A 144,179-nucleotide genomic window follows, 5' to 3' on the forward strand; every position below is an offset into this window, starting at 1 on the left:
CGTGCATATCACTTTAGACACTGCTGTGGCATAACTCGGATCCAGCCACTGTCCATTTGTTGCTGCTTATGACTCACCTACTTGGGAGACTGGTTGACCTAGCCTGGGTCATAGTCCCATCTCTCAAGTAAGGTGTGTGTGTGTGTGTGTGTGTGTGTGTGTGTGTGTGTGTGTGTGTGTGTGTGTGTGTGTGTGTGTGTGTGTGTGTGTGTGTGTGTGTGTGTGTGTGTGTGTGTGTGTGTGTGTGTGTGTGTGTGTGTGTGTGTGTGTGTGTGTGTGTGTGTCCCATCTCTCAAGTAAGGTGTGTGTGTGTGTGTGTGTGTGTGTGTGTGTGTCCCATCTCTCAAGTAAGGTGTGTGTGTGTGTGTGTCCCATCTCTCAAGTAAGGTGTGTGTGTGTGTGTGTCCCATCTCTCAAGTAAGGTGTGTGTGTGTGTGTGTGTGTGTGTGTGTCCCATCTCTCAAGTAAGGTGTGTGTGTGTGTGTGTCCCATCTCTCAAGTAAGGTGTGTGTGTGTGTGTGTGTGTGTGTCCCATCTCTCAAGTAAGGGGTGTGTGTGTGTGTGTGTGTGTGTGTGTTGGGGGTTGGGCATCATGGTTGTCAGTCAAACTAGGACCACATGAAGCGGGGAAGGGCTGTTCCCCAAAGGAAAATCAGAGTATTACTTGAAGAAGGGTCACAAGGCATCGCAAAAAAGATTTTAAAAAATCTCAATGATATTCCACCCCTTGGTTATCCAGCATCCACATGATTTCCATATATAGGGTCTTTTATATGCCTCTACCTAAATTATAATCATCTCATGTTCAACTCAAAACAAATCAATTTAAGGTCTCATCTTTCTGGTTCTCTGGGTGAGGCTGGTCATCACCACAGCAGGCAGAGGTGGCCAGGCAGGGGAGGGGCAGTGGCTGAGCATCCACAGGCATGCTGACTGCTCACAGATCCCCTCCCAGCCTGTGGATGGGATGGGATCGCTGACCCGCAGCAGACCCCTGCAGCTCCTGCCTGGGGTCACTGTTTTCCTTCCATGTGCCTAGGAGGCATTTGAGAAGCTGGTACATTACATGTGCAGTGGACCCAGCCACCTCCTGATCCTCACCAGTACTGAGGGCACCGAGGACGCGGTCACTGCCTGGCAGACCCTCATGGGGCCCTGTGACCCCAATGTGGCCAGGATGGAGCAGCCTGAAAGGTGAGGTCAGCAGCAGTGGTTCTTTCATCCATCTCAAAACCTGCATCCCAGGAAGCTGAGAGCCTCACTGGGTGTTCAGCCCAGAACTGTGGGTAACACAGAAGGCTCTTTCATGGCCAAGAGGCCCCCTTTCTATTATATATTTGGGGAGACCTGCCATCCTTCCCTCTGATCCACGCCTGGCCTTTGCTGACTGCCTCCTGGAGCTGTCTGCTTGCCAACTCCTCCCCTCTCCACCTTCTTCTGAAGGCTGTTGCTGAGCTTGGTCCTCAGTCACTGTTCTTCTCTCTCCAACCAGATGGGCCCCTAGTGTGCTCCTGGGAAAATACACATTCCAGGGCCCCGTTCAAGCCTGTCAAGTCAGAGACTCTGGGGCGGGGGCTGATAATCTGCATTATAGACTCAACCCCTCCACCTGAACTCTGGAGTCCGAGCACCCTGTTCTGCACATTGCACCAGGCTAGCTTGGCCTGCTTCTTGGCCCTGCATTTAGCTTGGCACCACCAATGCCAAATCCAGTGTTTTGGCCTCTGAAGCTGAGAGGCCCAGCCAACAGGAAAGAAATTAGTGAGAGGCCAAAGAGCTGTACTTTGTAGATATAGGGGCCCGAGAGCATTCATTTATGAGGTAGCCGGGGCTACTGAAAGACAGCCCAGGGTTCAGATCTTAGGTTACCACATACTTTGGCAAGTCCCTTCTCAGCCTCAGTTCTCTCATCTGTAAAATGGGGATATGAGCACCCATCAGAAGAGGATATATATATATATATAAAGAGAGAGAGAGAGAGAGGACTTAGAGCAACACCTGATACACAGAAAGTCCTAGTAATATTAGTATTGTGTTATGGGGCTGTTGTAAGGATTAACTATGCAAAGCTATATCCAGCAGCTGGCGTGGTGCTAGCCCTTGGTGGTAATATCGACAAAATGGCAGCTCCTGTGCTTATACCATTACTCACGCATCTTTAAAATGTGCATATGGCTGGCTGGTTAGCTCAGTTGGTTAGAGCATGGTGCTGATAACACCAAGGTCCAGGGTTCGATACCTTTACTGGCCAGCTGCCCACCCCCCTACCCCCCACAAAATCTAAAAATTAAAGAAATAAAATGGGGATAATAGCAGAGTCTCCTTCATAGGGCTGTTGTGGAAATGCAGTAAGATCATGTATGAGAAGCACCCAGCCATGTGCCCGGTACAGTGCCCTGACCGAATTAACATCAACTACTATTACCATTGCTGCTGTTCTTGCTATCTCCGACAAAGAGAAACAAATTTCACAGGAATGTAGAGTCCTGATTGGTAGTTGGTGATCAGATTGTGAGAAAACAAAATCTTCTTTTTCAAATGAAACAATTGTTTCTTCTACATTTTACCAATGTTCCCAGTCTCCGTGCACAGTATGGCACAGAAATGCCCTTTAATGCAGTCCATGGAAGCCGGGACAGAGAAGACGCCAACAGAGAACTGGCATTGCTCTTCCCCAGTTTTAAGTTTTCAGACAAAGATACAAAAGCCTCTCAGGGTAAGTCATCAAGGAAGATTTGATCTTTATTAAATCTGAGGTGAAAAGGAATTTGTGATGATTTGCTTGTGGGGGTGCTGATAATAATTATTTGGTAACTAAGTCTTCAATCTAATAAAGTCCTATTTTGCATTTGGAAGTGCTCAGTTCCCGGTCTTGGAGGATGCCTCCTCAGGGCAAGCCACGGTTAGATGTCACCTATCCATAAGATTAGCCAGAAAGCTGCCTGTCCTCAGGACTCATCTGCCTGGGGAGGGTCACAGAGGCAGGATGCAAGCTACCCTGTCTTGCATTCTTGCATAAGTCATGAAAATGAGGCTGGACATCAGGTACTAATGACCACAGCACAAGGCACCAACTGCCCAGCCTGTCCACTGGGGTCCAGCGCAGCCTCTGAAGCTACATAGGACAGTTGGCTTTGTTCACTCCAGAGAGATGAAAGGGGTCTTTTGCACTGCAGAGATTTTATACATAAATATATTTTGTTTGTATGAGCCATTCTCAATAAATATTCTCATTGCAAAAAAAAAAAAAAAAAGAAAAATCAATAATAAAGTCCTATTCTGAAAATAACTTGTACTCAATACTAAACTGTTTTGTGTTTTCACAGAGCAACAATGTTGCTTTTTAATACCTTAGTACATTTTTTGCTGCTTCTTAGTTTGGAATAATATTTTCGTTGTAAAGGTACTTTGTTTGCATTTCTCTGCGGAAACCACTGGGAAAATTTAAGTTTCTGGAAGCCTACTTCAAAGCCAGTCAGAGGCCAGATGTCGCTCCTTCATGTCCTCTCTGCTCCGCACACCCATGCTAAACCTCTAGTAGGAGTGTGGAGAAGCGCGGGCTGTGCAGAAGGGCCTCCGCCTGGAGCCTGCTGGAGCCTCATACCCCTCAGCCCACATTTGCATGGCTGATGATAGTTTAGAACCCTCCCCTTCATGGGGAGCGTTCATAGACAGCCTCTGGGAAAGGTGTGCCAGGCCATAATCTCCTCCAAATCTAAGTGAGAGCCCCAAGGGGTCTAGAATACAGGTGACTCAGCCCATTCCACAAGCAGTGAAGAACTACCTGGGCCTGGCCTGTGCTGTTCCTGCTGCAGAAGTAAGCTGGAAGGGGCTAAAGGATGAGTATCTTGGGAAAATCCAAAGCATGTGAACGTCGGATTCTTAGGAGAAGGCTGAATGCAGACCTGTGTATGTCTAAATGTTTGAGTTTAACCAATACATTTGCCTAAATGTTTGATATGCTTATGGTCTTGAGGTCCGAAATCCAGCCAAGTCAGACTAGGTGGACAGAGGGCAAGGTAGGGTGGGATGGGAGTTGGCCCATGCCGGCCCTTGCTGGATCCTTGCCCACTGCCCTGGGAAGTGTAGTTATTTCCACTGCCCGCTAAGGAAGTAGCTGAGAGTGCCACAGAGTTTAGGGAGTCTGGAAATCCGGGGAAATGTGGCTCTATGTGAGTTTACACACCCAAGCGCATGTCGTCCATCAGCTATCCAGCTACTGGAAGCTCTCACTCCAGGAGCGTAGCCCTGCTAGGGTCAGCTTTCTTCTGGGACTTACACTCCGAGAAAGCCCCGTGATACGTTTCCTGATGTCTCCAGGATCGTGGAACATCTTCATCCTTTTGGCAGGTGATTAGGAGCAAATAGGTGTAACTCCGGTGTACAAGTCTGGGTAGGAGGAGGGTGAGCCAGCTGGGAAATATTCGCTGGGGCTACTAGGGAGAGTGCTGGATCATAACCTGACTTTTTGTCCTCAGGTGATAGTGAGTAATGGGGACAATTCCAGAGGGGTCTGAGGCCAGACCACATCCTGGGAATAGGTGTGCAGCCTCCTGTGGGTGCTGCTTTGAAGCTGGGTGCTGATGTTCTGTCCACATGTTCTGTTGTGTCATACCTCCTCAGCTTGGGGGAGCAGCATGTGCTTTCAACTTACTCAGCACTTTTCCTGCTAAGAAAAAGGCACTGGGGGCAGGTTTCAAGGTCTCTGGAGACAGACAATCCTGGCTCCACTATTCACCAGCTGAATAGCCTCCAGAAAGTTACAATTTCTGGGCCTCAGTTTCCTCATCTGTGAAATGGAGATAATGATAGACACATTATAACACTGAACCAATAACTCTAAAATAATCATCTTCCTCATAGAGCTGTTGTGAAGATGAAAGGAGACAGGATGTACAGCTCTTAGCCTGGTTGGTGCCTGACACACATTAAGTGCTCAACAAATGTTACTCATTCTCCTAATTCTTTAATACCTAGACCCAGCATACATATGAGGACCCCCTTTGCTGTCCCTCCCACTCTGACCCCTAACTTCACTGTCAGTGATATAGTTAGATCTTCTTCCTCCTGTTTCTTTGTGGATGGTGGGTGGGACAAGGCTGTGTGCCAGAGGGCCTGCAGAACATGTTGTCCCACAGGCAGTGAGGTGGAAGGAGCAGTGGGCCCTCCTGAGGCACTTCGCTTTCCTGCGGACATGGATTGAGATGGCCGTGCAGCTCTCCTGGAGCATGTAACTGGGGCTGAAATGTCAGTGCACTGTGTTTCCTGCACAGAAGGAACCTCCAGCATCAGAGTTTACTCTTTTGAGCACCAATACTTTTTTGGTTAAGCTGTCTTTCATGGACAATGAAAATAATACTATATACTTTCCGGCCTTATTAAACAGTATATAGAACATACACTTTTTTTTTCTGTCTCTGTGATTTTACAAAATAAATGGGCATCAGTTATTGTACTCTGTTGTGAGATATGGTGTTGTCTCAGAGGATATTAAGTTACATGGGACAGTGGTTCTTTCCCCAACAATAAATCTACTTTATGAATTAAACAATTTTAGAACTTAACTTGGTAAATATGAACTTGAAAACAATGCAGCAGATTGGCTATGACACTTCCAGACACACTAAATGGGCTTAAGTGCTTCCTCATGTTTCCTGCACAAGTCACACAGTCAGGTGGTTCTCCATGGCTCTGTAGTTCTTCATGAATCAGGGCATGTTCATAGCTCAGTGCCTGTAAGTTACATTTGGAATCAGGGTTCATCTATTTTCTTGAGGCTTCCCTCCCCTATTTCTTTAGTTTCTGATTCTGGCTAAAGCCTAATTTGAAAACCTGAGAGCTCCTAGTGCAGCCACGTTGCCTTCAGTTTTCACTAAACTGCCTGGCTCAGCTGTCCCTCTGTGCTCTTCCCTTGAGGGATGCAGGATTTCAGTAAAAAGTGACGATCTATATGCTCCCCTGTGAATATCACCACGCACTGCCATTCCCTCTTGCCAACTTGCTCTTTGGTTTGTGAATTCACCAAGGCTAGGCATACTCAGTCCCCTGTGAATAAGGAAAATGCTGTGTTCTGCACCATGAGGCTAAAGCCAGCAATCTCCTCATTTGCTGGTTTTCTCGAGTTCATGCCTGCAACCTGAAGCAGCTCTTTAAATGGGCAGTTAGCTCTCAGAAGATGGCTCTTTGTGCGTGCATCACACTATCTGTCAGTCTAGCATAAGGCACGCTGTTCTGGGCTCTATGCTGGCCCTGGGGAGAAAAGGATGAGTCAGGCTGCTGAAGGTGGGAACCAAGGCCTGTGACGCTGGGTGGCCCTACTGTTTAAGGCCACTGCATTTCCCATGACCTTGTGTCACATCTGAGTAGAAACATGCATGCCCTCAGTGCTCATCAAAATCTGTACTGGGCCCCCATGTGAAACAATGTGCTCAGCAGAGCCATCTCTGACAGGATCTGTTAGAAAAGCTGGATCCACTGTTCCAGACCACTGGACACACAGCCCACCACGGGGCTGTGCTCTTCCCTTTGTGAGTGGGCTCAAGAGGGACTCTGTTTGGTCTGTGCTCACCTCAGAGCTGGCAAAAGACTTGGAGGAGCAGTAGAGCCCTACACCTGGGCTTCCACACCACAGGTGCTGAGTGTGGCTTTGAAAGAGCTACTTAAGAGGGGGTGCACCCAGCTGATGGCCATCTGATCTCCCCAAAAGCCAGGAAGCCAAGGACCTTCCATCTCTGGAGACGAGAGATGAAGCGACCAGGGGAGAGAGGGGGAGAGTAGATGGGGGAAATGAGCCTGTGGGGGAGATGTGTGTTTGTGTCAGTGATAGATCTTTAAGCCTTCCCAGTAAGTAGCTGGGAAGGTCAGACCTAGGCAGGAGGAAAGCAGGAGGGGTATTAGGTGATAAGGCCAGAGTGGGAGGGATGTAGACACACCCCTATTACTGGTGGCTTAGGGGCATTGTAGGGCATCTCATTTCTAAGAATCCAGAAGGTTCGTGGCATAAGGAATGGGTGGGTGGCTAGGGGGAGCTCCTGAGAGTGGCTCAAATGTCAGCACACTCTCAGAGAATAGTCTTTGGCAGAGACCCTGGGCCTAGCATCCCACAACAGCAGCAAACCAGGGGTTATAGGATGGGTACTCTTTTTAGATTTAAGCCCTCAGTTCCTGTGTGTTAGTGCCTGATAGGGAGGGCAGGCTCAGCCCCATGATGTCAGGGAGGGTGGCTCCATTCTAAGGACTGGCTCTGGCCCTCCACTCAGCAAGAGGCTGACTGCCTGGCAAAGCCAAAGCCGGAAGCCAAGGGCTGCAGAAATGGAGGGAGGAAAGGTGGCTCAGTAGTCCACTCCATGGCCCTTGTGGGATTCCCTCAGCTTTCCCTGAAGCCAGGTCTTGCACCAAAGCTTCCCTCATGCTGGAAACAAACATGTGCCTTTCTGCCCAGTAACCAGGGAAGGTCAGTGCAAAGGGGCAGGATGGGGGCAGCACCAGCCCCTATTCCAGGTGACAAGGGGTTGGCTCTACATCAGGATCTGGGGTGGGAGTCCCCCTTTCCTCTCCCCCTTTCTCAGTCCTCACTTCCAACTTTCCCCTGTGGCAGTTATGGAAAAGGAGGCCTGCCTGGCCTTCCTCATATTCTTTTGGCCTCACCTTGGGTCCCCTCAGAGCTTCCATCCCTTGCCTATTGTCCTCCCCCATGCTCTGGGGCAGGTGTCTGGGCTTTTTCTCTGTTTCCAGTGAGACCCTGAGATGGGAGGTGCTGTCCATGATTTAGAGGTGGGGAAAAGAAGGCAGTGCACAGTGAGTTAGCAAAGAGAATCTGTGTGTCCCTGCAGAGGGACAGTAGCTGCTTGTGCACTGTGCAGGGGGTCATTTACCAAACTCTGGGTCTGAGTCCAGCAGGTGGTGGCAGTGGAGGTGTGGCACACCCAAGGGGAAGATGAGAGGACAGAGGGGATGTCTCGGTGGCTGGAAGTAGCCACCTGTAAAAGGTCTGCAGGCTTCAGAAGGAGGCCAGGAAGAAAGGGGTCATAGGTATCCTAAGGCACCAACCCCTACTCTTAAAATGCAGAGCCACTTCCCAGCCCTTCATTCACCAAGAATCACAGGTTCCAAAAGCCAGCACACATTATCTCCTAACGTTTTCTAACATTTGGAAACGTTTCCTAACATTTCTATACATTTGGAAAACAGACTCCTTTTTAGAAGTTGCCATGATTTTTCTTGGCTTTTATTAGCATGTGTTAAAATCATATTATCCAAACACTACCAGAAGAACATGTATTGTTCTGAATAAAGTGCTTAAGGAAAAAAATGCAACTTATTAAATTGGACATTCTTTTCTAGTTCATAAATTTTGGGTTACAATCAGGGCACAAAAGGAGAAACAGAATGCAGTATGAGAGAGAGCGAGAAGCTTAGTTAAGAACTTGGGTGTAGACATAAGACCATGTCCCATTCTTCCCACTTCCTTGCTGACTGAACACTGCACCTGCATAAAGCAGCAAACAGCTTTGTTTTAATAAATACATTTCCTTTCATTCAAATCAGAAAAATTAATTATAGTAAAGCACTTTTTATTTGACCATCTATTTATACCCACAGGCAAAATTTATCCACAGAGTTTAAGTGTGAAAGTGTTATTTCATTGGGCCTTTGGCCTTCTAATGCTATTTGGGTTCAAGATTGTCTCAGCAATTCATTATTGGTTTCTTTATATTTACCTGGTACTTTTTAAAACCAACTCTATAGTGTTTTGTGTTACAAATGCCAACCGAGGATATTTTCTCAGTACTAGAAACAACAATGAATGCGCCTAAATAAGGCTTTATTCCTAATAAAGTAGGTTTTCCTTAAACTTGTTTTCTTACATTAGCACTGTGTTATCAGCACAAAACCTAAGTCCCTGTTGTGACAGATTTTAAAATCAGTGATGTTCTGAAAAAAATAACAACTTGGAAATCTCTAGTTTGAATCTTGGGTGGTCATGTTGAGATCAGGAAAAACTGCATTAAATACATTTTAAAAACATTCATTTGCAATCAAACATATTTAAATCTCCCGAGGAAGGTGCAGGTTGGTGACAGGGCAGCTACAATGTGAGCAACCCCATCGGTAGTAGCTGGCGGGTGGGCTTGGGGCCCCGTCAATAGCACACACTCACCGCAAGCTTCTGACAGAAGACCTCACATCCTGACCATGATGCCTGTGACCTTCTTTTAGCAAAGAGAAAAGGCAGGCTGGCTCTACCTTCACGCAGTCAAGAGCAACCTCTGTGGAGTTCGCTTTGAAGCTGACCCAGAAGCCGGAGCAGGTGCCAAGCTAAGGACTGCAGAAGGGCTAAGCAGTACTCACTGTAAAAAGAAGTCATCTTCTGTAATCCTGAGAAGATTCCCTTCCCTTCTCTCAACTTGAGTGTTTTTAGCTTCTGCAGGAAAAGATCTCAGCCACATCTAAAAAAATTTCGATCTCATTTTACAAAAGCATACCAACTAGCAATCCTGAGTGACTAGTATGGAATTTGTTGAGTAGAGCTAAGAGAGACAGTTTCCTAAACTATCCTGTTCTTTGCTTCTTTCTACAGATGTACCTGTAGAACATTTAGTTTCACAGTGATATATGCTGTTTTAGGAAGCACAAGGTAGGTGATCTGACTTTGTTTCCAAGAAGTAATGACCTACTTTTAGTTTGAGCATAAGGTTCCATGACTAGTTCTAAATCCTGCCAGATATCACTACACCAATGATAGGACTGAGGGCAGTTGGGAGGCTCTCGGTCCCCAGTTTTTATCAAGGGTAGTCTGCCGGGGTCATGGCTGGGCTTTCACTATCAGTAGTTACATTTCCCTTCGATGTTTCAAAAAACCCATGCTGAGTTTCTTGGCTTACTTCACTCCACCCTGTCCATCTGACTTGGAAGCCTGAGAACTTATTGAATTAGGCTGAAAAAAGGCTTTGTACCTGCTAATATTGGCGGCAGTAAGATGCTAGCTTACTATTTTGCACAGCACCATGTATAATGCCTGTTATTCAGGCCACCTATAGCCAAATTTTTCTTTTTCTTTTTTTTTTTTTTTTATAAAGAAAATCTATGTAAGTTGAGGTTCAGAAATGCATATATTTTTTACTTACAAATATTCATCTGACCAAATTCAACATAACCTTTATGGAACACTTAACAATTGTTTTGTTTTTAAAATAACATTTCATTCAAACTGTATGTATATAATTCAGTAAAGTTTTTATACAGCAAGCAATGCTTAAACCCTGGAAAATCTGTAGAAAAGAGATTTTCACACAAAATAAGAAAAGAAAATTCTGAGGTATCCCTCATACATCCACCCATCCATTCTGGCCCACACACACACGCCTGTGTATTCACACAAGACACACTCATTCTCACAAAGTGGCTGCAGCATAGGCAAAAAATTGTTAGGTCCAAAGGAAAATGGTTGATTGTTCTAATAAAGAGTCCAGGTAGCTCAGAAACAAAACAAAACAAAACACAATAGTCCTCTGAGGAAATTACTACCTCAAAAAATGTTCTCAAGATGAATTTGAGATCTAAGCCTACTAAACTGCTTTTGCAAAACAGCTCCCTGCAGTCCAAGGTGACTTGTGCAAATAGAAGGAATCAAATGAGGCTAGTTCCTGTACTTCCTTAAACAAGGATGTGGGATGCTCGCAGGTGCCCAGGGGCGCTCCCATCATGCCAGGTACTGCTGCAGTGCCGTCTTTGCCCTGAAATCACAAAGATCCTGTTAGCCATCATCTCACAATTGCAACTGTGGCAAAAAACCTGTGGCTCAATGATGGTGGTTGGGGAGGTCTAAAAAGGTATATCCCTAGAGGGAACTGAGGTGAGCCCAGATGGGCACCTACCTTAAGGGGCAGAGATTTGCAGTCAGCAGACACTTTAAACCCACTCTGGCTACATTCTTCTTCCTGTGGTTCTCTTAGATGGCTGTTCTTATTCTTAAACCTGCTGCAGCTCAGTGACATTCCGTATTCCTTTGTATGTGCTGACATTCTATAGCTTTCCTTTGTCACTAGCACATAGTTGTGATGGATCTGGAATTCTTTCCTTGCTCTTACTGCCATGTAGGTTTTATGTAGCAACGCACAATACTAGGGGAGGACGCTTAGGGTTTGAGGGAGCTAAAGAGAAAATGTACCCAGGAGAAGGTGCTGAGGTTCAGATTAGAAGGTGCATGGAAGGGGCCAAGAGCCCATGGTTGAGGCTCTCTCACAGCTGAAATGCCTCAGAAATATGGAAAAGGTTACAATTTCATCTCATTCTTCTCATCACACCTGATGCCACCATCACCTATCAGTGTGGGTTGTTAAGGTAACTGGAGAAGGTGGCCAGGTAGAGAGGGACAGATGTAATGTTAACAGTGACTTAACCTATCCTCATCCGTGTAAAAGTGACCTCCTTTGAGTGGGCCTGAGCTTTGAGCTGGGCTACTCCCATTATAGACTTGCAAAGCTTCTAAAGAAGCTGCGCTTGTGGGAGGTAGGAAGTTTGCTTTTAGTAATGGTTGATACTTCTAAGCTATGCAAAGAAAAGGCTAAAATTTTTTGTTACTGTTCACTAATGAAAGTAATACCAAGTAGAAAGGGCATGCATTTAGCTGGATTCAAGTGCAGTTTTTAAAGGGGTATACTAAGGAGTATTCTTGCAATTACGTAAGACTCTAAAGACATGATAATTATGAACAGTCCAATCCATCAGAACAGAAAAGCTCTAGGATAAACTGGCCCCAAGTTATGAGTGAGCTGAATTCTACAAGGACATTTTCAGAAACAGGTTTATGAATGAAGCCACAGGCTACCCCTTGATGACCATCCACCTGATTCCCCAAATCCATAAAGAGGATGAGAAGAGCAGTTCTGATGGAGGTGGGAGCCCCAGGCCCCTGCAAACCTGAGCCTGGAGTGGAGAGGTTTTGTTAGCAATAGCTCCTCATTTGTAAGTGTTTAAAGACTGAAGGAACCTGAGCGATGTCTTCTTTAGGTGATAGACTTTACTGAACCACGATCAGAATGTCCACATGAGGGTCTTGATTGAAAATCTGTATTACTCTTTTAAAATACCAATTTGAACTTCTTCTGGATCTTACTCAGAGGTTGGCTATATTTGATTATTTTGGGCCTCAGAGACTCTACCTTTTCTATGTTCCTTCTATTACTATCTAAGGTGTCTGTAAGATGGATGGTTTTGGAGGCAAGACCACCTTTTCTTAGATGAACTAAGGTTGGGTAGCTCAGACCTTGATTCTTTTAATGGGGGTTTAAGAAGAGCTGAAAACTTATGTGCCATACAATTTGGGGAAACCAGACTGGTATAAGCAATGTAGGCCAGGGCCCAAGCCTACCCCACTTCATGCTGGTGAGGCCTCTCTTAGCATTCTAGGTCATCCCAGAGACGATTTTAAGTAGAATTGTTTTCACTTCTGAACAAATATGAGAGAAAAACCCCAGTGAACGATCTGGCTCTCAGCCAGAAAAGATGGGCTGATAGAGCCCATCATTTAAGCCGGCCACTGTGGAGGGGGAGTCCTCCAGGACAAGCTCAAATCCAGCCTTCAGCATGTGGCTGGCCTTGACTTCCCTTTGATGTTACGCTCATCTGACCAGCAGACTCATTCAGGGATTTGTCCCCTTTAATATACAGGATGGTGAGCTTTGGGCAGGCACGGGCCCGCCTCTTCTGTGCTCCCCAGAGTGCAGGACTGCCATTCACTGGAGGAATAGTACTAAGTGCCTCTTCTGTTCAGCGGAGCATGCAGACTAGTTGACTGTGTGTTCTATAGTGTTATGGGAGCGCAACCAGAGTCCCTGGGGGGAGAGTGGGTCAGGCAAGGCTTTTTGGAGTCAGTGACAACCTGATCTAAGTTTTGAAGGCTGAACGGCCATTGTCCAGGCATTCTCTTTTCTTGCTTTCAGGACACCTTACGTGTCTGGGTCTCTCTCCACCTCACTGGTTGTTCCTTTTGCTCCTTTGCTGGATCGTTCTCATCTTCCCCTAAATGTTGAAGGGCCCCAGACCTTGGTCCTTAGCCCTCCTCTCTCCTCTCTTTTCCTCTCCCTGGATGACTTTATCCAGCTCCAAGGCTTTAAACACCATCCAAATTTATATCCCCAGCCCCACTCTCCTGAATCCCTTGGATATCTAGCAGGCGTCCTAAAATTTGCACACCCAGACAAGAACTCTTGATTCTCCCTACCCAAACCCACTTCTCTGTTCCTCATATCTTGGTAAATGCCAACATCCTCTATGCAGTTGCACAGGCATTTTCTCTTCCTCTCTTTAACACCCTATAGAATCCATGAGCAAGTCCTGCTGGCTCTATCTTCAGATAAATTCTCAATCCAACCACTTCTCAATACCTCTACCACTACCACCTTCATCTCTGACCCACATCATTGCAAGAGAATTTAGCTGGTCTCCCTGCCTCCATTCCTACCCTATTACAGATGATTCACGATACAGTGATCTTTTTAAAATTCAAATCAGATAATTTGTCCTCTGCTAAAAACTCTCCAATGACTTCCTATTAAACTCTGAATAAAAGCCAAAGTCCTTACCACAGCCTACAAGGCTCTTCATGATCTGACTCTTTCCATCTGTTATCACTATTCTTCTCATTATTTTTCTCCAGCCTCTTTGGTCTTCTTGCTGTGCCCTGAACATGCCAAGTTCACTCCTGTCTCAGGGCCTTTAAACTCACTGTTCCTCTGGAATACTCTTCCTCCAAACATCTGCCTAGCAGACTCCCTCATTTTATCCGGGTTTCTGATCAAAGTCACATCCTCAGAGAGGCCTTTACTACCTAATCTATATGAAAAAAAACCTTCGTTGCTCTCTGTTCCCTCATCTTGCTTTATTTTTCTTCATGGTACCTCCATTACCTGACACTGTGTTACATATTCATTTGCTTATTGTCTGTCTTCTGTACTGAATGTAAGTTCCACGAGGGCAAGGACTTCAACAATTTTATTCACCATTATATTTCCAGTGCCTGGTAGAGGGTAGGTATTAAAAAAAAAATCTGTTGAATAAATGCCGACTTGGAGGAGAGGGGACTGTGATGGCATCAGAGGGAACAGAATGTGTAGATGCATGAAGGTGTGATACTGTAAGTGGGCAGGTATGGCTGGAGAACAGGGTAGGCACCGGGGATGAGGAGGGGGCTGGCGAGAAAGGCAGAGCCAGACCATGAAGGGCTGAAGGGCTTCTGAGCTATGCTCAAGAGTCTGCAGAATGACAGAGCTGAGTTCCCTGTTGTCACTGCTATGCACAGAAGTGAGCTGGATGGCCAAGGCTGTTGCAAGGGCACGCACACAGCTAGGAAGACTATTTCTGGCTACTGTGATAACTCTCATCCCTCCCAGGAAATGGTGAGCTCTTTGAAAACAGGGACTCCTTAGTGGTCACTGCTAAATCCCCAGCAGTGGGGCCAGGCTGGCACAAGGCAGGTGCTCAGTGAAGTTTTGAGCTAATCAATGTTTCCATTATTTGTCTTTCTGCTTTACAAAAGGCCACATGCATTTCTATTCTAATGATTCAGGGAATGTAAGGGATTGTTTCCAGATACTAAGACAGCCCAGACTTATGTTAATTCAGAGTAAGCTAAGGGTCTTTAATAATTTGGTAATATGAATTTATATCTCACTCAAATGTCACACAGTTGGCTCACAGAAAATGAAAAAGAAAACCCAAGAATCAAAAGATTGATACTCACTTGTCACAAAGGTTTGAATCTGGTGACTGACTCAGTTTGTGTAGAATATCTACGATGCCCATGTCTCGTAATTTATCCTGGCGTTCCTGTGAACCTAAAAGATTAAAGCGAGCAGGTTATTGGGAACATGACCCAGGCAGCTGCTCTCTTTGATGTACAATCCACAATCTAGAGCTTTGCCAGTGTCCTTCAGCCCCCATCCCCTCTGTCCTCCTTGTCCTCCACCCTCTCCCAATGTAGTTGGAGCCCCTCATGCCTAGACTCTCTGACAGCCTTCTAACTGGTATCTCTGCCTCTTGACCCTCCTTCTTGCAGTCAACCACGGGTTCTGCTGCTGGACTAATTTCTCTATGGTCAAGTTCAGATTCTTCAGCCTAGCCCGGTGCCCTCTGCCATTGGGCCCCAGCTTCATCGCTTCTTTCAGGACACACCCCTGGCCCTGGCCAAACCAGGCTCTTCCTACTCCAAACAGGTCTTGTTTCCCTCCCCTTCTATTGTCTTCCACCCTCCCTTCTTCTCCTGGCATTTCTTGCTGCCTCTTGGTTAGCACTACTGGCAGTTCCAATTTCATATTGCTCTGTTCTGTCTCCCAACTAGACTAAGACCTCCTTGAGGGTGGCTTTGTCTTCCTGGTAAACAGATTGTACTTGGTGTCTAGGCCCATCGACTGAATCCAGTTTCGCCCCTTCCACTTTGTTCTGGACACAGCTACTGAGTACAGTAATTCCCCTGGTGTCTTTCTTCCCCACTGAAGATCCTTCAGTGACTCACTCATGCACTGGCCCTCCCTAGATCCAATGCACCAGAATCTCTAAGGATGGAGCCCAGAAATCTATTTTAAAAAGTGCTCCAGGTGATTCCAATGCAGCCAATCCAGAAATGAGACCCACTGCCCTCTTACATTTGTTCCTTGCCTCAGCTGTACATTGGAATCACCTGGGGAGTTTTAAGAACTACTTATACCTGGAGCCAACCCCCAGAGATTGATTTAACTGGCATAATGTACAATCCCCAGGTGATTCTAATATGTAGCCATGGTGGAGAACCTCTCATCTGTAGAGGCCTCCTTATAGACTGGGCACTTCACCAGTCAGGCTGTATTTCTCATTTCTCATCAATGCACCCTCCTCTCCATCAAGCTTATCTGCTGTAGTCCTTATACTGCTTCCTCTGCTCATAAGGAAGGCCCATCCTTCCTCCCACTCCCTCCTTTCATCCTTCTCAAGTGCATCTCTCCTTCCTCCTTGTCAGCTCTCTCAAGGATAGGGACAGTCACTTACTTCTCACCCTCACCCCAAGTAATCTGGTAGCATACTGACTCTAAGTGGAATCTCAGCATTAACTGTACAGGAGACTCAGGCTTGTCCCACTGATTTTCATGCTGGAAAACTCTGCAGGGTGCTTGGGGCAAGGTAGTCCAGTGAAAAGGGTTTCTGCCCAGGGTCTCAGGGGCACCTGCTGCCTTCCCTGTGGGAGACACTTCTCATAATTTTCTTCAGAACAAATCTCTTACCTTCCTCTTCATTCCATATGAGGTTTGATATGCAAAACATGGCGGCAAGCTGTAGTTTGACATGTGAATGACCCTGTTCATGTAGAAAAGAAAAAAAAAAAAAGAAGAAAGTAGAGGTAATTTCATTTAAAAAAAATTTTATTTTACTTCTCAACATATATTATAGTTGATTTTCATGCCCCTTTACCCGTTCCTTACCCATTCCTCTCCCCCGAACCCCCCATCATATCTGTTCACTTGACTTAAAAAAGTTCAAGGAATTTTTGTGATTGTTGTCTTCTACCCCCCCCCCCCCCCCCCCCCCCCCGCTTTGCTTGTGTGTTTATTTATTGATTTATTTATTCTTAGCTCCCACAAATAAGTGAGGACATATGGTATTTCTCTTTCTGTGCCTGACTTGTTTCACTTAATATAATTTTCTCTAAGTACATACATGTTGTTGCGAATGGTAGTATTTCATTCTTTTTCATGGCAGAGTAGTACTCCATTGCATAGATATACCACAGTTTCCTTATCCACTCATCTCATGATGGACATTTGGGCTGGTTCCAACTCTTGGCTATTGCAAATAGTGCTGCAATAAACAATGGAGTACAGGTATCCCTTCGGCATGATGATTTCCATTCCTCTGGGTATATTCCCAACAGTGGAATAGCTGGGTCATATGGCAGATCTATATGTGATTGTTTGATTTTCGATATAGGCTGCACCATTTTCGATAAAGGTTGCACCATTTTGCAGCTCCACTAACAGTGTATGAGAGTTCCTTTTTCTCCGCAACTTCTCCAGCACTTACCATTCTCAGTCTTTTGGATATTAGCCATCCTAACTGGAGTGAGATGGTATCTCAAAGTGGTCTTGAATTGCATTTCCTGAATGCTGAGTGAAGTTGAGCATTTTTTCATGTGTCTGTTGGCCATTCATATATCTTCCTTTGAGAAATGCCTATTTAGCTCCTTTGCCCATTTTTTAACTGGGTTTTTTTTTTTTTTTGCTGTAAAGTTGTTTGAGTTCCTTGTATATTCTGGATATTAATCCTTTGTCAGATGTATATTTTGCAAATATTTTCTCCCACTCTGTTGGTTGTGTATTTACTCTGTTGATTGTTTCTTTTGCTATGCAGAAGCTTTTTAGTTTGACATAATCCCATCTGTTCATTTTTCCTTTAGTTGCCTGTGCTTTTGGGATCCTATTCATAAAGTCTGTACCCACTCCTACTTCCTGGAGTCTTTCCCCTGTTTTCTTTAAGGAGTTTTGTTTCAGGATGTATATTTAATTCTTTAATCCACTTTGAGTTGATTTTGGTATATGGTGAGAGGTATGGGTCTAGTTCATTCTCCTACATATGAGTATCCAGTTTTCCCAGCACCATTTGTTGAAAAGGCAGTCTCTTCCCCAGTGTGTGGACTTGTTGCCTTTGTCAAAGATCAGATGGCTGTAGGCATATGGGTTAATTTCTGGGTTCTCTATTCTATTCCATTGATCCACGTGTCTGTTTTTATGTCAGTACAATGCTGTTTTGGTTATTATAGCTTTTTAATATAGTTTAAAATCAGGTAGTGTTATGCTTCCAGCTTTATTTTTTTTGCTCAGGATTGCTTTGACTATGCATAGTCTTTTGTTATTCCATTTAAATGTCTGGATAGCTTTTTCCATCTCTGAGAAAAATGTCATTGGAATTTTGATGGGGATTGCATTGAATCTGTATATCACTTTGGGTAATATGGACTTTTTCACAATGTTAATTCTTCTAATCCAAGAGCATGGGATATCTTTCCATTTTCTTGTGTCCTCTTTAATTTCTCTCAACAGTGGTTTGTAGTTCTCTTCGTAGAGATTTTTCACATCCTTGGTTAGCTTTATTCCTAAGTATTTTATCTTTTTGGTGACTAATGTAAATGGACTAGCTTTCTTGATTTCTTTTTCTGCATGTTCACTGTTGGAGTACAGAAATGCTACTGATTTTTGTGTGTTGATTTTGTATCCTGCAACTCTGCTGAAATCATTTATCAACTCTAGGAGTTTTTTTATAGATATTTTAAGCTGTTCAATATATAGGATCATATCATGATCTATCATAGGCAATTCCAATAGCCTGGAAGTTTGCAACAGAGGCCTCAAACTCAAATGTCCTGAGGTACCATGAAATTAACACTGAGTAAAAGGATTGGGCTAAGACAACAGGGAGCAATGGGGACCTGGCAAATTGAGGAGTGTAAGCCTTGCCAAAAGACATTCAAATTCAAAATTTTAAAAACAATGTGGCCAGCAAAACAAAACACCTCTGAGGCTACAGGTACAGGTGTAACTTATGATTCAACCCATGCAGACAGAAATAGTGGCATATGACAATTCTATGCTTTTGACTTAGGCAATGCTTTTACGTCACTAGTAGCCAATAAACTGGGTGAATGTGCATTTGGTTTTTATCTCTTAAGCTATTGAATGTTTTATTCAAATAGTTCAATAATTCCTTCAGGGAAGAAAGTGAAGATATGGTCAGAGAATTCCAGAACAACTGGACTTTCACATACAACTTATAAATGGTTTACTCCCCTGACACCACTTTCTGAAAAAAAGAATCACTACATAATACATTCACCTTTCGGAATAAAATAATTTCATTACTCTTATTTCTATAGGAATATCCCCCAAAATGTGACCAAATCTCTACTTATCAAATGTCTCTACTATGATTGAGGCTCCTCCTAATTCTTCTAAAACACAATTCTTTTCTATTTTTATGTACTAAAAGTATAACCATTTCTGGTTAAGTTGGATCATTTATCCATATAAAGTGTTTTCCCTTAAACGAAAGAGGACCCAATAGTAAAACAATCTTTATAAATGATTTTCCTATTGGTCAATTTAAAAAAATTCTTATATATTTAAATAATTTATACACATCTGAGGGAATACCAATGGCACGATATGTTCAGTGGTTTCTTGATGGCTAAGACAGACATCTTCTCATGTATGGCTGTACGTCAACTAAGCAAAGAAGTGGGTGTGGCTTCCCCCATTATAATTCGGTGGTTAGTGATTCTTTCTTCTTTTTCCTGCAAACACTTGTAAAGAGATGTACAGTTGGAGCTCCATTAAGACAAAACAGAATGAAACATGCCTTCTGCCCCCAGTCGCAGGCCATCCGTGAGCATTTGTTGAATAAGAGAACATGTATGTACTGTAACAAAGAAATATTTACTATGCATAAGTTTATTCATCATTTATTCAATCAATATTTTTTGAGGAAACAAACTGCTATGACAGAGAAAAATGCAGGGTGAAGGGGTGGGAACTTAATTTAGGTAAAGTGCACAGAAAACACTTCTTTGAAGGAGGAAATATTTAAGTAGAGACTTAGGGCTGGCCAGTTAGCTCAGGTGGTTAGAGCATCGTGCTGACTTGATCCCTCTACTGGCCAGCTGCCAAAAAACAAATAAGCAAACTGAGACTTAAAGAATAGGAAGGTACCAGATGTGCAAAGAGCAAGGGGCTAGGGGTTCCAAGAAAAAGGAAAAGTTTCTGAAAAAGTCTGAGGCAAGAAGGAGCTGTATATTCAGAGAAGCAGGCATAGCCAAATTGTGGGCCCTTGTAGGCCACAGTAAGGACTCTGGATTTCATTCTGAAAGGAAGCCCCTGATGGATTTAAGCTGTGGTGGAACAAAATCTGATTTACATTTTTAGAAGATTCCTTGGGCTTAACGGATTGGAGTGACAGTGCAGAAGTGTCTAGGAGGCTATTATTATGATAGTCAGGCATAAGATGCTGTGGCTTGGACTAGGGTGGGTGCCATGGTGATGGAAAGAAGTAAACGGCTCCAAGATCAGTTTTGGAGGAAAGGCTAATGGAACTTGCTGATAAACTGGATGAATGAGGGAACAGAGCTGGAAAAATTAAGATGGACTTACAGGTTTGAGCAATGGGGTAGTTGGCAGAGCCACTATACTGAATGGGAAAGACCGGGAAAGGAGAAATTTAGGTTTAGGGGACATACTTAAGAATTCATTTTTAAATATCAACTTCAAAAGGTTATCAGTCACTACATGAAAATGTTAAATGGGAACAAGGATATGTACAAGTCCAGAGTTCAGAAGAGAGGAAATCACCAGCACAGAGGGACTATACAAGCAAGGGGTTGGATGAGATTCCACTGAGCCAGTGGTTCTCAACTGTCTGTACATAGAACTACACAGGAAACTTAAAAAAATCCTGATGCCCAGGCCACACTGCAGACATATTAGATCAGAATCTTGGGAGACCTGACAAGCAGTCTTTGAAAGCTCCCTAGAAGGTTTTATTGTGCAACCAAGGTTGTGAGCCACTGATCTCAGGAGAGCACGTATGAGAGAAGAGAAAAGCAGGTAAATAGAAAGGTATGTAGGAGGAATGGTGTCGTGGAAGCCAAGAGAAAAGCTAGTTTCCAGGAGGAGGTCCGTTTTGTCAGCTGTGTTGAAGTCTGCTGTAAGTAGGGTAAGATGAGGACAGAAAAGTATCCTTTGGATTTTGCATCACAGAGGTCACAGTAACCCTAACAAGAACAGTTTCAGTTGACTGATGGGGGTAGAGGTCAGAAGAAGCAGGCTAACGAGTGAATTTAGAGGTAAGAAAGGAGATAGTATGTGCAGAAGATACTTTTAAAAAGTTTGGCTTTGAATTTGAAAAGCAGCAGAGAAATAGGTGTACTCTGATGGGTATGGGAAGTTAATGGAAACTCTTAAAAGATTAGAGATACTATGTGAATGTGTTATCAGAAAGATATGAAAATTTCTGGTTGAAGCAGTAAGGTTTTCATTCAAAAAATATTTAGTGAGCATGTACTAAGGGCCAGGCACTGTATGCGGTGCTGGGTATACAATTGTGCACATGGTCCTTGCTCTCACAGAATTTACACTTTGGTAGAAGAGGCATTCAGTAGGCACACAAACACATATCTATCACTATAACTGAGCTAAGTGCTCTGAAGGAAGGGAACAGAATGCAGTAACAAAGAACGACCTGTATAGACAAGAGCCCAGCAAGGAAGCATCAGTTCTGCTGAGATGTTAGGGGTGAGAGGGGTGGAGATAAGTGTTCCAGTCAGAGAAGCCAGCATGTGCGAAGGTCCTGAGGCAGGAAAGAGCGTGGCGTTTTTGAGGAACTGAAAGAGGCCAGCAAGGAAGCATCAGTTCTGCTGAGATGTTAGGGGTGAGAGGGGTGGAGATAAGTGTTCCAGTCAGAGAAGCCAGCATGTGCGAAGGTCCTGAGGCAGGAAAGAGCGTGGCGTTTTTGAGGAACTGAAAGAGGCCAGTGTTGTGAACAAAGGGAAGAGAGGAATGTGATTAGTGGTGACATACGTGGCTTAAATCACGCAGGACATAATGGGCCATCATAATCTATAATCCATACCCCACAGTCCATAAAGGGGCATGGATTTTATTCAAAGTATAAGAGGGAGCCACTGAAGGACTTTAGCTTCTATTCTCTTAATAAAACAAAAAGCTGCGGTGATCACTAAGAGCGACGGGGGAGGGAAAAGGTGAGGTTTAAAGAATGAGAAGGTAGGAACCTATTCTTGTGGAGAATGAGGGCCCTGGCTTAACAGAGAAGCACTGGAGGACACCAGGTGAGGCTGAGGGCCCATTTGGGTTTTGCACATGTGAACCACTCAGCTTGGCTCTGTGTCTTTGTCTGCAATTGTTAACTCTGATATGGCAGGCGATGAGAAGACAGATCAGTGGGGGAAGGGAAGGAGGAAGGGGTTCCTTCGTGGTTAGAATTTTTTTTTTTTGGTGGCTGGCTGGTACAGGAATCTAAACCCTTGACCTTGGTGCATGGTTAGAATTTTGTTAGATGCTGACAGAATGAAAAGAGGAGGGGTGTTTGATACCCAGATTTTGGCAATGGACAGTTTCTGGTGATGACAAGATGCAGGGTACAGCCATGGCAGTAGGTAGCAGACTGTGTTTGGAAGTAGGTGGCAGATCATGTTTGGCAGCAAACAAGTCAATGAACTAAGGTGGCGGGGGGCTACAGGACTCATCCACCATAGGACTGACACCATGAGAGAAAAGACAGAGATTGGGGGCCACTGAGAGAAAGCTAAGAGCCCTAGTCTTTACTGAATAAGAGTGAAACAATCAGCAGATGGCAAGGGTGGAGAACTGGGTGGCAGGAAGTAATATTACCAAATGGCACTAGCTTCAAGGAGTCGGTCGGTGTTTTTTCTTTTTCTTCAGGATAGAAGAGGGTTCTTTGAATCTGTTCAAGTAGTCTATTCTTCTCCTCCTTTTTTTATAACTCTGCACAATTTGTTTTGAGCTAACAATGCTACAGTCCCTGCCTTCTAATGCTTCAGTGAAAGGGAAAGGCTTACCATGTAATACTTGATTTTCTGCAGGATATCATCATTGGTCATAATAAGTTCTTTTGCTGTTGTCCCATCTGCTATGTTGGCTAGGATGCACAGGGTCTGGAAAAGGACAAAGGGCCAGTGATCAGGAAAGCTTTAAGTCCTCAGAGTCAGGCACTCTCCAGTTTGGGCCAACCTGATGGTACTTGGGATTCCCATAGGTTCCACTCTCAGTGCCCTGATCTCTTACCTCCTGACATCACTGCCAACAATAGAAACCCCACCCAAGGAAAGTCAACCTTTACAAAAAGTTTGCCCAGCCCTGAAATAGATAAAAAATAAAAGGGGGTGGAAAACCAATGAAACCAAAAGCTGATTCTTTGAGAAGATCAACAAAATTGTCAAACCTCTAGTCAGACTGATCATGAAAAAAGGGATTAGCAATATAAAGCACAAGAGAGGGGACATCGCAAAGGATACTATAGACTTTTGAAAGGTAATACAAGAATATTATCAGCAATTTTATGTTAATAAATTTGAAAACTTAGATGAAATGAACAAATTCCTTGAAAGACAGATAATACCACAGCTCACTGAAGAAGAAATAGATAACCCGAATAAACCTATTTCTACTAAAGAAATTGGATTTGTAGTTAAGCATCTTTCCACAAAAGAAACATCATATCCAGATGGCTTCACTGGTATATTCCATCAGCATTTAAGAAAGAAATAATAACTTCTTCACAAATTCGTGCAGAAAATTAAGAAGAGGGAACTCTACCTCATTCCCCAAGACCAGCATTATCTCAATACCAAAACCAAAGGCATTACAAAAAAAGTATTCATCAGTATCCTTCATGAATATATATGTGAAACACTCCTTACCAAATATCAATAGATTGAATCCAACAGCATATGTAAAGGATAATACATTATGGCCAAGTGGACTTTATCTCAAACATATAAGATTAGTTTAACATCTGAAACTCAATCAATAGAACTCACCATATTAATCAGACTAAAAAAAAAGATTATTTCAATAGATGCAGAAAAAGTAATAGATAAAAAATCCAATATCCATTCATAATAAAAACTCAACTAGGAAGAGAAGAAAATTTCTTCTTTTACCTAATAAAGGGAATCCATGAAAAACCTACACCTTACATACTGGATGGTAAAAGACTGAATGCTTTCCTCTAGTATTGGGAACAAAACAAACATGCCCACCCCCACTACTTCTATTCATTATACTGGAAGTTCTAGCTAGACAATACAACAGGAAAAATAAAATAGAATATAGATTGGAAAGTAAGAAGTAAAACTGTCTTTATTCACAGATGATGTGAATATCCATAGAAAATTCTAAGTAACCCACACAAAAAAAAAAAACCATAAAAGTGAGTTTAGCAAATTTGCAAAGGAAAAGATCAATGTAAAATAAAATTGTATTTGTATACACTGGCAATGAACAATTAGAAATCAAAAATTTTAAAATACCATTTATAACAGCATCAAACATATGGAATACTTAGGGATAAATCTGACAGAAGTGCAAGACGTGTATACCAAAAACTACAAAACACTGATACAAAGATTTAAAAAAGACCTAAATAATTGGGAAGATATATTGTATTCCTGGATTAGAAGAATCGATATTGTTAAGATGTCACTTCTTCCCAAATTGATCTATAAATTCAATGCAATCCCAATCAAAATCCCAGTTGGCTTTTAAACTTTTTTCATAGAAATTGAGAATACAATATTAAATATGGTAAAATTCACTCTTTTGGTGTTCGTTCTATTTGACAGATGTATATATTACATCTGCCACCGCAATCAGCATGTAGCATACTGAGCAGTTAATCACCTCCTCCCTACCCAATTTTTCTATGCTATCCTTTAATAAAAGTCAAATCCTCCCCCCCCACACCTTTAAGCCTTGGATACCTTTGATTTGTCCTCTGTCTCTATTGTTTTGTCTTTTATAGACTGTCACATAAACGAAATCATATAGTATGTTGCCTTTTGAATCTGGCTTCTTTCATGTAGCATAATGCATTTGGGATTCATCCATGTTGTTACATGTGTCAACAGTTTGTCCCTTTTTATTGCTAACTGGAATTCCATTAAATGGATGCACCACAGTTTATTCATTCCCCAATTGAGGAACATTTGGTTTGTTTCTAGTTTTCGGTGATTACAAATAAAGTTGTTATAATTATTCATATACAGGTTTTTGTGTGAACAGGTTTTCATTTTTACATGAGTAAAAGCTTTGGAATGGGATCACTGGGTTACACAGTAAATATGTGTTTAACCTTATAAGAAACTGCCAAACTGTTTTCCAAAGTGGATGTATCATTTTGCATTTCCACTAGATGCTCTGCATCCTTGCTAGCAATTGTATTGTCAGTTTATTAAAAATTTTAGCCGTTCTAAAAGATGTGTAGTGATATTTATTACTTACTTACTTACTTATTTATCTATCTATCTATCTATCTATCTATCTATCTATCTATCTATCTATCTATCTATCTATCTATCTATTTATTTATTGTAGTTTTTTCGTGACCGGCACTCAGCCAGTGAGTGCACTGGTCAGTCCTATATAGGATCCGAAACCGCGGCGGGAGCGTCGCCGCGCTCCCAGCGCAGCACTCTACCAAGTGCGCCACGGGCTCGGCCCTGTAGTGATATTTATTGTGGAGTACGTGTTCATATATTTTGATCAGTTTTTCATTTGGTTGTTTGTTTTCTTATTGTTTTGAGAGCTCTTTATATATTCTGGACACAAGTCATTTGTCAGATATCTAATTCATAAATATTTCCTTTCAGTGGATGGTCTCTTAACAGGGCATTTCACAGAGCAGAAGTTTTACATTTTGATGAAGACCAATTTACCTTTTCTTTTCTGGATGATGTTTTTAATGTCATAACCTAGGAACTCTTTGCCTGACGTAAGATCAAATAAGATTTTTGCCTACATTTTAAAAAAATGTGTTACAGTTTTACCATAGGTCTGTGAGTACATTTTTATCTAAGGTATGAGAGTTAGTTCGAAGTTAAGTTTTTTGGCAATTGTTCAACAGCACCATTTGTTGAAAAGGCCATTCTTTCTCCATTGAACTGCCTTTGCACCTCTGTCAATAATCAACTAGCCATATATACGTGTGGGTCTAGTTCTGGACTCTAATCTGTTTCACTGATCTACATGTACTACATTTTTGCTAACAGCATACTGTCTTGATTACTGTACTTTTACAGTAAGTCTTGAAATCAGGTATTGTGAATCCTCCAACTTTGATTTTTTTTTTCTTCAAAATTGTTTTGGCTATTCTAGTTCCTTTGCCTTTCCACACAGATTTTAGACTCTAGATCTAAAGAGAAATTTCAGATATTTACATCTCTTGATATTTATAAAAAATCATGCTGGGATTTTGACTGGGATTATGTTGAATCTATAAATCAATTTGAGGAGAACTGAAATTTTAACATGGTACAGCTTTCCCTTTATTTAGGTTTTGGTTTTCTTTCATTATCAATATAAAGATTCTTGTCAGATTTACATGTACATACTTTTTTTTCTGAGATACTGTAAGTGGAACTGTTTTTTAATATTTCAACTTCCAATTATTCACTGATAGTATATAAAAATACAAAATTGATTTTTCCATCTTGTGATTGCTTAACTTATTAGGTCTAGATTTCCTGATGAGTCCAAGGCATTTCCTATATAAACATTCATGTTGTCTGGGAATAGTTTTATTTCTTCCTTTCCAATCTGTATGCTTATTTCTTTTTATTGCCTTACTGTACTTGGTAGGAATTCCAGTACGATGTAGAATAGGAATGGTATGAATCGACATACCTGTTCCCAATACAAGACAGTGATACATATGTTCCCTATCCTGATAGTTTCATAGGTGTATATACATGCCAAAACTTATCACATTGTATACTTTAGATATATGCGCCTTACTGTATGTCTATTATACCTCAACAAAAAGAATAATTTATCAGACATTTTTGAGAAGCATTAAACTTCCAGCTAAACACCAATTTAAGCCTGTTACATATGCCTACTTCTGGATCATCTCCAAAAATCTGTATAACAGAGTGCCATCTGAGTCCTGCAAAAACATATTATTGTTGTTGGTCTTTCCTTTTGCCCTCATCAGAATCTTGCCTCACCTTTCTGCCATGCTTCACTTTTCATGTTAGTGGAATTCTATCCAGGTGAGCTGTCTTAATAGACAAAATTCATTCATATGCTCTCTAAACAGAATAGTTTCTTTTGAACACTATTTCTTCATTGTTGTGTTCCAGTAATGGAAGTCACTCATCTAATTTTAGTGATGCTTATGAGATTATACCTTTTCTGTGTGAAATTTTTGTTCATCAAAACATAGTTGTTAGTTACTTAAAGAGAAATGACCTAAAATATTGATCTTAAAACCACTTTGTCAAATCTACCAGCTTTTTGCTCACAAATTCAATCACAGCTCCAAAATCTTATCACTTTTGCTTCCTTGAATGCTCTTCTGAAACTTTCTGAATTACTCTAACTCAGAAACAGAGACGATGAGGAACATGGGCCCTGCAGTTAAGACTCTCTGGGTCCAACTCTCCACTGATGACCTTGGGCAAATTTCTTTCATAAATATAGACAAACATATATGTATGTGTACAGCTCACTGAATTTTGAAAACTGAACACACCCATGTAGTTAACACCTATGTCAAGAAATTGAATATTAACAGTATCTCAGATCTTGTGTTAAAATCTTAAGTTTTCAAGTGACCTTTATTTTTGTGGAAAAATAAAATATTTGCTCTATTAAGCTCCCATATTAAATCCCAGAAAATACAGAAAAGTAAGTTCCGAACTGTCCCCTAATTAATGTATAGCCATTGTACTTTTATGCCTACCCTAAAACTTGCCCTACTGAAACTCAATGGAAAGTAGGGGTATGGGACAGGGAATAGGAACAGAAGATGCCTAAGAGTAAAAAAACCCACTAAATTGTCTCCAGGATAAGGAATTATCTTATCAGGGAGTTGCAGGAATTTGAGTTTGGAGCATGGTGGTACAAAGGGCTGGATATAGTGAATCCTGGAGAAAAGATTCACTCCAGGAGATAAGGTGGCTGCTCCTGTAAAGATAGGGACAGTGCAAACAGTGCATGATAAAGAGGGCACAACTGTAGACTCTGATCATGCTTTCCTGTTTTCCAGGAAGAAGAAATCTTGAAGAGAGTTTAAGGGGTGGTAGATCTTTTTTCTTGTCTCTACAGCATCTCTCATCTCAGCACCCTGTCTTCCGCAGATTTGAGTATTTCATGAGACTCTTAACTAAGATCTTTCTTCATGCTCATATTCAGAAGATATTCCCCAAGAAATAAGAACACATACCTGCTCTTTGACCTCAATGTTATGCTCCCCTTCCAGGATAAGGGTGACGGCTTGCATAATTTGCTTTCCATGAGTGCTCATTATTTTATCTATATGCTGTAAAACAATCAGAATTTCATAATTATCATCTGGGAAGCAAAGAAAAAGACGATAAGAAAGAATAGAAGGCTTCTAAAAGTTAAACAATTCGACTCACAACTGCTTCGTGCAGAACACCATAGTACATAGAACTAGATGCCAAAGAACAGTGTTTATGATATTTTGAAGCTGCATTTTGCCTTCAAATATATGTATATTTTGATGACTTGAACATAAAGAGATCATAGAGTTGGCCTGAAAGAATACAGAATTACAATTGCTGGGGGTCCACAGATATTAAAGATATTAATTTTTGATAACATCCCAAAGATATTAAAGAAAAAGGAAGCACAAAAAATGGATGGGAGAAAAAAGCCAGAGACATGGAAAATATGTTTTAGATTTACAAATACTACCTTGGGGCAAAATGTTTGAAGATGACTCAAAAGACAAGTGAGGCACAGAAAAGGGGACCATCATGTTTCTTCATTCATCTGAAGGCCACTGATGACACTGTTGCTCAGGGAATATTAGAGGACAATTTCGAGAGGGACCCTACCAGCAAGGCTCAGTCTCCCCTGCTCTAACATGTACCCACTGTTCTCTACACTGACATCTTCAGAGGTCAACCTGTAAATGTGGAAAGGGAGATGGTTTGTAAAATGGCACTGAGAAAAGCGAAAGACGCAGAGGCCTCCAAGATAAATGACTGAGGCAGATGAGAAAACCTAACCTGGCCAGCAAGCCAGGTAAGAATTAAGTAACAAATCAAGGCAGGCACATATCCAGCACCACGGGAGGACAGACAGTGCAGGATTGGAGGGTAGGGAGCTATGTGATGAAGCAACTCTCAGAACACCTATGAAGGTGACAGGTCCAGACATCACCTCCTCGCTTCTCTGGGAAGGAGCGGTGTTGGAATCACACTCATCAGCAGATGCTGATGATGGGAGCAGACAGAACAACGTTTTGCAATGAATATGCATGGCTAGCTAATCTAGAAGCCTGGGTGGTTTTACTTACAGGCCGAGTAGAGAGGAGATTTCTAAGAAGTCCCAATGTCTTCATCAGCACATTCAAATCTGAATCTGATAATAACCGGAATAGCTGTTCAGTACTCAAGCTTCGTAAAATATCTGCTTTTATTTTTTGTTCAGCCTGAAATGCCATATTCTGGAAGGATTAAAGAAGTTGCAAGAATCATGTTTACATTTACTTTATTAAATTATATTTTAATAGTAACTGATAATTTTCAAAGTACAAACAGAATCTGCAGAAAATCCTTAAGTGTAAGTAACACGGTTTTTCTGATTCCTGTTAATCACCCATATTTCTGTCTGTCAAGAGAGATAATTATCACTCCTAGATATATTTCTATGTGACAAATATAATTGTGTTCTGACATGGGCATTTGAATGTCTTAAGATTTCTCAAATGCAAAACCCATTTATTACTTTTGAGGACTGCCATCTGGATACTTCAATAACAAAATGACTGTTAACAACTACACTGTGCCATGCATTTTGAAAATGATTTCAAAGTACTCACTTATTATGGATGAACATAAGCAGTGGGTTTGTTAACTTTACTGGCATGAAATCACCTACTGTGTTCATAATACTATGCTAGGTGTTGGTATGCCTGGGCCATATTGTATAGGAAGCTCTCCAGTGGATAGGAGGTGTGTCCAAGCTACCAGCAACTCCAGATGGCCAGAACCTATTTTGCTCCTTTTTTCTCTACTTCACATTATGGATTAGCCCAGCTTAACCCCAAGCTATAACATGTCTGAAGGAAAAAAAAAAAAAAACATGGCAAATTCCAAACAACAACTTACAAATCAACTTTCGATACAAAAATCCCTTGCATACTACAGACTTATTATAATATGTGGTTATTGCCATCCAGGAACTTATTTTAAATAAGGAACTAAGACATATGAGAGATCAAGTTACCTAAGGATGCAAGGCAGCATGGCAGAGCAAAAAGAGTACTCACTGGGTGTCAAGTTACCTAGGCCAAAGGTGATTTTGAGTTTCATATTTTGCAGAGAATTCAGTAGCTGGTAATATCGAGACTGATGAGAATAAGGTAGTTGGTAAGGATTTGAGTAGTAGGATAATAAGTTCAATTTCCAATATGGAAGTTGTGCATGTCAGGGAACTCTCAAATGAAGTCCCATAGGCTGTTTAAATGATTTATCTGGGGATAGGTAACAGTTACTTTTGGATATGTGGATTTCAAAATAATCTCTATTAGGGGAGTTGAATCCATGACAGCAAATGAAGTCCCTGAAACTGAAGTATAAAGGGAATTGGAAACTGGGAACTGAAACTTGAGGGAATGTCCTCTGAGAAGGAGGTTGAAAAGGAGGCTAGGTAGAAAGTGAGTTAAAAAAAAAAAAAAAAAAAAAAAAACTAAGTCACGGGAAAGAGTTTCAAGAAAGAAAAGTGCTAAAATCTATGCCAAGTTAAGAAGAAAAATAACTATGAAACAACTGGATTTGGTGCTTTTTTAGATGATTATTTCTATCCCAAAGATCGTGTGAAAACAAAGCAGACACAGCATGGAACAGGAAGTACAGCATGGGCTTGGGACAGGTTCAGAACCCATTTCCATCACCCATTAACTGTGAGGCCTTCACCCTCACAATTCATTTATCCTCCCTGAGTCCTAGTTTTCCATTTGTAAAGTGGATATATACCACTATAACTTAAAATAAGAATTAGAGGTAACAAATATAGAACACCTAGCTCAGTGTCTGGTTCACAGCAATTAAATTGTAATTACTACAATTATGTTTAAAAAATTCATGTAGGATTACTCCATTTTTAATTTCAATAAAATGTATTTTAATAACCTTAAGGAGAAATGGCTCTCCAATCTTATACTTATAAAAGTGTTAGAATCTATATTATAAATTATTTACAAGAAACTGTTAAAAATTATTAAGCATTTATGCACCAATTCTGTTACCTTGGGCTAGTTATTTAATCATTCTGCAAAATACAAGTATGCTAATTAGCTCAATTTAGCCACTCCACAATGTATTTCAAAACATCATGTTGTACACCATAAATATATACAATTTTAATTTGTCAATAAAAAAAATCATTCTGTACTTTAGTTTATTCATCTGTAAAGTATAATAAGAATTACACCCTAGCTTATTTCATAAAGTTATTCTAAAGAGCAAAGAAGACATGAACGTGCTTTGTAAAGTATGTAGCTCTGGACAGATATCAATATGTTAATGATGAGAAAAATTCGTTTTCTCAAAATTAGATAAGTCTATAGTTTCTTCACGTTTCAACATCTGTTCACTTTTCTTAAAAACAGATAGGAAAACTAAGGCATATAATGAAAGCTGACTAGCTTGTAGGTCCTAGATCACTAGAAAACTAGGCAAGAATAGCAAGATTTAACAAAAAATAAAATTCCAGACATTTCAAATGACACATTCTTCAGTTCTAACTTTGAGAAAAAGCTCTATTCCCTTTGTAAATAATGACATACATAAAAGGGTGAAACATACCATTAAAGCCCAAATTCCATTTACTCGTAAAGCGGGATTTTCACTCTGGGTTAATCCACAAAGTAGCTCTACAGCTCCTGATTCTAAAATCGGCTGTGATTGAAAGGTAAAAAAACACAGCTTTAAAGTCAGATTTGCAAATTCAATGTGTATATACTTGGCACTCTGCCTACAATTTCTTCCCCATCCTGACCCAATTCCAAGCAATTTAAAACAGGAAATAATGTGGCCATAAAAATCACCTTGAGAAGGGCAAGGACAATTATTCTTTCACAAATCCAAAAAAATCTCTGTCATTTCCTTTTTCTTTATAGTCCTGGAGGACTCAGGAGACACCCTATTTATCCGTATATTTCACGCATGTCTTTATGGTCCACCATCTTGCTCCCTACTCTCATTCTCGCCATCCTCTGACACTCTGTCACTCCCTGCTCTGTTTATGTGTGTATCTTGTGTGTTGCTTACAAGCTATGACTATGAAGCAATATAATTGGTTTAGGAAAAAATATATAATGGAACTTAGGTAACCAAATCATTCTCCTTCCAAATTGTTGATCTTACTCCAAACACACTGCAGAATTAATCTTCTGGGACTATTTATCAATCACACAAGTAAAACAGTTTTGTACTTTTACAGTCATGCCATATTGTATACTTAAAATAGCATGCTTTAGCGGGCCACTTACTTTATGATACTTGGCTAAAAACAGTTTCTGGCAATTTACAAAAAAATTCAAACCTTAGAGGATTAAGATTTACCATCACCAAGAGTGCTTAAAGGTCATCTGTCAAGTGGATTCTAGAAATGTCTTACGCAACTCAGATCAGCTAGAAAAAGGGCAGTGCTTTTCAAGATGACAGGTACATATTCCTCTACTTGTACAAATAGTGGTATTTTTTAAACTTTTTATTCTGAAGTAAGTTCAAACTTATAGAATAGCAAGAATAACACAAAGATCTCCCACATAATATTTCCCCAGATCTACCAATTTTTAACATTTGCCATCGTTGCTTCATCAACTCTCATTCTACACATTACTCATCTTTTCGGAACCGTGTGAAAGTAGAGTGCATACATCATGCCCCTGTACCCTTAATACTTCAATGTGTATTTCCTAAGAACAAGAATATTCTCTGAGATAACCATAGTGGGGTTACCAAACTCAGAAAAGTTAACATTAAATTAAAACAATACTTCTGTCAAATCTATATTCCATATTCCAATTTTGTCAACTGGTCCCAAAATGTTCTTCTAGCATTTCCCTCCCTTGAAGTTCAGGATCCAGTTTATTTTTAATGTTTAAAAAAAACCAATATAAATATTAATGATCCGTGTTATAACACCAAGTTCAAGGGTTTGGATCCCTGTACTGGCCAGACACACACACACGATCCTATGCCTGAGCTCATCCACCTTATTTCTTAACCATATCCTAAATACTCTGAAGGGAGATCTGTCTGAGGCAACACAAGAACTGTTCAGGATGAATAGCAGTGTTGCACTGGCTATAATCAGATCATCATCAGGCCAAGACTCTACTTCAGGGCAGAGAAGGAGCTGGAGGCTCTGGCACCCTATCTTGCTTTTCTCTTCCTTTATAGTAACTACCAGTCTCTCTCTTTTTGTTCCAAGATTTCTGCTTGTTGAATAACTGTCATTGAAACTCCACCTTGTTAATACTGACATCCTAATTACAGTCAAAGCTTGCAGATGTTATAATGCATAAAATAAAGTCAACAAAAATGGTACTACTAAATGCACAATAAACCTGAGTTTATGATTGGGCAGACCAGAGATACTGTAACATACTAAAACTATAAGGTTTCTCCTTTCCTTTATTAAAGTTTATTTTAATTTTCCATATTAAGAAAAATAAAACATGCTCAAATAATTTATAAAATGCAGGAAAAAAGGGGAAAAAAATCCCCACATGCAATCATTTCCCAAACTACCATTAACATTAAAAGATTATTTTCCAGTGCTAGCAGTTATCTCCTTGAAATGACTTGTAATCTTGGTTTATAAAATTGTCTTAATTTATTCTTTAGTAAATACAGTTTGAAAACAATTTATTATTTGTGAAATTACTTCTTACATTTGCAGTTTCAGGGAGTTTAGATTGACTATAAATTGTAATGTCTTTTAAATAAGCTGAATATGCTAGATAGAATAAAAGGAATAATGGAAAATGACAACCATATTTTTAAATGAATGGTTTATTTGCCTTTCACCCCCCAATCAAATAATTCAGAGGTAGTTTTTATTTAGTTATTTATTTTTGATAGCTTTCTTTCTTTTTGACAAAAGTGTATTCTTGAATGCACAACAGGCTCTACAACACTTCATTCTGGCTATAGGTGGCAAAAGATGTTATGGCAGGAATCTAGATGTTCAAACAGGAATGGAATCGAGGGTCACCATCACCTCAGGCACAAGGAATTTTTGCCAGATTTCTTAATTCCACCTGTGGCCGGGGGGCCCTCCCCACAGTCTTTGCTTTCAGTTCCTCTAGTTCCTTCTGCTCCTCTTTTTGTTTCTGCTTGATAAGCCTTATCTTCCTCGTCCATCTCCTTGGCCTGCTTCTTGGGCTGTTTCAGGAACTTCTTGCCACCTTTGTGGCTGGGCCCAGAAGTAGTTCTTAAACCCAATCCACAAATTTCAGTGTCAACTACCATAAAAAGTATTTGACTGAGCTCTACCTGGACCAGGCAAAGTCCATGAAGAGAAAAAAAATACTAACCTCTTTGCTTGGAGAAAATTCGAGGAGAAGATTACATAGCATGGAAGATGCCACTACTAGGATTTCATCTGGTGCATTTTGTAAAACCTACGAAATTAAAAAAGGGATACTATTAATGGTTTGAAATCATAGAGCTGAGATCCTAAGAAGACAAAATAAAAACAAAAGCAATTATCTTTCAACCTGATTTCTCATATTGGAGAGATGGCTAGAAAAGATCCACTTGATACTGTGTCAAACTTTACCTAGAGCTCTAGTTATGACTAAGACCCTCCTCATATCTATCTTGTTTGGAGGAGCTGCAGTCTCACTGGAGGTTGTTGCAGGCAGGAAACAGACACAAGTCAGGAAGCAGGTACTACACAAAAAGCATGAAGATCATGGGACTGCTTTGGGGCAAGTCAGCCCATACTCGGTCAAATCAGGCCACTTATGAACACACAAAACTGCCCCAGCAGCTGACTTTCTGATGTGTCTCTTGTTTGACCAGAACATGAATGGACTAAGCTACTGCATAGGCAGGGCAATGTGGGAGACTGGTTTTTAGGCCTGAAACACACAGACCTGGTTCCAACCCTGACACTTCCACTAACTAGATGTGTGAACTTGAGCACATTTCTGAACCTGTCTGAGCCTTCATTTCTTCATCTATAAACTGAAGAAAATAACACATCTGTGATAGGACTATTTAGAATTAAATGTGATATGGTGAATAATAAGGCAAGCACCATAGCATGTAAATTAAAAACAGACTGGTTGGATGCAGATTTCAGCTCAAAAAACTAAATAAGTACATGAATTTCTCAGCTGTAAAATGAGGATAATAGTACTATAAATAAAACTGCTTCATAGGATTGTTGTGAGAATATATGAAAAAATTTTAGAACATTAACAGGCACATAGTAATGACTAATAAGTGATGTTTTGAAAAAGGTAATTTATTGTCATAATTGCTGTTGTTATCAGACACATAATAGGTATACAGGTAACTAACGGCTATGAACTTTCATTGAACTCAAAAGGCAACACAGTGTGATGATAAATGTTAGCTGCTGTTAGCTATTATCAGAACCTGTTCTTTCTAGATTCTAAGAGGGAAGACTTCTTAAACACCAGCACTTATATGCAATAACGACTTCATCCAAATTCTTTGCATTTGGGTTCAGATTAGACTCAGGCTTATGATCCACAAACTAGGAGCTCTAGCTATGTAAATCAGAAATGGATAATCACAAAAAATTTCTGGGAGTTAAATATACATACTATATTATGTATTTTTATTATATTACATATCATATTATCTACCTTCCTCAGGCTAAACCAAGTCTGAAGCTCCCTGGTTAAGAATAAACAAGAATTATAAAATAAAAGCAGCTCTCCTAAGGTATTATGTTTTAACTCTCCTGTGAATTGTTAATTAGTTGATAAAGATCAAGACTCACATACTATGCTTGCTGACCTCTGTGTCTGCCAGAACTTTCTTTCAGACCCTGTTCAACCTTCCCTTGCCTTGCCCTTCCTACAACTCTCAGATGCACCCTGCACCCATGCTTAAAATTATCCCAGCCCTTCCAGTCAGAAGTCATTCCATTCTCCTCTGAGCTCCCACTGCCATTATTTGTGACCTCTCTCAGGATCCTTACTACTGTCCAACTACCTATTCAAATTCTTGGTGCAGTTATGCCACTCTCACCTTCTATTAATAAATTTAAGCTTTTTGAAAAAATAATCTTTATATCTATGGTCTAATTTATCCTGGCCTATAGCAACCTAATGGCATTGCACAAAATAGGTGCTCAGTAAATGTGGATTAAGAGAAATAACTATTTTCCAAAATTATATCACTTAGAATCACTGGTTGAAATAAGTGAATGTCTACCAAGTCTTTAAAAAGTTGTTTTAGCTGACATGATTCATTTTGTAAAATATTATTTATTGTTTTAGAGATTAATTTGCTTTTATCAAGTTTTATTTCCAAATTAGATAATATCTAATAATAAACTAAAACAGAAAAGAACCTATAAACTTTTAAAAAGCATTTACATACTGCAGTGTAAAATACAACATGTGAAACTCAGAAGTTAACATCTAACACTGTGAACAAATAGAATTTCACCAAAATAGGAACAAAAATTAATCACAAATACGCATAAAAATTTTAATTAAAATCAAATGCCTCTTCTCCTGTGGTTTGCTAACCAACAGTTAAAAACATGGAAAAGCAAAAGGGAAACATCAGTAGATTTGCAAACAGCCTTTTAACTATGAGGAACCAAAATGTATTTGAAGTAAATCAGTTGTTTATTTCCAAGCTCTTAATACAATATTTTAAATGTACAACAAAATTGTAGTTTGACAGTAATTATACACACATGTACCCATGTGCACAAAGCCCCTCTAGATTGCTCACCAGACTTTTTCCCAAGGAGAACTAGATAGAAACCATATGTTGCTCCATTTCTGATTGTATAACAGAGGGGTACTGAGCTGGGCAATCAGAGAAAACGGCTCTATATGAAAAGGAAGTTATTCTGGGAAGCAAAAGAACACTTTAAAAAATCTTGAATGGATAATCAATAAATCAAAATCAAGCTGCTATGAAAAAGTTGTAATCTAAGAATAAGAAAGAGTGGGAACAATGAAAGAAAACATCATTTACCTGAGGAGAACCTTAAAAAATCTAAGAATGCCAAATCTGAACACAATGGTTTTAGATAAGGGACTGTGAACCTGAAAGAGACTTTTGTTGGTGGGAACTGGCACACTCTCTGAGCAAATGTCTTCCCAGTGTGGAGAGGCACTGATATTGTAGTTGGAGAGTGGGGAATTGGTAAATAACCTAAGATTTGGGGTTCTTAATGAGGTTCAGGAAGCAAAAGGATAGCAAGGAATGAGGAATATTCAGAAGAGCTGAATATATCCAACAGGTTGAAATTTGGGAAGGCGTGCCAATGGATGAAAATGGGTCAAGTTCAATGTCACAGGCTTAGGCAGGGTCACTGGAAAAGACAAATTAAAGAAAATTATATTGTCCTGGTAAGTCTCACAAGGCCAACACTGTGACATTCTTTTAGACTAGAAACCTCTTGGTGTTCCCTGACAGCTCCTGAATAGTAAATCATTACACCTAATCCTGTCACTCCTTCCAATGAAGTATTTCCAGGGTTCATATAGTCTTTCCTAGCCCACTGCTATTGCCTTATACAGGGACCTCAACATATAAATCACGTAATATGCCATGAGACGAACCTCCCCATGAGAAGAACTACCTAGCATGTCAATTCCCAAGGTCTGTGGCACTGGTCCAACTCTTCCACCTCGTCCTTACCTGTCCATTGGTTTGTCTCATTATATCCCACCACTCCACCACAGTCATAAAGCCATCTTTGCCCTTTCCCACATATACCATACATAATGTTTCTGCTCATGCTATTATTTTCCTTGGAAAATCCTCTTGTTTTTCTTCTGTCTTCAAAGCCCACTTCATATTCTTCCTGCCTGAAACCTCTCCTGAGTATGTCTGCCACACTGACGTCCCTATTCTAACTTGAGGCTTTAAGCCAATGGCAAGAGCTCCATAGCAAAAATTTTGGTAGTCCAGTGTGTCTGGAGGCTTTGCTTATTAGCACATGGTAGGTACTAAGAAACAAAACAAAACAATAAAAATTTAAACAAAAAAACCCTCTTGATTAAATGCAAGGTATATGGTAACTTAAGAAGAAAAAATAAATAAAAAGACAAAAGACCAATTTGACCCATGGTTATGTAATTCAAAGGTACTTCAAAAAGTTCAGGAAAAATACAATTAAAAGATAATACAAATCTTTCCCTGAACTTTTTAAAGTACCCTCGTATATTAGGGATAATGTTAAGCAGCAGCCTTATGCACACTCTAGGTCTTGATTCAGATTCATTTGCCGTAAACCTTTTTTTTTTTTTTTTTTTTGTGGGGCAAGGGGAGGAGAAAAAGTACTTAAGAGGACACCTAACACCAAAAAAGGTTATGTTAAAAAATATCTAGGAATTGCCAAAAGACTAAGAATACTAAATTAGAACTGTAAATGACTGATTCCTTTCCTTTTTATAACTAAAAATTACAAGGACAACTCTAAAAGTAAGTTTAAAGTGTGATACTAAACACTAAACACACAGGGAGATCAGATCAGTAACTAAAGTTTAGTTAGAATGAGAAAACCAGGAATATACAGTCATCCATTGGTTTCCAAAGGGTAATGGTTTCAGGATGCCTTGTGGATACCAAAATCCATGGATACTTAAGTCCTGCAGCTGGCCCTGGAACCCATGGAAAGGAAAAGTTGGCCCTGCATATCTGTGGGTTATTCATACTGTGAATACTGTATTTTTGATCCAAGCTTGGTTGAATTTGCAGATGTGGAACCCATGAATACAAAGGGCAGACTATACATTGGTTGGAAAAATTCTGCATAAAAGCGAACCTGCACAGTTCAAACTTGTGTTGTTCAAGGGTCAAGTGTATTTCCCCCTCACATGAGACACTGACCTCAAATACACACTCTGTAGGTTTGCAGATGCTTAGAATGTCCACTTTGAAGAGATAAAAGTTCAAAATGCTCTACACAAAAATGAGACATACTCCTCTACCCAGGGAATGCTGTCAACTAGCTCAGCTCACTCTGGCTCTGTGGGCATGGCTGTTAGTTGCTGACCCTTTGTCCTTACCTTCATTAAAGGTTTCCACACAGCATGATCTTGGAAACTGGTCCGAAGCTGCTGCACAGATCTGGATAAACTGTGCAAACATCTACAAAAAAATAATAAAAATCAGCTTTACAAGCAGCCAAAAACTTTTACTTTTCAAACACATTGCTTGGCATTTCACAATTACTAATGCACACTTCAAGTACATCTACAGACACTGTTAAGTCAACTATATCAGAACACTTCATGGGCTTTGGAGACTGAGTTCTGTTAGATGATGTTACACTCTGTATGAATTTGCCTGAGCATACTTTCCAGTAACATTTGGATTCTGCGCTTACTCGTTGAAGGACCGGAAAGGGAACAGGTTAAACACATGGCAAAGGATTTTTATTCAGACCATTTAAAGCTCATACCTGACGGCAGCTAATCGCACCTTGACACTAGACTCAGACAAGCCAGTCACAATTCGGTCCATCATATTTTCAGTCTCAATGATCTGGAGAAAAAGGTTAATGCTGCATAAATGAAGGTGACAAACTTCACTGCTTGTAAATGCAAGTATGTTAACATCCATTAAAAGCTTAATGTTGTTTTTGGCAGTAGATTTTACCTCTCAAACAATCATCTTGCGGTGGGGGCGGGCAGCTCATCAGAAAGGTAGGGCTAGCCCGCTAAGGACCTGCCAGGCTGAATGACGGGCACAAGGGGCAGGTTATGTTTCTTTGCTTATTTTAAAAGACATTTAAACAAAAATTAAATGGCATAAGTATTGCAGAGGCATTCCATAAACAATCTTGAGAAATAGTGAAAGTATAACTTGAACTCCCCTTGGACATATTTCTGCCGGAGTGAGATTCTAGAAAAATTGTAGTCCACACCCTATGGCTACTTTTTTACCAAGTGATTAAAACTAAGTATTCAGAAAAGTAATTTTTGCTACCTTTCATTATAGCACTAAGTCCTGCTACATGTAATCACTATAATCATGACGCTTTTTTAAAAATTAAAAATAAGCCTGCAATTTTCCTTAAGTAATATACACATATACAAATAGTGTGTGGAGGAAATTAATTTGTGTGGGCCTTTGGAAAAAGAGCCTTTTTATATCAGAATAAAGTGCTAATGTGATCACACACAAATATTAAGAAAAACAACTAATATCTGTTGAATTCTTCTGCATGTCAGGTATTGTGCTAAGCATGTTACATATCTGATTTAACCTTCACTCTTTTGTAGGCATTATTATTATTATTCCCATCAACATATTAGGAAATTGAAGATTCTAGATAATACAGAGCTTTCCTGGGATCATGGAGCTGAGACTGGAACCCAGGCATCTGACTCGAGTCCATATACTTAGCCACACCTGAAATAAAGCCCTACCTGTACTCATCAGGTAGTTGCCAGTATGGACAACTCATTAAAGGGAGTCATTATTCTCACCTGTCAACACCTAGACCAGTGGATTTTAACCCTGGCCACACAGAAAAGTTACCTGGGGAGCTTTAAAAAATCCTTATGTCCAAGCCACACAGCACACCAATTAAATCAGATTCTTGGGGTGGGGTGAGGGCAGGCACCTGCAATGACTGATTGATTGACTGATTGATTGGTGGCCGGTCAGTATGGGATCAGAACACCACACTCTAACCAAATGAGCTAACTGGTCAGCCCCCACCTGTATTCTTTTAAAAAAGTTCCCCAGGGAAGCCCAGTGTGTAGCCAAGGTTGCAGATCACTGATCTAGACTAAAATCAGAGGATTCAGAAAGCTGACCTTAGAACAGGAGAGGGTGGGAAAATTTCAGGATGTTCAAGCCAAATAGGAAAAGAGAAGAAAATATAGTCAGGGGCCGGCCAGTTAGGTCAGTTCTTTAGAGCACAGTCTTATAACACCAAGGGCAACTGTTCGGTTCTGTGTATCCGCCAGCTGCCCACCCCACCACCCACCCCCCAAAGAAAATATAATTGAAATTAACAGTGACCACCAAGGAGGAGAAAAATATTAACCATTAAGAGCAGGAAACCACACTTTAACTGCAGGTTAGGAGTGGTAATTTTTATATGGTGTTTTAGTTTCCAAAGATCTATGTACTGATTTACTCCTCACCCCAGACAAAGCCTAATCCCATCCTTACCTTTACGTACACCCACTCTCTGTCCTCATTGTCACCTCTAGCCCCCGAACTCCTCCCTTTCTAAGTCTACCTACTGTTTTCAACCCTCCCATGCCTTATCCCCCCCTGACATGGATCCCTGCTCAGACACTCCACTTAATACACAATTCCTTTTTCTCCCTCTCCTTCCACCACTCTCCATTCCTGCTCTAGATCCAAAACTGATGATGCAGTAGAAAACCCACCAACCCTGGTTGACAGCTTTCTCAGCTATGCTATCCCACCTTAGTGGGACCTCACTCCTGGTCACCAGCCTTGCACCCACCTGCAGGAGATCCCCATATTCCTTATGGTGCCTGCCTCCTACTTCAAATTCCTCCTACCATCCTCATGCCCTCAGCTCCTCTGTGCCCATCTCGTCTTCTTTCTGTGATACTAGTCGCCTCAACTTCCCACTTCTTACTGAAACGTCTCCATATTTTCACCTTTTTCTTCACTTTTATGTTGAACTTGAGTACTTCAAACTCAAAACCCTTCTACCCTGGTCCACAAATTACCTCCCCATACTTTTCTTGCATCTGTACCACCGTGGATCCTTTCCCTCAGCTTGCCCCACCTCCCACTTCCACCCCTATTTAAAAGACATAAGTGCCCAAACTCTAACCTCTTGAAGCTTTAGTCCTCTCCCCATTTCTCCTCCTTGAATTGATATGCATCCCAAAGGCTCTGCCCCTCTCTCTACATATATGACAATATTATGACTTCAAAACCAGCTTGATATGGGTACTTTCCTAATCTAAAATTCTGTCCTAGAGTTCTTTCCTGACCTGTATCTCCATATTTCCAATTGCCTGATAAACACAACATGGATGTTCAGTGGAACTTCTGATTACATCCCATACTATGTTTATCCCTGCCCCCAACTCAGCCCTGGCAAAACCTGCTCCTTCCCTAAGTCTTTCTGTCTCTGTTAACAGTATTACCATTCTCTCATCCACCAGGCACTAAATTGGTATTAATTTTGATTCAACCTCTTCTCCCTTAACATCTGATCAACTTCCTTCACACTATACCTTATATTCATTCATTCCATCACCATTCTCAATCCATTAAGCTAGTTAGGACCTTACTGTTTCCTTGGGGGCTAACAGTAATGTATTTTTCCAAATTACCTAATCTTCTGTGCTACAGCATCCATCAAAGACTGGCTGGCTGATGGGTGACTTCAGTCAAGTACCTGTCACTGTTCTTGAAACAGACAAAGCCAAATCAGGACCTTCAGCATGGGAAGGAAATTAAAACCTGGGGCAAGTCTCAGGCACTGGAGGGCTAGATGCTGATGCCTGAAAACTCCTGGTGGCTTGGGAAATTATTTTTACTCAGGAATGAGAAGTGATAACTTGGGAGAAACAGTTGCCTGTACTGGACATAGTTACATCATCAGAGAAAAAGTTGGAAGTGGTGGCTGTGACAGGGGGAGGGAGAGATAGATGAAAGGGACACATGATTACTTGTGGAATATACTAAAAAGCATATGTACTTCACAGGGCCTGGTTTTACAAAGCCTTGCAGTTTCAAATATTGACCTTGCAAGGACAGGAAATTTTCCTCAGGCTATAAGTCTCTGTTGCAAGATAAGAATTGTGGCACAGCAGGTTGGTGGCTCAAAGACAGACTAGTTACTGATTGTTATGTAAAGATATTGAGAAATTGCTATATGAAGGAATGTTTGCTAAGATCAAGCTTGGGTTGATAAGATCACTTAACTGTCTACTGGAATGTCATCTGGCTTGTTTCACTGAAAGTTACCAGCCTATGCTGTTAAACTATAGCCCCACCTATGTCTCTTCCTGTAACTTCCCGGTCTGGAAAATAAATGCAGGAAGAGAACCCCAATTCGGCATTAGTTTCCCAAATGGAAGGGTTGGCTCTTGCTTGAGTGTTCCCAGGGAAGTTAACCACTTTGGGGCTTCTCACTGCTTGGAAGAGATGAGCTTTGAGTAATCCTTTGCATCTCCATCACCCAGGGGAAGAGGGGTGACAAATCTGTAGCGGGTGAAGCAACACAAAGCAACAAAATGGTGCCCTGTGTGAGGAACAAACTCACGACCTTCAGATAACTCAAACTGGGCTTTGTATAATTTGCTCTGATAAATGGACGCCTATTTACTAACCTGAATGTATAAAAATGTTCTTATCAACACACATTGTAGCCTGGGTTTACTAATCAAACTTCAACAACAAATGACACAGCTTCAAGAAGAAGCTCAAAAGATTACTATTAATCATTTAAATGATTTGGCCCATTGGCTTAATCCTACCCAGTGGTTTTCTGGTTTAAATATAAGAATTTGGATTATTGCTGGAATTAGTGTCTCATGTATCTTATGTTTTCTTATAGTGATTAAACTGTTATGTTCCATGGTCCAATGGACTCGTCAAGCTGAAGTAATGCTGACTGTTCTTCATCAGGACACCTTTGACTCTGACTCCCTCATCGCTTCCGGTTTTTATAGTGGGTTAGAAATCGTGATCCTCATTTGATTTTAGAATAAGGTTTTTAGGTAAGTGCATGTATGGCGCAAAAGCCCTCAGACAGGGGGCCACAGCCCATAGACAGTGTGGCCAAAGCCCGTCTAATCAACTCTTAATCACTGGTTAGGTATGGGACTGTATACTTTAATTATTTTAGAGATAACAGGTAGTTGTCATACAGGTTCTGTTAAGAGATTTTAAGAATTGCTGAAGGGAAAGTTGTGGAAAAAATGTTTGCGAGGGGCAAGCTGTCTGTTGGGGGAAACTTTAGAGATAATTGTATTTAGATTTTATCATAAGAGTTTAACTTTTGTTTAAGGAGAGGTCATACTTTAGATAATGAGCCAGTTTGACCAATTTAGCCCTTTACTAATTGTACTTTTGGAATGTCACTTTAATTTACTGATGTTACCAGTTTCCATTGTTAAGCTATACCTAGCCATAGACAACTTTTTTAACACTGCCCATGTCCTTATGTCCTACTTTGATGATTGAATCCACTGATTTTTCTTGTAAAATTTCCCTGTCAATAAAAAGAAAGGCTGCTCCCCTGATGGGTGGCAGTCCCTCCAGGCCTCACTGATTGTATTTTGAGCAAATTCTTTCTTTCTCTTTTATCCGTCTCAGTTACACAGAGGAAAGTATAACAATTACTCTCCAAGAAAAACTGAGAAATACTATTAGTACCAGCTCCAGGTGCTTAGGAAACCCGGGCATGAGCAAATCTTGAAAGATGCTTCAGGATAATGTTTACTGGCCACACTCAGCCAAAGATGTAAATCTACCAAGGGACAGAACCAGTGTACAATCATGTAGGCATTTAATAAAGTTTATCTCAGTATAGCCATAGGTCACAAATCCCTGAAATTGCTTAGCACCACGAAAAATCCTAATTCTATACAAGACGTCCCAGAAGATTCTACAAGCTTAGCATGGGGCTGAAGTCCAGACTGTGGCCCCTTCTCAAAGTTCGTAAGGGTGATAATCAAAGAAGCTGGGGAGAAGAAGTAGGGTGGTGATCAAAAATGAGTGAGTAGCCAACCCAGTGGTAAAGCAGTGGAATGAACTGTTATGGAGTGGATTTGCCATAAAATCTTGAGCAACTCACTTTACCTCTGTGGGCCTATATGAGGGAATATATCACTGATTATTTTACATGCAATCCTTTGCAATCAGCAGGTGAATATAGATCATGTTAGTCTGTCTGGGAAGAACTATTATATTGTTCAGAAGCAATGAGGGAAACAAGGCAGGTGAGGAGAGAATGAAGATGGTGCAGGTCTAGTTAGACAGGGTGTCAAAATCAGTGAGAAGGCAAGGAAGGGCAAGCAGGGCACAGCTCCCACTTGCACTGTCGCATTCATTTTATTCAGCAAGTACCTGAGGACCCACTGAGTGCCAGTCATGTTCTAAAAGTGAAGGGGAAAGAGACTTTGCTCCCACCAAATTTGCACTGTTGAATAAACAAGCACAATTAACTATTTGAGTGCCACAGCACTTGATTCTACAGCAGCAAGAGCACCTTATGAATGACAGGGGCCATGGGCTTAAGGCAGACAGAGTGAAATTGGTATCTACAAAAGGAAGGTAGGAGACACCCATTCTCAAGAATGGAAGTTTTACTATCAACTGGGAAGTGGCCACTAATGACCTTCCCAGAGAACATCCAGGCTCAAGTCAGAGGACAGTGGAGAACTTTTAGTGCCCAATCACTGTAACAGAGTGTAGCTTTGTGATTTCTTTTAAGTTTTCTATGGGTGTGTGGTGCCTGATACTTTGGGGATGAAGTACAGCTATAAGATGTGTGGTAAAACCTTCCCCTGAGTCAGGATATAAAACAACAGGACTATCTGGAGGTCCTTCAGGCATGAGTTGACCCTTCTTAGACCACAGTCTATCTCAATGTCTACAATAGGAGGCCTGGATTTGCAACTAAACTTGTCATGAAGGGACTTAAGTAACTTTGCCAGTGTTCTAGAAAGCATACTTCTTGAGTGTCTGGTCCATCTCCTTCATCAAGATATCAGTCTAAGAGTAAGAGGGTGAAAATAATATAAAATTAGAATGTGAACCTGTGATTCCAGTCCAAAAGAGTATGTATCCTGAGAGGCCGTGTGAATGAACAACGTGACCTAACCAAGGTTTTGAAGCCTCGAGGGCACTGAGATCATCTGTGCATGGATAAAAAGGGCATTACTGACCAAAACACACTGACCAAAATGAGGACAGAAATGTAATTATAAGACAGGGAGTTTGGAATCGAGTCCAGAGAAAAAATTTTCAGGTCAGCGGGGAAGGAGTTGGTAGTGGCTGCTGCCACAGCCTTTTGACCCATATGAAGATCTAACAGAGCACCACTTTTTCAGACATGGGGATGTAAAGCCAAGAGCAATACAACATGTTCTCATGGTGCCTCTTAATGACCCCAGTACTGTGCTCCAAAGCCTTGATATGATGGAGTGTCCCAAGTCCTAGTACCCTGCAAAGGCATCTTAGGTCCTTCCAGGATGTAAGAGCAATGCCCAGTGGAGCTGGAAGCTGTTCTGCATCATGGTTCAGGTTGTGGATTCCTCAGCCATAGCTCAGGAAATATGCCCTGTGGTATAGCTGGGTGGATCTGCTAAAAGAGAAAAAGAGACAGTGACCTCTGTTACACAGACACTGTGCCCAGCCAGAAGAGGTACTGGTGGTGGACTGAATCCTCAGAATGGAAGAGGCTATTTCTCTTTCTCTGCTCTTCTAGGGGTCTGGGCTGTAAACTTAACCACAACATTAAGTCACATGGAAGATGCTGCATCAAGGGACCGGCCAGTTAGCCTTATAACACCAAGGCACCAAGGTCATGGGTTTGGTTCCCCATACTGGCCAGCTGCCCCCCCCCCCCCAAAGCTCATCCTAAACTGACCAAGTTTTAGGTCAATGGACCAGGTGTTGTGTACCTCCCTGCTGGTGTCTTCAGTCTTCATGACTACATGCTTTTGCTAAGCTTTTTGTCTCTGGCATTACAGCTCTTGCAGGAGTACACAAAGATCTATTAGAACAGGATCTAAGCCTCCTCTCATTGAGAGAAAAGACCCCTATGGCCTGTGGGAGAGGAGCAGTCAGCCTACAGGATCATGGAGAAAATGCAGAACTCAAATAATACTAAGGCAGTGGTTCACAGTACACATGGGAAAGTTAACCATCTGAAGATGGTCTTCCATTATAAGGGAATTTCCCAGTCCTCCAGGAGCTCTAGAGGACCTATAACATAGTTGTGGCTAGGACATAAGCCATCTTTTCCTCAGAGCATACACAGAACTAGAACGGTCAGAGGTATGGTCTTCAAAAAAAAATTAGACCCAACTGTTCTTCCAGCATGACCCAGGATGGAGCATTCTCCAGGCACTAGAAAAACTTCAGCTTGAACTTTGAACTATGTTCAAAAGCAAAATATGTGGAAACTGAAACCAGGGAGATTCTTGGTGATGTCAGCAAATTTCTCAGACAATTCAGAGTGGGTGGGCTTGGGGTCAAGGGAGTGGATGGCAAAGTGAGCACTCCTTAACATTAAACATTTATGCTCATGTGCACAATAGCCAGGCAAACAGAATTTAATTCCAAGTGGGCTTCTTTGAAAGGTTCCCAGGAAAAGTTCTAATGGAATATAAGTAATAACAAGACAAAACTGGCCAGAAAGAGTAAAGACCTGCAATCGAACTCTGAAAGTTAAAAGAGGCAGCCATGTAAGATCTAAGTGGATATGGTATCAAATCCACAGAGCCTGGTTAAAGCAGGAGGGACTAAGCAGCCAAGCAGGGTGCAGCACAAGGAGGTCAAGAAGAGTAGGTCTGGCAAGGAAAAAGGATCTGTAACAGGAACTGGACCTGCTGGGTGTGGATGGCAATGCTTTAGTCTCCCAACTGTCAATACAGATGAGTCCCAGGGCACACACTTGGGTCTTTCCCAGCAGGGGTCACTTATTTAAGGTCTACCCCTTAGGAGATGAGCACTATGAACACAGTCTCATGTCACTGCCGTCAAAAGACTGGTTTTGGGCAGGTCAGAGTGCAGTGGTGCTGAAAACTAGTTGATTACAAGTTACAGATTTCTTCATTGTTCCTTCTTAACTCCCATGCTTCACTTAGCTAGCCTTAAAAAAAGAGAGACTGGTTTTGGAAATGGGGAGAGGCTGGGAAAGAGAGAGATTATGAGGCAACAAGGTAGATGCAGAGTGAGACAAGCATATACAACCAGATCATCTGGGTCAGCTGAGCAGAACTAACAGAGACCCGGGATCCATTCCCCAAAACGGAAAACCAATCTTTTCCTAGGTTTTAGGAAGTGACCATGTGAGATGGCTACAGAATACTTAATTAAAGGATATGATGTAATATATCATGGAAATGCTTGAGCACCTAATATTTATAATTCCTGAGTATATCCTTATACCATTTCCCCTTTACTGGAATAAACAAAGCAAAACAACAACAACAACAACAAAACCCTCCAACAGTACATGGTCTTCCATGAATCAAGCAAGGGCAGCTGCAGTGCTTGCTTTTTAAACAGATTCAGTTGGGAAACCAATACTCTTACTGCATTCTTGTGCATGGAACTAATGGCAGTAGACATAGTTCTATGAAAGAACTAAACACACTGTGGCTGTTAATTTTTTAGTTGAATAATATTAAAATCTAGAGAGGTCTTAGAAATAGTCTTATCTGAGGTCTCTGAAATTCAGAAAGATTAAGTAACTAGTTCAGATTTTTTAGGCAAATCAGGGCAGACCTGGGGCTTCCCTGGGTTTTCTCACTTCCAGTGTGAGGTCCTTTCTACACAATGTGCTGTAAGTATGAGATTTCTGCTAAGCCTTTAATAACCAAATTGAGAAGTGACTTTGAAAAGTCAGGGAAGGAAGAGAAGAACTATAAAAAGTTATCAGTGCTATAGGAACCACAGACTATATAGTGATATCCTAGGCCAATAAAGGTTATTATACTATACTAGGCAAGAGAATCATCATTAATAAACTGAACTGATAAAGGGGAAAAAAGGATACACTTCACAGGGCCTCCAAGAGAGAAAATGACAAATTAGTGACTTGGCTTAGTTGGGGATAAAAACAGCACAGGTGAGAGAGGATGCAAGCCAAGAAAGAACTGGGAAGAAACCAGTAGAATGAGTTCCACTGACGTTTTATTCAATTCCTTCATGATCTGATCTCCATTCTAGAATCGGGACCTAGCTTCAGCAGATACTAACCAAATGGAAGCGACCTCCTACTGTCCTCATCTGGAGAGAACTGTAGGCTTTCCTAATCATTCCCTATTCCATGTAATATCTTTGCCACTGCTCCAGTGAAGGATTTTCTAACATTTTCCTGTAGCAAATACTTTTTTAAACAGAGGTCAGTTGTTACCAAAGGCTCTTTTTCTAAAAGAGAAAAAGAAGCTGTTCAGCTTCTCTTAGAACGAATCACTGACAATATATCACATTCTGGAGTCTCAGCGAGCACTTTTACAAAGTGTGCCTTCCCTTCGCTCACTCTCCCATTGCTACCCATTCCCACATTCACACCAAATTTCTCTAACTCCATGACTTTGGGTCAACAGAGCATTGTTTGGGAAGCATGGTTTAGGGATAGTATTATCTTCTCTCAGCCACAGAACTAGAAGAGAAAACGTCCTAAAAGTTGATCTGCGGCTCCTCCTCTTGAAGACACTGAACCAGCTTCTTCTGAGGGCCTGACTGTGCCTGGGAGCTGGAGACAGTATCTTCACTTGAGGGGTAGAGGACAAAGAGGAGGGATTCTTATCTAGCTTCTATATTTCATTTTTGCTTTTAAGCCTCTTTAAATGATATTTTATAATTTCTAATTTAGGGCCTTTTTATTTTCTTAATAGCTGGGAAACTCACTTATATTAAATGTTCAGAAGAAACAGAAGAAAGTTCTAAACTTTTCTACACTTCAGGGAAAAGTGGAAGCTGTCTCTTGGCTCGACTTCTCCTTCCCCTAAAACCAAAAGTATAAACATACTATTTCAAAAATATTTTCATTGTGTAAAAACAGATTAACACTTCTATCAAAAAACATTTCTCTACATATAAGAGTTCAATTTTTAAGTTCAATCATTATCTTAATGGTGGCACGGAACCTAAACAGCCACTGAATTATACTTTTGTTTTAACACATAAATAAAACCATTACAAATTACAATTCAAAGAACAGAATCAAAAACTTCCCCCCATCTCCTGTTTGCCATCCCAGGGATGTGAATGACGCACTGGCCCGGCTCAGCCCCTATTCCTCTATATACATAGCCACGTACCTCATAGTCTTTATTACCCTGCAGTTTGGCTTGGCTAAATTTTCAGGTACTCAATAGATACAAGTATAACACCTACAGTATGCCATATATTGCTTTTACATACCTTACATTCTAGTGACAAACACAGCTTAATGACGGAGCAACTATCAAAAGAAGATCCAATGATTTCAAAATGTTGCCTCAAATTTAAATCTATTCCGTAAGAAAGCTATCTACAAAATAAAATTCTGAAATAGTACCTCTGTGCGTCATTAATTCTGGGTATTTCCTCTCTAGAACAATAATTAACAATGTGATTACATCTAGACAGTTACCTCAGAAAAACTTTCAAAACTGATGCAGAAGGAACACAGATAAGGAAATCCTTTATTCTGTGTGTCAAAATTTCTGAAACAATGGATTTTAATATTTTGGAAGGAATGGTGAGAAAGCTTTCAAATAAACTTCTTTATAAGAAAAGGACTCTTCCAGACTCATTCTAAATAGGCCGTTTCAATTAGAGTCATAACTCAGTCATATCTGGATGTATGAATCATGGCAAATCTGGCTTTCAATGTGGACAAGACTTTGTATACACACACGAGGCTCTGGAAGTACTACATAGCAATTTAGTGTCTCATCTCCCTAACTGCTTTAAATTGTAAGCACTCACAAGGTACACACAAGTCTTTCGTTCCTGAGTACACAGGAGGTTCAACACCAATGATACACAATGGATGAATGAATGAATTAAAACTCTTATTACCCACTCAGTATCAAAAGCTACATGAGAGAAATAACATGTTTTCTGAATCTGATAATTTGCAACCAGGTAGTACAAACTATTAACCTATGTAAGTTCTCTCAATTCACAGTATTTTCTTTTTCACTCATTTCATACTAATCATAGACTCTTCTGGAAAATTTCTTGCCATTTTGTGTAATTATTTGGCTCTACTAAGGGTACTTAACTTTACATGAGTAAAATATTGTAATGGTTAGGAGCACAGGTTTTGGAGTCAGACTGGGATAAGATGTAGACTCTATCACTTATAGCTAGGTGGCCTTGGTCAAACTGCTTGTTTCCTGATCTGTAACAACTATCTCACAGGATGGTATTAAGTTTAAGGGAGATAATGTGCTAATGCTTAGCACAGGGCCCAGCACATAGTGAGTGCTCAACAAACAGTAGTAGCTATATTTATGTTGAATTTGGTTTCCCAGATTATCTCTTATGTAAGATCTGAATAATGTGATTTTTGCATACCCCCATACTACCTAAACAATGCTTTATGTTTAGCAAAAACTTAATTGATATTTGCTTAATAAGTGAACTATATATTTTTCTCTTGTGCACGGTGAAAAATCTTATTCAGGCCACTTTGCTAACCAATACACAGAATCCAATAACATTCCCAGTCATAACCAAAGGCCACAGTTTTTATCCAATTTGTCTAGGGTCTGCCATATGCCATAATCATTCAAACAAGGGAATCTACATGTAAGGAAGTATACAGTGACAATGTCATACTGTCAACACTTAATAACGACATTCTTAAGAAAGTCAGACACCTGACCTCTCTCTCTCCTGGCTTTGTAGGGTCTCATTTCTTTCTAGAGTACAGTACACAGAGGCAAATTGGAGGTGTAGTTTTTCACCAAACTTGTTTATGATAGCTTCTATTTAGCTATGCAGTACATGCACAAGGTGGGCAAACCTTTTCTGTAAGGGCCAGGCAGTAAATATTTTAGCCTTTGTGAGCCACATGATTCTGTCACAATTAGTCAACTGCTGTGGTAGTGCAAAACAGTACAGGTGACACATAAACAAATGAACATGGTTATATTACAATAAAACTTTATGGACACAAATATGAATTTCATTTACTTTTTACATGTCAGAAAATTTGTTTTTCTCTTGATTCTCCCTCCCCCCAACCATTTAAAAACGCAAAAACCACTCTTATCTTGTAGGCTACATAATTATTATAGAGGTAATAGGTATCCCCATGGGGGAGAGTTTGCCAATCCCCGTGCTTGCATTTTAATAACAGGAAAGAGTGTAGCAATAGTCCTGATTCTTCATCACAAACTCAATTTTTTCAAGGTCTACTACTCTACAAATATTTAATTATTCCAAACATTCCATTCATTTCCAGACGGAACATTCTTTAAAATCCAAGTCACTAATTTTAGCTTTACAGCTCTAATAAAGACCACATTTTAGCCCATTTCTTTGTTTATAACACAGCTGTATCTTTTAAGTAGATTATAAACAACTAATAACCAACTTTTTTCATACTTTTAAAAAAGAACATGAATTGTAATTCAAAGGTTTAAGCAACTACATACCACAAATAGTATAACAGTCAATTTTATATCTCCATTTAATGAAACTCCGAAATAAAAATTTATTACTTTATAAATACCTCTGTTATGTATTTAGCATTATCACTTCCAGGTTTGCTTCTTTCAGTATGCTGAAGGCCAAGGGTCTCAATACTGTGGGCAAGTGGTAAAACCTGGTCACGTCTTGGTATTCCCTTTAAAATACTTACCATCGTGAACGAATGTTGCAGGGTTCATTTAAAGTTCTTTGGTAAGTTAGCTTTAAGAATGTAATTAACAATTTAACCACAGATTAAGTCAAGGAATTATGAATTCTGAATTTGTTGCTATTCAGTAGCAGAGCTAGGTCCTGAAGGCTGCTACTTCTGTAGCACTATGGAAAACCTTCAAAATGTCCAAGGTGTTTGTTTCAATATGCACGCCAAGGCTTGGAAATAATTGCTTGCATCTGCCTGATTTCATGGCACAGACAAATACAGAATTTTGATGTGGTACCTTTTAAACGACCATTTAGAATTATTGAATGTTGCAGAATATTAAAAAATATAAATTCATGGTACATTTATACTGTTATCAGAAGACCAACTAGTAATAAAATCAAACTATAACAAATGATAAAAACATTCAAAGTGAATGCTTGGCAAGCTTTTGAGATAGCAGAAAAATATTTTTAAAAACTAATCTAAATTTACAACTATACTTTAAAATCTTATAACATTAAAAATATAAAAAAAATTTACGTTTGTTCAAAACGTGAACACACACATATATATACTTCAGATATGATTTCATATGAGTGATGACCCTTTGGAGAAATGAGATCCCTGATAACCATGAACAGTAATATTTCAGTAATCAAAGTTAGAATTTGTCCTCCTTACTTTTCTCAAAGCATCTGTTTCTGTATATTCTATTTAATGCCAAGAAAAACAAAATTATATTTGGTGTTTTGGAGGGCATATGACAACAAAAAGCTTTAAAAATCAGTATTTTAAATATATCTTAAAATTATAAGACAAAACATCTTGTCATTAATAAGAGATACTTTATGTAAAGAGACTGTTTCTAAAATATAAGTATTCTGTAACTGGAATGAATAAGTTTTAGAAATTTATAGTATAAAACCACTTTCTTCATTGCAAACCTTTCTTATTTGTACCTCCAATGTTGTTGACCTTTTCTAATACTTTTAAAAATATGTATTTATTTTAAATTTTCCAATGAAGTCATTTAAGATATTCTAGTAAAGTCTTCCATTTATTGAGCACCTATTATGTGGCAGACACCATGCTAAATATTTTAAATATATTATATCGTATCTTCATAATGACTTCTTTTACTAGGAAAAGAGGGTTGAAGACAAATTCTTGTTCTTTGTTTTCCTTTTCTTATTTTCCTCTGACTATATTTCTCAAAAAAAAAAAAAAAATTTGTTCAGTTAAAAAGAAAAAAAATCCCACCCTTGGCTACTTTCCTTACGTATGTCATGTAAAACCACCGTCACTGATATTTTTCCTTACAAGAAACAAAAACTAAAGATTTCATGTTTTCACTTGAAAATGTAAAATAAAAAGCATTTAGAAAGCATTAAAAATGACAAAAAATTAAGCTATTAAATTCCAAATTGATTCAAGAAAACCTCCACAGATATCAATATGTCCATTTTAATTGGTTCCAAATAATTCTTTGAGCCCACAGCAAATTCTTACTGCTCAGTCCATACTTTTCTCTGACTTATTTAGGTTTTATTATAAATGCTGAGTTTTAAGGCTGTGTCTTACTGCTCTTGGTCTTCCCTCCCTGCTCGCCTCCCTCCCCTCGCCAAGTGGACAATATTTATACAATGTAATTCAATCAGTCTATGTAGAACTGAATTAAAATACTGACCTTAAAAATCAGACATTCATTAATTGGGAAAATAATATTTTATATAGGTGTATACCACTTCACAAAATAGGTTGATTCCTCAGAGTTGGGTAAGTTTCTATAAACTAAACCAAACTTTTATCCCTAGAAAATCTGGTTCAGATTCACACTTGTGAATGCTAAAATTTTTTTTTTGAATCACATACTTGGAAAGAACAAAACCCTATATTTTCTAATTAAGAAATAATGGTCAAAATTATTTTGAAATGAAGCAAATACCACACCATAAAATATATTCTCTTTGATCTACATCCAAATGAGCAGAAGACGTGCCCTTGGGAGTGCCTGCCTCTTGAAAAATGGAAATTTCCTGCATTTTCTCTATGCTGAGTGATTATAGTAAAACCCTTTGCCTATATGACCAGATGTATATTTCTCCCATTTAAATTTCCTCTCTTTACATACACATAGAATTGTTAGTTTAGGAAAGTCCCCAATGCAGAGAGGACCATATGTGATTTGAGTATGGGTGCTTAATAATGCAATTTTGCAATATGGCTCATGCATCCATTTGTTCATTCATTTTTTTTCATTCATTCATTCTTCAAATATTTATTAAGTATCTCCTACGCACAGTGTTGTACTTGTTGGAAATATAGTAATGAACAAAACATAAAAAATCCCTGCCCTCATGGAGCTTACATTCTAGTTCCTCAAAAGGGATCTCCTGCTAAAATATAAATATTAAAATTAAAGAGCAAAGCTTTCTGAAAGGCTCCATTAGTCAGATGCCCCAGAGGGGGCAAAGGCTACAACAAATAGTTCATTTAATACTTTTAATGTATTTATTTTTATCAAAAATAAAAACAACATCCTGGTTAGTTTATTAATTTCCTTGAATTTTAATTTATACTTTACTACTTCTAATTTTTTTCAACTTACACTTTCTAACATTTCTGACAAATTCCACTAGTTTCTTGAAGAGAGTAAAAGAGAATCCTTTTTCAATTTCCAACCTAATTGATGATCAACAGGTACCAATCAAGTGATGGTCTTCATGGGAGCAATTCTTTGCTATAAAAAAAGAATCATCTTCAAAATGACAAGATTGCTTGCCATTCTGCCTCTGTATGACTTAACCACTGACTGGGGATACCAGTACCTGAAATAGCTTGTTGCTCTACTTGCTTGGTATCTTAACTTCTTTCCCTTTTACTGTCCCATCAACTGGACTTCTGCCTCCTAATCAGCATTAATATGTGGCAAAGGCTATCATTAGAAACTAGACTTGTCCCTAGGCAGAGGTTAGCGCTAATTTTCACTTGGCATGGCTTTCAGTACAGTTACTGCTAATGCGTTCTGGACCCTTCAACTGAACTTTCAATTCCTGCTTATGCCCTTACTCTCTAACCAAAATCCATTCAGAGTCAGGGTCAATTATCACAGGGGATTTGAATTCTAAGTTTAACATGGTCAGGCCACAACTGTTGCCAAGCTCGGTGATCCTCCATCTTTTCTTGGGCGCTTCTCCCTCTCCATGTCGCAGCCAATGGTAATGTTTTTCACTCTCACCTGCAGAACTCCTTCCACCACCACCACCTTCCTTCATTCCAGCTGACATGACATCACAAGAAATTAGGAAATTTGCAAGTATGTCACAGAGTGATAAGAATGCAAAGCTAGGAATAAGAATAGCAACTTTGCTTTGCACATGTTAAAGAAAATGTCACTCTGTGTTTGATTTCTGCATTTTCATTTCTATACCTATTCAACAAATATTTATTGAGAGCTTATTAGGTTCCAAGGAGTGTTATACAGTTGGTTTATTTTAATGGGAATACACCAACACTGCTCCTGAGCAGGGGTGGTAAATCTCTGAGCTACAGGTCACATTCAGTCTTCAGCTTAATTCTGGTGCAAAGACAAGGTATCAAGAAATAAAAACACAGCAGGCCTTTAGAAGTCTTTAGAAGCAATAAGACAGAAAGACATATGTAATTCTATAAAGAGAGGAGGCCAGTGCCCTTCTCCTTTACTGCTGTGTATACCTGTCAACGTCTCTACTTTGCTTTTGTTTTCTCCTCTTCATTCTGCCTCTTTTCCTTAACTGGCCATTATAGGGCACTGGGATACATACTATCCACTGTATTTACTGAATTATGTTCCTATTTTCAATTTAAAAGGCAGACCAACTGAACATTTCATGTTTTTCTCCCGAAACAAACAAAAAACCTTTTTTGTGTGTATGTGAGGCAGGGAGGGGAGTATGTCTATAGTCCTTAAAATTTCTCTGAGAGTCTCCTGTCAAGCATAAATACTGAATTAAAAAATAAAACAATAAACACTGTATTTTAAGAATCTACACAAAAAAAGAAATACAATCAAAGTTCATAAAGCATAATTATAAAAGAGAAATAAATATTTTACGGAGAAAGCAAATAGAAATCTATCTAAATAATTACTTCAACAAAAAAATGGAACAGAAATAAATGCATTCAAAGGAAAAAAGTTATCATTCATCATTTTTTATACACTGAAAATAAGGATTTCCACCCTAAGACCAGTCTCCAAGCAATTTTATCACAAAATTACTTTATATTTTTCATTTTACAATTTCTCTCTTCAATAGTTACTATAAACTATAAATTACTCAAACACTTAATTTCCCGGAAATTAAATATCTTCCTAAAAATTCTATATAAACCCAATTACATAAGAATGTCACAGTATCTTTTCTTCACCACACAAAAAAAACTATAATTAATAATTATAACTTATTCTTTATTTGTCATCTTTCTACAGAAATGATCAGGAGTTAGCCTTACCATGAAATTATACACATTATGAATACAAGTTTTAATAGACTATTGATTAGACTGTTACGTTGCAAATATTTCTAGCACATGATATAACAATTTAAGTCATTAATTTCAAAACAATAGTTTATTAGCAAAAAAGTACAAAGAAGTACAAATGGACATACTATTTCCCCCATTATGGTCCATCTATCTATCTCCCTTTCAGTCCATGACAGCCTTTTGGAGCTGTTAAGAATGGGTATAATACTTCTGTTTCCAACAGGCCCTAATAACCATCCAAAACAAAATCATTATGTATTTAAGTTATACAGTCCATATCAATTTTTAAAAAGTGTTTTCTCTATATGAGTTGCCATAAAAGCCTCTTTCCTTACAGGACACCATGTACCTAACCTGAATGAAACACATCAGCATCAACATCCACAAATCACGTTTAGACATGGGGAACATCACATCCCTACTATGTTTGCCTTGAAGTAACAGTTTAAGTGAAAGCTTAGAGGTGTCAAAAATGATTTTCATAGGCATGTACTAAAAACATGTCAAGTCAAAAATACCTTGTTAACTAAACTTAACTGAGGTACATGGAAATCATTCAGGTTATTAGTTGTGTTCTTTGCACTAATTTTAAACGAAAGCTACTCACACATCAATTTTACTGCTATTACTTCAATTTCTTGAAAGATGGTTCCTTTTCAATTTATTTCAAGAAACTTAAGGTTGTTCCATACTTCTCTTCCTATAGGCCTGACATACTTCTCTGAATCATGGTAAACTCCAAAACTTTGAGATCTCTCTCACAGTGCTCCTTTAAATATCAATATAGAGGGGGAGACTTAATAAATTGTCATGTTCAGTAAATAATACCAAGCTTTTCTGCTATGGCTCCTCAAGACAAGACCTGTGGTTTGCTCATTGATGGTCCTAGCAGCTTGTGTAGAATTTATCTATGTATCTTTTTGAGTGGTAAGCTCTAGCCTTTTGGTTTGTGGAGGGAGCCAGGTCAGAGCTTAACACTATACTTTACTCCTTATCTAAACTCTATTCTCATGAGTTCAGTGTTAGACTAGGCTATAGTAACATAAGGATGCTAAACCAGTGATACATTTTTTTGGGAGCTGGAAAATTCAGATGACCACTCACTAAACATAAAATCATCATTCCACAAAGATTTTATTCACATTAAACTTGCACAGTAGCAAAAAAAAAAAAAAAAAAAAAAAAAAAAAGAAAGAAAAAAAAAAAAGAAAAAATATCAAAACATAAAACTAAGCCACATATCAAAGAACAATATACAATAGAAATTTGAATTTCTCAATGGCATTGGAAGGTATTTCCATAAATAACATTTACAATTCTAGTGTTAGGTCTTTAAAGGTGACGGAAGCTTCACAGTGCTAGAATTGATTTTTATCAGAACACATGCAAAAATGTGCAACATAATAATTCATATTAATAACACAAAAAAAGCACGCCAGTTATTTATCATTCCAGCACGGCCATGCCACTCTATGTTCTAAAAACAAACAACCCTGCAAATCCGGGTCCCATTCATTCTTCAATTATGCCTTTAGTCACTCTGTTTTATTATATTCAAACAGTCACTTTTAGTGCTCTTCACCACGACTTTCAGGTTGACGTCACTCCCTGCCTGCTGGCTGTCAGGACTGGGGGACGCCCCTCTCCCAGACTCACCTTCTTCCGGATGTCTTCATCATTTGCTCCAAGAGAGGCATAAAGCTTGAATGCAGCCTGGCGTAGTTCATGAGCATGTTTTAAGTCATGATCAAGCTATGGAGGGGGGGGAAATATGTTTGAACTGAGTCCATAAATTTTCAGTAAGATTGAGTAGAGTTGAAGAAAAAAAATTTGTTAACAATTACTAACAGATTAGTGCTGTCAATGAATTTCCCAGTTATTTTTGGATTCTGTTCACATGTGACTGAGACCTTTCTGTGTCTGCATCAGGATGACCTGAAATGCATATTGTCTGCTTCTAAAAGTGAACACCACAACATTTAACAATGACATGGAAAAACCATCATGAGTCTTTGACCCCTAAAGATTCAGTGTTCCTAAATGGCTGCTTTAGTGGCAATGATTTACCTGCTTGCAGCAGCTCTTTGAAATGCTCTCCTCAAGAGAAAGGCACTCTCTAGTCCCAGACTACAACTGATAACTTGAGAGCTATGTCAACAATGTCTTGAGAGGTTTTCCCCAGTTTTCTCAACAGTAAGAGTAGTGCTGGCCTAATTTTAGCATTTAAAAAGCTTTCAGAAACAGGGAACCCTTTGCAAAAACCTTTAATAAACTATATAGCATACTAACATTACTATCTATTGTAATTATCTGAGATTTATTTCCAGAGTATGATTTTTTTCCTAGAAAATAATTGAAATTATTTATTGGTATGAAGCAAGTAATGTTATCTTTAAACATGTATAACTGGCTATCAATTCTTCCATAAACCTGATTTATCACCAAACTACCATAAAAATAAAATAGAAGCATGTTCTCAAGACACTTTCAATGACTATGAACAAGTAACTATATAAGGCATATCAAAATATAAATAATTTTATAAATAAGAGCCATAACTTAGTTATCAAAATGATTACCACTGTTTCCAAAGGAGTTATCTTAGAAAGGTTCACTCTTATCCAATTACGTAGGTGTTGTTCATAATATTCCAAGACCCTCTTTTGAAACCTCCTAAAGAACTAACTGGCATATTAGCTAGAAAAACCTGACAGTGGTAGAGCTTCGTCAACTAAGAGAATTTTAAGTTAATTAACACTGATTGTGATGTGTGAATACCACTGGGTCATATCATTTAGAGTAACAAAACACTACACAAAAAAACAAAAGACATAAAAATTTTAAAAAACCAACTAATTTGGGGTGGCTCTAAAGGCAATTTTTAAGAGTAGTTGCAAAAATGTTTTGATCAAAGCAGGCATTGATAAATTACAGGAGGAACTTCCTAATATACAGCACTCATTTTCATCAGTAAGTTCTAATGTATCTACTCTTGAAGTCTTAAATATGTTTTAGTCATACTTACCTATTACAATACTGACTTGGACTAATATACCATGAAAATCACACATTTGCTATAATTTTTTTGAAAGTCACACATTAACAGGTGAGAATTTCTCTGAGTCTAGTGTCTATACTTCTGTGGTCAGAAATCTTTGAATAATCCATCATCAAAGTTAAAAATGATAAAAATTATTACTCAAGTTTGGCCTTAAGAGGTCATTTAAAAAACTGCTATTACAGTTTTACTGTGATGGAAATGAAATGGGAACTCTAACAGAAGGTATAATCCTACATACTAGTTAAACGATTTGCACAGGCATAAGCTAGAAGTTCTTAAAACTATGTTTCCCTATTCTCACACCCACCAGCGCATTCAATTTGCCTTGCTGCAGAAGTGAACTCAGGGTGTTCATGAGGCCACAGGTAGGGCTTGCTCATGTACTGCTGTACTGGTGAGATACTGTGTTAGTGACAGCAAACGGCCAGAGGGAAAACAGATAAATAAAGCAACTGGTTCAATGTAACTCATCACTTCTACTGGAAAAACAACACTACTGAAAGAAGAGCAGACATATAACTATAACACATAGAGGGCAGTGCACGTTATTAGTGCAAATATCAGTGAAGATTATTTTAGGCCCTTCCTAAGACAGAGAAAAGACTTAATAGTTTGTTTTATTTTCATTGTTAAATGCCAAACAGTTGCCCACTGGATGAAGTTTTTATGAACTCAGAAGCACCAGGGAGGTCAAGAAAGTAGTTACTACTGGAACCAGTGGTATGAAACATACACTCACATTCATGAAACAGTAACTGGCTACTAATTAAGAGGCAATGCTCTCTCTAGCAGGACCTCCTTAAATAAACTATCTTACAGAATGTTGATCTCGTATGCTTAGAGAAATGGATATGGCAAAAGATCTGAGAAGCAACAAGTCAAAACAGTATCTATCTACTCTAAGGAGCTTGTCTTTTCAGAAAAAGTTAGCACAATTGGTCATAAAGCATTATCATCTACGTTACCAAAGATAAAAGATTCCTTTATTTAAAAAGACTTTGAGCTATAATTATTAACTGGTTCAAAGTTGTGAGCAGTAAAAAAAATGGTTTTAAAAATCCCTCTCTTGAGCTGTAAAAAGGAAAAAAGAACATACCCTCTTTATATCAGTGATGGCACTCACTGAGCTGGGGTACTTGAAGTAATCAGCAAGCATGGCAATAAGGTGGTCAGTTATGCTAGCGATCCTCTGTAGCTCAACATCTGGTTCAATCAGATAGGCAAGTGTCTCAGCTCCTTCAACTCTCTCCTCTAGTAATCTCTCTTTACTGCACATTCGAACCAAACAAGGCAATGTCTGAAACATAGTGAAATTAATTATTTCTTTTCTGATAGAGGCAAAAGCTTGATGAAGAGCATATAGTGACTGAATCAACTCAGTGGTTTTTATTGGGAGTCATGTTTGTGATCAAATATTTCCTTTACTGATTTTCAGAGAATAAAAGATTTTTTTTAAATGCAAAAACAAACAAAATTCAATGCAGACTAATTATTTATGCTGGCATACTGAACTCTAATCATACAAAGTATATTAGTATAACTCTAATTAGGCTTTTGTGATTAATAAGACAAAAGCTTTATTGTACAACCTTGTAAAAGATATTTAAGAATCCCTAACAAATCATGCTGATGGTTCTGCCCTATCAAGTACTTATTTACCTAAAAGAGATTCAGCAGTTTAATCAGGAATGCTTTTGCCTTAAAATAAGTATGCTACCTTTTCCTTAGTGAGTAATATGATTTGGATGACTTTTATTTTTCAGTTTGGGGATTCATATCTATAGCGGCATAAACAAAATACAGCTTTAAAAACCCAGTGATCTTACCATTACTCAGATTCCACCAGTCAGTCCTCCTATAATGCGAGTGAAATGCATCAATCACAGGTGCTAAGTTTTCCCAAGGACTCACTCGAATGACTGTGGTATCCCCTAGTCTAATTTGACTTTTGAGGTCTTTCAAAAAGCTTGACACTGGCCTTGGTAATTAGCTACAGTAGTTTCTCAACAAAAATATCCCATGTATTTACTATTTCTAAGGCTGATGAATCCACTTTAAAGGAAAACATGGAAGTAGAAATTGAAATACAGAAAGCCTTCCTCAACTACCACAGTCAACTGTGCTTTGCTCATTTCTAAGTTTCTAATATATCTTTACTGCAGAGTTCAGCACTTTAGTGTTCACTACTGCTGTCCTATTGGGTTAGTTCAGGCTGTACAACTCAAACCTAGGGTTCTGGGGGGAAGGCCCTATTCTTTTTTCCTTAACATTTTTTAGTTATTAATATTAATCAATACCGTACATTCAGGGACTATTGAATTTAATGCTCATAACTACTACATGAAGAAGATACTACTAACTCTAATTTTACCAATGAAGAAGAAAACAAAGGTTAGAGAAATTAAGTAAATAAACCAAGGTCACTTGTATGGAAGCCTGTAGCACTCTATGCAGAGCTGCTTACTTAGAGTGTCCTTTGATCTCACTTAATTAATTGACTCTCTTCATCAAAGACTAAAGCAAACAATCTTCTCAATGCTTTTACTCTTGGGTTCACATTTTGGACAATGATAATAAGAGATCTCACATTCACGAAACGACGCGTGATCAATTTATTTTTACTTGTTTTGTTCTTTATAGCTAATAAGACATCTTTATATACAGTCATGTGTCACTTAACACTGGGGATATGTTCTGAAAAATGTGTTGGCAGGCAGTTTTGTTGTATAAATAGCATAGAGTGTACTTAATAAACCTAGATGGTATAGCCTACTACACACATAGGCTATATGATAAAGCCATTATAATCTTAAGGGACCACTGTCGCATACAGTCTGTTGTTGACCAAAACGTTGTTACACAGGGCATGACTGTATGTAATATGTTGTTATCCTCACAATAACCCTGTGAGATAGATGAGAAGGAATTATTGCTTCCGTTTTCATAATCAGGAGTCTGAGGCACCAAAAGAATAAGGGATATCAAGCTGGTGAGTGGTGGAAGTGCTAAAACCAGAATCCAGGTCTTATGACTTTTAGGACTAGTCTCTTCTCCATGTTTTTCTAAGTTCAGGTTGCATCTGATATACCACAATGATGATGACTGTTTTCATGTGTTACTCATTCTCTCTCACTATGCCTTTTGATTATCAGCTAAGAGAGTGATATTAAGTCCTTATCTGCAGAACCGGCAAACTGCCTACCTATAAAACTATACTGCAAATTTAATGACGATCAAGAATTAAAATATGTTTTCTATCTCACCTGAATGTTACATACTTTTGCCATTTCCACATCTTCCTAATTACCATAAAATAAAAATGTAACAAGGAAAAAATTATTTCATTTTGACTTTCAAAACACATCTAAAATCTATTTTTTACAACTACATGGCATCCCATTGAAAAGAAAGCATGGTGTTTTAATGTTATGTTATGCCAGGCACACATACCATAATGATAAATGTGTAAAAAGAAATAGGAATAGTAATATTTATATTCAACACTTTTATGACTGAATAATTTTCATGTTTTTAAAGAGAGAATTAATTAGCTTACCTTTAATACAATACAGTTATCATCTGTCCGAATTGCTCCAGCTCTACACATGTAAGTTAAACTAGAATAAGATGGCAGAAAGTAAGTTTTTGACTAAGGTTTAAAGCTTTAAAAGAAAAGTTACTTGTCTTTACAATTTTATGAAAAAATAAAATACAAAAAGCCCAGTACTATCATTTATCTTGAGAGAAAAGATTTTGTAATACCCTTATCTTAAGCTCAATTTAATAGTCAAATAAAAATAACTGATAAAGATGGTTAGCCAGATATTTTTTTAAAAACCTACAAAATTGTTTTTAAAATAAATGGCCTAATGAGTGGATACATTTTGAACCTAGGTGTTGCACACATGTGAGTTCTTTATATTTTTCTGTATACCTTATGCTTGAAATTATCCATAATAAAAAGGGAAAAATGTTAAAAAATAAAATATAAGGTTAACAAAGTATCTTAGTTCAAACGAAATTACGTTGGAATATTCCAACTCCAACTCCAATAGCAGTAGTAGAAGTAACACAGAACAGGATTTTAACTTTTAACACAGCTATACATTAAAAATTAATTCTATATAAGTTACCAGCAGTGGCTGTGGGGATTAGTCAATGATTTTGTTCTACTGAAAAACAATTTACCTTCATAATTATATTTGGTTTTCGATAAGAATAAAATTAATTTATACCCCCCTAGTCACGCACTGAACATTAAGAACTTCAGAAATTTAAATTAATGAATTTCCTCTTTGAACGAGATTCCTTTGGCAAGAAAGAAGAAAAAAACAAAACATCCCATGATTGGCTTCTACAGAATGCTACAGACAAATCAATAAGATTCTTTTACTTATATTATAGAGGGGTTAAATCTTTGTAGCTGTTATCATTATCTTGAAGCTTGTTACCCCATTTTTCTGGAAACCATTTATAGGAGAACATTATCTTACTAGCAAAGAAGCAAATGCTCAGTTTTAAAGTTAAGACAAAAAGCAAACACACAAACAAAACAAATAAAAACCTAAACAATTATGATGCATAAGTAACTCACTGAAAAGTCCTATTCTTGCCATAGCTTCTTAAATATTGAAAGTAAACAATTAGAGTAGAACCCTATACAACAGGTGCTCAAGATATCTGTTAATATATTGATAATTACAAATTAACATGCATTGAATGCTTATATGTGCAGGGAATTGTGCTAATAAGAACTTACTTTAGTTATCTTATAAACTACCACATCTCTATGAGAATTTTTTGTTTGTTTTTCCTCTAAAGATGACAGAGTCATTCTGTGAAACCATCCTCTGATTATCAACTTCAACTAATTCTCACTCCATCATTTCTATATCTTTATATTTTCCTAGCTTAACACTTAGCTAATATGTGTTGGTTAAACCTGATCTAATTCTGTATTATTTAAACTGAAATATAAAGAGAATTAGTTGAGGATGTAATAAAGTAATTTTCTGTAGACAGTCTTAGATATTATATGAGAGTTCCTGCTCTGCATACGACCAGTAATAAACTGAGTATACAAAATTCATATCCATTTAAGAAAATGAGAGATGGCCCCATGACTTTCAAATTTCCAGATCCCAAATCAAGATGGAAATTGAAAGTGAGCAAATCAGGCTATCCATATATTCTAAGATATTGATAAAGCACTGTCTTTCCACATTGTCTCGACTTTTACCATTTTGCTGATGTGAGCTGCATCTCAATAGGCTTATCCCTCTGTAACATCTTCACAAAAATCTGTGGTAACAATTCTCCATCAACCAAAACTAGAAATGAAACAAACAACAAGGGTTAAGGAAGTTCTTTAAATTTATGAAGTTCATAAATTAAATCACGTAGGTACCACTGAAACTTTCAGCCTACCATTTACCAGGGTCATCGATACCTGGGGGTTTTCGAAAGCTAAAACTGAGAAGCATTTCAGTGCTTGCATTCGAACCTGTGAAAACAGTAACAAACAAACAAACAAACAAACAAAGAAAAAACCACATTTATTTTAATTTTGCAAATACAAATTTTAATGTCTCCAAATTTAAACTTCTCTTCTGAAGAAATAACTATTTAAATCTGCTTAAAATCCTAAAATTAATTTTTAAGTAATAGAAAAGAAAAAATAGTGAGGAAGTAACAATTAAAACGGAACTACATAAATCTCTTATCAAATTTAAAAGAAACTTGTACAAAATACAATGTGGATAAGACAAAGGGAACTTAATAACAATTACCAAGCGACTTTTAAGTGGGACATTTCTTTTTCCCTAACTGAGAACCAGTGAATTGAAGGGAAGGCAAAAAGAAAAAAGAGAGAGAGAGAGAGAGAGAGAGAGAGAGAGAGAGAGAGAGAGAGAAATTATTCTTGTAGATGTGTATCAGATGAAGGTGGGGGGCAAAAAGAAAACAGAAGGAGAGGAAACAATATTACAATAAAAATCTGAGAAGGACTTGGGCTGGCCCACGGCTCACTCGGGAGAGTGCAGTGCTGATAATGCCAAGGCCACGGGTTCGGATCCCATATACGGATGGCCGGTTAGCTCACTGGGTGAGCGTGGTGCTGACAACACCAAGTCAAGGGTTAAGATCCCCTTACCGGTCATCTTTTAAAAAAAAAAAAAATCTGAGAAGGACTAATTTAACTTTTAAAACACCTATGAATTGTGCTATCGTTTCTCAAAACTAGGTTATGGTCTGGGACAATACGAAGAGCCCAATTTCTCTACCACATACAATGTGTTTTTTTTCTAGGGGGCTCCTACAAGATTGTCATTTTTCATTCTTTCCATTCAGTTTTCACCAGATGATCTAATCCTCACTTCCAAGCCTAAATCTATATATGGCGTTCTTGTGTGGAACCTGAGGTTGGCAGGCACTCATAGGATGGGTAGTTGGGGTGTGAAGAAGCCTTGTCTCTCATCTGGGCAATGCTCTGCAGTATTAGCATGTACCCACAGGTGGAAACTAGGATATGTTAATGACACTTGAAAATGGAGAAAATCTTGGCAAAAGAGTAATGTTACCAGACATTTTCCCTTTCCACAACCTGTAAGTTTTTAAATTTGTTACAGTAGATTAGGACGTCTAGTGTAGAAAAGAAAGAAATGGAGGAAGGGGGGGGGATTAATGAAGGTACAAAATGGTGAAGTAAAGGGGCCATAAATAGCCACCCCCACAACTGTTGCTTGATGTGCAAGTGCTAACTGGTTTCAGCCTTTGCATGGCACAGGGCAGAGTAAGTAGCTCTTGGTATACATTTTCTTCCCCTGCCTTTGGCTAGTTTCAAGCTGGCTCCATTCCCCATTCCTATCCTCATGAGCTCTTCACCATGACCAAACACTGGATGATTGAGGTAGGGAAGCATAAACATTAGCAACCCCTACCTGAAATAAGGCTAAGTACCAAAAGAGCAGACTAGAGTCAGTAAAAGTGGATAGCAAAGAAAAATGACTGCTTCCTTGCTCTGCAGGAAACCCTTGCCATACCCAGCTCTAATGTGAAACAATGAGGACAATCTCCAGTACTTGCTGTAACTTGCTAGATGGACAACAATGAATGGCCAAAGTTTTAACTCAAAAGCCTGATAATATGACACTGCTTACCTATTTATAAAAGACAGTAAAGAAAACTTAATAAATAAGCTTGAAAACTCTTTTTAACTGAAAAAACAAAACAGAACACACTTTAAATGTTGATGTATATGTGGGGGTACAGGCTGTAAGTTTGAGTCACTGTAGCTAAAGTTCCCAGATATGAAATCCAAATTCTTTCCTGATGTAGTAAGCCACTAACTTTAAGGCATCACCTCTCTTCTGGTGCTAACCAGAAAAGACTTGAAATACTATTTAACAGGTGAAAATCAACAGCAATTCATGGCACAACCATATTCTGAAAGAAAATTGAGATGCAGGGGCAGTTTTCTTTTTTTAATACAGCATTCTATAGGTAAAATAATGCCCTGCAACATTTTACTGATAAAATACTACTCCTGATATCATAATACCTATCAAAGAAGCAATGAAATAAGTGGGCCTCTTTCTAGAAACCAAAAACGAGGTATAAAAATCTACCTGGCCAAAATTTTTAACATCTTACTTTGTAGGACAGTGAGGTCAGTAGGTGAGCAATATTCTGAACTGCACCGTGGTTAAATAAAATTGTTTGATGATCTGGCCCCTGTAAGAAAAGAGAATACAATAATACATTAGGAAGAATAATTATTCACCCCAATAAAAACACATTTACCTAAATGCAGAAAACCACATTCACTACAGTGCAGAATTCTCAGTTACCCTTTGCTTGCATAAACTCAACCCCCAAACCAGGGCAGAACACTGTTCTTAGACCTGCAAGGGCTGCCATATCTCACCTCATCCCTGTTCTAGAACTGCTGCCTCCTTACCTCCAAAAAATAAGGAAGGGGACACAGAAGCTATCCTGACACAGGTCCTCAGCAATTATTAAACAGCATACCACTACAGCAACAGAGCCACTCTAAATTCTGTACTTCATGTGTGCAACCTTGCCCTATTCCCACAGGAGACAGTGGCCCAGTCATTCTTACAACCTAGGACTGATGAGCTAGTCAAGGGGAACTTTAAAACCAATTGCCAAGAGTATCTGGACCAGAGCCTAACCTACCTCAACACATCAGGGACTTCTGAGGAATGCTATATTAGTGGGAAATACAACATTCCATAACTGAGAAGTAAACAATATGTTTTGGTTTCTATGTTTCTATCTCATTTCTCTTTTTAAAATGATCACTTCTTAAGAGGAGAAAGGTAAAGAGGAAAATGAAGGTATTTTATTTTTCATCAACTCTGTTTTCTACTAATTAATGTACAGAAGAGCTTCAAAGTGGCTGAAGCTAAAGGTTACTACAAAGCTTCAGATTTGCCAAAATTCTTATTCATTCATTTTATGTCCCACCTCATCCAATCAACTAATGAAAAGTCAATTAAAACTAAGACAGAGATGGTACTTCACGCTTATCATTGTCCAGAAGAGAAAAATATATCACTGAAAGGTAGTCTATCTGTCTGGGTTCACCAGAGGAAACCAGTTACTGGTCCAGAACAAGAATTCTCAAACCCATTTCTCCAACCCATTATTTAGTAACAACTACTTTGCAGATGCTCATTCTTTCCTGGGCCAAAACAGCCATCACTTGAGGTGGGGAGATAACATTCATACTTCTGAATAACACAGCAGCCATATTCTACTTTATACATAACAATCTTCTAAATATTTTATATACAAAAGAGTACTTAGAAACAAAACAAACTTAAGCAATTTCTCTCAATTTCCATATATTTTCTAACTTCTAATTTCTTATTTTTAATCACTATAGAATATTTCAGTTTACTCAGGCAAACTCCCATTGTATATTTTAGGTAATTTCTAATGTCTTGCTGTTATAAACAGTGTTCTTTTTGGAACATTATTGAAGTTGCATCTCAGTGCAGATCCTTAGATTAGGAAGATAAATTCCCAGAGTATAATGGCTTGATATATTTATTGTTACATATCCATCCAGAATGGTACAAACTTGCTTTTATACTAACTGAAAATACATTCTTAGGACATAAGTTGTAAGTGTGCTCCCTTTCCTCCCACCTCATACATGCACCCACAGTTATATGCACCCACAGTTATAAGTACTGCTTATTGAGTACTTGTGATGTGCTGGGCACTGCTCTAAATGCTTTACCTGCATTGTCTCATTTGAAACAAGGGAGTCACTGATTCATTCATCAGAAAGATAGTGGCAAGGATTGTATGGGGGAGCCAAGAAAAAAGAAGGGTCTCCTAAGAATCTGACCCAGTTTTTCTTACCTAGTGACTAGAATAAAATGTGAAGGTAAGCCTAAATTAGTCTTGGCTTATATGTCAGCATAGTAAGGTTTTCTGCCTTCCTTATACATCTTGACACCCCAGTGTAAACACTGGCAGAGCTTAGCAAAATGGTTAAGTAAGCAGGATGCTGCCTCAACCTCTTGTACCTCATTGTTCTTCCAAATGTCTGCAGCCAATCTGTTTCCCTGCTTTGAGATGACCTAATACTAATAGATTATTTATATTCTCCAAGGCATCTTATACATATACATGCATATACATAAGTATATTCTTTGCCCCATTTTAGTACAAATCGTATAATACTATATACACTGCTCTAACCTTTTACTTCCTTTAAAATACATTTATCTTGGAAATCATTCATATCAGTACATAAAGAGTTTTCTAATTTCTTTTTTGGCCTTTTTCCATTGTATGCATGTCCCATATTTTAACTAGTACCCTAAAGTTAGACATTCAAATTATTTTTAGTCTTTACTATTATAAACATCAATGCATGTATCTTTTTTTCTAAGATCTGAATCATTTCTGAAATATCCTTACTGATAAAGTTATATTTACAACAAAGATCAAGCACATTACAATTCTCTCTGTACATAATTATTCCTTGCTGTTGACAAGATACTCTACTTTTTATCCCTCAAATTCTTTGCTTCAAAGATGGCAGCAGCTCTCTTGCTCAGGCCATTCTCTGCCATGTGACACCCTGCAATGCTGAGGAGAGTCACCACCAAGAAGAAGCCCTCACTAGATGCACCCCCTGGACTGTTGACTTCCCAGCCTCCAAAACTGCTGCCCTCCTCAGAGCTGTGCTGAGGCTGTGGGGGACAGCTGTGTGGGGAAGGACTCTCCCTGGGCTGTGGTGCTGCAAGGGGCAGGAGGATCCCCAGAAGTGGGTAGGGAGCAAGTCACCCACCTCCAAAGAGAAACCACCAGGCACAGAGACTGAGAAATTCCAGATGGTCTACCATTCTGACAGCATTAGAGCCTTCAGGTACACTTTTCAGCTGAAGATAGCACAGACTGCTCTGACAGTGGTGACCTAGCCACTGGGCCTCTACTGGTACTCCTAGGGCCCATGACTCTCAACTCCTTGTGCCTTGTGAGCAGGATAGCTGGCTTTGCCCTGGCCATGCTGGGCTGCATGAGCTATTTCTTCCAGGGCATTCTGTACATGAATGAGTCCAGTACCATGCAGGGGGGCCACCCGACCTTCTGGGGCTGATGGTAGGACACATACTGTCCCCTGGCAGACGTGATACCCTTGATGGAAACCAAGGACTGGCCCTGGGAGCTGTCTGTGTGCATGCAACAGTACAGTGGGAAGCATACCTTCTACCTCACCCTGTGCTATCACTGCATCCTAGACAGACAGCGTTTCACATAGGTGTTTGGGGTGCTGGACATGCTCAAGTGACCAACTGGGAGCTGAGCATCTGAGTAGCTCTGGGCTGCCTAGATTTTTCTTTTCTTTTCTTTTTTTTTTTTTTTTTTTTTTGTGGCTGGTCAGTACAAGGACCCGAACCCTTGACCTTGGTGTTGTAACACCACACTCCAACCATTGCCTAGATCTCTGACAGGAAGGCTCAGAGTATGGGTGAGGCTGAAGAAGGGGATCGGGCACCTAGAGATTTTACCAGGACCCCTGGAAGCTTGTCTTTTGAGATAAAATTCATGAGGGAGAAGCTAGTAATTAGGTTTATGGAAAAGGCCCTTGGTACAAATTCTTATAGCCCTTCAGTCCTATAACATTCAGTCCTATAACAGCCAGAAGTTTCTGTTAAGAGCCAGTTCTTGGAGGAAGCTATGCCAAGTTTACCCAGATAGTCCACGGCTGTGAAATCAGAAGATGGAGAGGTGTGGTAAGGGGAGCACAGGATTTGGGGTTAGATGACTTGGATTCTGTCAGTTCTCAACTCCCTCTCCTGGATCTTGGTTTCAACATCTGTAAAATGGAAAGTCCTGCCTGTCTCACGGGATGTAGTGTGAGAATACACAATAAATGTTAAGTGCTTTGCAAACTCAACAGCCCAGAGCAAATGTAAAGCACTTGAGCAGAGGTTATGGTGTGGTGAAAGGCTTCCAGGCAACCAGGAGGCATTTCCAGAGCCCTGTGCTTTGGCCCCTCATTTATCCAGCAGCAGAGGGGACTGGGATGAAGCCTAAAGTGGCGTCATTTCATCCCACCAGGATGGTAACTGCACACTGACTGGGGCAGTTGAGTGAGTACAATACCGCCGTTGAGGTTTTGTTCACCACCCAGAGGTCTTGGTGCTCTTACATTGGAAGGTTTTGCAATTAATAAAGCCAGATGGACTAAATGCTGGTGTGTTATTTTATAAACTAAGTCCAGTTATATGTATTGCCCCCTCCCCATAATCACTAATGTTTATTATATAATTAGTAACAGAGTAAAGAGAAAAGAAGGCATGATCTTTATAATTTTGCACTCAGAATTCTGTCAACAATTTTTTTTGTGTAGCCTTCCAGTCTCTGTTTCATTGTAGTAAAACACAATTTATCCTGTTAGCCATTTTTAAGTCTACAATTCAGGGACATTAAGTATAGTCACAATGTTGTGTGCAAACATCACCACTATCCATATCCAGAACTTTTTCATCACCCCAAACAGAACCTCTGTGCCCATTAAATAAACCCAACCCCACTCTATCCCCAGCCCTTGGCAACCACTAATCTGTTTTTTGTCTCTCTGGATTTGCCTATTCTGGATATTTCATGATAAATGGGATCATACAATTAAAAAAAAAAAAAGATGGCAGCAAATATTTGTTACAAAAGAAGCTCTTCCTCCTCTCTGAGATCACACATAGGACTCTGTAAAAACAACTGCAAAGAAGGAATTAGTGGCTGAACCAACTAGAGTAAAAGCGATCATACGATTCTTATCAAGTCTCTTTCATCTTTCTCCAAATCAACCTGTACAAATCTGGCAGTTAGTGTGGCAGCATCCACCGTGTGGGAAGCACATAAGGCCCCATGATCTTAAACTCTAAAAGATAGGTTCCAAAAATCTGATAACTCCTTTAGAAGTGGCAAAAATTTACAAGTTAGAATTCCAATAAATATTATTACTAACCTTTTTTGCTCCTTAATAAATCAAAAGCTCAAAGAAATAATTATGATTAACTTATAATACAAATGCTTTAGTAATCTCTCCCCATTTTCCTGTTTCCCCTCTCCAATGCATATAAATTTATTTAATACTGATATCAGTCTATGCAAATTAGAATCTAAAGTTTTGTTCCATTTTAGCTAAGTGAGCACTTGTGAATGACTCTTAAAATTCTATTATGAATTTTGTTTTAAGCCTACATGCAAAAAAAGAACAACATGAAAATAAAAGTTTTTCACACGTAATAACAATACACAGACTATCAGATTAGTTGTTTACAAAGATACATGTTGTTAGTGTACCGGTAAAGAATTTAATATTGTATTTTAAGCTATTACTATTGTCACTGGATTTATGAATGTTATAATGTTTCTTGAGGTCTACTTATAACTCAGAATATTTAAATTTGGTCATTTAGTTACAGTGGCAAATGCTAATTATCAGGCTAAAAAAAAGATGAATGAAGGTGATTTTCTCTGATAACATCTTCAGTTCTGTCAGTGGCATGAGAGTAGCTGTAAATCATTCTCCCCAAAAGTTTCTTTCCAGCAAAAGAACTAGTGATTTAATGATACTCCTTTATCTATGATTTCAGCTCAAACAGCATTGAGAAGTTTCAGATGAGCAATCCTAAAAGTGTTGAGAAGTGTCTAATGAAAGCTAACCCTGAAAGCTCTTTTGAGTAACTTCAGGAATGGAATTATTCAAACTTCTCATAATTTAACAGGATAATTTCACATGTAGTTATTCTTCCAGATCCAATGACTAGTAGATGCTGTGTTTTCTTGAGCACTCAGCAATAGATGCTAAAAGATTTTTCATGAAGCATAGAGTTCTAGAGTATCCTCCTCTACTTACCTGCCAGGGCTGGCTATAGGGCATCATTTTGTTGGAAATTTCTAGACCTGTTTTGAGCTCATTTTTAGCAAATGAACTGCATCAAAATTGTCATTTTCTTAAAGCCCTACTTTGCCCACCTCAAAAGGTTCAGGCATTGTTTGATATCCCTAATCCTATGAGTTGGCCTACACACTGACAAAGCAATCCAGGAAGAGAAACAGCACGGATTTCTGACAAAAATCTTAAATTTTAAATGCCTTAAACAGAACTGAATAGGCTGTGATAATGAGGTAGGTTTTGGGAGGGAGTTTAAATGTTTATAATGTAGATAATTTTTCTGAAACCAAGTAATTTTCATTTATTTGGGAAGCTGTTCTAAAATAGCATAGACCTAGAATCTTCTTCCTTTGGAATGGAGGTGTTCATTTCTCTTATCCCTTTTTTCCTGTAGTTTCCAAAGCTCCTCACTTGGCATCTGTTTTATAAATGACAGGAAGTTAAGTAATGTCCTGAAACACTTACAGAATCACTGGAAGATAACGAATTATTTGGTTAGAAGTTAGAAAATGTGTAAAAATTATGAAAGACCTCAAATACATAGTCATCCATGATTAATAAAAAGTACACTCAATATATAATCTATGAAGCAAAATAAGTAGCACTTCATAGCACTCTTCAGTTTAGGTTTGGGACCTTTTAATAACAGAGAAATTTCACTTAGCAATGAGCAGAGAAGAATCTCTCTTATTTTTCCTCACATGAAACCACTTAAAACAACATGGAAACTGAGGGTGTCAGGGAACAGCCATGATCACATACCGCTAGTATAGAAAATGCACAACAGTATGTGGTAAAACTACAAATGCACATATCCTTTGACTCATCAGTCCTGTTTCTTATAAAATGTCTCATATACAAGGTATTTGTTGTGGCATGGTTTTATAATAGCATAAGACTGTAAACAAACAGATTATCCGACAACAGAGTAGTGGTTAAATAAATTATTGTACATCTATATAGTAAAACACTATGCAGCTGTTAAAAAAAAGAATGAGGGCGCTCCTTATGTACTGACATGGAATAACCTTCAAAGTACGTTAAGTAAAAAATGCAAGGTGCAGAACAGTATGTATGACACTCTGCCATCTGTGTTTAAAAAAAAAATTTATATATATTATATATATATATATAAAACCATAGATCTATAGGTTGTCTCTGGGAGGATACACAAAGAAAGCACATTCCTTAAGGGCATATAAGATTTTACATTATGGAGAACATTTACTCTGGTTCTTACTTTACAGCAGTGTGAGAAGATCTGACAGATGTATTCCTGGGTATAGCGGGACCTGCTAAGCAGTGCCATGAGGTGCGGTATCACTGTGGCGTCCTGGAGTTGAAGGGAAAGAGAACACAGTAACAAGGAGCTTAAGTACCATGAGTACATTTGACAAAATATTTCCATGAGCAGGTACATAGTCAAGCCTCTTATCTTAATGACAATAAATCAAGTCTCCTTAAGAAACAGAGCAAACAAAAGCAATAGGGCCATGAAAACTGTGTGGGCAAAGGACAAGGAAAGAGGCTACAATGTTCATCCTTGGTAACAAAATATAAGAACAGGAAATTGTCAATAACTCTCCTATCACTAGCCTACATCCTCACAATAAAACAAAATCATTTCAATAAGACTTGAAAGAAATCAGTTCTGATACTAAAATGTGAAGTTAACTAGTAAGATATACCATAATAGTTTATAAGGAAAAATTATCATATAAAAATAAAACTTGACAATTTTGATCTCTGAGATATTATGGTAAGCATCAGTAAGTACTAACAATCTCTAACAATAACTGTACTTAGCTATTTTCACTCTGCAAAAGATAAGGCAATTTACATGTTTAGTAACTTTTAATGTACAGTCCACTCCGCCTATTGCTGACACTTAACAACTTACATAGTGGTAGAGGAAAAGAGAAAAGACTCAAACCACCCTGATGCAGGGCTCTCCAGGAATTTCCTTTTATTTAGAATGCAAAAGGAATTAAAAGTTGAAAGGAGATTTGGCCTGAACCACAGATGAAAAAGGAGACTTAGCTCACGCCTCCTAGTGAATGCTGTCCCCCAAGTCCTTGAGCTATGCTTCTCAGGTAAAAATGCACATGCAAATTCCCAGGTGATGTTCTTAATGTACAGATTCTGATTCCGTAGGTTTGGGGTAGTACCTAAGAGTCTGTATTCTAACTAGTTCCCAAATGAGGCCAATCCTGCTTGACCGCAGCCCACACTTTGAGAATACTCACAAAAGACAACAGAGGGCAAGGAAAGAAACTTAAAAGAACACTGTTGATGGGATGAACAGGATTTGGGGGTTTTCTTCAAAAAGAAAAGAATGCCCCAGATATATAAAAGCTAAATGGGAAAATAGAAGGCTGTGGATTCCAAGTAGAATTTCTTCCCCCTTTCTTAGAATAGCCCTCTGTGTTGTCATAAGCAGTTGAAAAAGTGAAAAACTTCAAAGAAATTAGAAAACCTCAAAGAAAGCCAGGTACTAAATGCATAGAAAGAGAAGAGAATGTCAAGTGGGGGGAGGGAAACAGTGGTCCCACTCAGGGAAGCACACAGCAGCGAAGACAGAGCAGGCAGATCAAGAGATGGGGGAAGCCTTTATCAGGCTCCTGAAGCTATTTCTGTCTCCTTCCTTCCCCCTATTGCTCTCTCATTCCTCAGTTTCCCTCAGTTTTCCTCAGTTACAACAACCCCTATCCCATTTCTTCATGTTTGCCCCCTTTCTGCCAGTTGTATTTATACTTCAAAAAGTTCATGGAAAAATGGAATTAGTATATGAATCTTTCCATGAACTTTCTGAACACCCCTTGTACATCTGCAGTTCATAGATGATTACACAAGGCAAAGAACAAGCACACAATGTGCCCAAAGTCTCCTATCTGATAGAGAGGACTTCAAACTAGAGACCCTGCACTCTTCTCACCAACTGGACTGCCCTGTCCCTACGTTAGTGCCTGAGCTGCTGTTACAGCTGGCCTCTACACAGTTCAACTCACAGAAGTCACTTGATTACACAGAAACACTGTTCTCTGTCAGTTATCCCACTGTACAACACTTCACGGGTTCTCCACTGTTTCTGAGGCATAAAATCTCTGAGGCATAAAATCAAGATGTTCCATAATTAAGATGCTCTCACTATCTAAATTCTCCCTGGGTCTTAATTTTTCTTATGTGAAAAAAGTTAAGTGGGCCTAGACCAGAGTTTTCTAAATTGTGCACCAGGACCCATCAGTAGGTCATGAATCAGTTTAGAGAGAGAGGAAGAAGGAGTTAAAACAGCTGGCCAGGATCAATTTCTCCCCGTATTACTGGGCTGGGAGTTGGTGAGAAACTTGCAGGGTAAAGAAGACAGGTGATTGGTTTCATCTCTTTGTAAACACGACAGTATGACCTCTACGAAAACAGACTGACGTTTACTAAAAAATCCTTCTCTATGGAATGCTTTCAGCAGGATGTTTACAATAACCCAGTAGTTCTTAAAGACTGGTCTATGGACTAGCAGCATCTGAGTTACCTAGAAACTTGATAGAAACACAATTTCTGGGGTCCCACTCCAGACTCACTGAATCAGAAACTCTGGAAGTAGGGTCCAGCAATCTGTGTTTAACAAGCCCTCCAGCTAATTCTGGTGTATGCTCAAATTCAAGAACCACTACAGTAAATAATCAATGGATTTATGAGGCAATGAAGAATGTCACATAAAACTCTGAGGTATAGAATTGAAATGTTTCATAATTTAGATACGCCCTACTATGTGAGGTGGCCTATAAACCTCACTTATAGACCTTACGTATCTTTTTAAAAAAAAAAAAACAAATCTGCCTTGATCTTGGTAGACCTTATGTATCATTAAGGACCAGAAAAGTATATGTCTGATAAAGGAAGGATGGAGTAGTGAGCTACATGACACCTCCCCTCTCCACGTTTGCTTTGCCTATCTATGCCTCCTGGTTGCTTATATTCTTAAAATACAGTCAGCCCTCTGTAACCCTGGGTTCTGCATGTGCGGATTCATTCAACTGTGGATTAAAAATATTTAGGAGGAGGGGAGAAGAAGACAGGTGGAACAGATAGTTGCACCTGTACCGAACATGTACAGACTTTTTTTTGGTCATTATTCCCTAAATGATATAACAACTACTTGCATTTACATTGTATTAGGTATTATAAGTAATCTAGAGATGATTTAAAGTATACTGGAGGATGTACACAGGTTACATGCAAATACTATCCCATTTTATATCAGGCACTTGATCATCTTTGGATTTTGGTATCAACAGAGGGCAGGGGGCTCCTGGAACCAATCCCCTGTGGATACTCAGAGACAACTGCATTTATAAAACCTGATTCTAGATAAAATCACTGATTCATGTCTATCTAATTTGAGAATCTGATTCTTTATGTTAGCTCAGGAGAATCACAACCAGCATTTTTTTAAAAAATGAGAAATGACAGAATAGAAACCAGAGGGCATCACATTTGTGGAATTGTGCTGTTAAGCTTTGTCTCACACACACACAAATTCACATGTATGTATAGTAAGGCAATGGAAAATATATATTTCTCAATGTATATTGTGTTTCAAATATATTACCCTAAATAATTCTCATTAAGAAAATCTTTTATATTCAACAGATAAAAAGACCCTCTCATTACTCTTGAGGCTTTTGAAAACCACTGACAGACTCCAAATATCTTTTGATTTGCCCAAACATATCTTCTGATTCAAGCCTGGCAAGCAAGCCTCTTACAAGTTGGTTCTGATCTACCTCTCTGGCTGAAACTAACAATGATGCCCTCCCTATATTAGATATTCAGCCACTGTACTGCATATTCTCTCTTACACACATCCTTCCTCTCCACTTCTCTAAGTTTTATCCATTATTCAAGCCCCAGGTCAAATTCTAGCTTCTCTACAAAGCCTACTCTGCTGGACTTTTACCTAAAGTAAGTAGAACTCCTTATCACTCATTTAGCACAAAACATATCCCTTAATTTGTACATATAAAAGGATAAAAATTGATTTTTTTTAATAGTTTGTAAATTCAACCTGAGACTATCTTTCCCTTCTTTACAATGTCTAGAACATTTGATATTCGCAAATAAGCAAGAACTCAAATACTTCTTGAGACTTTTCTATATAACTGTTATGATGAGTTTGGAGATGCTAAGCAAATTAGGAGTAGGCTATTGATGAATCATAACTAATGACTCAAAACATCTAAAACTCACCGTATACAGTAGCTCCTCTGGAGTGACAGGACTGGTGAAGATGGTACGCAAGCATCGGAGGCAAGCTTCAATGAACTTCAGGTCTGGGGACAGTAGTCCTATTAACAGAAACTAGATTTGAGACTCATCCTTTTAACCAGTATTTAAAACACTGCAAATTGATTCTAATCTTTAGAATCTTCCCTACATACCTTGCAGTAAGGCAGGGATTATATGGCAGTCCAGTAGAGACTTGACATTGTTCTCAGTACCCATAGCAAGACTCCCCAACACCACTGCACATTCAGTTTTCAACTCTGTGGTTGAGGTTTCTTGCTGAAGCAAGTACAACAACCTAAAAATAAGGAACTTGATAAACAAAGAGACTAAAAATGCTTACAGAAAAGTAAGTTAAAGTAATGTGACCAAAAAAGGCTACCAATACATTCCAAATACTGAAAATATGGTTGGCTGAGCTTATTTAAATCCCTCTGGGAAATGGTCATTAGTTTATATCATCTGCTAATTCAATAAAGAAATATCTGGAAAAAAAATCTAGAAGAGATTTTCTTCATGTTGAGCAAAACAAAGTCATATAATAACAGAGTTTATCAGAACTGTGAAACTGAAAGTTGTCCACAAGTAGTCTCTGTAGAAGTAGCAGCACCAGCCCATGTCATCTGCCAAGTTCATGTTATCTGCCACTTCCAGGTTGGTCTCTTCAGAATATGAAGACCCCTAATGCCAAGTGTTGTTGGATCTTAAATCCAACTAGAAATGAATCCTGAATCTAGAGCAGTAGTGCAGAGATCACAGAGGTCTACACTAGAGGGAATCTTCAGAGTCCTTGAGAAGTTCTTCAAGCAAAGGAAGCTTTCTTCTTTCTCCAATTCTCCCATCTGGGGAATGAGAAGATCCTCCCACCTCCACTCCAGCCCAGCTTGTCAAACAACTACTCCCCACACATGAACCCTCCACTTGTGCTGTTATACCCGAACCTCCACTTGTGTTGTTAACGCAAGTCTCTAAGGCTGCTGAGAGCTTTACGGTTACTAGAGTATATATTTGAGGTTGGTGATGTTAAAAACATTAAAACCATTAATCCTGTATCAAAGGATAAAAAATAAAAAAGAAGAGAAAAAAACAAAACATTTATTCTAAATGAAAAATTGCAGCTACACACAAAACTTAGTTCTCAGTAGCAAAAGCAAAGAGGAAGTTATATAATTGTAATTGCCTGCCAAAAGGAAGCTTATTAAGTCATCAGAAGAGATCAAACTTCCTAAATAACTTAAAAAACAGCAAATTCAAAAAATTAGAAATGAAAAAAAAACAACAAAATAACCTCCCACCAGGATTAAAAACCAAGCAGGTTTTGCTTTTTTCTTTAAATTCAAAAAGGTCTTGAGAATCTTTATTTTCCACTCACACAATAACTGCCAGGGCTATAAGACGGGGAAGAAGGTACTAGGTTGGTGTACATTGCTTACATACCCAACAACGCTTTTATTGCAAGGTCAATGATCTTCTGGAATTTCTAAGGAGTGATAATACATTCACTTCTTATTTCATTCTCTGGTACTTTATAGTTCTTTTTTTCTTACAGATGTTTCATATACAAGAATACTTCAAAACATTTATTTTTAAAAATAGGATTTACTTAAAAAATAGGATAGACAATACAGAAAAAAAATGGGTCTTAGAATTGCCAGTGAGAAATACATTAGAAACTTAGAAGCATGAATGGCAGAAAAGGGAGTGAGATAGCAAACATACCTTGGAACAGCTCCCAAAACAATGAGGTTGGCTTTCTGCTTGTTGTTTCCAATTACAGCATTTTTCATGTCTCTGAATATGGGGGGGTGGGAGGGGAAGTAAAGTATATTGAGACATCACCGAAAAAACCCAAAGATCAATTAATTCCACTTTATTACGCAACATCTTGGATTGGCAAGTACAGAAGTTAGCGACAAAGTCAAAGCATTGACCCTTTTACACCTGGGTGCTAAGCAGAAGGGACAGAGACCGTGGGGGCCATAGAACAGGGGAGCAGTGTGGAACGGGCGACAGCCTGAGTACTGGCAGAGACTCCATACAGAGATGTGAGTTCTTCTAAAAAGGGTACCAGTTCCTTGCATATAAAGGAATATAGGCCGCCTTCGCACTCACAGCTCTGGGAGTAGGGAGTACAAACAACTGGCCCACAGAACACGTCTGAGCTTGTTTCAGAAGTCACTTTGCTCACTTTTTTCCTCCTCTTCTGACTTCTTTTAGACTGAATATTTCTTATGATTCCACTTTATTGCTTTATTTTCTTACTAGCTGTGTCTCTTTGGGTTTTGTTTTGGTTTCAAAGGTAGCTTTAGAATTTCCAATGGATCTTCTAATCTATCACAGTTAATCTTAAATTGATATTATACTATTTCACATATATTGTAAGACGCTAGTAAGTGCATATTTCCACTTCTCCATCCATTCTTTATGCTGCTGTTGTCATACATTTTATTTTTTATTCTAGCTACACAGAGCTCTTCACTTTACCAGGAGCAAAACTCTATTCCATAAGAAGAGTACCTCTATCAATAATCAATTGGCTCACAAATTCATGGTTGGTTCCAAAGGACATGTGAAGAAAAACTAAATAGCTCAAAAAAAAAAAAAAAAACCCTAAATACTACAAAATGTTTAAAAAATACTTGCTCCAATTGGTCAGTACTGCTGTCTTAAACTAACACTATAATACTATGTTCTTCTATAGACCAGGGGTTCTGAAAGTAGGGAAAAGGGCAGCTCCCGAGAAGCATTTCAGAAGTTTGTCAGTGTCTGGAAATTTCTAGCTGAAAGAAAACTGAATGTTCCAATATCATACCTGCCCTGTAACTAAAAGGGAGTTTTTAAAAAAATCAAATTATTCATTTTTGAAAATCAGATCACAGCACGGTGGCATTCATAGTATCTGAGCCATAAATACCAAATACCTGTATCAGTCTACATGTGCAGCTCTAGTATTCATTCACTCGCACTACGTCATTAAGTTTTCTAGCATTGTCAGGCCTAAGCATTTATATACTGAAATATTATGAATTACTTTCTTTTTTATTTCTCTTTTATATTAGAAGAAAGGCATTATATTATTTTTGGAATTGTGTATGTCATTGGAAATTTAATTTCAGGATAGTACAAGAGGTGTTACAAAATATTTATAATAAGGAAAAGTTAGGTCTCATAGTGTTAAGAGCATTCTTCCTCACTTCTTTCACATCCCAAAGTAAGCTCCCCTAAATATTCATCCAGCATCTCTTTTGACTTTTCCTCTTTTAGGTAGCAGAGCTCTATAATATACATAAATTTTTTTGTCAACCTTGAAAGTTACGATCCTAAAAAAGTTATACAGTCAGCAAAACACGAGTATGGAAAGGGGGGGAGGGAGTTACTTAAAAAAAAATTAACAAATAAGTGTTATAGTCATGTATTTCCAACACCAACCACATTCACTAGCATTAAAACACATAGTAATAATTAACCCTTCTCCTCAATCACCTTCTTTGATTACTGCAGAAAAAACCCTGCTACAACTAGTGCTTTCAGCAGATTTGCCCCACCAAGTTTCTGAATGGCATTTTACAAGTCTTGAGCCAAACACTGAAACTGCCTGGTTTTTCCTTCCTTTAGCTCAGTGCTTGAGGGTAGTAGGTCTTTTTTTCAGGGCTTGATCTATCCCTCTCTGTAAACTACCCCTCAGATCTTCTAAATGGTTTACAGCAGATAAGTAGCAATATTTTACTGTTTATGGGACTAAATTGAGTGAAGTTTACTGAGGTTTTTACAAATTTCTGACACATGATTATAAAACTATATGATATCAAAGACTCAGTTAGCAAAGCATAGCTAGTAACAGACAGTACACCTAGGCTCCTGACTCCTGCTGATTTTTTCTCAGAGACTTCATTCCTAAACATCAGCTTATAGGCCCTACTCTAACAGCTTTTCATTTACTTTCATTATCTTCCCTTCTCTTAACGTGTTCTGCCTGTATGGGTGCAGCACATCCATTTGCAGCAGTTATCTATCTAGCCTATTTTGTGCCAGGTACCATTCTGGGTGCTCTTTCTATTCTGGAACTCCCAGCAATAATATTTTCCCAGTTTTCTCTCCATTCTTCCTAAACTAAGCAGAAATGAGATGTCCCTACAATACCTTATGAATCCATTCCAAACATATGAAGCCATGCCAAAGTAAATGTTTTTTTTTTTTTTTTTAATAAACAAAAACAAACAAAACCCCCTCCAAAACCAATTTTCCAGTTCTTTTAATAGTTTACAAAAAGGACATGAAAGAGGCATCTGATGGCTATAGAGTAAATGCAGACTAAAGAGAACACAATAAAATGGACCAATGTCTAAAGAAAAAAATCTTGCTCAAGGTATAAAATAAATGTCTATGCTAGATAAGGAAAAAAAAGATGTTAACACCTATCAAATGAATTCTATTTGACTGTTACTATAAAGCGATGCTAGTAGATCATTTCTATGAAAGAGTTAAAATTGAGAGAGATGATAATCATTACATATTCCCATATTCAGCAGATTGAAGTACAGTGTAGGCTGGATTGAAAAATCAATTTCAGAGGCAGCAGGGACTCAACAGTCAGCCTGCCAGATGAAGCTTCTTTCGGTTCCCAGAATGTACTTATTTTCTCTCTCTCATCACTTTACCCCCTCCCTCTTTCTTACCTTCCCCTGGCTAACTTTACTCATCCTTCAGGATGCCAATGTCACTTCCTTAGCATGCCCTGACACCCCTAGGTGTGGGTTAGGTGTCCCTCTTAAGTGCCCTCTACCATAATACACTCATGACTTTATGAAGATAGAAGTGTCTCTCCTCTTGAGAGGTAAGAAAGTCAAACTGACCTGAAAATATCAGAAGTTACTATCAATGGATCATTAACTATAGTGATTCAAGAAAACGTACCATGTAGAAATCCTTATTTTTATAAATGCAAACTCACAACCATTATCCAAGATGGAAGCACAACAAAAGTATGAAGATTTATAATTACCTTAATGTTCACAAAGCTTTCCATATTTGCTACTTTATTTCATCTTCATCACATCCTTGAGTAACATTAACCCCATTTTACAGATGAGGAAGCTATGATTCAGGTCTGGGACTTTTTTCAGAACCCCTTATTAAATGACAGAGCCAGTCTCAACCCATGTCTTTTATTCCAAGTATTTTCTATTACCTGCAGTACACCAGGCATTACAACAAACTAATGGAAAACCCAAACAAATTCGGTAAAATAATTTCCTTTTTCCTCTTGTGTTTCAATTTTACATTTTTACACAAAATAAAGGTTTTTCTAACTTTTAGTCAGACATCCTTTTCCCAGTAGATCAAAGGAATGTAATCTCATGCCTACCAACCTTTAAGGTTGGGGGAAAATGCCCTATTTATATTCTGCTGAAATTCAGCAATTAGTTTTTGAGCTGAGTACTGTGCTAGACTCTGAAGGATACAAGAGCATCACATGATGAGATGCCTGATGTGAAGAGTTCACAATTTCTCCGGAGAGACAAAAATAACACTGACAATGTACGGCATGCTATATTATAAACTGAGTGTTTATAAGGCTAAGAAAAGTAGATGCTCAATAAGCCTAACAGGTTTTGAGGCAATGGTAGGAACTAAGATGAACCTTAGAAAATGATCAGGATTTGGATAAGTGGATGGGGAGGGCAAAAGGAAAAGCCATTCATAGGAGGTACTATTGGAAATGAACATGGCATGTTTCTGAGGCAGTATAAGGAACTGCATTGAAAGAGGATCACTGTAGGGTGGCCTGGAACATAAAGTTGGAAGAGTGACAGGGAGAAGAGACAAACTAAAGGGGGATGAATTAAGCAGCAATCATGTTTTGACCACAGAAAAGACATGAAGGAAGCAGTGAGTAACAGAGATAAGCTGAATATGGAATGGATTGGAATGCTGATAATACTAGAGTCAAGAGGGACAACTCAGTGGTTTATGCTCCTCCACCTTTGCGGCCCTAAGATCCCCTGTGCTTATCATTATCGTAGCAACATGGTAAACAACTCACAAAATTATTTGGACTTCAAAAATTACAAACATACTCACTGGTCTGTCCTATAATTATTATGATGCTCTTTTTGGAGAATATAATATCCAAACATCCAAGTACAATAAGCTTTCTGTTACCAAGCATGGTTAGGGAGTGAGATATATCCACATTCCAACTGAAGTTACCATTGCCATATGGGAATTGCCAATTCACAAGAAATTAGATAATGATAGACTAAAGTTATTTTTAACCTAATGCTTTGATTCAGGAGATACTTGAGAAATTTACAGCAAACTTCAGCTCAGTCAACTTAGGCAGTTACTGCATATCAGCTATATGCATAAATTGAAAGGAAGTGAGAATTGGCAGTAATTTAGTTCATTCTTATAAACAAATTACTCTGTGATGTAGATTTCTGGAATATATGTAGTTTCAAATACAATTGTGATTTGTATAAAATCATGAAAAATTTACTGTAAATATTTCATCTTTTTTCCTTAGCATCTTATGGCTCTTTAATGACAAGTGAATGCATAATTTTGAAAATTAAATACTGGCTCAGAAATTAGGATATTTATTGTATTTAACTCTTTGTTTTATCAACATATGATTACAAATCACTTTACAGTCTCCAAAAATGATAAAGAGTACAATTTAATGATTGCATTAATAATAAATGCCAAAATATTTTTGTGCCATATTAATATTTTTTATATTTAGTCATTCCAAAGAACATCGTTATAATCACATAAAATAAACATATATAGTTTACCTGCCTGTAAGTAATGAGTATGTCAATTTGGTCTAATAATTTCTGGATAATCCTGCTACTCTTTTAACCATAATTCTGACTGAATTCTGTCTCAGAATACATAGTTTTAAACAATAGGATCACACCATTACATTTGGTATTAAGGTCATCTTTGTATATGTTTACCCATAACACTTTAAAAAATAACTGATTAAATGTATTAGGAGGAAAAAAAAATTTTTTTTAAATTTCTTTTTTAGTATATTTATTTTGAATTATCCTAAAACTGAACCCTTTAACTTAAAGGTTCTCAAAAACCAAAAGCTTCATTTTACGGAAACCCGTATCTTTAGTTTACGGAAGAAAATGGAACCTCTCTACCTGTACTGAAACAAGAGATAAATAATTTCCTGGAACCAGAAAACAGAATAATCATTACCAAAATAAAATTACTTCATTACTACACTGAAATACTTCAGACGACACTTTAGAAATGGATTCTTGGTGAAAAGCCACACAATTTTGCAGCATCCACAATTGTCTGACTGAATTCACCACCGAGGTCAGTCTAGGCTTCTGATTCTCCTCAACTTTGAAACTACAAAGCCAGCCATACTTGCTTCTATCACCTTTCACCTTTCAACACAGGGATATCTGCTGATCTGTCTTTGAGAATCAGTAATGTAAAAACCAGATCAAGTATTCTAATTTAGATGTTAAAAAAAACCCCACAAAAAAACAAATAAAAAGCACTGTTTAAGAAGCTTTGATTCATGATCTACAAAAACATTTGAACAGTTCTTTTTCACCTATGAGATTTAACATGGTTAAACCACTACCATAACTTCACCAAAAAACACCCTGAAATTGTTTTTTAAAGCCACCCATAGATCTCCAATTAGAGGAAGCTCAGAATTTGCAATGCAGGGTAGTTTAGCTGATATACCTACTCCCTACTGTAGTTGCGAAGGCTACAGTTTATGACTTCCCTCTTCTCTCTGCTCATATCTTACTCCATGCCTACTAATCTTCTATTCAGTTATGCATATGAAATTTTGCTCTTTCAGAGAAAAGGATCTGATTCTGCATTCAAACCTCTGATACAATAGGATTGTTCAAGTTTATGCTAAATATTGTACTACTAACAAAAAAGTTATCTCTAAATAACGCCCCACTCCTCAACTAAAAATTAAGCAGTCCTGATGCCTGATATTATTTTTCAACAAGGACATTCTCGCTGACTAGGTAAAATGGTTCTTTGTGATGTGGGTTATCTACAAAATTTTCCCTATATTTATGGGTAGGGCTATCGCTCTAACTCAGCTGAATAATTATAGACTATAATGAAAACTCATTATTCGCCTTTAATTTCTTCTATTTTGTTCTTCCTGTTAGTATGTTATATGCGTTCACAATCCTTATTGAGAAAAATCAAATTTAATGTAGCTAGATAAATGATAAAACTCTGGTTGGCTTGTAGCCAAAGCTACAATTCTTGTCAATTCTTTTATGTCCCTCCAAATAAATATTCTGAATTTAAAGCTGATTATTTCAGCCTCTGTGCTTTCCTTCCCTAAAATTAATAGGATACACCTTTGGTTGTTTACAATCTGTGGCCACCTCCCTTCTACCTATCTATTTTGGTCTAGTAATGATCTCTGTGTGAACTCAATGGTGACTCTGTAATGTGTATAAAAAGGAAAGAATTGGTTGGCTCTTTTCCTAAATATCATTTTTGTTCCCTTTTTTCTCTATCAATATTATATTAAACAAGATTACTTAAAAATAAGTAAAATGTTAAAAATATAATTCACTTTTCATTCATTTGATCATATACAATTAATTTTCAGAAAGTGACAAAGTTCAGAAAAGAATTAAGTTAGAAAGAATAAATATTCCTATCTGGAGAAAAGGAAGTTTTATCAAGTCATACCACACACCTCTATAAGGCCAGCTTTATTCTCATACACAGTAAAAAATGTTGGGTGATCTGTTCCTTTCAAACTATAAACAGATTTTAGCATTGTAAGTAGCAATCCTGTTTATCACTCACATTTCTTGTCTGAGTCAAGAATTCTAGTCCTTTTCCTTCAGTTCGAATTGTTTATCTGTTTAAGTTTTTCTTATGAATTTTCCTTTCTTTTCTTTAAAGAGAATCACCTTATTTTTGAAGTTGTCTTAAATTGGGGCTAATAACAACAAACCACTTAAGTGCCAACTGGTTGGTATTCACAACATACCAGGCCCAGAATTTTGTGTTTCTGACTTAATTCTCACAACAACCCGGCAAAATGGGCAGTATTATTCTCTTTACAGATGATGAAACTGAGGATCAAGGAAATTAACTTGCCCAAGTACAAAGCTAGAAACAGACCCACTAGGAAATGTCAGAACCAGGAATTAAGCCCCCTGTTATCTAACTCCAAAGCCCATGATCTTTCTACCATCCCTTCACATAAATAACCTTTGTCTAGCTGATAGCTAATAATGTCCAAGACTTGATAATTTCTCAAGAGGCACTAAGGCTATCAAACTATACTTTAGCTGCTTTGCTATGATTTAATCTTTCCCAGTGTTCATTTTATCCCTTATTTAATATTTTATCAACTTCTGTGAAGCTAGTGTTCTTCGGTAAATGAAAAATTTCTCAGGGTGACCAGTAACATTCAAATTAGGTACTCACATCAGACAAAACTCAAGATACAAGCCTATCATGCAGAATCCTTGATTAATAAATTCAATTTTCTCCTAAACAACTATCATAGCAGTAATAATGAAAACAACAACATAATCTTCTAATATCATTTACAGAATACTTAATGAGTCTGACATTTTCAACTAAAGTATTTACTGAGGAATCTTAAGTGATATTTAGGATTATCTATATAGAGAGCTGTATGGCTATGTTTGGGGAGTGACTGCTTACCTAAGAAGGAGTGTTGAATTAAACCTACCCCCTCAACTAATATGTATGTGTAGGTACAACCAAAACTGATTTATTTAACAAATGGATTTAATATCAGTTTTCCTGATAATAATCAAATAGTCTAAAAAGGAGCTAAATTAAATCATTATAAAGTCTCCTAGTTAGGGAGACAAAGGCAAAGTTAACATAATGAGAAAACAAAAAGTATCATCTCTTGTTGTTTCTGTAAACTGAGAAGATGTTAAGATAAAGTGTCCCAACCAGCTCCTCACCTTCCTTTCCAGCTCAATTTGAATAGCCAAGCAGCCTTACACACAATTGTATCTTGCTTCCTTTTGCTACTTAACATCCAAGACATGCCTTCTACAATGTCTTTTGGGGGAGAGGGGCCTTCTACAATGGCTTTGGGGGTTGGGGGGGGGGGGCTTTGAATCAAAACAGCAGTCAGAAGAAACTTGTATAGACAAAGCATCCCAGTCTTGCCATGGTTGAGCAAGAGTTAAACTTAGGTACCATTTGGCTAGTAACACTAGCATGGTAAGAGACGAAAGGGACTCACTCATTTGTGCCTTCACTGCTACCCCAAATGTTCTCATCTTGACCCTTTTTTGTGTCCCTCTTCCCTTGGACACATTCAGGCCTGTGGGTACTCTTTTTCTCAACCTTGTGAGAACCTGGGGCTAGACCTTCTTCCTTAGAACTAATGTGTTAAGAGCATGATAATCTGAAACTCAAAAGGAGAGGGAATTCATCTTTCAGTCATTTGAAATCTTATGCCATTTGCCCCACATAATTTTTTAAAAGCATAATCACCTCTAGCATGTTGCTTAAAAGTGCTTCCTCTCATTAAAAATGAGGGACTTTTGGAGAAAAGAAGGGCATTTAGGTTATGAAGAATTTATTTAAATTTTCTAGTGACTGCTTTTGACAATACTTAAAACATCACTAGGTGACTCAAACCTAAGGGACAACTGATGAGTTGACCAAAAATAAAATAAAACAAACAAACCCTACTGACTTATTCTCCCACTGCTTTTCAATTCTGAAAGATCGTCAGTTTTATTCTCTTGCTTTTGTGGATATTAAAGTAGCAAAAGCATTCTCCAAAACAAACATTTTCTTTAATGCAAAACAAGTATTCTGCAAAAAATGAAGCTAACCATGTCAGTTAAAAACTATCCAACAGACAATTCTTTAGAGTAAAATATTAAAAGTCATGAATGTCAAGTAGTCTTTCTAAAAAGAAGCCAAATAGAAGAAAAATGTTATAACCCTGCATTTTCAGCATTATAATATTTGGCAGATTAAAACATGAAAACAAACAAGACTTTTTGATAGACTCTTAAATACATACTACTTACATGACACCTTGTAGAACTTTCTGGGGATCAGGGTCAAATAGCCTGTCAACATAGTGGCGACTGCTAGCTGTTACTTCCTAGAAAGTGGGGGGAAAAATTATGACATCTGAAGCCATGCAAATCAAAAATTCATAGCATCACCTACAACATCAAATAGCTATATAGTCTAACTTAAGGTAGATGCAGTAAAATTTCTATAAAATACCTATTATTTGCCTCCTTACAATATGGGATACTTAAACAAGTGATTTTTCTCTTAGCTACCAAAATAATTCAAAACTGTGGTGTTCAGTTCAGATGTCAAGGATTAATGTTTCTCTAAGAACACCCAGTTTCAAAAATAAGAAAGTCCACAAAATGCTACAGATTTTGCAATGCCTTGAAACTGGCAGAAGAGTTTGGGAAACCAACATAATTACAAAGCACAAGATAACTTTGTTCATTTAAAAGTCAGTATCACGGGTAAAATAGTAAGTGTGCTTTGGTAAATATTAAATCCTTCTGAGAATAGCTTGTAACAAGATAAGTAGTAAGATGAGGGAGAAAGAAGACATCTAGTTCTCACTGAAAGCATAACTGAACAGTGGGACCTTTGTGGTGAGTTCTGCAAGCTTCACCAACAGAGGAACTGGGCATGTGTTAAGAAGCAAGCTAATTTTCTTCATTAACTGCTGGATGCTACACATGTATGAATAACAGATAGGAATGTTACTTCTGTTTAGTACATGCTAAAGGAGAGAAAATCTGGCTCTCAGCAGAAGAAAAGGGTAACGACTTCATGGAACAGTCTATAAGGGGTAGTTTAGGTACAGAAGGAAGACCCTTAGATTGATGCAGAGGAGCTTCACTGCTAGACATAAGTAAAAAATAATAACTAAAATAAAGGAGTTGTTATACTTTGTGTGTGAAGAAAAACAATTAAGAATTAGGGTGATTTTTAAGTCCAACGGAGCAATCCAGTCTGAACTGGATAAAGCTGGGTAGAAATAGAGAGCATATAAAGAGCAAGGGGAGAGACACTTACCTCTTTTTATTTGTATTGCGGGGTTTATTATATTACATTATTTCTTATAATACTTATGGGGGGGCAATTTTTTATATTTAGTTTCCAAAACCTAACATTATTTAAAACAAAGAACATATATTTAAAAACCAGAGTAAACGGCTTTTGTTCCCCACTCTATCTTTCTGATGTTTGCTGGAATATGCTTATACACTGCCACCCATTAGCAATAAATTATTGTAGGGAGGAAGAAATAACTTTTCCTGTTTCCTCAGAACCACAAATCAACAAAATAGTTAATTACCAAGGTATAGTGCCAGTTTAAACTTCTGAGTCACCAAAAATAACTCTGGACAACCGTGCAAACTCTAGTTTCCTGATAATTTAGTTATCCAAAATTAAAGTGTATTTTCATATTCTGAACTTGCTACCGAAATATCCTCACAGGTAACTCAAACATCTGCTTCTAGTATGCACTCCATTTTTAAAGAACAAACAGTAGAAGCAAATAAGCAAAAGCAATGAAAATTCTTGGGCTGATCAGGGTACCTGCTAACTCGATCTGTTTTCCTCAAAACAACAGAACTGCAGAGTTAGAACGACTCTTAATAATTATGTGTCCCAATTCCTTAGTTTACAAATGAAGCTTCTTATTATCTTTTAGGTAAAACTGAAAAAAAGCATTTGTGTAATATGAATAGGTAACTTTTGCCACTCCATTTGAGCACATATACTTTCCTGGTTCTCTAACACAGGAAACGCTTCTGAGCACCTCTAGCCTGCCTCCTACACAGGGATTGATCACTGATTTCCCTGCTCCCCTCTACCATCACTTCCCACACCTCTACATCTCACCTTTCAATGTGGTTATTAAAAAAAAAAAAGTACTTGGGTTTAAGATGTATATATGAAAGTACTTCAAAAAGTTTGTGGAGATGGCTGGCCAGTGAGCTCAGCTGGTTACAGTGTGGTGCTGAAACACCAAGGTCAAGTGTTCAGATCCCTATACTGGCCAGCTGCCAAAACAAAACAAAAAGTTTGTGGAGAAATGAAATTCAAAGATAATAGAAATCTTTCCATGAACTTTTGAAGTACCCTTGTAAATTTCCCCCATTAAAAGCAACTTTCTTTGCTGCTCTATGCTTGGTTCATTCAATGCAACAAGCACTAACTGAGTATCTATAGCAAGGCATGGAGGAAAGCATTAAAGATAAAAAATTTAGTAAGGCACAGTCCCAGCCCTCAAGAACTCATTCTATTGTGATTGTGTTTACATATTTGTACTCCTACCAGAATAAAAAAACAAAAGTATACACAACATAAAGGTAGCACTGAAGAGAGAGTTAATGAACTGGGAGAATCAGGGGAGGCTTCTTAGAGGGTCTGGTTTTGGAAAATGAATAAGAAAGCAGCTGAATGGACAAGAAAAGAAAGAATGAACCAGTATGACCATCACAGCCATAGGGCATGTGAAGCCAACCCATATAAATCATCAGCAAGTATACCAGTTGCTGGCACTGGAAAAAAATGAAGGGTAGAGAAGCGACCACAGAATGTTAAACACAAAAGGCTAACCAACAGCCCATAACTGGAGATTTCAGATTCTCTTTTGGTAAAAGTTTTATGTTAGGTGCCAGAGAAGGTACAAAATGACATTAAAGCAGATCCTTGCATTTAAGGAGCTTATAATCTGTGAAGTGTTACTCACGTAGACAAAAAATGGTCCTCTGAAGCAGCTGGGTAGCAAGCAAGCTAGGGCATATAGTCACTTATTCTACCTTATTTCACTCTACTTTTGCCTAACATTCATTCGTCTGTATGAGACAATTCTCATATTTCACTGCTTTCCTTTGTAGATCAGGTCACCTCTCCCCTCTCAGCCCTCTTCTCTCTTCTTTTAGAAGGCAGCCTGCACATTTAAGAGCTAGGGAGAGAAGATAATTGGTACAGTTGTTAAATGGTTGGTCAAGGAAAACATCTCTAAGAAGGTGACATTTGAACAAAGACCTGAAGAAGATTAAGGAACAAGTCATGCAGCTATCTGGGGGGAGAGCTTTTGGGGCAAAGAGAACAGCAAGTGCAAAGGCTCTGAAATGGGAAGTGTCTGCCATAATCAAAGAACAGGAGGCCATTACAGCTGGAGCAGAATGAGCCAAGGAGAAAGCAGTAGGAGAGGAGGACAGAGAACAGGGGCCAGATGGGAAAAAGCTGCATTGTCCAAGTTGAAAACCACTAGCTCTCATGGCTACTGAGCATTTGAAATGTGGCTAGAAACTAGTGTTTATTTTTTAAAACTTTAATTCATTAAAATTAAGAAACCAATACTGGATTAAATTATTAGAAACTTTAAGAATCTTTGGAATTACTTGGGTATGTGAGTCTACTTTTCAACTAAATTTTACGGAACCTAAATACGAATCAAGTATTGCCAAAAAAATTGAGTATCCAAATTGTGTCAAGCACACACCAGATTTGGAATACCCGGTATGAAAAAAGGTAAAATAATTTCATTAATAATTTCTTACACAGATTACATGCTGAAATAATAAACCTTTATAGATTAAATAACATATACTTAAATTAATCTGTTTGTGGGTTTTTTTGGTGGCTGGCTGGTACAGCCCCAGACCTTGGTGTAAGTACCATGCTCTAGCCAAGTGAAATATCAGGCCAGCCCTCATCTGTTTTCTTTTTTACTTTTGATAGCATAGCTGCTAGAAAATTTTAAATTACATATGTGGCTTGCATTATTTTTCCACTGCACAGCACTGGTATAGAGCCTTGTTGGTCACTGTAAAGACTGATTTTTCTATGGTGAGTTGGGAAGCCATGAGAGGGTTTTGGGAAAATAGAGACATGATCTGACTTATGTTTGTAAAGGATCACTCTAGTCGCAATTTTAGGAACAGACAATGGGTGGGAAAGGGGGAAGGAGCAATAAGATACAAGCATGAGACAAGGTGCCAGAAATGCTAAAATTTCAGAGATGATGGTAGCCTGGACTACAGCAAACATTGTGAAGGCAGTAAGACTCATGCAGATTCCAGATAAATGTTGAAGTCTGAAATGACTGTCAAATTGGATATGCTGTTAGACTGGAAGTGGCTTATGAGAGAAGAGAGGAGTCAAGAATAACACAAGATTTTTGCACGTAGAAAGATTATTGCCCGTTGATGAGATGAGGAAGATTACAGAAGGTGCAGGTTTGGATGGGAAGATCAAAAGTTCTGTTTTGGACATGAGAGGAGTGAGACACCTATTAGACATTCAAGTAAGGTTGTCAAGCTGGAGTGGATATGTTAAGTCTAGAGTTTAAGGAAAAGGGGCTGTGGCTGGAGATACAAATCAGGGAGCTGTCAGCATATAAATGTGATTAGTTTACTAAGGAAGTGATCATGGATAGAGCAAGGCCTGAAGACTACTCTGAGCAGTCCCACCAGCAACTAGTGTGGTGGGAAAAAATCCAGGGAGCCAAATCAGAATGTTTCAAGGAGGACATAATCAGCTATGTCAAATCCTAGCGATGCATAGCATGAGACGATGACTAAGACCTGACCACTGGATTTAGGTCATCAGTGATTTTGACAACAGTAGCATGGTGGGGCCAAAGCCTGCTTGGAGAGGGTTTAAGAGCCTATGGGGAAAGAAGAACTAGAGAAAGTACAGACAACTCTTTCATGGAGTTTCATTGTAAAAGGGGGGAATCAAGAAATAGGGTAGTAAGTGGAAGGAAAAGGGGAGTCAGAGAGATTTTTAGTTTTTAAGACGAAATAAATTAGACCATGTTTATTCACTGATGGAAATTTTTGAATAGAGAAGAAAAATTTATGCTGCTGGGAACTTCTGGAACAACGTTCATGAATAAAGTGAAGGAGAATGAGATTTACTGATCAAGTAGAGCATAGAAAATACAGTATAGAGGGAATTAATTAGGGGGATATGGTGGTGACAGCTTATGAAAGTTTCCTGTGAAAGTAATCTTCTGATTACTTCTATTTTCTGAGAGAAAAAATGGGGGAAGAAAAGTGGGTGGTTTAAAAAAGAGGAGAAGAAATAAGACACTGAATAGGCCAGGAAAATGTATCAGGACTGCCAGGGAGCTCTACAGGTCCTCTTGAGCTTGTGATCAGGGATTTAAAGTGAGACCAGTCAGCATGGCTGCATTTTACTCCAGCTATATTTACATGCACAGACGCAGTCATGAATAAGAGAGATGGATTTTTACAAGGCAAGCATGACAAAGCTAGAAGAAGGTTTCAACTGAGTTGAGGGTGTATGTAAGGGTGGGATTATAATAATGGACCTACTGAAGATCTGTGAAAAAATGATAGAATTAATAAACTGTAGGTAACAGAGAGATTGAAGGATTGTTGGCATTGGGGTTGTAAGAAGAGCAGTTTGGGAGGATAGAAGGCAGTGACCAGAATGCCCGAAACTGAGATTATGAAGGGATTTTAATCATTGGTAAGGTCAAGGTCTAGGAAATGACGGTGAGAGCAAGTACCTCAAGGCAGGATGGAGGATATAATCATTGGAGAAGGGTAGAGTTTTAGAAAACTGTTTACATAAACAATGAAATTTCCATAAATTATTACAGAAGCAGTGCTAGAAAGAGTGACTGTGAGCTAGAAGCTAAGATAGAAATAAAGGAATAATAGTCAGTCTGTAGAAGACCAGAGCTGGTGTTTTAGGAAACAGGGAAATACAGGGGTCTGAAAATACCAGTGAGGAGCAAGGAGGATCTCTACTCCCACCTTTAGGCCAAGAGCAATATGGAAAGACAAAGAGTCACCAACTGAGAAGATTGCAGGAGAAAGCTGGGAAAAGAGAGTCATCAGGTGAAAAATCCAGTTTCATTCTAAACAAAAAGATGAAGGAAATGTTTGGAGAAGAGGCTCAGGATAAGGGAAGTTCAGCAAAAGGGACAGAAGAAAGGCAAGGGATCAGGACAGAAAAACAGAGAGACAACTATGAGGGCATGAGAAATGACCCTAGAGTACTGGGCTTCTTATAGTTCATGTAAACAGAGATAAAGAGCTTAACCCTGATGCCCCCAAGGCAAAGAACAGAGTGAGGCTATGAGTAATGAGGGAGGTAAGGGTGTAGAGAATTTGGGGGCCCTTTCTCATCTTGCTAACAACGGTGTGGACGATGAGGACAGTCTGATCTGGGTACTTCTTGATCACTCCAGAAATGAGAGTCACTGTGGTCCCTCCATCCCTTCTACCCATGGAAGTAAGGTTAGGAAAGTTTCTTATGTTCTTTCCTTTCAAGATGTGGTTTCACTCTCACTTCAAAACACCAATGCCCTTTGGAATTACTTTCTGCAACTTCCAGTAGCTGGAATGAATTTGTACACATGGCGATTCCTCCATTCTCCCAACCAACAGAGTGAAGGTGCCAAGCAGCCAGCTGAATGAAGCTCAGGGTGCAGTCTGTGCCCATGAAGGAGAGCACTGCTAGCCAGGGTCAGACCTATGAACTCTGCCTTATGGCACAGGGCTTCAAACAAATGAACTAGCAAGCCCTCAATACCTGTCTCTGAACTCATTCTACATATTCAAAGCTGCAATAAAAGCCACCACAAATTAAAAACCTGTTACATTTTATGTTTAATAATGCCCCCCCCAAATTATATTATATGAATAATGTGCATGGATGCTTTCAGAAGAAAATCTGTAGACATCAAACTCATGAATTAGTTAATTCTAGAGTTGATTTCACTGTGTATGCCAAACAGGTACTGATTGTGTGTAGGGGGGCAGAGAGGGAGGGAGGGAAAGAGGGAGAGAAAGAAGCTTGAAGCAAATTTCTTCTTTCAGGAAAACAAAAAAAGCAACAGGTAATGAGTTGTATTCCACTGTGGAGAAATATTATAGGCAAATAGTTTTCCTTTTATTAGGCTGACCGTCTGTGATAGGCAGTCTCTAATATGATCCCCAATGATCCCTATCTCCTGGTATTCATGCCTTTGTGCAATCTCTCCCCTTGAGATGGACCTAGTAACTTGGTTCTAGCAAACAGAATACAGCAGAGGTGACGAATGTCACTTCAGAAATTTCAGAGTTCTCCTCCCCACCTACACCCCCCCCCCAAAAAAAACCCACCTCCCTTTCTGCCAGAAGCTAGTTGCCAGGCTGTGAGTTGTCCTATGGAGAAGCCCACATGGCATGGACCTAAATCCTGCCAACAACCACATGAGTGAACTTGGAATTGGATTCTCCACAGACCACAGCTTCTGATGACAACCTGAATACAATCTCATAAGAGACCTGGGCCCAGAGGCACCAGCTAAGACACATCGGTATTCCTGACTTACAGAAACTGTGAAATAATAAATGCTGTTTTAAGCAGCTAAGTTTTGGACCCATCTGTTACACAGCAATAGATAACTAATAGGCCTTTTAATCTATCATCTAAACCAGTATAATTTTAAGAGTGAAAGAGGGCATTATCAATAGTTATCACAAATAATACGTATAAACCAAGAGTGCTGGAGACAAATTGGGCTGTATAATCACCATACCTTTTATTCGTCTTTAGTAATAGAAAAGAAAAAAAGAAAAACTTACAGATAGCTCAGAAAACTGGTCAGAAGTCCTAAAAAGGCAAACCAGTATCAGGCTCTAATTGCTGCTATGAATAAACTACTCACAAGTAGGGTGAAATTAAAACACTGGCTTTCGGAAAAAAAAAAAATCTTCAGGAAGGGTTTTGAAGGCCAAATTGCTAAGACCCAGACATGCCATGAATAGGATTTAACTGAAAAATGGGGAGAAATAAGAGTTCAACTCAAGTTTTAGAGTGAAACTATGAGTTTATTAGACAATGAAGAATGAGTTTAAAGTTAATAAGAAAATACCAAACCCTTTATTTCATTGAAGTCTTGCCCTATGTATACTTCATTATAAATTAATGTATTTTATTTCTAACATACTCAGGCATAGTGCAGTAGAAAGAACAAACGATTTGGTATTTGAAGACTTGGGTTTAAGTCCTACTTTTACCACTTACTAGCTATGTAACTTAAAATGTTCAGATTGTTTCTTCAATTATAAAATGGCAACGTTACCATGTAGCTCAGAGTATGGCTCAAATTAGATAACACACAGGAAAACCCCTTGTAAAAGTACCCTACAAACACTGATTTCAGGAAAATTCTATTTTTACAAAAAAGATAATTGCTTTGACAAGCGCACTAATACCCCTCTCAGTAATTCATATTCATGGTTAAAGCCTAATTGTTCAGACAAAGATAGCTGTCCTCACCTGATAACAGCTTACTCTCAGACCAAGCTAAATACTTAGCGAGAAATAAACACACTTATTTAGTAGGTTATAGTTTATAAAGCATTTTCAAAACTTTTTTCTCATTTAATTCATGTGCTCTTTAGAAATTAAAATATTATAATTCCCAATGGGGAATTTTGGTCCCTTAAGAAATTAATATTTAAGCCAGTGATTGCCAATCAAAATTTAATATCTCATTTAGTCCACAAGCTACTAGGAACCTCAAGATAAAATTGTTCATAATGTTCATGATTCAGCACTGTCAGAGAAAATCCTGGTTTGGGAAGAGATGGAAGAAACACAAACACAAAAATAGAATGTTTGAACTCTGTAAAGATTCATTTTTAAACCTATTTCAGGCTGACATTCAACATGTATTTTTAACTTAGCAGGTATTATGCGAGCTGCTGAGGATAAGATGAAGTCCCTTATCTTCAAGGGGTTCATAGCACAATAAGGAAACAGACATATAAGTAAGTAAGTTACAAGTGTAACTTGTAACAGGTGATTAAGTGTAACCATACAAGTGAACACAATGTAAAAAGAAGTGGAATAAAATTAAGTGAAGGTAGGGGTGGTAATTTCTCAGCAGTGAGCATGAATAACCTGAAAGACTATATTAATTTTGTAGTTGAAAAAGGCTCCAGGTCGAGCGTACAACATATGTAAGGGAGTTCTGAAGCAATAAGGTGTGTTCAAGAAATAAAATGCAATTTAGTATTATGATGATATAGTATACAGCTGGGAATACAAAAAACTGTGTCTGTACTGAACATTCTTTAATTCAGTCAATGAATACTTAAAAAACTATGAAGGCACTGTTCTAAGCAATGAACAAAGACCCCTCCCACCCCACTACATACACACACAAAGCCCACCTTTGCAGAGCTTACATTTCAGCAAGAGGGAAAAGATAAAAAGCAACAAACACAATAAATAAGTGACATAGTATATACGAGGGTTATATACACAGTATGGGGGAAATGTTTAATAGCACATTCTGTTTCCAAGTCCTGATTCTATAACTACACTGTCTCAAGCTGCGCGGAGGGGAAATTGGGGGAGAGAAAGAAAAAGGCATATGAAGACACATCACTCAGAAAGCCCCATGTTCTCAGCAGTTCTAAAAAGGAAATAGTACTACTCCCTAGGATACATTTTGTAAATATGCAGAGTTGATTTTGGCTGTCACAATGACAGGTGCTACTGATATCTAGCAGGCAAGGACTAAAGATGCTAGATGTACTGGGACAATAGGCCCACATCCCACAATTTTTCACTATCTAGTCATGTAGGCAAAAAACCCATTTATAATTATCTGAGCCTAGAATCTAGCTCCATTCATATAAACACAAAATATGTTCTGTACCATTTTAACGGACAGTCAATTTTCCAATAATGCAAATCCCATATGAATAAAGAAAAGGTTACATTTTGTCTGGGTAGGAACTTTACCAAAAGTCCACTTCAGAAAGTCACATTTAAAAATGCCATTTACTGTACTTAACCATTGCAACATACTTTTATCAATATGTAGTAGCGGTCACATTCACAGCCAAACTATGTACACGTGCAAACATCACTACTTTATTACTTCTTTCTGATGTGGTAATACCTGAGTATTTATGCATTTAAAAGAAATTATAAATTAGTTTCCTGTCTTTCTCCCTTATTATAGCTGTGGCACTATGTCAACTTTTAAAAAGTTACATGTGGGGCCGGCCCGTGGCTCACTCGGGAGAGTGCGGTGCTGATAACACCAAGGCCCCGGGTTCGGATCCCATATATGGATGGCCGGTTCGCTCACTGGCTGAGAGTGGTGCTGACAACACCAAGTCAAGGGTTAAGATCCCCTTACCGGTCATCTTTTAAAAAAATAAATAAATTAAAAAAATAAATAAATAAAAAGTTACATGTGAGGATAGTTAATTTATCTACGAACGTCATTTCAGGATAGCCAAAGAGGTGCTACAAAACACCTATTATAAGTGGGTGTGAGTCTGATATGTTTGGGAACCATTAACTGAAACAGCTCTTAATGTTCAAGTCAATTGGGAGCCCCAGAACTTCTTTCCTATTCCCCAAACAACGTGAAACCAAAATTTGACTTTCTGATGCCGCCAAAACCCTCAGTCCAAAAAATACTTCCTTTTGTCCCTGTGACAATTTTCTGAAATGCCAAATAAGTGCATTGTTCAGGTCAGTGAAAAATTTACAATCATGCATTTTAAAGCCCAGGGACATGTAATGTGCTTGTACTTGTCCCTAGAGAGATTAGGTCTACCACAATCCAGAATAACAGAAGCCAATATCTGTAGGTTCTGCATCATGGATTCAACCAACCGCAGATCTAAAATATTCAGAAAAAGACAAAACAAAACTGTGTCTATATGGAACATGTACAGACCTTTTTTTTTTTTCTTGTTATTATTCCTAAACAATACGGTATAATAACTACTTAGTGTTTATACTGTATTAGGTATTATAAGTAATGATTTAAAGTATACAGAGGATATGCATAGGTTATATGCAAATACAATGCCATTTTATATCAGGGACTTGAGCATCCACAGATTTTGGTATCCATGGGAGGTCCTGGAACCAATCCTTCATGGATACCGAGGGATAAATGTACTTTGACAGCAGCATTTTACTAAACTGTGCCTTAGTTTCAAATCACATACCTCCACCTTTGTTCTGCTCGTGTTCTCATGAGATACTGAAAGACACAAAACCTTAAATATTGCCTCACTATTGCTTGAAAAGTTCTGATGATGTATAGTATTTCTCTGCCAGAGAGTTAATTTCACTATTAGACAAAACTAACTGCTAGAAAATTATTTTCTAATTAAAAAAAAAAAAAAAAAAGCCTTCTCTGGAACAATACAAAAAAGGACAAGACCATCAACAAAGATGAACCTTTTACTCGCAGACAGCTGTATCATGCCCTTCTATGTATTCCAGAATTCCCACTTGCCTCCAAAGGGGGGGGGGGGTGGTGGTGGAGAAAATGCCAAAGTACTATTTAAACCCCAAGACTTTGGTGTAGATTTTATTTTTGTTCAGTTTTGCTCTTTGTATTTTAGTAAATTTCTGGCTTCATTAGGATTCCATCAGATTTAAAACAATTCCTTTTAGAACCCTCATAGCTATTTTTGTTCTTAAATTTTTTCTATTGGATTCATTCTCTGGTATTTCTAGAGTTTCGCAGCATCGTTCCTCCCCAGATTAATCAAAGCCCTGCTTTTCTGTGGCCTTTAGCAACTTTGGAAAGCTTCTAAAATCACTTCAAATACTAAAAACCAGACTTTACATATTCAGAGAACTTATTAAAAATAAATGGTCAGTTAATCAGTTAATCAGTGCTCACAAAATTTGAAAATAAAATTCTAAAATATAAGGCTTGCACACAATTTTGTTTTAAAAAGTAGGAGTCTGGAGATCTGACTCTGATACTTTATATAATAGCACATGACAGTGGGCAAGTCAGTCTCTCCAGTTTTCAGTTTTTTCCAATAAAAAATGACAATGAGGAACTAAAGATTATCTGCAAGTTTCTTCCAGGCAAGATTCTATAATTTTAGACTCACACAAAGGTTTTTTTCCCCCCTCTTTCATTACAGAAAAGCCAGAAGATATATCAAAAGGCATATGAAGAGCAGCCTTTCCTTTTTCTGTAGTGAGTTTCTAATACAATAACATATTCTTATTGCCCTTATATACTATTAACGATTGCTATAAACATTCTTGGGTTGTCACAAAAACTGAAAGCAATTTAGCATTCATGCCTTTAAATGAGTACTATGTTTATCCGTTTTAGGTATAGTGCAATCACTAAAAGCTATCTGGGTCTGGATGATCTTTAAGTTTTCTTCTCACTATTAAACTCTATTCATTTACTCTCCAATGTAGATGAGAATGCTTGAACTGATGGCTAAGAAGAGATCCCTCTAGATAGAGTAAATGAGCTAAGGACCTATAGGGGCAAAATAACCTAATCTGGAAGTCCAAGGGAGCAAGAACCACCTCTGGGGAGTACGTACAGAGTGACAAGGGTTGTGAGGAGTTTTAAAAAGACAGATATTCTCTGGGTTGGTTGAGGTTCATTTAGATGCCTCACATGATGATAAGTTGGCCCAAGAAATCCACTAAGGATGCATTTAAATACCTACTTCTCAATCCTGACAAAACAATAGAGCGAGGCTCTTCAGACATGGGCATGGTGTTGTGCTGGACCATATGAATAGATTAAATTATTATTCAAGATTGCAATCACGTAATGACCTAGAGATCCTGGGTAGCATCTTTCATGGTACACTTCAAAAGTAGTATTGTCCAGAGAGGCCAGCTGCCTCCTGATAAAAAGGGCCTTATTTGCTTTAGATTCTTCAAGGCAGTAATACCCTTGCCTTGGAGCTATCCATGGTGCTTGACTCAGACTCAGCCCATCACTTCCAGCAGCTGGTGTATTAACTTTCCTATTACAGTCCTGCTTAGGATTTGTCTGACCTGTCATCCACATTGTGGCCTGTGGCAACCGTAAGAAATCATGGGACACTTCTGATCTCTGTCTATTCCACTTTGCCTATGCCCAGACCCACAACCGCCTTACTTTGTACTAGTTTGGATCTCCAGCTAACTTAGCTCTGCATCCCAGGTCTGCTACACATCTGCTATACAAAGCCCCTTCTGTGGACATAGTACATCTTATAGGAGGATCACTGGCATACTCTGGGCAAAAAATTATAGCTCTTCAGAATCAAGTCCCACACATGGTAACTTAACGAGTTTTAAAACCTTATTGTTACAATTCTTATCATTCCAAAATGATTTAAAACGACCTTTAAATTTTGCTATGTATGTTTTTGTGACTGACATTGGGGCAAGTAAAGGAGTTAACTCAGGACTGATGTATGGGTTTCAGGGACTCCACGAACCCCTTAAAATTACATGACTCTTTAGGCACACACATTTTTTTCTGGGGAAGAGGGCATTGAGATTCTTATCCTTGAAAGGTTAAGAATCACTAATCAATATGTTGTTGATTCCCAAACAATGATCAACACCCTGGATTTAACCTTTATATCCAACTACCTATTAGACACCTCTAAGTGGGTGTCTGGAAAACACTTCAAAACTGGCATGTCCAAAATGAATCTCATTTTTCTTCCTTACTCCCCTAACATATTCCTCTCCTAATCCTCACCATCTCAGTAGATGATACCACCTGGCTGAAACGGTAAAAATCCTGTGAATCATGCTTGATCATGATTATGATCAGGACTCTCCTTTTTCTTGGTTCCCTTATCCCATCAACCACCACTCAGTTTTTTGAAAGCCTAATAAATTCTTTAAAACATCCCTGAGGCAAAAGAAACATGTGTTCTATAATCATTTTCCAGAAGGTAACAGGAATTTTGTTTTGTCACATAATACCATATCTTTACCCAGAAGTCAACATGACAGATGGTACTGCAAAACAACTGCCAAGTCAGAAATAAAAAAGATACAAGTCAGAATCACTGAAATTACTGGCCCCTGGCACTAAATATTTTTAAATTTAATGAGCATAAGAGGCAACAGGAAGGCTAGATCTCCAAATGAAATCTGAAGACACCACATGAAGGTGTTTCTGATGCTTGATAGACTTTCTGGGCACTCATCTGAATTCAGGTAGCAATCTTTCCTTAAAGACACAGCAAGATGTCTAGAAATACAAAATAAGCATCTCCAATTTTTCATGTGTTGCCAGTAAAGATTAGGATGTTTATATTGATTAGTTTCTTTTAGGACCACGTCCTGACGTACCTTGTGCTTACTGGTGCTTTGTAAATTAATGGCAAACTTTATTTATTTTTCCTTTATTATTATGATTATGATTATGATTTTGCAGCTGAATTGATGGCGAACTTAAAAATGGCTGAACAGATTTTATGCTGCATTTATTACAAAAAACCAAGAGAGGCCAAATTTATGTTTATAGGACAGTTAAGTTTAATTTCACAGAATTTTTTTTTTCTAATTACTGTCAGTTGTCCATATAAGAGAGCAAATCAACATGCAGCAATAGAACAAAACACAACAAAATCAAGGAACATCCGGAGCTGGAATTCCCTATATAGTCCTAACAGGTGCTTGTCAAATAAGGCATAATGGCACTAGGGAAAGATTGTAAAGAAGGCAATTAATATCAACAACTGCCTTAGCTGTCTATACCAGTCTACAATGTGATTCAAAGGCATTCTATTACCTTGTCTCTCTCAAACCATTACAAAGTGGCCAAAGTAAAATGCAATCAATCATATATTTTCATTTTGATTAAGTCCAATTTATCAATTTTTAAACATGTCATGCTTCTGGTGTTACATCTAAAAATTCTTTACCAAGCCCATGGTTCCACAGATTTTCTCTTGTTTTATTCTAAAAGTTTTACTTTATGTTTTATAATAAAATCTATGACCCATTTTGACTTACTTTTTGTATAAGGTTGAGACGAAGGTTCATTTTTTAACCTAAAGTTAAGAGAATGAAAAGACAAGCTACAGACTGGGAATATTTGCAAACACTGATCTGACAAAGAACTCATATCTAAAACATATAAAGAGCTTTCAAAACTCAACAGTCAAAAAGCAGTCTAACTAGAAACTAGGCAAAAGGATATGAAGAAATATTTCACCACAGAGAATATATGGATGGCAAATAAGCAATGAAAAGATTTTCAACAGTACTAACCATTAGGGAAATGCAAGTTAACAACATTATAATGAGATATTACTACACACCTATGAGAACAGCTAAAATAAAAAGTAGTAACAATACCAAATTCTAGTGAGGACGCAGAGAAACTGGATCTCCCATACATTACTGGTATAGGAATGTAAAATGGTACAGCTACTCTGGAAAAGTTTGTCAGTTTCTTTTAAAACTAAATATACATTTATCCTATGACCCAGTGATTGCACTTCTGGGCAAGTATCTCAGAGATACTTGTATGAAAAGTTAGTTCCACACAAACACCTGTACATGGTTGTTCAAGCAGATTATAATAGCCCCAAACTGGAAACAACTAAAATGTCCAACAGGTAAATAGTTAAACTGTGGTACATCTATATCACAGAATACTACTTAGCAATAAAAAGGAACAAACTACTGATACATGCAACAACTTGGCTGGATCTCAAAAGCATTATGCTGAGTGACAAAAGCCAATCTCAAAACGTCACATACTATAAGATTCCATTTATGTAATACTATAGAAAATGACAAAATTACAGAGATGGAGAATAGATTAGTGGTTGTCAGGGCTTAGGGATAGTGACGGTGAAGAAGAAGAGTATGTAGGTGTGATTATAAAGAGGTAGCATGAGGGAGAACTTTGTGATGACAGAATAGTTCTGTATCTTGACTGTGGTGGTAGTTACACGAATACACACATGTAATAAAATGATACGGAAACATACACAGACTTATACCAATATCAGTATCCCTATAATTATGGGGGCTAGTAAGTTAGCTTAGTTGGTTAGAGCCCAGCCTTATAACACCAAGGTCACGCGCGGGTTTGGATTCCAGTACAATCAGCCACAAAAAAACAAAAACAAACGAACAAAAACCCAAATCACTGTAATTATGTAAGATGTAACATACTTATACCAATATCAGTATCACCATAATTATGTAAGATGTAACCAATGGGGGAAACTAGGTGAAGTATACACAGGGACCTCTCTGTACTATCCTTGTAACTTTTTAACTTACTGTGAATCTATAATTATTTTAAAATAAAAAGTTTTAAAAATGTGATTAATGTAAAATAACTCAAATGTTTGGAAAACATGGTAGGAATTTATGAATTTGCTGAAAAAGGTTAGGTTGTAATGCTAAATGCAAACCAAAGACAGGTCAAGATACAATCTAGAAAGAGAGCTGAAGAGTATGTCCAACTCCTCAAAATAGATTTTTCAATTAAACACTTATTGAATAGCTAGTACTTGCAAGACACAGTGTTACAAATAATAGTGGGATTAAAAAGAAAAAAAGGGGTTTGATCCCTGTATCATCCAGCCACCAAACAAAAAAAATATGAAAAGGTCAAGCACTTACTTCTGAATTAATTTACCGTCTAAGAAGATAAGATAGAATAATTATTAAAAGTCCCAGAGCCTCTGCCAAAGCAGTTCCCTTTGCCTGGAATGCTCTTCTCCTGTCACTTTTTCTAGTTAATTCTTACTTATCCTTGAACTCTCAGCTCAGTGTCATTTCTTCTGGTCTACATAGCTCACCACTGTATTCCCAAACCCAGTGCCAAGCTTGGCAAATGACAGAAGCTCAAAATGTACGTATGGAATAAATCCATACAAAGCTATAATTCACACATGCAAATGAACAGACAGACAGTAAGAGTTACTGGGGTTTGAAAGGACCCAATATCACTTCAGCCTGAGAAAGCCTGTTTATATGGATAGAAGGTTCATGCAGAGGATAAAGAATCTTAAATGCAAGGCAGAGTATAAACTTAAGCCTTTCAGCAAAAGGAACCCACTAAAGAGGAGTGGCTGTCTAAAGTGTTCTTTAGGAAAAGTAATGTGGAAATGCACTTGAACTGGAAGGGTAAGACACAAGAGGCAGTAAAAATAATTAAAAGGACACTGTAGTATTGCAGGTACAAAACAATAAGGTTCTGAATGAGGGTGGCCATGGAAACAGAAAGATGTGAGAAACACTAACAGTAAAGAAGCAACAGTATCTTAGCAACTGATTAGATATAGGGGAGTGAAAGGGAGAAGAATCGAAGATGATTCAGGAGCTTTAATGGTGAGTGATCAGTGAAAGATAGTACCATTAACAGAAATTGGAACATCATGACTAAGTCCTCTTAGGAGAAGGAATGTGCTTTGTTGAAAGTGATGGGTGACATCACACAACTTAAGATATGAGACTAGATACAGAAGAAAAGTCAGGGCTGGCAATGTAGATGTGTGAAAGGATCAGTTAAGGTTAGGAGAGTGAATGACATCTCTCAGAGAGAAGGTATAAAGGATCATCACACATTGTACACAAGTACTGACAGTCATCTCTGCACCACACAAATATGTGTAATTATGTTTCAATTAAAAAAAAAAGGTATAAAGGGCCTTAGATGGAAATCTTTTAAAACAATTTGATTTCCCTCTTGCTCAAATTATGTTTATCAAGCTATAGAGTTATACAGACTATGAGCTCCTTGAGAGCATTTCTGATCTCACCCTTGCATTCCCTAAAATACACAATACATAACTGGCTCTGCACATAACTGGCACACAGTAAGTAATAAGTAGCTGATGAAAGAAATCAACCGTTCAAGATAATTTCTAATATTTCTCATACAACTGCACCCTGTATTCCAAAAAGTGGTGCCCTGGGTAGTACGTTGAAAGGTACAGCTTTCACTTTAAATTAGTAAAATCAGTGAGTTTAGATATTTTAAGTCATGTATCCAAAGCTCTGTTTTCCCAAGGCTCTAGGACTGATGAATTGACAGACCAGACTTTGGGTCTGTGAAAACCTTTAAAAAAATAAGTTCCCAATGAGACTATGGCTGAAGTAAATCCTAACTAGAAGGAGAAAATACTCTTCAAGAAGTTTTTGAATAAAATAAGCAGGAAACATTATTTACTGAGGAAGTGAAATAAAGGAGAGCTTTCAATCGTATGCACTATAGAAGTTGACTATGTACAAAAAATAAAGAAGCTAGAGGTGAACCGAAGGGTACCTGAAATCTAAGTGACATAATTAACGGAGAACTGAAAACAATCCAATACTTTTTAATGAGTGAAAAATCATTCGCCAGCTGTCCCATAAAACATTTCTGCACATTACAGTCAGAGGTGGAGTAATGGACTAAACTGATTTAACTCAAGTGACCAGTATTTTTAAAGAGCAACTAAGAAAATAAGAAAAAGGGCTGCTAAAATGGATCAGAAAACAAATTTGTTGACAGCCTCCCCAAACTAAATTATTTTTGTATTATCAACTTAAGCTTTTTTAAAGCGGCAGTCTGCCACATGGCTCTAACCCTGACTCATAAGGAAATGTCTTAAGTGCTTTCAGATAGTTGCGTCTGTAGGAGAAAAGAAACCCGTTGAAGTTATAAGATTCTAGTAGCCCGACAAATCATCTATAATCCAACTACCCTCTTACTATCAGACTAGCTTCCACAAGTCTAAAAGATGGTCAGTCAGTCTGCCTGCTGGTTTACAACATAGCAGATGAACCACTGGGTACACTGACCACTCTCAGAATCAGAGAGCTCGAATTTGCTGCAAAATCCTACGAAGTTATCTCCCAGTAACTTTCACTACTGGTCCTTTCAAGAGCAACACAGTGAAAGGTGAAAGTCGAAAGTCATCGTCGTTTAAAAAAAAACTTTAAAAAAACTGAGGTACTACTTCCTGGCATTCAATACGTTCCCTTCTTTCAATAATGGGCAAATCTGACTTCTTTTTTCTTCTTCTTCTTCTTCTTCAATGTTTGACTTCCCTTGAAGGAAAAAAAGGAATACCAGGCACAGGGAACATGTAATTCCTTCAGACTCAGAGCCGCGACCTCCTGAGCAGAGCGGAGAAAAGCAGCTTACAAACCCACATATACTAGGAAGAGTTGCAGCTGATATGAAATCTCCAGTGCCAAGAGGCAAGCAGCTCCAGCCGGTGCCCAGGTGCTGGGACGCGATAGAAACCACACAGATCTGGCCCGGCAGCTCTGAGGCCGTGGGGGCCAAGGAACCTGCACCGCTTCTTGCCAAAGCCCCGGGGAGCTCGTTCCCAGGCCGGCGGCAAGCCCGGCGCCTCACAGGGCGGAGGGTTTGGCGCCGGGGAAACGGCATCGCTAAGAGAAGGGCTCAGGGAAACGCTTGGCAAAGCCCAAGCCGCGCCGCCGGGCCAGCTGCCTGTACGCCCGACCAGCCCGCCTGCCAGACGCCATCCTGGGAACCCGCACCAGTGGGAGCAGCCGGAGTCGGAGACGTCTCTAGCTCGGCCGGGGTCCCGTCTCTCCCGGCCGTCCACCCTCCCTCACGCCCCGGCCCTACACTGAGCCGGAGGCCACCTCAGGGGGTGTTGCCCAGGAAGCACCCGTGCCGAAGGGAATGCTGCAGGCCGGCCGGTGCTCCCGGGCGGGCGGCTGGCCGCGGCGGGTCACTCACCGAGAGGACGCTCATGCGGATTGGGGTCTCCAACAGGCACGCCATCTTGAGCCTTCCCACCCGGCTACTGCCGGCGCCGGCGCGGGGGCCGGCACTTTCGACAGCCAACTACTGGGCCAACGGCAGGCACCTCTGCAGAAAGTCAGCCAGGTAGACGAGGACGGACCACGCTCTGGACTCAGCTTAAGTACGGGAAGGGCGCGCAGAAGGGAGAGCAAGAGGGCACCGCACCAGGGGCCTCCTTACGAATCGGTCTTTCAGAAACAACAGCTACTCTCAGCCTGGGTTAGAGGTGGGAGCGGGCAGCGGCTTCCGCATGCGCAAAGAAGGTCCGTCGGCCCCACCTGCAGCTCGAGGTGGGCGGAGCCTCGGGGGCGGAGTCTCTGCTCTGGCGCAACAAGCTCTAGAGACAGATACATTGTAGTTTATGGCTCTGTGTGTTCATATTCCGGAAAACTAGAACGTGGAGCCACATACATACTTTGAAGTTCACTTGCAATATCTCACTCTTTGCACCAAACTCCTAGCGTTGTTATCTCCATTTTATAGGTGGAGAAACTGTGATCTCAGAACCAGGTCTTCTGTCACCAATGAGAATGATTGTTTCACGATCCAACGCTGAAGTGTGACCTCCTTTAGCGTGTGTGCCCGACCCATTTATTCTGGAGTAGTGTTAAGAATAGATAGAACGCCTGGGTTTAATCCATGTTACTTCGCTTATGAGCTGCATTACCTCCAGCAATTACTTAATCTTATGTTTCGGTTTCCCAGTCTGTAAAATAAGGGTTAATGAGAATAGAGGAGTCAATAAATATAAAGCGCTTCTGAGTCAAATGGGAAAAAATGGGGGCAAATAGCTGAATATTTCACACTAAAATACTCTCCTAACTAAAGCCAAATGAAAGTACATTCCTATTTTCTGATTGAGTTCTCCTACTCCATTGAGTGTATGTACCTACGGTACTGCCCTTGACTTGGACAGGTTTCACTTTCGAGCTTGCTGCTCATAACCAGTAAAGTTTTCACAGGATGGTTGCAATGAGCCTGTTACATTAGTTGTCTTTCTTCCATTTCTGTAGCCACTACCTAATTCAGGCTCTTATTACCTCTCCTCTGGACTAGAGCAATATAGGCTTCCAACTGGTTTTGTAGCTGACAGCATCTCCTTCACTTTGCTCCTCACTGCTTTCCTATCTTCCTCCTGGACTTGGTTTCTAAATTTGTTGTAGCACTTATCACCCTTGTTTATGGGTCTGTGTTCCTTAACAAACTTGAGTTCCTGGAAGGCATGAATTTTATTTTAGATATTCCTTCTGCTAGAACACTGTTTCCCAAACTTCAGTAGTCTGCATACCATCTGCATGATCTTTGCCAATTTGCATGCACCCAGGTATTATTATTCTTTCAATATATTTTTTCTTTTTTCTTTTTTTTCCGATATAAAGATGACCAGTAAGGGGATCTTAACCCTTGGCTTGGTGTTGTCAGCACCACGCTCAGCCAGTGAGCGAACCGGCCATCCCTATATGGGATCCGAACCCGTGGCCTTGGTGTTATTAGCACTGCACTCTCCCAAGTGAGCCATGGGTCAGTCCTTTTCAATATTTTTCTTAAAAGCTAATTTCAACTCATTAAAAAAATTCAGCCTCATCCTAAACCATAATATTCTGTGAAATCAAGTTTGTCCTGCTCCTTGTTTTTATTCTCATACACATAACATACATAACTACAAAAAAGTTTGTGTCCATCCATGGGCTAACTAAAATCATGTCATGTACTATATAGCACAACAGAGCGGAGTATAACTCTTACACATAGCATACAAAGATATCAACTGAATTTTCAGTTGACATTTGTATGCTATAGAGTCATTCTGCCTGTATTTATTTGATCCACATTCTATCCATCAGCTCAAGCAATACAGGAAGCCCCTCCCCCAAGCAGATGGAGTAGGTGACTTCTCCATGTCTTCACATTCTTGCCCCTAGCATAGCGTCTCCAATGATACGTTGTAATTGTACGGTTGCTTTTGTGGGTTGGTTGGTTGGTAATTGTTTACTTGTTTGTCTCCTCATTATACACTTCAGGGCAGGCACTGTAAACTTTATCTCATAGGTATTTTAACTCAGTGCCTAGCACAGTCACTTAGTAAATATTTGTTGAGTGGATATTTTGGCTTAGTTTGAGCCTGGGACAAAGATTTGGGTGCAGGTACTTTATTTGGGAAGTGCTCCCAGGGAAGAGAATCGATGGGTCAGGAAGAATGAGAAAAGAAAGAAGAAAAAGGTCAATGTAAGGGCCCATTATTGAAGCCACTCCTTAATCCTTGAGCACCTCTGAGAAACGTACCGAATGCCTCCCTGGATTGTGTATCACGAGGCCAGAGCATTTTGTTCACCACTCCCATCCTGTACTGGTTGAGGGTTTCCCCAGGTTTGTTAACTCCCTGCCCTCCTGGGTTGTACTCGTATTTGTGCACAGAGCAGAGAGGGCTTCCTTAACCTGATGTAGAAAAGCAAAGTCTACAGGTTTGCTCTTGTGGTGGGATACAGACAGCATAAATCTGAGCTTGCATAGAACTGTCCCTACAGCTGTGGCTGATATCAGGGAGGCAGAGGAGCTAGGGAATGTTACTTGAGGCGTCCATTACCTCTGCTATCCACGCTTTCCTGCTTTATTTCCAGAAGACTGACATAGCCATTTTACAGGAAGGAAGCATTGAATAGCAAACCCTTAAGCTTGGGGAGCAGGAATCTTGCTTCTAGTTCAACCTTTTGTTGCTAGATAACTTTAGGTGTACTCTTTGAATCTAAGTAATGAATAGAATTTGGGGGGTAAGAAATTTTGATTCTGCCTCCATGTAACAACAACAGAACAGTTCAATTTGGCACCATGATAAGAGAGGAAAATATCCACATTAACTTCCCTGCAAACAGAAATGACACTTCTCCCTGTCCCCCCATGCCTCTTAAAGTACTATTAATTTACAATGACAACGAAGTGTGATTTTAATGAAGAAAAAATAGAAATGTAAAGCCAGAAGTAAATAGCCAAAAAGAAATCTGGGAACTATTTATAAATATGTAGAAATGCCCAGGATGAGAAACAAAGCCATATTTTTTTTACAGTAGAAACATACCTATGCAAAAATAGGAAAGCTTAAAGCATAGAAAGATAGTAAATCTTTCACCTCTGAAAACTGAATGGTCCCAAAAGGAATTTAGAAGAAACTCTTAGAAGATTTAGAAACAGAGGAGATACTTTAAATAAATAAGAAAGAAAAAATGGACTAGTGATATAGAGGAGATACAGTGCAGTTAAACAGACACTAACTGCAGGTTTACTTGTGCATACACTGAACTAGGGCTTCAAAGAAATAAAGACATGGTTACTGACCTCAGCAGACAGGAATAGAAGTGAGACTATGAAAAGTTCAATAATTTCCTTGAGGTTGCTGGGAAGTACAAGTCTAAATTAACTTGGATACAGGTTTCTCTGGTTCCAAAGTCCTTTCCAGAGCTTCCACAGCTGTCTGGGACCTGATAGGACTCGCCCAGATGGAGGTACTGAGCACTCACCAAAGCAACCAGCCAGATAAGGAAAATAATGAAAAATAATACATCAGTAATTCATCAGATGCTTGGAGTTTATAAAATATGTATATGTATAAAGAAGAAATAGTGAGATATTTAAGAAGTCTTTTATTAGAAACCACAATAAAGAAAAAAGAAAGAAAGAAAGAAAGAAAGAAAATGATCTTTTTAAAACTGAATTACTGCTATGGTAGAATTCCAACTTACAAATTTCTATGGTTTGAATATTCATCCCCTCCAAACTCATATTGGAACTTAATCCTCAATATGGTATTTGAAAAGTGATGCCTTTAAGAGGTGATTACATCATAAAGACTGTGAATAGATTAATCCATTCATGGATAAATGAGTTAATGGTTTAATGCGTTAGGAAATAGACTGGGGTCTTCATAAAGAGAGGAAAAAAGCATGTGGAAATGAGTTCTTGCTCAATCCTTGCTATGTGATACTCTGTGTCATCATGGGACTCTTTAGAGAGTCCCCACCAAGAAGAAAGCTCTCACCTGTTGCGCTGCCTGGACCTTGGACTTCCTAGCCTCCCAGACTGTAAGAAATAAATTTTATTTCTTCATAAGTTAGCAAGTTTCAGGTATTCTAAGTGATAGAAAACTGACTAAAGCACAAATATAGAAAAAAATGATAGAATTAGAAAATCTCGACTTGATAACTGTATGAGTTATAATTGTTTTGGGCAAGAATCATCAATGGATGCTAAAACTCCCTGGTGAAAATATGATGAAAAACAGGATATTTACACAGTCTCAAAGTATCTCTCCAAAAGATACTAATGATAGTGAAGAAACTTGATAGACAACACTTCCTTCGAGTGATTATAATTAATATCACCAGTAATGGGATAAATAGGCACCATGATATGGTGCTCTGAGAAGGACACAACACCACTTCTGTGGTATTCCCGCCAGAAATGCATGAGTGTAATCATGAGGAAACATCAGACAAACCCTGTACCCTCCAAAAATGTAATGAAAGAGAAAAACTGAGGAATTGTTCCAGATTAAAGGAGACTAAAGTGACATAACAACTAAATGCAACTTGTGATCTAGGATGGAATCTTGGGCAAAGAAAAACATTTTTTTTTCTTTTGGCACATAGGACATCAATGGGAAATTGGCAAAATTTGAATAAAATCGGAAGATGAGGTATTAGTTTGCTTCTGTTGCTTATAACAGAATACCTGAAACTGGGTGATTTATGAAAAGATTAAATTTATTTCTTACAGTTTTGGAGACTGGGAAGTCCAGAGTCCAGGGAACACATCTGGTGAGGGCCTTCTTGTGGGTGGTGACTCTTTACAGCAATACAGGGTATCACATGGTGAATGGCTGAGCAAGAGAGGGCTAACCTCGTCACATGCTCTCTTGTGAGAGCTAAAGTCATGAGAACCATGCCCATGACCACCCATTACTCCATGAATGGATCAATCCATTAACAAGGCCATAGTCCTCACAATCTAATCACCTCTTAAAGGCCCACCTTTCAATTACCATAATAGGATTTCTCACACCCTTAACACTGTTACAATGGATACTAAGTTTCTAATACATGAGTTTTGGGGGACACATATGACCCACAGCAGGTATCATTGTTAATGTCTTGATTTTGATAATTGCACTGTTTTTATTATGAAAATGCCCTTGTTCTTAGGAAATACACAGTGAAGATTTTTTTGTTTGTTTGTTTGTTTGTTGTTTTTTTTGGTGGCTGGCCAGTAAGGGGATCTGAACCCTTGACCTTGGTGTTATAACACCACACTGTAAACAGTTGAGCTACCTGGTGAGGCCACAGGAACTAATTTTTTTTATTGGTTATGAATATTCATGAGATACAGAGCTGATTATCACCCCTTGTGCCCAAGATGTGAAGGCCAGATTCGTACTGGCAGCATGCCCATTACCACAAATTGCGTTTGTACCCCATGTCCCTCACCCAGTTATCCCCAGCCTCCCTCCCCCTCCCTCTTCCCCCCTCCACTCCACTTTGTATCACAAGGTATGTTTTCTCCCTCTGTAAGTCCAATGCACCATTATGGTCTTTCTTTCCTTCTTTCTCTCTTATCTCCCAGTTATGAGTGAGTACATGTGGTATTTATCCCTCTGTGCTTTGCTTATTTCACTCAACATAAGTTTCTCCAGACTCATCCATGTTGTTGCAAATGGGAGAATTTCATTCTTTTTTATGGCAGAGTATTATTCCGTGCTGTATATATACCACAATTTCCTTATCCAATTATCCATCAATGGACATTTAGGTTGGTTCCATGTCTTGGCTACTGTAAACAGAGCTGTGATGAATATGGGCATGCAGGTATCCCCTTGACATGATGATTTCCATTCCTCTGGTTATATACCCGGAAGTGAGATTGCTGGATCCTGTGGAAGATCTATCTGTAGTTGTTTGAGAAACCTCTGTACTGTTTTCCATAGTGGTTGTACTAATTTACAGTCCCACCAACAGTGCAGGAGTGTTCCCTTCTTTCCACGCCCTTGCCAGCATTTGTTATTCACTGTCTTTTTGATTATAGCCAGTCTAGCTGGGGTGAGGTGGTATTTCAGTGTAGTTTTAATTTGCATTTCCCTGATGGCTAGTGATGTTGAGCATTTTTTCATGTACACAGGAACTAATTTAGGGAATTAAAAGTAGAGGACCTAGCCAAAGATCCTGGAAATTCATTCATTTAACAATATATATGTATATATGCTGGATACCTACTATGTGTCAGGTACTGTGACCAGGAATGGGAATATAATTATGAACAAGATAAATTTATTCTCTGTTCTCATAGAGCGTTCAGACAAGAGGTAAAGAGAGACAAGTGAACAGTCCTTAGAATTTAGGGTGATAAGTGAGAGGGTGTGGGACTAAGGGAGCACATAGGAAGGAAATCTCACTAGGGCTGAGGTCAAAGGAAGTCCTTCTGGTAGAGCTGGCATCCAAGTTCTGACCTGAAGTGTAAAGAAGAATAGACCAGGCAAAGCCCTGTGTGCTGCTCCGTACAGAGCTTGGCTTGTCCATAAACATTTGTCTAATTGAACAGTTAAGATACCACTTCTCTGGATTTAGATGTGGGAACACTGGCAGATCTCAAAAATCATTGCTAAGGTAAGAGCTCCAATTATTTATATGTGAAGAGACATTATAGAATCAGCCAGTCTTCAGATGGCTATATGATTTTCTGGATTGCCTAGGTAATTGAAAGTCTCCTCCTCCTCTCCAAGCACAGGTGATCACGCTAGGCAGATGTGTTTCAAAATGGAGAAGCAAGGGTGACAAGTCAGGCAAAGTAAATCTAATATTTTCGGTATTTACAATGCAGGAATAGAATTTGGAAGTTATAAAACTAATGAACAAGAGATATTACTTGGTGTTTTCTTTTTCTGCTGAAATTAGAAATTCCAACAAAATATCTAACAAGTTTAAGATTCAGGGGTTAGAGACACCACAGAACTCTTTAATCCATCTGTGATGTTTGCCTCTCTCCATCTCTTCAATTTACAGTTTTAGCACCACAGACATGGTCTCTCAAGTAGTTTTCCTGTAGAGTGTGCTGCCCTCAGGTGGTGGTAGGTGCCATAATCACTTAGTTCAATTACAAGATACAGATAGCAAAGAAGAATATTTTTTTTCTGTTTTAAGACTTTATTTATAAACTGACTTGAAAACTCATTGCTCAGGTAGCCCCATAGTTCACTCCTATACCTCATGAAGGTTTTTGCTCAATATGTCACCCTATCAGCAAGACCTTCCTGAACTACTGCATGTTCATTAAGTACCCCACAACATTTCTCATTCCCCTAGTCTGTTCCTTTTTTTTTTTTTTTTTGGCAGCTAGCCAGGATGGGGATCAGGGGTCCAAATGCTTGACCCTGGAGTTGTAACACCACACTCCAACCAACTGAGCTGTCTGCTCTGTTTGTAATGATTAATCTTTTAAATACAGTTCTTTCTTCCCGGTCCTTTATTTTTATCCAACACTTACGTAGCTGGATTTCATTGTAAAGTCATTTTTTTTTCAAGAGCCCACAGGTATTGATTCCCTGGATATTTTCATGGCTGAAAGCATCTGCTTGTTGCTTATTACATGAATGGCATCTTGGATGGTACATCATAAAGGAAAACAGAGCCCACTTTGGGAATTTGACTAAAAACATTACTAATTATTGGAAGGACTAAAGTTGCAGACAGGGAGTGGGTATTTTACTTGAGATTAAGAGCAACAGGAAGTTCATTACCACTGAAGGAGCTTGGGGTACTGGGCTGCCACTGTAGAAGGTCAGGCTGTCTGCTGCCACAATTGTCAGAGTCAGAAGAGGAAAGAATCTGCTTTCATATTTTTTCTACTTTTTAATCTCACACGAGTACCTCCCATTCGTAAAACCTAATCCAGAAGTCAGCTGGCAAGGGAACTGAAGAAATGTAGTTTCTTAGCTTCTAGCCTCTACAATATAGGCACACGCAGAGAACTAAAGATATACGTAAATATATAATTGGAGAGTTGTAGAAATGATGCTCATAATCTCTAAATATTTCAGTGTGTGTTTCCTGAATACAAGGAATTCTTTTATATAATCCCAGTAAAATGGTCAAAATTGGGAAATTAACACTGATACAATATTATCTAATTTACGGACCTTATTCAGATTTTGCCAATTGCCCTAATAATGTCTTTTACAGTACCACATTGCTTTCAGTTGTCAAGAATCTTTAGTCTCTAATTTTTAATCTTTCTCAGTCTGTCCTTGTATTTCATAACTGTCATATACATTTTTTAAAGACAGGCTAGTTATTTTATGAAATCTTTCTCAATTTCAATTTGTCTTCTGTTTTTTCAAGATTAGATTTAAGTTATACATTTTTGGCAGGAATGACCCAGAAGTAATCTTGTGTCACATCAGGAGGCATGTGATTTGTATTTGTCCATTTCTAGCGAGACTGATTTTGATCACTCTGTTAAGGTGGTGTCTTCCAGTTTTCTCTAGTGTAAAATTCCCATTTTTCTGTTTTTTATTAATAAATATCTTTTGAGATGATACTTTGAGACTATATAACTAGTCTTAAATAACAGATACATTGAGACTATGTAAGTATCCTATTACTCTTCAAAGTTTTATCCTCTAGTTTTAGCATTCACTAAAGATTCTTGCCTGAAATAATTGTGATGATGATGATGTGATGGCTGTAATATGGTGATTTCTAATTCCAACTTTCTTTCTTTATTTATCAGTCAGCATTCTGTACAAATAAGAGCTCTCCCTTTCACCTGTTATTTATTTATATCAACATAGCATGAGAGATTTCTACTTTATTCATGGGCTATATTTTGTTACTATGATTATGTGTTTTTAAAATCTAATTATTAAATTTATTCCAGGCATTTGTGCTAACACTGATGATGCAAGTATAGAAATATATAAACCCTCACATCAAGATGCTCACAGTCTAATAGGGAAGACAGTCATTTAAAAAACAGGTTCAAACAGAAGAGTTTGCACAGAGATGATTATGTATCTTGATGCTGAAATTGTTCCAGATTTGGCCAGTGGAAACACATTCAATCTGGCACCCTTTTGACATCCCCACTTATTTATTTTTTTGGTGGCTGGATGGTACAGGGATTGAACCCTGGACCTTGGTGTTATCAGCACTGTGCTCTATCCAAGTGAGCTAACTAGCCATCCTTTCCTACATTCTTTAAGGAGTTCTTAATTTCTGCCACAACAAGATGATTCAGGCTTACTTTGTACTTTCCTTGCCCTGGAATCAGCCATTTGAACAAGTTGAACTGATTTCTTTTAGGTGAGAATGGTGTTTAGAAATCGAGGTAAGGGAGTCCTGTGGGCTCTTGAAAAAAAAAAAAAAAAGACTTTACAATGAAATCCAGCTAAATAAGTGTTGGATAAAAATAAAGGACTCAGGAAGAAAGAACTGTATTTAAATCGAGGTACCTAAGAAGTTTTAAATAACACTTCTGCTCAGCCTCACTCTAGAGAATGCTCTTTTTAGCACGTTCCCATAGTTGACATGTGGTTTCTTTTTTCATCTTGCTCATGGTTGTGTGCCTCTATGTAGATATTATCTTTGTTCTGATAGAATCAAGGAATTTCTTTCCCACCATATCTGAGACCTATTTGTTTTCCCCATGGGACCCTGGGACCCCCCCCCCCCCCCCCGCCCGCCCAGTTCGACAGCATCTGCCTGTTCAGAGAGCGGCTCTTCACATTTGTCAAAAGAGTTATCTTTATTGTTTACTCAGTCCATTTTTCTCCAACAAGTTCTTCCTATTTCTCCTCAGTCAGAATGGGAAGGGGGTAAGGCTTTCTATTTACTTTAATTCTTTCTAGAGTTGAGAAAATGAGTAAGAATTCTCAACTTTGTTGACTCACCAGTATGGCATCTGGAAATGGGGTCTGGGTTGAAAATAGAGTTAGAAACTGAGTCACAATGCACTTCTTCATCCCTATTCATAGTCTATTTTCTTCATTGACCATTGATTTTCGAATGTTATGGCATTAAGTTATTGTTTCCTATTAGACACAAAAAAGAATTGACATACCAAAATTCTGTTGTAAAATCTGTATGGAAATCACAAGGAGATACCGTTGCACAACCAACAAAATGGCTAAAATGTAACAGACAATACCAAGTGCACAGGGAATAATTGTAACTTTCCTATATTAGTTAGGAAAGTGTAAATGAGCACAACACTCTGGAAACTGACACTGTGCTGAAGCTAAATGTATACCTACTCTATAACCCAGAGATTCTACTCCTGGGCATAATCCAAGGGAAATGAGTACTTATGTTCACTATAAGATTTCAGAAACACGTGTACAGCCACTTCATTCATAATCGCCCTTAATTAGAAACAATTCAAATGTCCTTCAACAAGAAAAGAGGTAATTAAACTATGATATATTCACTCAATGGAATACTACACAGCAATAAGAAATAGCATACCATTGCGGTACCTATCCGTAGAATAGATTCACGGACGAATCTCACATACATTAAGTTGAGACAAAGAAGCCAGACAAAAAAGAATGTATAAAATATACCGACATTTATATGAGGTTTGAAAACAGGCAAAGCTGATCTATTGTGATAGAAGTCAGAATAGTGCTCTTCTCTTGGGGGAGGAAGCACAAGGGAGTTTTTCAGGACTCTGGAAATATCATATCTTGATGTGGGTGGTGGTTATATGGGTGATTACCTAAGTAAAAATTCATCAAACTGAGCAATTAAGATTTGATATGTTTATGTTACTTTATGTAAGTTATACCTCCATTAAAATTTTTTTACAAGGGGGATTAAAAAAAAAGGATCCAGACTAAAACAATTCCTGTGAATTATTTGATTAGAGTGTGGTGTTCATAATACCAAGTCAAGGGTTCAAATCTCCATACTGGCCAGCTGCCCAAAAAGTCAAAATAAATAAAAATAAAAAGAGAGAAGGCGGGTCAGCGTGGACTATGGCCGTCACCTCTTTTCCTGATGTTTTCTCGTATCTCATCCGTCCTTGGCCTTTGCACTATAGATTGCAAAACGGGCACCGCCTGCCCCTTCCCTCACCTCCAAGACATGAACTCAGATCAGATGTGGCGAACTGATGCTGAATTTAAGCATACATGGCAGCGGAGGCAGCTGAGGAAAAGAAACTAACAAGGTGCACACTTTATGTGGCTCTCCCAGTTTCAACAACGTAACAATACTTTTATACACCGTTCGACTGGAGAATAGGAACGGTTTTCACATAGTGTTACTGTAAAGCTGCGGACAATTGCATCACTCACCTTTTCTTTATGGAGCTGTTACACATAGGGCAAATCTTCCCTCATGTTGGGCTCAATGACTCTTAAAAGAAAATAAAAATGAATCCCGGATACTTTCCCCTTCAAGTCGAGCGTCTGGTTGTTTGAATACACATTTTGTGTAAAATAAAAATTTTACATAAAGGTACATTTTTAAATAATTAAAAATAAAAAGGAAAAAGTTAAATTTAACAATGTTGTAAAAAGCATCTATTGTTCTGCTATATTTCAAACATCTAATACAGAAAGAGGATAAAATATTAAAATCTAATTGGAAATATTAGATTGCCATTTTTCTACCCTCGATCAGTTTAAATATCATGAAAATTATATTTTCTATGTAAATCTGAAAGAAATTGCCCCCAAATCATTCTGGGCACAATGCCTTTATATCTTTGACAACTGTTCCAGTGTCTTCTATTGTCATCATTTTGTTTACAATGTCCTGCTTCTTTTGAATTAACTTTGGTGTCTTTGTTTCTAGAATTTTGTTTCTTTTTACCTAGTTTCTAAAAATGAGCAGAGATGGTGCTGTGGTTTGAATGTCCCCTGCTGCTCATGGTGGAGCTTGATTCCCAATGTATCAGTGTTAAGAGAGTGGGAAAATCAGATTATAGGACCTTTGAGAGGTGATTGGATCGTGAGGACCATGGATTAACGGACTGATGGCGTAATGGGTTACCAGGGAGTAGACTTGGGGCTTTATAAGAAGAGGAAGAAAACGTGGAAGTGTGCTCTTGCCCAGCCCTTGCTATGTGATGCTCCGTGTTGCCAGAGGACTCTGTAGAGTGTCAACCAAGAAGGCCCTTACCACACGTGCTCCTTGACCCCGGACCTCCCAGCCTCCAAAACGGGGAGAAATAAATTTCACTTTCAGTTTCAGATATTCTGTTATAAGCAACAGAAAACTAACACAGTTTAATAATAAACCGAATATATTTATTATTCTCTGTATTACCTTGAATGGATTATCTTTTCTTGATTGAATTTTCCAGAGGTGTTTTCTTTGTTTGCTGGTTTCTGTCTTGGCCACTCATTCTTCATTTATCAGTTTGATCCTTTTTTCTCCTGGAAGTTTTCAATTCATTCACCTGCTTTCATGGAGCTTGCATTCTAGTTAGGCAAACAACCATTTGATCGTAAATAACTGATAACCTTAGAAACTCTTGCGGGGGAGTTTTAAAGTCCTCAGTGAGTTTTAAGTTTAATTTTAAAATCATATTATTTCGGGGTGTCTTCACTCTTTTTTTTTCTTTTTTGGAAGCTGGGTGGTACAGGGATCGAACCCTGTACCTTGGTATTATCAGGTCTAACCAACTGAGTATTTTTGGCTGTCTTTTAAAAAGTCTTTGTTTAATTTCTAAGGTACTTTCAGAAAACTGTCTTTGTCCTGAGAGGTCCGTCCTAGGGCATTTGCCAATTGCGCCTGCTCACTTGTTTACTTTGGTTTAATTTTATCAAACTGAATTCCTATTTCTGGCATTTTATTTACTATTCTAGTTTTAATTTTGTCATCCGTCAGATTGCTAGGACTCAAGGACCTGCGAAGACGACACTCGAACCAGCTTGAAAGTTCCCTGGGACCCTGCTGTTGGCCGGGCCCGTCCCGATCCCCGTCTCGCGAGATTTGGGAAGCGGAAGTGAATTCCATTGCAGGCGTCTTAACCCGGCCCTGGCGCGAGCTGAGCCGCCAGTCTGGGATTCCTCTCTGTCGATCGTGGGCTGGCTGTGGTCTGGGCGTTGCAGACTGCGCTCCCAGCCCAGGGCCGGCAGGATGCGGGTGGCTGTGGCCGGCTGCTGCCACGGAGAGCTGGACAAGGTCTATGAGACGCTGGCGCTGGCGGAGCGGCGCGGTCCGGGGCCGGTAGACCTACTGCTTTGTTGCGGCGACTTCCAAGCTGTGCGCAACGAGGCCGACCTGCGCTGCATGGCCGTGCCGCCCAAGTACCGCCACATGCAGACCTTCTACAGGTAAGGCTCGGCCCGGGGCTTGGACCCGGCCTTGCAAGGTGTGACCAGCCAGCCTGGGTTCGAATCCTCTTCTGCCACTGACTAGCTGTCTCCGAGTTCCCGTCATTGTTCACCCTGTGTCTCTAGGCCCTGGCGCTCGGGAATTGTCACTTTCCTTTTTTCCACACTTCTGTCTTAACTTTTTCACTAGGGCTCGCAGCCTGAGGGGAAAACCTGGAGGAAGAAGCTGTCAGGTTAAGATATCTACCTTGTACTTGATGGGACCCTGAGAGTAGTTTATTTGATGATGCAGGAATTTTTACTGGACGCCTGCTTTGTACTATTCCGGTTCTAGACACTGAGGTTGTAGTAACGAATTCGACAAAGTTCTTGACCTCAATGAACGCACCACTGGCTTGAGAACCAAGGTGGCAACTCTTCATTCTTAGGGATAAGGATGGATAGTGGGCAATTCTTTTAGAAAGAGCTTTTTAACTTTTTATGTTGAGCTCAGGTTTTTTTTCTTTGGACCTAGTTTTGCTTTTCTGCTGTCTAGTAGTGGTAACTGACAACTTTATCCTTTCTAGGTATTACTCTGGAGAGAAAAAGGCCCCAGTTCTCACAGTCTTCATTGGGGGAAACCATGAAGCTTCAAATCATTTGCAAGAGTTACCCTATGGCGGCTGGGTGGCACCAAACATTTATTATTTAGGTATGCATTTGTGGGCAATTTTTTGGTTTGATGGGATGGAAGAGCCTGTCAGAATTTGTATTTAGTTGGGCAGCATCTTAATATGTATGGTGTTTGGGGAATATCATTAACTTAAATAGTTAATAATGAAAATTTAATTAAAGTAATTATTAAATGGTGAATCTTGAAAATATTTCCCTGTTTCATCTACTGTTTTAAGCAATAGTTAATATAACTACAAAGATCTTGCACACTATTTGTAGTCTCTTTATTTTGTCTTATTCATTTTACTGAATTTTTTTAAAAAGAAACTTTTCATAATGGAAATTGTTAAACATACACAAAAGTGGGGAATAGTATAATGAATCTCTGTATTTGTTAACCAGTGTCAACAACTGCTGTTATCATCCTGCCATTTTTGGTTCTTTTTTTTTTTTTTTTTGGTGGCTGGTGGGTAAGGACATCCCATCCGAACCCTTGACCTTGGTCTTATCAGCACTGCCATTCTTGTTTTAACCCACATCTCCCTAAACTTTTTTGTGGGAGGAGATGACCAGAGTATTTTAAAGCAAATCCCAGCCATTAGATTATTTCACCTGTAAATACTTCAGTACATATTTTTAAGTGGTAAGGATTTTTAAAAATACTACAATACCATTACTATACCTAAAGTAATAGTAATTCCTTATTATCTATTGCCTTATGCTCATATTTCCCTGCTTATTGAAAAGATGTATGCTTTCCAGTTGGTTGGTTCAAATAGGATCCAAGAGAGGTACACATATTTCATTTGGTTGTCATGACTCTGAAGTCTCTTAGACTATAATGGTTCCTCCTCTCTCTCTCTTTTTCCTGCCACTTATTTGTTGAAGAAAATGGGAAATTTGTTCTCTAGAATTTTTCCTGCATTCTGGATTTAGCTGATTGGATTACTTGTGCTGTTGTTTAAAATGTTCCTTTTATCATCTGCATTTCCTGAAATCTGCATTTAGATTTATAGACCTGATTAGATTCCATTTCAGTTTTAGTCCCTTTAAACTATATAGTCCTTTCATCTCTTTATTTAAGTGTATATTTTTTTCTAGAACTGTTTACAGGTTTTTCCACTGATGAAAAATAACTTCAGAAATTTAGTTTATCGATTTCATTACTGAATGATCATTTTTTGAGAACTGCAATACTGTGAAAAGGTGAAACTGTCAGAAGGTGACCAATCATAAATGACATATTCTTTATACCTTATTCCTGTTGACTTTCAGATTTATAACATGTAAATCCATCATAGGACATTTTCCTCTATCTCCCCTCCTCCTAGCACCTCACCTCCATATTCAGTTGGGTACCAAATTATGTCTGTTTTTCTTTCAATATCCTATCTCATTTGCCCCTTCCAAAATCTACTTAGTCTCTTGGCTGATCTGCTTCCAGGCCTCCTCTGTCTGCTTCCTTTTTGGGCAGCTGGCCAGTATGGGGATCTGAACCCTTGACCTTGGTGTTACTTTAGACTACTTTATACTGTATATTGTTGGCATATTACTATGTAAAAAGAGTAACCTCATCATGATTCTTAATTTTCAGATAATTTTAGGACTTCATGGAATTCCAGGACAATAAATGGTTTATTCAGTTAGTAAAGAGATTGCTTTTACCTATAATAATTTTATTTAACTGTGATTTTCAGGTTTGGCTGGTGTGGTGAAGTACCGAGGTGTAAGGATTGGTGGGATCTCTGGCATCTTTAAATCCCATGACTATAGAAAAGGTATTATTTTGAGAATTATTTTTAAACTTTTGAACTTGCATGCCCCAGAATGACTTAAGCGTAATATATAGTGTGACTTTTTCATTGGATTTCTTCTGTGAACTATTTTTTTCTTAATTTTTTATTGTAAAATATTTTATACATTTATACGTATAAGAACATTTTATATGTATAAAATATGGAGCACAATATAACATATGTCTTTGTATCCACCATCTAGTTTTGTCATCTTAGTAGTTTGTCATTTCTGATTTTGATTTTTAAGAAATAAAACAATACAGATACAATTGATGTTCATTGTTTACCTGTCCTCAGTCCCATTCCCCTTCTTTCGTCCCTCCATCTCCTCGCCAGGGAGTTGCTGTTCTGAATTTGGAGTTTATCATTCACTTGATTATTTTATATTATTGCAACATATGTTAGAGCTTTAAACAATGTATTATATAAGCATGCTTCAAACTTCATATAAATGTATCATATTGTTTGTATCTTTCTGCAGCTTGCTTAACATGTTTCTGAAATCCATGTTAATATATTAATCTGTTCATTTGTGAATAATATTCCATTGTATAGGTATACTACAATGTAACTTACTCCACTGTATCTGAATGAATTATATCTTGATTTTAAAGTTAAAGGAATAGCTTGGATTCACATTGATTTCACAAATTTCATGAATTAAATTGGCAGCTAAAACTTACGTCTTCAATGTAACTGTTAAATCACAAGTCTGTTCCCCATTGCTTTGCTCCACATGATTCCAAACTATTGGTGTGAATGTGCAAAAATAGTCTGTCTCCTATGTAGCAAGTGTAGGCGTGAAGTGGAACCACTCTTGAAAAGACCATTGGTAATATATATCTGTGGAAATTACAGAAGTACTCTGACATAGCAATTTTACTTCCAGGAATTTATCTATAAGATATATTCCACAAGTGCAAAATGAAGTATGTACAGTAGTCCCCCCTTATCTGCAGTTTCAGTTGTGGTCGACCATGGTCTAAAAATATTAAGATATTTTTAGAAAGAGAGACCACATTTATATAACCTTTTTTTACAGTATATTGTTATAATTATTCTATTTTATTATTAATTATTGTTACTCTTACTGTGCCTAATTTATAAACTAAATTTTATCATAGGCATGTATGCATAAGGAAGAACGTAGTTTATACAGGGTTCTCAGTACTATCCACATTTTTAGGCATCCACTGGTGGTCTTGGAATGTATCCCCAGCGGATAAGGGGGGACTACTGTAAAGTTATTTATTTCAACTTTGCTTGTAATAGCAAAAGCTAGGAACCAGTTAAGTATATCATGATATAACTATACAATGTAATGCTATGAAGCTATTTTAAATTAAAGCAGCGGTAGCAGCTGTATTTATAACCAATGTGGAAAGATATCCAAGATAAATGAAAAAAACAAGGCACAGAGCATAAAGTATAAAGCCATTGTGTAGTAAATATATCATCACCATTGTGGTAATGATATAAAATAATCAAATGAATGATAAACACCAAATTGGGAATAGCAACTGCCTGGTGAGGAGAGGGAGGGTAGGAAAGAAAGGAAATGGGGTTGAGGACAGGGAAGCAATGAACTGTATTACACAATGAATACACATACATATGTGTCCAATAGCCAAAGTATGGAAACAATTTAAGAGTACATTGATGAATACAGTTAAGAGTACATTGATGGATGAATGGATAAAGAACACACACACGCACACACACACACAAATGGAATATTATTCAGTCTTAAAAAAAGATCTTGTCATTTGCAATAACATGGATGGACATAACAGACACTACGCTAAGTGAAATAGGCCAGACACAGAAAAATACTGCACAATCTCACTTATGTCTGGAATCTAAAAAACAAAATCAAAACAAAACAACCCCCCCCCCCCCCAAACTCAAATACATAGAAACAGAGTGTAGAATAGTGGTTTCCAGGTGGGGGTGGAGTGGGGAGGGATGTGGGCAGATGGAGGTCAAAGGGTACAAAGCTACAGTAATGCGGGATGAATAAGTTGAGAGATATAATGTATGGCATGAGGACTATAGTTAATGATGTTGTACTATATACTGGAAATTTGCTGAGAGTAGATTTTAGGTACTGTTATTACATGCACAAAAAAAGTTAACTGTGAGATGATGGATATATGAATTTGCTTGACTGTAGTAATCATTTTACTATATACACAAATATCAAAACATCATGTTGTATACCTTAAATATATATAATAAGAAAAAGTTATCTAGGGAAATTTAAAAAAGAAAAGGTAGTGGGGGCTGAAGTCTCTTGGGAAGGCTCCACTTGGGGAAGATTTGCTTCCAAGCTTCTGCACATGGTTGTTGGCAGGCCTCAGTTCCTCACTAGCTGTTGGTGGGACACCAGTTCCTTATGCTCCCAATATCAGTAATACAAAATAATAAATTATTGATGTTTTAGGGAAAAAAGAAAAAGATGTATGTGTATTTTATGCATAGATGATATCCCTGGAATAAGATACAAAAACCTGATTAACATTGGTTGCCTCTAGGGGGACAGGAATAAGAAGGAGCTTCCCACCCCACCGCCCAAGGCAGCTTTGTTGAGGTAAAGCTTATATACCATTGCAAGTATATAATTCAGTGATTTTAGTAAATTTAGAGAGTTTACCACCATCCATATTTAGACCATTTCTATCACCCCATAAAGTTCTGTGCCTATTTTCAGTTAATCCCTGCTCCTACCCCAGCCCTAGGCAACCACTGATCTACTGTTACTGTCTAGGAGAGACACTGTATTCTGTACCTTTAGGACAGTATCTTTTACATTTTAAACTATGTGAATACATAATATACTTTGAAATTAAGTACAATTTAGGTTTTAAAATCATAAGCCCTCACTTATTTATATGTATAGTTGTGTACTAAAAAATACCAGCATATTAAGAGCAGTGTTTTTTATAAATTTTTAAGAGCCAAAAATCATTGATGACAAGCATCAGTTTTGGAGAAGTACTTATTTCAGTTTCGTTTTGGGTTTTATACCATGAATAACTCTATTGAGAAAAAAGTAACCAGATTTTAAAGAAATGAAAAAAAAAAAAAAAAAGATCTGGGGAGGCTTTTCTAGCCTGTGACACTCATCCTTTGACCCTGAACAGCTCTCGGAAAACTGACAGAGCGAGGCAGTTAAAGTCCTCCTGAAGACAGGGAGCTTGTTCATATTCAAGGTGATAGGCTCAAATTCCAACTCTTTCAGCTTCTTAGGCCCAACAGTCCTAGGCTGGGGCATCTACAGTCCTCAGGGGTCCCCTGGGTGAAGCCCTCACTTGAGGCAGATTGTAAATGCTCCTGCAGGTGAAGGGCACTGAGGCCAACTGCTCCTTAAAGCTCAACTGCAAGAAGCTGGAGGGTAGAGGGAGCCATGGCTTTGGCGCCCTGTGTATTTGTATCTGCGGTATTTAAGGGAATTGAATATAACTTATTTCTCTTCTTCAATTTAAGGTCATTTTGAGTGCCCCCCTTATAATTCATCTACAATAAGGAGTATATATCATGTGAGAAATATTGAAGTCTATAAATTAAAACAGGTATGTAAAAAGTACATTACAGCAGACTTGAAAAAATTTCAAAGCAATTCTGTACTGAAATGTATTTTGATCATATTTGTATGTTACTTCCAAGAAGAGCAATTTAGTATTTCTAAAATTTGGATCTTGAGTTGCTTTTAGGAGGTTCACAGATGAACATAGTTTTATGTTAATGGTTATGAATTTATTTTAGTGAGTAATAAATAAAACATTTACTTCATGATTTCAAATGTTATTAGGGTAAGGGTAAAGAATAAACAGTAATGAGACACATAACATTTTGGTTAACAATGGACTGCATATGTGATGGTGGTCCCGTAAGAGTATAATGGAGCTGAAAAATTCTGGTTGCCTAGTGATGTCATAGGGGTCGTAGTGCAACATGTTACTTACATAGGAGTAATAGGCTATACCATATAGCCTAGGTATGTAGTAGGCTATACCATCTAGGTTAGAGTAAGTACACTCTATGATGTTTGCACAATGATGAAATGGCCTAACAAAGCATTTCTCAGAACGTTTCCCCATCATTAAGTGATGCATGACTGTATATTGAAGTAGTGATTTTTTTAATGAAAACATTTTATTTTAAATAACGGTAATTAAATAATGGCATTAAATAGAAAATAAGTAATAGTAAAGGATGATAGAGGATATGGGAAACCTGTGAAGGTGGTATAGAAACACTGGCTTAATTGGAGAGTAGGTGAAACTAGGTTTTTGATTGAGAAAAACTACATGGCTGACACTGGGCTGAACAGTTTTCACATATGGTATGTATTTCATATAACTTCCGCTCAAATCCTGTGAGGTAAGGTAGGTCTTACTCTAATTTCATTTCTGTAAGGATGAGAAGGCAAGGCTCAGACAAGCAACTAACCTGCCCAGGACCCCCCATGTATTTGAGTGGTGAGCCTTCCTGACTGCGCTCATGCCCTGCCCGCCATCCCCAGAGCCTCTACAGGAGCATGGGAATGCTCGCAGGCACTTCTTTTATGCCCTGCTCATACTCCCTGGCATGGTTTTTCCCTTTTGCCTATCTAACTAAATCCTTTCATTCCTTTAAGAACCCTCTTGGATACCACTTCCCAACCATGACTCGTCTAGTTTAGAGTGATCATCCTTCTCTGATTTTCACTGAGCCTACTGTCCATAGCAGTTAGTCAGTGATTAGTCATATCTATCTTATATTTTGTACTGTCTTGAATTGTTATTTAAGTTAATTTAGTTTTCCAAGTAATTATTTCAGATTATTTTAAGGAGTTGGGGTAAGTAAAGTACAGAGTATATTTTGCATCCTCCCCATGAAGTGACTAGCCATCCTAATTTATTTATGTAGTAAACAGAGTTTTTTAGTGTACACTATGTGAGCCCATTAGAAAAAAAAATTTTTTTTCAGATAAATCTTTGGGTTTACTGTATCAATTATTAGAGGTTTCATGAAATTTAGTGTCTGTGGATCTTCAGAATAGTAATTTCTTTACCAAAGGGGCGAAATACTATGGTTATTACATATTTTAAAAACCTAGTGCTAAAGGAGTTAGCTGATTGGCAATCTAATTAAAGTCTGTCTCTGTTGCCCTGCCTTATCACAGAAAATAAGGATGATTTATGAGGCAGAGAGAAAGCTGCTTCTCTTTCTAGATGAACGAATAGCCTAATATTTTTATGACTTTCTTAAATAACGTGTCTTTAGAATGAATTACACAGAAATCTAGAGATCCAAGTAGACGAATGGTTGTGTGGTGGAGGGAAGGGAGAGGATTGTTTTTGGTTAATATATTTTTAAGAGTTCTTTTTTCTTTTTCTGTTTTTAAAGCTGAAGCAACCTATAGATATATTCTTATCTCATGATTGGCCAAGAAGTATATATCATTATGGAAATAAGAAGCAACTTCTTAAGAATAAATCTTTTTTCCGGCAAGAAGTGGAAAATAACACATTAGGAAGTCCTGCTGCCTCAGAGCTTTTAGAGCACCTACAACCTACTTACTGGTTTTCTGCACACCTTCATGTGAAGTTTGCAGCCTTTATGCAGCATCAGGTAGAAAACAAAATATTTATTCTTTCATTTAACAAACTTTTATAGAACATTTATGGACAAGGCACTGTTGGCACAGTTGTAAAGTTAGAGAAAGAAATAAAAGATAACTTACCTTTTGTGAGTAACCCAATATTCAGTGGGGGGGGGGGGAAAGAAGAAAGTAATTACAAAATAGTAAAATAAGTTTGATAGAAAAGTGGGAAGATGCTGTGGGAGCACCTAAACCAGACTATGGTGGGGTGGGGATGTTGCCAGAGATGAAGAGAGAGAAGATTTTCCAAAGGAAAATCTCGATGGCTGAGTCTTGAAGTGGCAGGAAGAAATAGACTGTTAGGGTATTTTAGTTAAATGGACCAATGTGCACCAGGGCTAGAAGCCCGAGAGCCTGGCGCACCTGGGAAACTGTACCTATTCCCATGGCTAAGGCAAAGGGACCAATGAAGCTAGAACCAAGTCATAACTGCCTTCTGGGTCATGCTCTGGAGTTTGGGTTTTAACCAGAAGGTGATGTGGAAAGTTGGAGAGTGATTAAATCAGATTTTCATTTTAGAAAGATTAGTTTGATAGTAGTTTTGAACATGGATTGGAGTAATGTAGAATGGGAGGCAGAGGAGGCTTTAAGCAAAAGAGGAAGTTCTAACCTAAAGCAAACCGAGAATGCAGAGAACAAAGCAGGTTCTAGTGAGACTTTGGAAACACAGTCATCAGGATTTGGTGACTGAGTGAGGAAGGTCTAGAATGACTCCTAGAGATTTCTTTGGGTAACTTCATGGATGACAGTGCTTAATGGGTATATGCATATAATTAGGCTTTGATGGAAATATGCAATTCTTCATTTTACCTTCAACTCTGGCTGAACTCTGATTTTCCCATAAAGTATTCCGGAGGGAAACCATTTAAAAAATGCTGGTTAGGGCTGGCTGGTTAGCTCACTTGGTTGAGGGTAGTGCTGATGACACCAAGGTCAAGGGTCCACATCCCCATACTGGCCAGCCACCAAAAAAGAAAAGAATTTCTGAGAGTCTTTGATGTACTAATGGGCATCGCCTTTCTCAAGGGTGGAATGTGATGTGTAGGGCTTTTCAGACCTACTTGACCAAACACTTTTCTGTGTTGGAGGTACACTTTAACAGTGTTCCTCTTACATAGCTTGGAAGGTTTTGTCTGAAAATGTTCCTATAGGTCTTTTTGTTGTGGGCCTATTCTTCTCACTTTCTGGTTTCACTGGGAGAAGCGGGGAGAGGTTACTCCTTTCATTTTCCTTTGGGCCACTGCCACTCAGTGACTGTACTCATTTTAAGTCCAAGTCATCTGTTTATGTCAGTCACCTTTTCCACATCTATGTTACTCTCTTCTTCCTCTTAAGGCTTATGGCACTCTTGGATTTTTATTGAACCATCTGTTCCACTACTTTTTCTCCACTTCATCTGTTGTCAACCTCAGAGGCTTGTATCTCTGCGTTAATATGTTTGATCCCTTTTTACTGACTCCTCAACCTCTTCTGACTTTGCCAGTATTCTAGTAGATCACCTCCTCAGAACTGCTTTGCTGCTGCCAAGGTCTGCCTACAATCTGTGTGCTTTCCACCTTAGTACCACCAGAACTGAATTGGTCCCAGCAGGACATACAATAGCTTGCTTCCTAGTCTTTTTTCCTCCATGTCTGACTGTTTTCAGTGAGTCACTTCTTTTACTGCTTCTGATATGACCTTCATGTTTGTGATTTTCCTTGCTAATATTTCTTTCTGCCAATTTGCTTTAGGAAAAAATAGCTTTATTATAGTATAATTTACATACTATAAAATTAACATGTTTTAAGTGTACAATTCAGTGATTTTTAGTGAATTTTCGGAGTTGTACAAATATCACATAATCCAGTTTTAGAACATGTCCATCATTCCAAAAGATCCTTTGTGCTTATTTGCAGTCAACCCTTATTTTCACACTCATCTCCAGGTAACCACTGATTTGCTTTATGTCACTATTTGCCTCTTGAGAACATTTCACATAAATGGGATCGTGAAATATAGTCTTTGGCATCTGGTTTCTTTCATTTGCTTGTTTTTGAGATTCACTTATGGTGTGGCATGTATCGGTATTTTATTTCTTTTTATTGCTGAGTAGTGTTTCATTCTATGGATATATCACGTCTACTTTTGGTGTTGTATCTAAGAAATCTTTTCTTAACCCATGGTTACTAAGATTTTCTCCTATGGTTTTTTTCTAAAAATTGTGTCATTTTAGTTTTGCCAATTTACGTTGAAGTTCTTCTGTTATCTTTAATCTTTGTGTTATACACTTTGATTTATGTGTGTTATATGCTTTAACATCATCCTCACCATCATTAGTTTTTGCTTTGAATTTTGTAAGGAAATTGAAGACTGGAGAGGTTAAGTGCCTTTCCTATTGTTGCACAAATGGGTATAAAACTAACTTGTTTTGGGAAAATTATAGTTGTTCCTTTGGCACACAATTTAGGGGTATGTGTAATAAAGGTTATTTTTTATCCTATTCAATGTATGAATTACCTGTGATATTTTAACATTATTTCTTAAATCATGACTCATATCATCTAGGCCAAGGATAAAGGACAGACAGCCAAAGCAACCAAATTTTTAGCCTTGGACAAATGCTTACCACATAGAGACTTTCTTCAGGTAAATTATTGAAATAACTTTGTGGTACAGTTTTACTCTCCCAATGATTAAAAAAGTGTTATTAATTTTCCTTTCAGAATTTATTTGTGCTCTTAGTAAATTATGTATCCTGAGAATTCTTTGGAAATATTTCAGTTACATTAATGTTTTAAAATTAAATTGATTGATTTAAAATTAAATAATTTAAATTTCCTTTTAATTTTGTTAAGTTATATTAAAATTTTCAGAGAATTAAAAATATGTATTTCTTAAAATTATTGATTTCTTCCTGTAGGTATTAGAAATAGGGCATGACCCCAGTGCTCCTGATTACTTAGAGTATGATATTGAATGGCTCACTATTCTCAGGACTACTAATGATCTTGTTAATGTGACTGGGCGCCTATGGAATATGCCCGAAAATAATGGCCTGCATACAAGGTAAGTCTGACCTTATTTAGGACTTGCCTTTTCATTGCATGCACAATTTTTTTTTTAAATTTATTTTTTGCATGTACAATTTTTGTTTCCCTCACGTTTGTTTTTAATCAAGGGAATTGTTGAATGAGTGTCGGAACAATTCAAGGTTTCCTGACTGGTATAGTCTAGAAAACTGCAGGTTTTCCATCTATGGGAGATAAGAAAATGAACTGTTGAACATCAACCCAAATAAGCTTATAAGTGAATAAGTGTGCATAAAACTATAGTATAGTGCAGATTTGGTTCACGCATTAAAATAATGTATACTTGTTTTGGGGTGTGAGTTAAAGACGACTTTTTTAAGAAGTGTTTTTATTTCTGAATGGTCCTTTGCTAAATTAAATATAATTTTACTAAATGGAATTTTGATAGATGGTAGTTTATTTTTTCTCCTTGCATCTGAAGTCCATAGTTAGATTCAATCATTTATTGTTTGAGACTGACAACATGTAATAAGCTATTGTTTTGGACTTTTATAGGTGGGATTATAGTGCAACAGAAGAAGCTATGAAGGAAGTATTGGAAAAATTGAATCATGACCTCAAAGTTCCATGTAACTTTAGTATAACGGCTGCTTGTTATGACCCTAGCAAGCCACAGACACAAATGCAGCTGGTTCATAGGATCAGTCCTCAGACTACTGAATTTTGTGCTCAACTTGGCATCACAGACATCAATGTCAGGCTTCAGAAGAGCAAAGAAGAACAGCATTTGTGTGGTGAATATGAAGAGCAGGATGATGTGGAGAATAATGATTCTGGAGAAGACTGGAGTGAATATAACACAGACACATCTGCCCTGTCCTCTATTAATCCAGATGAAATAATGTTAGATGAAGAAGAGGAAGAGGAAGATAGTATTGTAAGTGCACATAGTGACATGAATATACCATCTGTAGAACCTTCTTCTGATCAAGCTTCTGACTTTTCTGCAAGCTTCTCTGATGTCAGGATCTTGCCAGGTTCCATGATTGTATCATCTGATAATACACTGGATTCCTCAGTTGGTAGAGAGGGGAAATATGATGAGGCTGTGGAGTCAGGGGATGGAATAGACTTAACCAAGGTGCCATTGAAGAGGCTGAGTGATGACCATGAACCTGAACAAAGAAAGAAAATTAAGAGGAGGAATCAAGCTATCTATGCTGCAGTAGATGATGATGACGATGTCGCTTAAGAGAATTTACTTGTCTTAGTATTACATGTAGATATGTAATTTTTTGAGATGACATTTTTAGAGTCGGATTTTTGACTAAAGATTTTTAGTAATGAAATTCCATAAAAGAATTTTAGTTAGGTATCAACTTTAGGCTTTTGTATGTTTCAGACACAAACATATTAAAATTTTCTATATTTACTTGATTTAGTACCTTTTTTTGAAGACATATTTTTAACTTTCATTTTTTCAGCAAGCAATTATTGAACAGCTACTTTATGCTAAGCACTCTTCTATAAGATGGAACTGTACAGTTGAGTAAGACAGGGATTTTTGCCTAGAAGGAGTTACTATCACTGTAAAAGTTATGGTGTATAAAATATGACTTTTTTTTTACAAAGTGAAGTGATTATTGTATATATAATTATGTATTCTTTCTTCTCATTTGTTGTAAATATTTTCCCTGGTCAGCTCTTAATGTCTATCAAATAAAAATTGAAATGGTAGATAAGATTTCAGGATATAAATTACTGTAAATACTAAATGTTAGTAAACATAAAATCTTATACTTAATTACTGAGATTAATATAACCCTATTGACTTTTTTCTTTTATAGTTAGACAAAATGAAATTTATTGTATACACTTTTTTCATTGGTCTGTGCAAAATATGCCAGTGCTATTAATAGTATGCCTAACCTGTAGGAAAGGCAGTGTGGTGTGGAATTCTAACTACAGGACTGGGAACCAGCTAGTTCTGATTTCTGTTTCTGGCCTTGATTCCATCTGCAAATTTTGGCAAGCCATTTGATGTCTTGGTATCGGCATCATCAACTTTGTTATCAAATTATTTTAAGTCTGGCTTTCTCATAGAACAGACACAATAACAGTGATCAGAAAAAATTCCACCGAACCCATCTGCAATTGGAATCTGAATAAAGAGAAGGGCGTAAAGTTTTCCTTTTTTTTTTTTTAGGATATTCTTTTCAGTTTGATATAATTCTTAGTACTGGAGTGAGGAAAATGAATTATAGACAAGTTTCCACAGATGTTAAAAAATGCCAGTCCCCTGGGGCTGGCCCAGCTTGCCCAGGTGCAGCTCAGGGATGGAGGGGCCAGAGGGGCCTTGCCGCCCAGGGTGTAAGACCCAGTGGTGTTGCTCTGGCCCTTAACTCCCGGGGGCCGCCAGGCCAGCCCCTCTCCCTGTCCCTGTCCCTCTCCCTCTCCGTCCCACATGCCCCACGCCCAGCCTATTGACTTTTGCATATTATATTTTAGCTTTAATTATTAGCAGGAATCAAGTTACACAAATGCTGCCCCTCACACTGTATGACAGATTATTAGTGTTAAAGCATTTCTGAAGATCCATGTGGAAAAACCTCCATACTGTTTCTGGCTAAAATGCTTGGGACACCTGAGGAGATTGTCACCCTGCACTTTGTATCAGGAGTCATGGAAGCTGAAGATTGTTCCAGGATCTCATCATCTCATTACATTCCAAATCCGGGAGCCAATATAGGAGAATAATGTAGCAGTTGGCTTACATTTGGCAGCATTTAAGGTTGATAAAGGTCTAGGATTTTGAGGTTTTTATCTTTATTTCCTTCCATTTATGTTTACTTTCTTTTCTGAGTTGAATATTTAATTCACTTATTTTAATTATTGCTTTTTACATAAACTATTTAAAGCTATGAATTTCTCCCTGACTGCTAATTTAATTGAATTCCATAAATTCTGACATTTTTTTCCCCAGAAATTTTTATTTTTATTTTTATTTTTAAAAATTTTTAAAAATTTTTTCTCGATATACATTGTGGTTGATTATTGTTGCCCCTTACCAAAACCTCCCTCCCTCCTCCCTCTCCTCCCTCTCCCCCAACAATGTCCTTTCTGTTTGCTTGTCGTATCAACTTCTAGTAATTGTGGTTGTGATATCTTCTCCCCCCCCGTTTTTTTTTTTTGTGTGTGTGTGTGTGTGTGTGAATTTATATATTAATTTTTAGCTCCCACCAATAAGTGAGAACATGTGGTATTTCTCTTTCTGTGCCTGGCTCATTTCACTTAATATAATTCTCTCAAGGTCCATCCATGTTGTTGCAAATGACAGTATTTCATTCGTTTTTATAGCTGAGTAGTATTCCATTGTGTAGATGTACCACATTTTCCGTATCTACTCATCCGATGATGGACATTTGGGCTGGTTCCAACTCTTGGCTGTTGTGTAAAGAGTGCTGCAATGAACACTGGGGAACAAGTATACCTTCGACTTGATGATTTCGATTCCTCTGGGTATATTCCCAGCAGTGGGATAGCTGGGTCATATGGTAGATCTATCTGCAATTGTTTGAGGAACCTCCATACCATTTTCCATAGAGGCTGCACCATTTTTTTTTTTTTTTTAATGAATGCACATTATTATTTATTGATGTGCCATAGTTTTCTTTTTCTTTTTTTAAATTTTATTTTGTCGATATACATTTTGGCTGATTATTGCTCCCCATCACCAAAACCTCCCTCCCTTCTCCCTCCCGCCCTCCCCCCCAACAATGTCCTTTCTGTTTGCTTGTCGTATCAACTTCAAGTAATTGTGGTTGTTATATCTTCTCCCCCCCCCGCCGGATTTGTGTGTGTGTGTGTGTGTGTGTGAATTTATATATTAATTTTTAGCTCCCACCAGTAAGTGAGAAGATGTGGTATTTCTCTTTCTGTGCCTGACCCATTTCACTTAATATACTTCTCTCAAGGTCCATCCATGTTGTTGCAAATGGCAGTATTTCATTCGTTTTTATAGCTGAGTAGTATTCCATTGTGTAGATGTACTACATTTTCCGAATCCACTCATCCGATGATGGACATTTGGGCTGGTTCCAACTCTTGGCTATTGTAAAGAGTGCTGCGATGAACATTGGGGAACAGGTATACCTTCGACTTGATGATTTCCATTCCTCTGGGTATATTCCCAACAGTGGGATAACTGGGTTGTCCCGTCCTGCGGGACAGGTAAGAACGTGGGCTCGAGGAGAACTACCTGTAGCTGGTGAAAAGAGGATGAGACAGGAGACACACAGAATGGAGGCAAGACAAAATTCTGATCAAGCCTCAAAATTTTATTGTCAGGCGATTGCTTATATACATAGTGAAGAAGGGGCGGGCTGTCACAGAGTGTGGCAGCTTATGATAGGCGGAAAAGCAGTGGGGTGATAGTGGCGTGGTATGAGAAGAGGAGGTGGGAGAGGGGTTGGCTTGGCGCGCGTGGGCTTTTCTGAGGAGGAAGAGAAAGGCTTACATAAAATGGCTGTTAAAATGGTGACTATTGTTAAAAATGGCTCCTGACACTGGGTCGTATGGTAGATCTATCTGCAATTGTTTGAGGAACCTCCATACCATTTTCCATAGAGGCTGCACCATTTTGCAGTCCCACCAACAATGTATGAGAGTTCCTTTTTCTCCGCAACCTTGCCAGCATTTATCGTTCAGAGTCTTTTGGATTTTAGCCATCCTAACTGGGGTGAGATGGTATCTCAGTGTGGTTTTAATTTGCATTTCCCGGATGCTGAGTGATGTTGAGCATTTTTTCATATGTCTGTTAGCCATTTGTATATCTTCCTTACAGAAATGCCTACTTAGCTCTTTTGTCCATTTTTTAATTGGGTTGATTGTTTTTTTCTTATAAAGTTGTTTGAGTTCCTTATATATTCTGGATATTAATCCTTTGTCAGATGTATATTTTGCAAATATTTTCTCCCACTCTGTTGGTTGTCTTTTAACTCTGTTACTTGTTTCTTTTGCTGTGCAGAAGCTTTTTAGTTTGATATAATCCCATTTGTTTAATTTTCCTTTGGTTGCCCGTGCTTTTGGGGTCGTATTCATGAAGTCTCTGTCCAGTCCTATTTCCTGAAGTGTCTCTCCTATGTTTTCTTTAAGAAGTTTTATTGTTTCAGGGTGTATATTTAATTCTTTAATCCATTTTGAGTGGACTTTAGTGTATGGTGAAAGGTGTGGGTCTAGTTTCATTCTCCTGCATATTGATATCCAGTTCTCCCAGCACCATTTGCTAAAGAGGCAGTCTCTTCCCCAGTGTATAGGCTTGGTGCCTTTGTCACAGATCAGATAGCTGTAGGTGTGTGGGTTGATTTCTGGATTCTCTATTCTATTCCATTGATCAGTGTGTCTGTTTTTATGCCAGTACCATACTGTTTTGGTTATTATAGCTTTGTAGTATAGCTTAAAGTCAGGTAGTGTTATGCCTCCAGCTTTATTTTTTTTGCTCAGCATTGCTTTGGCTATGCGTGGTCTTTTGTTATTCCATATAAATGTCTGGATAGTTCATTCCATTTCTGAGAAAAATGTCATTGGAATTTTGATGGGGATTGCATTAAATTTGTATATCACTTTGGGTAGTATTGACATTTTCACTATGTTGATTCTTCCAATCCAAGAGCATGGGATATCTTTCCATCTTCTTGTATCCTCTTTAATTTCTCTCAGCAGTGGTTTGTAGTTCTCATGATAGAGATTTTTCACCTCCTTGGTTAACTCAATTCCTAAGTATTTTATTTTTTTGGTGGCTGTTGTAAATGGGCAGGCTTTCTTGATTTCTCTTTCTGCATGTTCACTATTGGAGAATAGAAATGCTACTGATTTTTGTGTGTTGATTTTGTATCCTGCTACTGTGCTGAAATCATTTATCAATTCCAAGAGTTTTTTTGTAGAGGCTTTAGGCTGTTCGATATATAGGATCATGTCATCTGCAAACAGGGACAGTTTGACTTCATCTTTTCCAATCTGGATGCCCTTTATTTCCTTCTCTTCTCTGATTGCTCTGGCTAGTACTTCCAACACTATGTTGAATAGGAGTGGTGAGAGTGGGCATCCTTGTCTAGTTCCTGTTCTTAAAGGAAAAGCTTTCAGCTTTTCCCCATTCAGGATGATATTGGCAGTGGGTTTGTCATATATGGCTTTAATTATGTTGAGATACTTTCCGTCTATACCTAACTTACAGAGGGTCTTTGTCATGAATGAGTGTTGAATTTTATCAAATGCTTTTTCAGCATCTATAGAGATGTTCATATGGTCCTTGTGTTTGATTTTATTAACATGGTGTATCACATTTATTGATTTGCATATGTTGAACCAACCTTGCATCCCTGGGATGAATCCCACTTGATTGTGGTGAATAATTTTACGTATGTGTTGCTGTATTCTGTTTGCTAGTATTTTAGTGAGGATTTTTGCATGTATATTCATCAAGGATATCAGCCTGTAGTTTTCTTTTTTGGTTATATCTTTACCTTGTTTTGGTATCAGGATGATGTTTGCTTCATAGAAAGAGTTCGGGAGACTTGTGTCTGTTTCAATCTTTCGGAATAGTTTGTAAAGAATCGGTGTCAATTCCTCTTTGAATGTTTGGTAAAATTCTGCTGTGAGTCCATCTGGTCCTGGGCTTTTCTTTGTTGGGAGCTTTCTGATAACAGCTTCAATCTCCTTTATTGTTATTGGTCTGTTCAGATTTTCTATGTCTTCATGACTCAGTTTTGGGAGCTTGTGTGTGTCCAGAAATTTATCCATTTCCTCCAGATTTTCAAACTTGTTGGTGTATAGTTGTTTATAGTAGTCTCGAATGATTCCTTGTATTTCAGATGAATCAGTAGTAATATCACCTTTTTCATTTCTAATTTTTGTAATTTGAATCTTCTATCTTCTTTTTTTTGTTAGCCATGCTAATGGTTTGTCAATTTTATTTATCTTTTCAAAAAACCAACTTTTTGATTCATTGATCTTTTGTATTGTTTTTTGGGTTTCAATTTCATTAAGTTCTGCTCTGATCTTAATGATTTCTTTCTGTCTGCTAACTTTAGGTTTGGATTGTTCTTGTTTTTCTAGATCTTTAAGGTGAAGTGTTAGGTTGTTCACTTGCCATCTTTCCATTCTTCTGAAGTGAGCATTTAATGCAATAAATTTCCCCCTTAATACTGCTTTTGCAGTATCCCACAGGTTTTGGTATGATGTATCATTATTTTCATTAGTTTCAATACATTTTTTGATTTCCTGCTTGATTTCTTCTTGGACCCATATGTCATTTACTAGATTGCTGTTTAATTTCCATGTGTTTGTATAGTTTCCAGAATTTTGTTTGTCATTGATTTCTAGTTTTAATCCATTGTGGTCTGAGAAAATACATGGGATAATTCCAATTTTTTTGAATTTATTGAGACTTGATTTATGACCTAATATGTGGTCTATCCTGGAGAATGATCCATGTGCTGATGAGAAGAATGAATATTCTGAGGTTGTTGGATGGAATGTTCTGTAGATATCTGCCAAGTCCAATTGGTCTAGAGTATTGTTTAGATCTTGTGTTTCTCTGCTGATTCTTTTCCTAGATGATCTGTCCAATATTGACAGTGGGGTTTTCAGGTCCCCTGCTATTATGGTATTAGTGTCTATTTCCTTCTTTAGGTCTAATAGAGTTTGTTTTATAAATCTGGCTGCTCCAACATTGGGTGCCTACATATTTATGATTGTTATGTCTTCTTGATGGATCAGTCCTTTTATCATTATGTAGTGTCCCTCATTGTCTCTTTTTATGGTTTTTAGTTTAAAGTCTACTTTGTCAGATATAAAAATAGCTACTCCAGCTCGTTTTTCTTTTCTGTTTGCATGGGAAATCTTTTTCCATCCTTTCACTCTTAGTCTATGTCAGTCTTTATGGGTGAGGTTGGTCTCTTGAAGGCAGCATATAGTTGGGTCCTCCTTTTTAATCCAGTCAGCCAGTCTGTGTCTTTTGATGGGGGAATTTAAGCCTTTTACATTAAGAGTTGTTATTGAATAGTGTTGATTTATTCCTAGCATTTTATTGATTGTTGTTTGGTTGTCTTAGGTGTCTTTTGTTCCTTGCTTTCTGATTTACTGTTTGTTTTCTGTGTTTGTTGGTTCCTTAGCTTGTAGATAGCCTGTTTGTTTGTTTGTTTTCTCTTCATGAATGCCATTTTTATCATACCAGTGGGTTTAGATTTTTCTTGGGTTTTTATGGCAGTGGTAGTTATTTTTCAGGAACCAAACCCAGTACTCCCTTGAGAATTTCTTGTAAGGGTGGTCGTGTGGTGGTGAACTCCCGCAGTTTTTGTTTGTCTGAGAAATATACTATTTGCCCTTCATTTCGGAAGGATAGCCTTGCAGGGTAGAGTATTCTTGGCTGACAATCTCTGTCTTTTAGTATTTTGAATATATCATCCCATTCCTTTCTGGCTTTTTGGGTTTGTGATGAAAAGTCTGATGTTAGCCTGATTGGGGCTCCCTTATAGGTGATTTGATGCTTCTCTCTTGCAGCTTTTAAGATTCTCTCTTTGTCTTTGAGTTTTGCCAATTTGACTATAACATGTCTTGGAGAAGACCTTTTTGGGTTGAATACGTTTGGAGATCGTTGAGCTTCCTGGATCTGAAGATCTGTGATTTGTCCTATACATGGGAAGTTTTCTGCCACTATTTTGTTGAATATGTTTTCAATGCAATCTCCGTTTTCCTCCCCTTCTGGAATACCCATGACTTGGATATTTGAGCGCTTAAGGTTGTCTGATATCTCTCTCAGATTTTCTTCAATGCCTTTGATTCTTTTTTCTTTTTTTTTTGTCTGCTTGTGTTATTTCAAACAGCCCATCTTCAAGTTCAAAGGTTCTCTCTTCAACTTCCACAAGCCTGTTGGTTAAACTCTCCGTTGTGTTTTTTATTTTGCTGAATAACTTCTTCAGTTCAGCAAGTTCTGCTACTTTTTTTTTCAGGGCATTGATTTCCTTGTACATTTCCTCTTTCAGGTCCTGTATACTTTTCCTCATTTCATCATGATGTCTAGCTGAGTTTTCTTGTATCTCATTCAGTTTCCTTAGAATTATCACTCGAAATTCCTTGTGAGTCATTTCAAGGGCTTCTTGTTCTATAGGATCTAGAGCTTGAGATTTATTATCTTTTGGTGGTGTACTTTCTTGATTTTTCGTATTTCTGGTATCTTTTCTTTGATGTTTATTCATTGTGGCAGGGGGTTTCACAGTCCACAGGTTTTACACTATTGACTGACTAAGATGTTGCTGTGGTTGCCAATTTGGTATCCCTACCTCAGTGACTCCCTGTTCCGTGCGCTCTGGTCCAGGCTGGTGGGATGTGCTGAGGCACCGCAGAGCGTGTGGTCTCTGCAAAGCTTCCCCTTCCCCTGCAGGATGTCTCCCTGCTCTGTGCGTGCTAGGCCGGGCTTGGGATGGAGCTGGGTGACGGTGGTGAAGCCTACCTGCTGCAGGATTGTGCGGCAGTAGCGTGGACACTGTGGAGTTCCCGCCTCCCCTGCCGGACGTCTCCCCGCTCTGTGTGCACTGGGCCGGGCTGGGAATGAAGCTGGGTGGTGTCAGTGAAGCCTACCTGTTGGATCACGCAGTGGCGGCCCGCAGGGCGTGTGGTCTCCATGGAGCTTTTGCCTCTCCCACTGGACGTCTCCCTGTCTCGGCTGCGGCTGCGGGTTGATTCGCTTCCAGCTCCAGGGATGGGCGGGTGGGGGCTGGGGGTCAGAAGCCATGGTCACCGCTGTAGTCCGGGGTGACACACGCCGGCTCAGGCCTCCATGTTTCCATGTCTGCGGCTGTGGCTGCGGCTGCGACGCAGGCTGCGGCACTCTGGCGGGTCACACGCGCGGGTTGGGCGATGATTCCCGGTTCTCGGCAGGGTAAAGACACCCTTTCCAAGCCGTTCCTTTGCGCCAATTCTGCTACAGCTGCATCTGGCCCGGGCCTCAGGCTGCTTCTACTCGTGGTGGAAAAGCGGCAGGCAGCTCTCCTCTTCCGCCATCTTGACCTCCACAGTTTCTGAGGCTGAGAAGTCCAAAGTCCATCTGGTGGTGGCAACAGTGACCTGGGAGTCTCCCATTGCATGATGGTGGAAGCAGAGAGGGCAGAGAGACTTTCTCCAGAAATTTTTAATAAAGAAAAAAGAAAGTGGTTAAAAGAAAGAAGAAAGTGGTTAAAACAAATATTAGAGTTAATAAATGGTAGTAGTTCTCAAAAGAAAAAAGAAAAGAAACAATTTTCTAGCTTACATAAA

The 144,179-nt window shown here is 38.5% G+C and overlaps 3 protein-coding genes, 1 non-coding gene and 1 pseudogene across 7 annotated transcripts in view; 4 read left to right on the forward strand and 1 right to left on the reverse strand.

The window, feature by feature from the left end:
- NME9 (NME/NM23 family member 9) overlaps window positions 1-5,203 on the forward strand; it is a 19,203-nt gene extending 14,000 nt beyond the window's left edge. The window contains exons 9-11 of the mRNA XM_063113359.1: window positions 1,040-1,194; window positions 2,580-2,716; window positions 5,139-5,203. Of these exons, the coding sequence (XP_062969429.1) occupies window positions 1,040-1,194; window positions 2,580-2,716; window positions 5,139-5,203 (357 nt within the window). The remainder of the gene's footprint in view (window positions 1-1,039; window positions 1,195-2,579; window positions 2,717-5,138) is intronic.
- TRNAI-GAU (transfer RNA isoleucine (anticodon GAU)) lies at window positions 2,178-2,251 on the forward strand. Its single transcript has one exon. It is a non-coding gene; the product is annotated as a tRNA-Ile (tRNA).
- Window positions 5,204-10,132: 4,929 nt separating the features above from the next.
- Window positions 10,133-109,635, reverse strand: ARMC8 (armadillo repeat containing 8). Of its 3 annotated transcripts, XM_063114268.1 has the most exons (22): window positions 109,374-109,635; window positions 89,899-89,975; window positions 80,555-80,626; window positions 78,991-79,133; window positions 78,800-78,897; window positions 74,796-74,888; window positions 67,762-67,842; window positions 65,539-65,614; window positions 65,351-65,441; window positions 63,668-63,728; window positions 61,208-61,408; window positions 58,707-58,802; window positions 39,450-39,532; window positions 39,055-39,136; window positions 34,354-34,440; window positions 31,613-31,705; window positions 29,101-29,250; window positions 28,000-28,095; window positions 22,613-22,708; window positions 16,257-16,329; window positions 14,744-14,837; window positions 10,133-10,736 (listed from the first exon to the last, which is right to left on the reverse strand). In XM_063114268.1, exons 1-22 carry the CDS (start codon window positions 109,416-109,418, stop codon window positions 10,703-10,705), a joined length of 2,022 nt encoding a protein of 673 aa, XP_062970338.1. In that variant the 5' UTR covers window positions 109,419-109,635; the 3' UTR covers window positions 10,133-10,702. The 3 variants fall into 3 exon arrangements, with proteins under 3 accessions (XP_062970338.1, XP_062970339.1, XP_062970340.1); XM_063114269.1 differs by lacking the exon at window positions 89,899-89,975 and having other exon boundaries at window positions 109,374-109,450; XM_063114270.1 differs by lacking the exons at window positions 80,555-80,626; window positions 89,899-89,975 and having other exon boundaries at window positions 109,374-109,431.
- Window positions 68,644-70,942, forward strand: LOC134390829 (transmembrane protein 186-like; annotated as a pseudogene).
- Window positions 109,636-122,491: 12,856 nt separating the features above from the next.
- DBR1 (debranching RNA lariats 1) lies at window positions 122,492-135,266 on the forward strand. 2 transcript variants are annotated; one of them, XM_063114943.1, is made up of 8 exons: window positions 122,492-122,763; window positions 123,330-123,454; window positions 125,115-125,195; window positions 128,700-128,785; window positions 130,605-130,829; window positions 133,405-133,485; window positions 133,760-133,905; window positions 134,424-135,266. In XM_063114943.1, the coding sequence occupies exons 1-8, from the start codon at window positions 122,567-122,569 to the stop codon at window positions 135,118-135,120; spliced, it is 1,638 nt and encodes a 545-aa protein (XP_062971013.1). In that variant the 5' UTR covers window positions 122,492-122,566; the 3' UTR covers window positions 135,121-135,266. The 2 variants fall into 2 exon arrangements, with proteins under 2 accessions (XP_062971013.1, XP_062971014.1); XM_063114944.1 differs by lacking the exon at window positions 133,405-133,485.
- Window positions 135,267-144,179: the final 8,913 nt, after the last annotated feature.

This window comes from Cynocephalus volans, chromosome 11, assembly GCF_027409185.1.
Source record: "Cynocephalus volans isolate mCynVol1 chromosome 11, mCynVol1.pri, whole genome shotgun sequence".
NCBI lineage: Eukaryota > Metazoa > Chordata > Mammalia > Dermoptera > Cynocephalidae > Cynocephalus > Cynocephalus volans.

Coding starts and splice junctions, on each gene's coding strand:
- DBR1 (XM_063114943.1), top strand. CDS start 122,567: ATGCGGGTGGCTGTGGCCGGCTGCTGCCACGGAGAGCTGGACAAGGTC. Junction 123,455..125,114: donor ACCAAACATTTATTATTTAG/GTATGCATTTGT, acceptor TGTGATTTTCAG/GTTTGGCTGGTGTGGTGAAG. Junction 133,906..134,423: donor AATAATGGCCTGCATACAAG/GTAAGTCTGACC, acceptor GGACTTTTATAG/GTGGGATTATAGTGCAACAG.
- ARMC8 (XM_063114268.1), bottom strand. CDS start 109,418: ATGGCGTGCCTGTTGGAGACCCCAATCCGCATGAGCGTCCTCTCG. Junction 80,627..89,898: donor AAAGTTCTACAAGGTGTCAT/GTAAGTAGTATG, acceptor CCCCATATTCAG/AGACATGAAAAATGCTGTAA. Junction 22,709..27,999: donor ACATTGAGGTCAAAGAGCAG/GTATGTGTTCTT, acceptor GTCCTTTTCCAG/ACCCTGTGCATCCTAGCCAA.